The 143,354-nt window shown below is 43.0% G+C and overlaps 6 protein-coding genes and 3 long non-coding RNA genes across 13 annotated transcripts in view; 4 read left to right on the top strand and 5 right to left on the bottom strand.

Annotated features, from left to right (window-relative positions):
- Window positions 1-2,950, bottom strand: part of LOC116360563 (uncharacterized) — a 4,558-nt gene extending 1,608 nt beyond the window's left edge. Inside the window, exons 1-3 of the mRNA XM_031815368.1 lie at window positions 2,781-2,950; window positions 2,363-2,673; window positions 1-1,951 (exon numbers count right to left, since the gene is read on the bottom strand). The exon at window positions 1-1,951 is cut by the window's left edge and continues 1,071 nt beyond it. Of these exons, the coding sequence (XP_031671228.1) occupies window positions 1-1,951; window positions 2,363-2,673; window positions 2,781-2,792 (2,274 nt within the window). The 5' untranslated portion in view covers window positions 2,793-2,950. The remainder of the gene's footprint in view (window positions 1,952-2,362; window positions 2,674-2,780) is intronic.
- Window positions 2,951-18,756: 15,806 nt separating this feature from the next.
- On the bottom strand, window positions 18,757-19,394 carry LOC116361465 (uncharacterized). The gene is made up of 3 exons (XR_004207604.1): window positions 19,251-19,394; window positions 19,052-19,118; window positions 18,757-18,841 (listed from the first exon to the last, which is right to left on the bottom strand). It is a non-coding gene; the product is annotated as an uncharacterized LOC116361465 (long non-coding RNA).
- Window positions 19,395-24,174: 4,780 nt separating this feature from the next.
- LOC116371035 (uncharacterized) lies at window positions 24,175-30,070 on the bottom strand. Of its 2 annotated transcripts, XM_031819975.1 has the most exons (5): window positions 29,124-30,070; window positions 28,809-28,845; window positions 28,391-28,701; window positions 24,690-24,771; window positions 24,179-24,511 (listed from the first exon to the last, which is right to left on the bottom strand). In XM_031819975.1, the coding sequence occupies exons 1-4, from the start codon at window positions 29,192-29,194 to the stop codon at window positions 24,690-24,692; spliced, it is 501 nt and encodes a 166-aa protein (XP_031675835.1). In that variant the 5' UTR covers window positions 29,195-30,070; the 3' UTR covers window positions 24,179-24,511. The 2 variants fall into 2 exon arrangements, with proteins under 2 accessions (XP_031675827.1, XP_031675835.1); XM_031819967.1 differs by lacking the exons at window positions 28,391-28,701; window positions 28,809-28,845; window positions 29,124-30,070 and adding an exon at window positions 24,961-25,534 and having other exon boundaries at window positions 24,175-24,511.
- Window positions 30,071-32,763: 2,693 nt separating this feature from the next.
- LOC116371033 (uncharacterized) lies at window positions 32,764-35,221 on the top strand. Its single transcript, XM_031819955.1, has 3 exons — window positions 32,764-34,538; window positions 34,728-34,809; window positions 34,976-35,221. Exons 1-3 carry the CDS (start codon window positions 32,988-32,990, stop codon window positions 35,092-35,094), a joined length of 1,752 nt encoding a protein of 583 aa, XP_031675815.1. The 5' UTR covers window positions 32,764-32,987; the 3' UTR covers window positions 35,095-35,221.
- A 4,024-nt stretch (window positions 35,222-39,245) lies between these two features.
- Window positions 39,246-44,107, top strand: LOC116371030 (uncharacterized). The gene is made up of 5 exons (XM_031819942.1): window positions 39,246-39,617; window positions 39,896-39,932; window positions 40,040-40,350; window positions 40,754-43,775; window positions 43,965-44,107. The coding sequence occupies exons 1-5, from the start codon at window positions 39,547-39,549 to the stop codon at window positions 44,070-44,072; spliced, it is 3,549 nt and encodes a 1,182-aa protein (XP_031675802.1). The 5' UTR covers window positions 39,246-39,546; the 3' UTR covers window positions 44,073-44,107.
- An 8,541-nt stretch (window positions 44,108-52,648) lies between these two features.
- On the top strand, window positions 52,649-69,717 carry LOC109879480 (glutamine--fructose-6-phosphate aminotransferase [isomerizing] 1-like). Of its 2 annotated transcripts, none has more exons than XM_020471648.2 (19): window positions 52,649-52,738; window positions 55,831-55,938; window positions 56,267-56,374; window positions 56,545-56,670; window positions 56,834-56,892; window positions 56,997-57,131; window positions 57,223-57,284; window positions 57,396-57,475; window positions 57,573-57,687; window positions 57,864-58,027; window positions 59,168-59,263; window positions 59,444-59,541; window positions 59,732-59,852; window positions 60,146-60,303; window positions 64,807-64,921; window positions 65,625-65,752; window positions 66,311-66,478; window positions 66,993-67,154; window positions 67,275-68,173. In XM_020471648.2, the coding sequence occupies exons 1-19, from the start codon at window positions 52,732-52,734 to the stop codon at window positions 67,317-67,319; spliced, it is 2,055 nt and encodes a 684-aa protein (XP_020327237.1). In that variant the 5' UTR covers window positions 52,649-52,731; the 3' UTR covers window positions 67,320-68,173. The 2 variants fall into 2 exon arrangements, with proteins under 2 accessions (XP_020327237.1, XP_031675794.1); XM_031819934.1 differs by having other exon boundaries at window positions 52,673-52,738; window positions 57,804-58,027; window positions 67,275-69,717.
- On the bottom strand, window positions 67,660-70,629 carry LOC116371021 (uncharacterized). The gene is made up of 2 exons (XR_004208838.1): window positions 70,540-70,629; window positions 67,660-70,277 (listed from the first exon to the last, which is right to left on the bottom strand). It is a non-coding gene; the product is annotated as an uncharacterized LOC116371021 (long non-coding RNA).
- Window positions 70,630-72,746: 2,117 nt separating this feature from the next.
- Window positions 72,747-128,174, bottom strand: LOC109873652 (anthrax toxin receptor 1). Of its 3 annotated transcripts, XM_031819918.1 has the most exons (21): window positions 127,807-128,174; window positions 127,278-127,365; window positions 125,155-125,263; window positions 122,923-124,944; window positions 113,274-113,345; window positions 113,000-113,071; window positions 111,995-112,076; window positions 111,786-111,819; window positions 111,547-111,626; window positions 102,425-102,493; window positions 102,218-102,298; window positions 101,103-101,163; window positions 100,351-100,449; window positions 89,846-89,915; window positions 89,658-89,736; window positions 89,341-89,436; window positions 87,764-87,805; window positions 85,972-86,067; window positions 85,544-85,711; window positions 84,786-84,866; window positions 72,747-75,120 (listed from the first exon to the last, which is right to left on the bottom strand). In XM_031819918.1, exons 4-21 carry the CDS (start codon window positions 123,081-123,083, stop codon window positions 74,662-74,664), a joined length of 1,902 nt encoding a protein of 633 aa, XP_031675778.1. In that variant the 5' UTR covers window positions 123,084-124,944; window positions 125,155-125,263; window positions 127,278-127,365; window positions 127,807-128,174; the 3' UTR covers window positions 72,747-74,661. The 3 variants fall into 3 exon arrangements, with proteins under 3 accessions (XP_031675778.1, XP_031675781.1, XP_031675779.1); XM_031819921.1 differs by lacking the exons at window positions 122,923-124,944; window positions 125,155-125,263; window positions 127,278-127,365; window positions 127,807-128,174 and adding an exon at window positions 122,793-122,909 and having other exon boundaries at window positions 73,730-75,120; XM_031819919.1 differs by lacking the exons at window positions 122,923-124,944; window positions 125,155-125,263; window positions 127,278-127,365; window positions 127,807-128,174 and adding an exon at window positions 120,690-120,939 and having other exon boundaries at window positions 73,730-75,120.
- Window positions 128,175-128,350: 176 nt separating this feature from the next.
- On the top strand, window positions 128,351-133,180 carry LOC109879473 (uncharacterized). Its single transcript, XR_002253537.2, has 4 exons — window positions 128,351-128,457; window positions 132,344-132,431; window positions 132,555-132,655; window positions 132,885-133,180. It is a non-coding gene; the product is annotated as an uncharacterized LOC109879473 (long non-coding RNA).
- Window positions 133,181-143,354: the final 10,174 nt, after the last annotated feature.

Below are 143,354 nucleotides of genomic sequence, written 5' to 3'. Positions count from 1 at the left end.
CATTCGCCCTAAGTTTGAGATTTCACTCTGGATAGCAACCAGGATTTCCCCAAGGGTCTCTTTGGAAGAAGCATTTTCTGTCCTTTCGGATCCGGGTGGCTTCAGCCCTGTGAAGAAATCCTTAAGTGTGTTCTTCATACTGACGCAGATGGTCTTAGCTGTTGACCAAAGCTTCTCCTCTGATTTTTTAACACTCAATTCAGTATCATCCAGTTGGGAGCCCCCGTGGGAGCACTGCGAAACTCTCCCACTTCTTTCCAGTAGCACAGTGTCAGTGGACTCATTTTTCTGGAAAATAGTCGCCATTCCTTTGACAAAGGTTTCCACTAATCCAGAGGCTGTATTCTCAGAGGACATGGAGGACATGGATTCTGAAAGGACATGGATCTCTGATGGTGAGCTAGATGACAAGCCAGCCTGCAGACTTTTCTGAAGACCAGTATGGCTGATCTGTGTGATAAAGGAATGACTGGATCTCATCAGCACTTTACTCACTGCCTCTTCTGCCTGAGTCTGGAAGTCATTGCTAGAGAGCTTCTTAATGCTCTGAATCAGACTAGGAGAGGACTCTGTGATTCTGACACTCTCTTCCGAGCTCAGTTGAGAATATTGAGTACTCACGCTCAAGTCTTCATTGGGTGAGGGTGACTGGGAAATAGTATAGTCATCGAGCTTTGATAGGACACTATCAACAAACCAACAAGCCTCTAGGGACTCAACAGATGAACTGACAACGGCCAAGGATTTACTCTCCACTTTTGATAACTCTGACTTGTAGATGGAAAAAACACTACTAAGAACTTCTTGAGTACTGGTATCCAGATTGGAGAGACAGAGAGCTGGTATTGGTTGGCTCTCACTGGGAACTCTACTAAGTTCGGTGCTGGGTAACTGGACCTCAACAGTTGAAACAGTTGACTTTTCCAGGGTGTCTGAAGACTCCTGAAGAGAAGCATCCTTAGCCACACCTTCTTCTCGAGCGGATAGAGTTAAAAGGTCCCTCAGCTTTGCTCGTATACGGCCGTAGAGTGTGCGGGCTAGAGAGAAGGTTATCATCTGTGAAGATCCTGTTTTGTGGTCATTTACAGGAACTGGCCAATCAACTGCTTCACATGTGCCTTCAAATGATGCTATCGTCTCCATGCCTCCCACAAATGCCTTAACAATCACTGTGGCAGTGGAGGTTACAGGTGTCAGGGCTATGCAGCTGGTATTCAGGGGAGCTTCAGTAGGGCTAGGAGCAGCACTAGAAGGCCTAGAGGAAGGAGCCATGCCAGAAGAGCTGCTGACTTTCCTTGTAAGGATGGTGTTCACCGCCTTCAGGGCTTTAGACTGAAAGTCGGGGCTAGAGAGGGTCTGAATCTTTCTGGCCACCACACTGGTAGAGGATCCAGTCTCTTTGAGAAAGTGAGTGGTCCCTTCTTTCCCAGATGGACACTCAACATCAAGGTCACATTGAAGATTGGTCAGAAATGTAGACCCCAAGATTGTCATCTTCTTGGCCAGATCCAATAGGATGTTGAAGTCCTGTGCCATTTTGTCCATTGTGCCGACAATGGCATCCAGCACATCATCGGTCACAGAGTCCATGAGGGGCTCGATAAACCCTACCCACTCTGGCTCAGACGTTTGGCTCTGTAGCTCGGCCAGGATCTGCACCGAGACTACCCGAATGACCTCCTTGCCTGCTGCTATGTCCTGACTGTCCATAGGGGGGCAACTCCCCGAGCTGGCCTGAATGGCCACTGAGAGGCCAGAGTTAAGCTGGTGTACTACCTCTCCCACGATAGCACAGCTCAAATCGGAGGAGCTGGAGGAGGTGGGGTTGGAGTGACCCTCAACCAGGGATATCAGGAGGCTCTCTTCCGTTACCCCAAAAAGAGCCTTTAGAGGCTCCTCCATGAGGGGAGCCTCTCTAGTTGCAGGCAAGCTCTGCAATGAGGTCTGGGACCTTTAAGATAAACACACAATCACCACTTATGCCATGCAAATGTGACCAACTGGTATCTAATCTGGTTCATTAGTGAGCCTGATAACCAAATTAGAGCACTGATGGTTTACTTCTCATACCACCGTAGTTCTAGAAGCCTAAAGCCAACTGACATGATTTTTTGCCTGATTTTTATGTTTGTACGACATCAGAATATGATTAATTCTGAAAGGCATGTACCTGATCTATTTATTCATAGATGACTTAATGGCTTACCCAGTTAAAAATGACTTTCACCTGGACCCACCCACTCAGTGGCAACATTTCTGACCAGAACTTAAAACTACAAGGTGTGAATTCCAAGTTAATAATTTATGATAAGTATGGGTCAGGTCTTGCAATTATTAAGTTGAAATATTGCTGTGAACATACCTCTTAGGCGAACAGCATGGTGATGAGGTTCTGCGAGTGGATTTATGGCGGCACCCTGCACTGCCATTCCTCCTCCTCTCCTTAGTCCAGTAGTTCATCTCACTGGTCAGCAGCCTTTTCTCTCTCTCATCCAGACTGCCTAAGGAATCCTCAGACCCTGTCAGAGAGCACTGGGATTCTGGGGAGGTTGCCCCACTCCTCAGGTTCACCCCCATGATACGAGCTAGCGCTGGTAGGAGAATGCGGAGGGCTGTCTGGGTCACGACTTTAACAATCTTCAGACACAGCATGGAGAGCTGCTCGAATGTGAGCTATGGTCAACAAACAGAGTAATGTTTTTGTCAATCAAGCAATTCCATGACACCATTCCCTATATAGCGCACCATTTTTGACCAGAACCTTATGTGGAGAGACTTACGTTATTTTTCATGCCATGCTGAATCACTCTCCATTGGCTAGAGAAAAGAAAAGAAAGGAAACATATTTTACCTGCACACTGGTATTGAGTTAGTGGAGTCACTAGATAGCCATGTTAGGGAAAATAAAAGTGTATTTAATTAAGCTATTAGCAAGTACATGTGACATTTTGTTCTTGATTTACAGGAAGAGTTAGGGGTGTGGTTACAGTGATGTTAGATGTAGTGTCTAAAATCCCATTTGTGGTTAGAAGGTGCACTATGACTATAAATTCAGAGTTGTTTTATGTGAGGTTGGAAAAAGACATGGGACTTGCTCATTAGTTAGACTCCTCAGGAAGGAGAGGAGGATTGGGGCACAGCATGTCTCAATCTTGAGAGAAGGCATAAGAGTCCTCTGAGCCTCCTTCTCCAGCTGCTCAATGATAGATCCCCTTTCCCGGAAACCACACCCGGGTGTCTGAGAAGACTCTGGGAAACCGCAAAGAGAAATCTAAAGTTGAATCTGAACTTGATCCCTAATTTCCTTCACCTTTAGTGATTTGATTGCACTGGACAGGTAAAAGCACATTTCTCTGCGGGCCTCCACTATATTGCTTTCACCTATATAGATACTATCTTCTCAGATCAGTGCTGATGAATTTGAACACAACCTGCACCCAACATGAAGTAATCTCGGACCTGCACCAATGCTGCTGTCCTCCTCCACGGAAGTCTTCTTGGCACGGCCACTGGACTTACGTTTAGCCTACATGACAACAGATTATAGGTCTCATAGCAGATCTAAGGTCAGTGTAGCGTCTCCTCCTAATGCTTTAAGGCTAGGATTTAGTGATGTCTAAGTAGGCAGAACATGTGTAAAGGACAGCATATGTCTTACCTTGCCTCCTGTCCTGTTCTTGTTGGTCTCATGTGTCTCTGTTTCATCCTTCATATTCTCCACAACCTTATTTTGGTCATCCGGGGGATCCTCCCATTTCACGCTCTGGTGGATAAATGAGAGGTCAATATCAGTCCTAGGTTGTGACTTTGTGAAACAACTTATTCGCTCCTATTTTAAACAAAACGGCAATAGTGGTCAGATTTCAGTCCATGGATCAAACCAGTGAGACCTATTGCTTTGGTAGTGACCTACTATATTGTTAGTAATTTCTCCTCTAAACTCAAAATAGGCTAAATGAACCATACCTTGCTGTCATCTGACATGATGTGTAGCTTATTGTTGTAGGCTGTTTAGAGGAAATACTAATACCTCCTTTGAAAAAACATCAGTGAACCATCGGCAGACAACTGAAGTGAATTATGCCAAAGCATTGTTGAATACTCGATACCGATTGGCTCAAGCCAGGGCATTCTTCAAAGATGTCATACACACATGATGTCACAATTAGGCCTAAGTCTAATGTTTATATGAACTGTCAATGTCATTAGAAAACAGATCATAGCTTGTCAAAGTTCTGCCAAACGAAAATATTTGTAAGTGCACGTTTTTGCGTTTAATTTATGGTTTATCAAGCATCCTTATTCATCGCCATGCACAAAAACGTAACTCGCTGCCATCCATTAGCTATAATTCTGAGGTTGCAAAACTGCAAAACTAGGACATGCAATAAATTATAACCACTTGCACCTAGAATAATTTAAAATCAATTATGTTCTAGGGGGCTTGAACTATTTCAGCACTATGGAGCTGTCCGCTGCATAGTGCTGACACGTTTCTTGGCGTCAGGGGACCGTGCCATGGTGCTGAAATGTTTCGAGTCTGGACAGCACCTGAGACCACGGCATGGTGTTGAAATGGAACAGGGCTCAGTTCTATGGGTATCTCATGCGGATTTGTCTGCTAACCTATGTATAACGATACTATAATTACATTATTTTCATCCATCCGTCAACACAAATGGCATGTCAACGTTCCCCAAATAATAATGCAATGAAACCAAGCCGAGATGTATGGTTCTTCATCCAGAGGACGAAGCACCATTGTATCATCTAAAACCTTCAGAGAGATCCCTTAAAACTGTAGTATAAATTCTCCACATCTGTTCTGGTAGCTAGGTTAATTTAGCGAGACGTGGAACATGATAACACATGCATCAACTTGTTTTGACATATCACATGGGATATGACAGTTCCTGATTCTGAGATACTGTAAACCAACAGACCTTGAGAGGAGATAAAACATCATCTGTTGATCTATTTCACAGGTTTCTGGTGGTTTCTAAGCATTCTACATGTGTTGGGGAAGGAGGGTGGGATCTCTCCAGAGCATCTAATTACATCAATCATGTCTTGCCATGCATGTGATATGAGATAATGTTATGCACCACGTAAATATACATTGCCTAAGGCTGCAGTGCTATACTCCATGGAGACAGTGCTCAATGTTCATTTTACATGATGGATATATGCTACTCCATTTCATACAATCAATCATCAATCAATCAGTACAATTTATTTATAAAGCCCTTTTTACACCAGCAGATGTCACAAAATGCTTATTCCGACACCCAGCTTAAAACCTTAAATAGCATGCAATGCAGATTTAGAAGCACGGTGGCTAGGAAAAACTCTCTAGAAAAACAGGAACCTAGGAAGAAACCTAGATAGGAACCAGGCTCTGAGGGGTGGCTAGTCCTCTTCTGGCTGTGCAGGTGGAGATTATAAAGTGTACATGGCCATTAAGGCCAGATCGTTCTTCAAGTACTGTAGTTCAAACATTCTTCATAGATGACCAGCAGTCAACAAAATAATGTGGTTATAGAGGGTGCAACAGGTCAGCACCTCCGGAGTAATTATCAGTTGGCTTTTCATAGCCGAACAGTCAGAGGTCGAGACAGCAGGTGTGGTAGAGAGAGAGAGAGAGAGAGTTTTGAGTTTTTATAAAACCTTTATTTTTTACTCAAGTGTTAACATAAAATAAAAATAAAAAGACACACTGCCTTTTCAGAAATGAAACAACAAATGTAATTCCTAAACAAAAATACATACATAACATATACATTCAACTTATTTCATCAGAAAAAAATAATTGCCCCTCCTCTACAAAACAAAGCGCTCTTTCGTAGGCCCACTTCTCCTCAAATAATAGGAGATCTTTTACAGCTGAAAAGAACTCAAAATCTACTTTTATTCTTGCTTTCACTAATCCTTTAAAAACACATCTTACATCCTTCCCATATCCCGTTTCTATCTTGTGTTTTCTACTCAGAAAAATTGACATCTTAGCTTGTCCCAAAATAAAATTTAACATTTGACATTTTCTTTTCTGTTGTTTACTATATTGAAACCCCAAAATAAAAACAGTGTTATTGAAAAATTCCCCTACAGCTTTAAACAAAGATTCCATCATTTCCAATAGAGGTTTTATCCTCTCACACTCCATAAAACAGTGAAAAATGGTTTCTCTTATATTACAAAAAGGACATCCATCTCTAACATCTGAATTAATAACAGATACAAAAGCATTAACTGCAATGATGCCATGTAAAACCCTCCATTGCATATCACCAGTACCCTTTTGTAACGGTGGTTTGTACAGTGCCCTCCATGCTGGCTTTACCCTATCATCAATGCCCAATTTTACCCTCCATGGAGTGTCTTTTCTATTTTTCAATTTATCTTTATTCAACACCTTGACACACCCCCTATACAAGTCCTTCCCATTCACCTCATCCAAACCCACCTCCTCCAACCCTCTCAAATCCAGCAATAACGCCTTTCTTTCTGACTCTGGGATACCTGGTGTAATCCCTAGTCTTGGAAATGAGACGTCTTCATCTTGTACCTTCTTCTTGTGGCTACTAAGCATACCCCATTCTTCCGCTGACAGAGCCTTCCTACAGCTCCCCAGCATTTGTCCGACAATCCTTTCCGACCTCATCCCCAAATGTTCTGCCACCCGTCTTCTATCCATTAAGGCGGGCCCAGCCATGGCCATTAACTGTCTTAAGGTGATGATTTTCCCCTTCACCAGAATCTTGGAGAAATGTGGAACAGCTGCAGTTGTACAATCCAGTCTTGCCCCATACACCAGAGGTTCCTCCAACAGCCAATGCATCTGGACACCTTCATTATGCTCCACACTCTGAGAAGTCCTCTGTAAAACGGAGGTACTCCCTCCCTAGAAATCTGGCTACTATCAACCAGAAATAAAGCCTTCTTTAAACCTAATCCTCCAACCCGTTGTAATATAAGACCTGCCACCCCTCTCCACACCACATTTTCCGGTCCATAAAGTAACCTTTGAATAAACTGAAACCGGAAAGCAGCAGCCCTACTAGCAAGATGTACAAGACCTTGTCCCCCCTCTTCTTTTGACAAATACAAAACACTTTGTGGAACCCAGTGATATTTATCCCAAAAGAAATCCACAATAATTGCCTGTATCTTAGCCAGAAGGCCAGATGGTGGTTCTAAAACTGACAACCGATGCCACAGTGCAGATGCAATCACATTGTTAACTATAATAGTGCGCCCCCTATATGACATACGAGATAATAACCAACGCCATCTCCTCATCCTCCCTTCCACCATTTCAACCACCCCACTCCAATTTTTTTCCATAGTCCCCTCATCTCCTAGGTATACTCCAAGATACTTAAAACCTCCCTTATACCATTCTAGCCCCCCTGGCAAAGCCATGATCCCTCCAGACCATTCTCCAATCTGTAACGCACAACTCTTTTCCCAATTGACCTTTGCAGAGGATATTCCCCTAAAACGATCAACCATTAGACCCAAGCTATCCACCTCCGCTTGATTTTTCACTAGCACAACTACATCATCAGCATAGGCTGAGAGACGAATAGGAGGAACATCCTCTGAAAGGCACACCCCTGCAATGCGACTTCTAATGCTATTTAGTAGTGGCTCTATAGCAATGGCATATAACATCCCTGACATAGAACATCCCTGCCTAATACCTCTACACACTTTAAAAGGAGCACTCAAACCACCGTTAACTTTCAATACACTTTCAATGTCACCATATATCACCTTTATCATGGCAATAAAACCAGAGCTGAACCCAAACGCCTCAAACGTGTGCCATAAATATTGATGTTCAACTCGGTCAAATGCCTTTTCCTGATCAATTGAAATTAGACCAGCATCCAACCCAATAGCCCTAGAGACGTCCAAAAAATCACGAATCAGAGAAATGTTATCCCCTATCTGCCTGCCAGGAACACAGTAGGACTGATCCGTATGTATGATTTGCCCCATCACCTCCCTCAGCCTGTTGGACAAAGCTTTTGACAATATCTTATAATCAGTGCACAATAAAGCCACCGGCCTCCAGTTCTTCACCTCCCTCGGGTCACCCTTTTTGGGCAGTAGGGTGAGGACAGCCCTTCTGCAGCTTATTGGTAGTAACCCTCCGGTTAAACTATCATTAGCTACTTCTAACCAATCCTCTCCCAACATAGCCCAAAAAGACTTAAAAAAGTCAACGGGAAGCCCATCAATGCCTGGTGCCCTTCCATTTTCCATGCCTTTTAATGCAGTGTATAAATCCTGCAAAGACAATGGTTGCTCAAGCTCAACCTGAGCTTCTGCAGCCACCTTTGGGAGCCCATCAAAGAACTGCTGTGTCACTGTTTTGTCCTCTTTGTACTCACACTTGTAGAGCTCAGCATAGAACTCTACTGCCCTCTTTCTAATTTCACTAGGGCTAGTGAGCTCTTGTCCAACAGCTGATTTGAGACAATGAATAATTTTTCTTTGTCCATTCTTTTTCTCTAAACCAAAGAAAAATTTGGATGAGGCATCCATTTCAGATATTCCCTGAAATTTACTTCTCACCAGTGCCCCCTGTGCTCTGATACCCAGCAGGTCTGCCAATGCAGTTTTTCTCCTCTTGAGGGCCTGAGTATGGCCTCGATCTCCTGTGGTCTCAACCAACGTCATGAGTTCCACTATTTCAATCTCTAGGGCTTTCATTGATCTGGTGATATCTTTGGTGACATTCCTCGTGTATTGATTACAAAATTGTTGAATCTGTATTTTCCCTATATCCCACCACTGTTGAATGGATACAAAACTGGCCTTTTGAGACCTCCACCTCTCCCAAAAAAAACTGAAACATTTCCTGAAGTGAGCATCACTCAATAAAGTTATATTAAAATGCCAGTATGCGCTTTTGGGTTTTACATCGTTAATGAACACCACCTCTGTTATTAAACAATGATCAGAAAATCCCACTGGAGTTATCACACTTGATTTACAGACCTGAGATTGATGCTCAAAAACATAAAACCTATCTAACCTGGCCATAGAAATGATGTTCTCTCTCACATGCGCCCAGGTGTACTGCCTTGTTCCTCCATGTTGACTCCGCCAAATATCACACAATTCATTTGTTACAATGAGGCGTTTTAAAAACATCCTTGAGGCTATTGAGGTTGAGGTTCTTGGTTCTTGAGGTTCTTGGTGATTTCTATCTAAATCACTAACTGTGCAGTTAAAATCCCCAGCAATAAACAAATAATCTTCTTTGTTACATTTCTCAATGGTATTTTATAGTGTCTCTAAAAAACATACCCTCTCAACTGTCACCACTGGGGCATATACATTTATCAGACACATAGTGATGTTTTCATACCTTGCTCTAACTTTTAATAACCTCCCCTCAACTACCTCTTCAACCTCATATGACAATGGCAAAAACCCTTTTGAGAACAAGATAACCACACCCCCACTTTTTAAGTTTTTATGACTACACACCACTGTCCCCCCCCACTACTGTTGCCACATAACTTCATTTTCCAAATTACTATGCGTTTCTTGTAGAAAAATGATGTCACTTCCCTTTCCCCTAATTAACTCATACACCATGGCTCTTTTAATAACATCTCTTGCCCCATTTACGTTTAAAGAAGAAATCTTAAAACTGCTCATGGATAAAAAAAATATACAGAGGAAGATCCAGCCACCACATCTCTTTACAGAGTTAAAACTGCAACTGAACTCTTTCATTTTCTTTAGAATTTACATCACTTATCACTCTTGTGACCACTTTCTTGAGTCTAGCAATTTCAGGGCTTTTCAAACTTCCCCCTGTAATTTTTGACATCAGAAACTTTGCTGATTCAATAAACAATTCACGTTCAGGGAAAAAATCAGTTACATTGTAATCCTGCATATATTTCTTCCCTTTTGTCAACTTCAAAAATTGACGTATCCTCTCGATCCCATACCTCCCTTCCACCCCATCTATCTCACTATATTGTTGTGAAGCGTCAGACGACTCACTCTCACTATCCTCCCCAGAAGAATACTCCACCATCTCTACACCTTGTTCATCTTCAATTGATTTATCAAACTCTACCTTTCTCTTAGAATTAGACCCTTCACCACCCCTTAAATTCTTCCTTTTACTCCTCGGTATTTTGAAAACATCCGCTTCCTTTTCCATTATTTCAATCTCCTCTTGACTTCCAATTTCATTTTCCAACACCACCTCAGCGACAGCAGTCGCAATCTCACCAACTGTTTCCCCTCCCTCTTTGTTCTGATCTACCACAATTGCCCCCGTATCCACACTGCCTTCCTCTCCTGCTTTTCCAACCACATCTGCCCACCTTCTCTCTTCTCCTGTACCCTTATTATGTTCATTCCCTCGCGGTGGTGCGTTAGTTGCACTCGCACTAAAACTACTACCAGGCTCAGCGCGCTCATTTTCGGGACAACTACGCACCAAATGCCCCTCTCTTCCACATCCAAAGCATTTCATTGATTCAGTAGATGCATAGAAGACATAATCAAATCCATCAATCTTAAAGCTAAACGCTAAATTCAGTTCATCTCCTTCCTTTTTTTAAATCATATGCACTTGTCTCCTATGAGACACGACATGTTTCAACAACGGAGATTTGCATCCAAAAAGAACCTTCTTTATTGTAGATACTATTTGACCATGGCGCGATAACTCTCGCTCTAACACTTCATCTCTAACAAATGGTGGCACGTTAGAAAGCATGACTTTCTTCGCAGGATTCATAAGCGGAAATACCGGCGTCTGTGTCTCCCGCAACACAACACCCCTCTCAACTATTTTATTCACCTTTTCAATTGAATCTAAGAATATCACTACAGCGCTATTCATCCTTGAGGCTGATTTGATGCTATCATACCCAATGATAGCACCCACAGCCAAGCTACATTCTTCCACTGAACACCCTGTCGCAGCAGGAATCTTTACTCCATGCCTCCGACTAAGTTTTTCAAACTCTCCATTTCCGCGAGTGGCCATAGCAACCAGCCCCACCCGCTGGTTGTGCCCTCGTGAAAAACCAACCTCAAAGATCCCACCACCCCTATACGTGCTTAGTGATAGTTTAAACAAGATACCCTTAAAACAACTAAACTAATCAATATATATATATATATACATACAAAAACCCGATAGAGTGAAAAAAGAAATTCCATTCGCTCTCACAATCACCCCTGCTTGACGACTCACTCCCAGCATGCACTCCCAGCATGCACTCCGACGAGAGAGAGAGAGAGAAAGAGAGAGGTGGGGGAGAGAGAGAGCGAAGATCGAAACAGCAGGTCCATGACAAGGTATCACGTCTGGAGAACACACATGCCTCTTCATGTGATACATGATGTTTGGCTGTGCTGTGCTAAGTGTTATCTGATGGGTTTGGTGATTGTTCTGTGTGAAGCCGTATTCTGCATTGCATCATTTATTTTTTATTTTTTTATTTCACCTTTATTTAACCAGGTAGGCTAGTTGAGAACAAGTTCTCATTTGCAACTGCGACCTGGCCAAGATAAAGCATAGCAGTGTGAGCAGACAACAAAGAGTTACACATGGAGTAAACAATTAACAAGTCAATAACACAGTAGAAACCAAAGGGGGAGTCTATATACAATGTGTGCAAAAGGCATGAGGAGGTAGGCAAATAATTACAATTTTGCAGATTAACACTGGAGTGATGAATGATCAGATGGTCATGTACAGGTAGAGATATTGGTGTGCAAAAGAGCAGAAAAGTAAATAAATAAAAACAGTATGGGGATGAGGTAGGTGAGAAAGGGTGGGCTATTTACCAATAGACTATTTACAGCTGCAGCGATCGGTTAGCTGCTCAGATAGCTGATGTTTGAAGTTGGTGAGGGAGATAAAAGTCTCCAACTTCAGCGATTTTTGCAATTCGTTCCAGTCACAGGCAGCAGAGTACTGGAACGAAAGGCGGCCAAATGAGGTGTTGGCTTTAGGGATGATCAGTGAGATACACCTGCTGGAGCGCGTGCTACGGATGGGTGTTGCCATCGTGACCAGTGAGCTGAGATAAGGCGGAGCTTTACCTAGCATGGACTTGTAGATGACCTGGAGCCAGTGGGTCTGGCGACGAATATGTAGCGAGGGCCAGCCGACTAGAGCATACAAGTCGCAGTGGTGGGTGGTATAAGGTGCTTTAGTGACGAAACGGATGGCACTGTGATAGACTGCATCCAGTTTGCTGAGTAGAGTGTTGGAAGCCATTTTGTAGATGACATCGCCGAAGTCGAGGATCGGTAGGATAGTCAGTTTTACTAGGGTAAGCTTGGCGGCGTGAGTGAAGGAGGCTTTGTTGCGGAATAGAAAGCCGACTCTTGATTTGATTTCCGATTGGAGATGTTTGATATGAGTCTGGAAGGAGAGTTTGCAGTCTAGCCAGACACCTAGGTACTTATAGACGTCCACATATTCTAGGTCGGAACCATCCAGGGTGGTGATGCTAGTCGGGCATGCGGGTGCAGGCAGCGACCGGTTGAAAAGCATGCATTTGGTTTTACTAGCGTTTAAGAGCAGTTGGAGGCCACGGAAGGAGTGTTGTATGGCATTGAAGCTTGTTTGGAGGTTAGATAGCACAGTGTCCAAAGACGGGCCGAAGGTATATAGAATGGTGTCGTCTGCGTAGAGGTGGATCAGGGAATCGCCCGCAGCAAGAGCAACATCATTGATATACACAGAGAAAAGAGTCGGCCCGAGAATTGAACCCTGTGGCACCCCCATAGAGACTGCCAGAGGACCAGACAGCATGCCCTCCGATTTGACGCACTGAACTCTGTCTGCAAAGTAATTGGTGAACCAGGCAAGGCAGTCATCCGAAAAACCGAGGCTCCTGAGTCTGCCGATAAGAATATGGTGATTGACAGAGTCGAAAGCCTTGGCAAGGTCGATGAAGACGGCTGCACAGTACTGTCTTTTATCGATGGCGGTTATGATATCGTTGAGTACCTTGAGTGTGGCTGAGGTGCACCCATGACCGGCTCGGAAACCAGATTGCACAGCGGAGAAGGTGCGGTGGGATTCGAGATGGTCAGTGACCTGTTTGTTGACTTGGCTTTCGAAGACCTTAGATAGGCAGGGCAGGATGGATATAGGTCTGTAACAGTTTGGGTCCAGGGTGTCTCCCCCTTTGAAGAGGGGGATGACTGCGGCAGCTTTCCAATCCTTGGGGATCTCAGACGATATGAAAGAGAGGTGAACAGGCTGGTAATAGGGGTTGCGACAATGGTGGCAGATAGTTTCAGAAATAGAGGGTCCAGATTGTCAAGCCCAGCTGATTTGTACGGGTCCAGGTTTTGCAGCTCTTTCAGAACATCTGCTATCTGGATTTGGTTAAAGGAGAACCTGGAGAGGCTTGGGCGAGGAGCTGCGGGGGGGGCGGAACTGTTGGCCGAGGTTGAAGTAGCCAGGCGGAAGGCATGGCCAGCCGTTGAGAAATGCTTATTGAAGTTTTCGATAATCATGGATTTATCAGTGGTGACCGTGTTACCTAGCCTCAGTGCAGTGGGCAGCTGGGAGGAGGTGCTCTTGTTCTCCATGGACTTCACGGTGTCCCAGAACTTTTTGGAGTTGGAGCTACAGGATGCAAACTTCTGCCTGAAGAAGCTGGCCTTAGCTTTGCTGACTGACTGCGTGATGTGATGTGCAATCCCTGGGCCTATGGCTGTTGAAGCTACTCCACTGCACTGCTGCTCCACTGCACTGCCCTTGTCCCCCGATTGCTCAGTTTGGCCTGGCGGCCAGCTCTAGGAAGAGTCTTGGTGGTTCCAAACTTCTTCCGTTTAAGAATGATGGAGGCCACTGTGTCCTTGGGGACCTTCAATATTGCAGAAATGTTTTGGTACCCTTCCCCAGATCTGTGTCTTGACACAATCATGTCTCTGAGCTCTATGGACAATTCCTTCGACCTCATGGCTTGGTTTTTGCTCTGACATACACTGTCAACTTTTGGACCTTATATTTTCAACATATAGAAAACATCTAGCTGCAGATAGCTAATTCTCCTCTATGTGTTTTCCCCTTGCTGCTAATAAGCTCTTACCAATCAAACTAAATTAATAGACAACATCTGGTTATCTGACAGTCTATGCAGCAACTATTGTATTAGAGTCAAGCTGTGGTTATTTTATTTATTTTCCTAGACAAGTCAGTTCAGAACAAATTCTTATTTACAATGACAGCTTAGGAACAGTGGGTTAACTACCTTGTTCAGGAGCAGAACGTCATATTTTTACATTGTTAGCTCAGGGATCTGACCTAGCAACCTTTCAGTTACTGGCCCAACGCTCTAACCACAAGGCTACCTGCTGCCCCAAGTCCTGCCAACTCAAAAACTGCACAATAAATGTATAACCAAGGGGGAACTAGTGCATTTCTCTGAGAAAAGCTGCTTCAGTTTTACTAATCTTCCAAAACACTTGAAATTCTTGTAAAATCATTGCCATTTATTTGATCAAATATACTTTGAAAGGGTAGACATGCAGAAATTCCTCTTGTCAAAAGTCTTGCTGTTACAAAAGTAGTTCCTCATGCAGCGTAACAGGTTACAGGTTCTTCTTGGTGAAGCGCCTGAATGGCTTCATCATTGCTGAAAAGACCCTGACAATCAAGGATCGTTTTTTGACAGGCTGAGATATGGAGGGAGAAACCTCTCCAACTGGTGCTAGAAACACAAGAGAAATGGCTGGGATAAGAGAGAGAGAGAGAGAGAGAGATGCAGTATAGTAATGTTGAAAAATAAAAGTGCTATGAGTTTGGTAGGCATACCTATGTTTCTAACACACACCTAAACAAAACTACAAGCTATAGCAGAGCTCTAAAGTCCTTACCTATGCAATGTCCATCAGTAGAGGGAATCTCAGTCTGTTCCTGGACTGAATGGCAGTCCTTTTTGTTTCCTCTCTTGGAACGCTAACAGAAGAAAGGTAAAGAAAATGGTACAGAGAATAAATAAATAAATGGAACACTTCTGAATCCAAGGCAACAATTTAGTGATTAATAAAACATATTTATCTCATGTATTTGTCTTATCATATCAATAACATCAATAACATCAGCACCTAATTGGAACCAAAAACAAATGCTAACTCCCTGCTATACCTTGAAGTTGATCCTGAGTTTGGTCATTGAAAAGCAAAGGAAGCTCCTTCTTGCTTTCTGCTCAGCCCCCCTCTCTGTCTCAGCCTGGTCTGATGGGTTTGTTGCAGCAGAAGCTGGTCTTGACGCCTCCTTGCATCCCTGTACCAGCTGCTGGGTCAAGGACTTTACCAGGACTCTGTCAAATGCAGGGTCCTGGGAGGAAATAGCTGCTTGCAGGGTGTTATAAGAGCCAAACTCCTCCATGAGGTTTTTATGTACACCTCTGAAAACCCTTTGGATGTTCAGGTTCTGGGAATATGCCTGTGTCCTGGAGAATCTAGATGCAGCACAGAACTCAGACAGGACTTGTCTGATGAGTTGCTGAGATGTTTCTGTCAGATCTGCTACCTGTTGGGAGGGTCCATCTAGGGCTGAGGGTCTGATCTCCGATAGCAACCTTATCACCAGTATGGTGACAAAACAGATGCCATCATCTTGGCTGGTCCATCAAGTACTGCAGTGGGAATGCAGTGGCACTGCTGATGTCCGGGGTGATTAAGAGCTCCCTCAGATGGCCAGAGCTGCTGGGGATACACTCCTCCTTCTCTTCAATGTCAATCCCATCTTCCTTTGGTACCAAAGAGGTTCCCTTGCTGGTGAAAGACGGAGTGGAGGATCGAAAAGAGGCTTTAGCACTCGGTGGTCGACTGCTGTCAGTCATTGGACTGTTACGATGCAGGGGTTCATCTGTGTGTGCCATCATCTTTGTCTTTAGGTCACTTGAAGAAATCTCTGGCATTTTAGAGACCCTGGTGTCGATGCAGGAGCTCCTGACAATGGGGCAGGTCAGATCAAAAGGCACTTCGTCAGGGATGGGAGTGCCAGGGAGGTTGATCTCTAACTCACACTCTGACCTAGGACTCTTTGAAGAGCTGGACAAGGAGCTACGACCATATAAAGAAGTGGACAAAGATGAACAGGTTCTAGGGATGTCTTGGCAGACTTGTTCACTGTCATCCTCACTTTTCTCAACCTCCTTCAGCATAGTTCCTACCATATCATTGATCTGAAGGAGCTCCCTGGAATCCTTCATTCGCCCTAAGTTTGAGATTTCACTCTGGATAGCAACCAGGATTTCCCCAAGGGTCTCTTTGGAAGAAGCATTTTCTGTCATTTCGGATCCTGGTGGCTTCAGCCCTGTGAAGAAATCCTTAAGTGTGTTCTTCATACTGACGCAGATGGTCTTAGCTGTTGACCAAAGCTTCTCCTCTGATATTTTAACACTCAATTCAGTATCATCCAGTTGGGAGTCCCCGTGGGAGCACTGCGAAACTCTCCCACTTCTTTCCAGTAGCACAGTGTCAGTGGACTCATTTTTCTGGAAAATAGTCGCCATTCCTTTGACAAAGGTTTCCACTAATCCAGAAGCTGTATTCTCAGAGGACATGGAGGACATGGATTCTGAAAGGACATGGATCTCTGATGGTGAGCTAGATGATAAGCCAGCCTGCAGACTTTTCTGAAGACCAGTATGGCTGATCTGTGTGATAAAGGAATGACTGGATCTCATCAGCACTTTACTCACTGCCTCTTCTGCCTGAGTCTGGAAGTCATTGCTAGAGAGCTTCTTAATGCTCTGAATCAGACTAGGAGAGGACTCTGTGATTCTGACACTCTCTTCCGAGCTCAGTTGAGAATATTGAGTACTCACGCTCAAGTCTTCATTGGGTGAGGGTGACTGGGAAATAGTATAGTCATCGAGCTTTGATAGGACACTATCAACAAACCAACAAGCCTCTAGGGACTCATCAGATGAACTGACAACGGCCAAGGATTTACTCTCCACTTTTGATAACTCTGACTTGTAGATGGAAAAAACACTGCTAAGAACTTCTTGAGTACTGGTATCCAGATTGGAGAGACAGAGAGCTGGTATTGGTTGGCTCTCACTGGGAACTCTACTAAGTTCGGTGCTGGGTAACTGGACCTCAACAGTTGAAACAGTTGCCTTTTCCAGGGTGTCTGAAGACTCCTGAAGAGAAGCATCCTTAGCCACACCTTCTTCTCGAGCGGATCGAGTTAAAAGGTCCCTCAGCTTTGCTCGTATACGGCCGTAGAGTGTGCGGGCTAGAGAGAAGGTTATCATCTGTGAAGATCCTGTTTTGTGGTCATTTACAGCAACTGGCCAATCAACTGCTTCACATGTGCCTTCAAATGATGCTATCGTCTCCATGCCTCCCACAAATGCCTTAACAATCACTGTGGCAGTGGAGGTTACAGGTGTCAGGGCTATGCAGCTGGTATTCAGGGGAGCTTCAGTAAGGCTAGGAGCAGCACTAGAAGGCCTAGAGGAAGGAGCCATGCCAGAAGAACTGCTGACTTTCCTTGTAAGGATGGTGCTCACCGCTTTCAGGGCTTTAGACTGAAAGTCGGGGCTAGAGAGGGTCTGAATCTTTCTGGCCACCACACTGGTAGAGGATCCAGTCTCTTTGATGGAGCTGGCCTGAATGGCCACTGAGAGGCCAGAGTTAAGCTGGTGTACTACCTCTCCCACGATAGCACAGCTCAAATCGGAGGAGCTGGAGGAGGTGGGGTTGGAGTGACCCTCAACCAGGGATATCAGGAGGCTCTCTTCCGTTACCCCAAAAAGAGCCTTTAGAGGCTCCTCCATGAGGGGAGCCTCTCTAGCTGCAGGCAAGCTCTGCAATGAGGTCTGGGACCTTGAAGATAAACACACAATCACCACTTATGCCATGCAAATGTGACCAACTGGTATCTAATCTGGTTCATTAGTGAGCCTGATAACCAAATTAGAGCACTGATGGTTTACTTCTCATACCACCGTAGTTCTAGAAGCCTAAAGCCAACTGACATGATTTTTTGCCTGATTTTTATGTTTGTACGACATCAGAATATGATTAATTCTGAAAGGCATGTACCTGATCTATTTATTCATAGATGACTTAATGGCTTACCCAGTTAAAAATGACTTTCACCTGGACCCACCCACTCAGTGGCAACATTTCTGACCAGAACTTAAAACTACAAGGTGTGAATTCCAAGTTAATAATTTATGATAAGTATGGGTCAGGTCTTGCAATTATTAAGTTGAAATATTGCTGTGAACATACCTCTTAGGCGAACAGCATGGTGATGAGGTTCTGCGAGTGGATTTATGGCGGCACCCTGCACTGCCATTCCTCCTCCTCTCCTTAGTCCAGTAGTTCATCTCACTGGTCAGCAGCCTTTTCTCTCTCTCATCCAGACTGCCTAAGGAATCCTCAGACCCTGTCAGAGAGCACTGGGATTCTGGGGAAGTTGCCCCACTCCTCAGGTTCACCCCCATGATACGAGCTAGCGCTGGTAGGAGAATGCGGAGGGCTGTCTGGGTCACGACTTTAACAATCTTCAGACACAGCATGGAGAGCTGCTCGAATGTGAGCTATGGCCAACAAACAGAGTAATGTTTTTGTCAATCAAACAATTCCATGACACCATTCCCTATATAGCGCACAACTTTTGACCAGAACCTTATGTGGAGAGACTTACGTTATTTTTCATGCAGGAAGGAGAGGAGGATTGGGGCACAGCTTGTCTCAATCTTGAGAGAAGGCATAAGAGTCCTCTGAGCCTCCTTCTCCAGCTGCTCAATGATAGATCCCCTTTCCCGGAAACCACACCCGGGTGTCTGAGAAGACTCTGGGAAACCGCAAAGAGAAATCTAAAGTTGAATCTGAACTTGATCCCTAATTTCCTTCACCTTTAGTGATTTGATTGCACTGGACAGGTAAAAGCACATCTCTCTGCGGGCCTCCACTATATTGCTTTCACCTATATAGATACTATCTTCTCAGATCAGTGCTGATGAATTTGAACACAACCTGCACCCAACATGAAGTAATCTCGGACCTGCACCAATGCTGCTGTCCTCCTCCACGGAAGTCTTCTTGGCACGGCCACTGGACTTACGTTTAGCCTACATGACAACAGATTATAGGTCTCATAGCAGATCTAAGGTCAGTGTAGCGCCTCCTCCTAATGCTTTAAGGCTAGGATTTAGTGATGTCTAAGTAGGCAGAACATGTGTAAAGGACAGCATATGTCTTACCTTGCCTCCTGTCCTGTTCTTGTTGGTCTCATGTGTCTCTGTTTCATCCTTCATATTCCCCACAACCTTATTTTGGTCATCCGGGGGATCCTCCCATTTCACGCTCTTGTGGATAAATGAGAGGTCAATATCAGTCCTAGGTTGTGACTTTGTGAAACAACTTATTCGCTCCTATTTTAAACAAAACGGCAATAGTGGTCAGATTTCAGTCCATGGATCAAACCAGTGAGACCTGCTTTGCTTTGGTAGTGACCTACTATATTGTTAGTAATTTCTCCTCTAAACTCAAAATAGGCTAAATGAACCATACCTTGCTGTCATCTGACATGATGTGTAGCTTATTGTTGTAGGCTGTTTAGAGGAAATACTAATACCTCCTTTGAAAAAACATCAGTGAACCATCGGCAGACAACTGAAGTGAATTATGCCAAAGCATTGTTGAATACTCGATACCGATTGGCTCAAGCCAGGGCATTCTTCAAAGATGTCATACACACCTGATGTAACAATTAGGCCTAAGTCTAATGTCTATATGAACTGTCAATGTCATTAGAAAACAGATCATAGCTTGTCAAAGTTCTGCCAAACGAAAATATTTGTAAGTGCACGTTTTTGCGTTTAATTTATGGTTTATCAAGCATCCTTATTCATCGCCATACACAAAAACGTAACTCGCTGCCATCCATTAGCTATAATTCTGAGGTTGCAAAACTGCAAAACTAGGACATGCAATAAATTATAACCACTTGCACCTAGAATGATTTAAAATCAATTATGTTCTAGGGGGCTTGAACTATTTCATCACTATGGAACTGTCCGCTGCATAGTGCTGACACGTTTCTTGGCGGAACATGGATTTTGTGAAATCTGTTGTGAATGTATAGGAATGTTTTTATAATTGTATAACTGCCTACATTTTACTGGACCCCATGAAGAGTAGCTGCTGCAGCTAAAGGGGATCCACAATAAATACAAATACAAACCCAATGCAACATGATAACACATGCATCAACTTGTTTTGACATATCACATGGGATATGACAGTTCCTGATTCTGAGATACTGTAAACCAACAGACCTTGGGAGGAGATAAAACATCATCTGTTGATCTATTTCACAGGTTTCTGGTGGTTTCTAAGCATTCTACATGTGTTGGGGAAGGAGGGTGGGATCTCTCCAGAGCATCTAATTACATCAATCATGTCTTGCCATGCATGTGATATGAGATAATGTTATGCACCACGTAAATATACATTGCCTAAGGCTGCAGTGCTATACTCCATGGAGACAGTGCTCAATGTTCATTTTACATGATGGATATATGCTACTCCATTTCATACAATCAATCATCAATCAATCAGTACAATTTATTTATAAAGCCCTTTTTACACCAGCAGATGTCACAAAATGCTTATTCCGACACCCAGCTTAAAACCTTAAATAGCATGCAATGCAGATTTAGAAGCACGGTGGCTAGGAAAAACTCTCTAGAAAAACAGGAACCTAGGAAGAAACCTAGATAGGAACCAGGCTCTGAGGGGTGGCTAGTCCTCTTCTGGCTGTGCAGGTGGAGATTATAAAGTGTACATGGCCATTAAGGCCAGATCGTTCTTCAAGTACTGTAGTTCAAACATTCTTCATAGATGACCAGCAGTCAACAAAATAATGTGGTTATAGAGGGTGCAACAGGTCAGCACCTCCGGAGTAATTATCAGTTGGCTTTTCATAGCCGAACAGTCAGTTGTCGAGACAGCAGGTGTGGTAGAGAGAGAGAGAGAGAGAGAGAGAGAGAGAGAGAGGGAGAGAGAGAGAGAGAGAAAGAGAGAGGTGGGGGAGAGAGAGAGCGAAGATCGAAACAGCAGGTCCATGACAAGGTATCACGTCTGGAGAACACACATGCCTCTTCATGTGATACATGATGTTTGGCTGTGCTGTGCTAAGTGTTATCTGATGGGTTTGGTGATTGTTCTGTGTGAAGCCGTATTCTGCATTGCATCATTTATTTTTTATTTTTTTATTTCACCTTTATTTAACCAGGTAGGCTAGTTGAGAACAAGTTCTCATTTGCAACTGCGACCTGGCCAAGATAAAGCATAGCAGTGTGAGCAGACAACAAAGAGTTACACATGGAGTAAACAATTAACAAGTCAATAACACAGTAGAAACCAAAGGGGGAGTCTATATACAATGTGTGCAAAAGGCATGAGGAGGTAGGCAAATAATTACAATTTTTGCAGATTAACACTGGAGTGATGAATGATCAGATGGTCATGTACAGGTAGAGATATTGGTGTGCAAAAGAGCAGAAAAGTAAATAAATAAAAACAGTATGGGGATGAGGTAGGTGAGAAAGGGTGGGCTATTTACCAATAGACTATGTACAGCTGCAGCGATCGGTTAGCTGCTCAGATAGCTGATGTTTGAAGTTGGTGAGGGAGATAAAAGTCTCCAACTTCAGCGATTTTTGCAATTTGTTCCAGTCACAGGCAGCAGAGTACTGGAACGAAAGGCGGCCAAATGAGGTGTTGGCTTTAGGGATGATCAGTGAGATACACCTGCTGGAGCGCGTGCTACGGATGGGTGTTGCCATCGTGACCAGTGAGCTGAGATAAGGCGGAGCTTTACCTAGCATGGACTTGTAGATGACCTGGAGCCAGTGGGTCTGGCGACGAATATGTAGCGAGGGCCAGCCGACTAGAGCATACAAGTCGCAGTGGTGGGTGGTATAAGGTGCTTTAGTGACGAAACGGATGGCACTGTGATAGACTGCATCCAGTTTGCTGAGTAGAGTGTTGGAAGCCATTTTGTAGATGACATCGCCGAAGTCGAGGATCGGTAGGATAGTCAGTTTTACTAGGGTAAGCTTGGCGGCGTGAGTGAAGGAGGCTTTGTTGCGGAATAGAAAGCCGACTCTTGATTTGATTTCCGATTTGATATGAGTCTGGAAGGAGAGTTTGCAGTCTAGCCAGACACCTAGGTACTTATAGACGTCCACATATTCTAGGTCGGAACCATCCAGGGTGGTGATGCTAGTCGGGCATGCGGGTGCAGGCAGCGACCGGTTGAAAAGCATGCATTTGGTTTTACTAGCGTTTAAGAGCAGTTGGAGGCCACGGAAGGAGTGTTGTATGGCATTGAAGCTTGTTTGGAGGTTAGATAGCACAGTGTCCAAAGACGGGCCGAAGGTATATAGAATGGTGTCGTCTGCGTAGAGGTGGATCAGGGAATCGCCCGCAGCAAGAGCAACATCATTGATATACACAGAGAAAAGAGTCGGCCCGAGAATTGAACCCTGTGGCACCCCCATAGAGACTGCCAGAGGACCAGACAGCATGCCCTCCGATTTGACACACTGAAATCTGTCTGCAAAGTAATTGGTGAACCAGGCAAGGCAGTCATCCGAAAAACCGAGGCTCCTGAGTCTGCCGATAAGAATATGGTGATTGACAGAGTCGAAAGCCTTGGCAAGGTCGATGAAGACGGCTGCACAGTACTGTCTTTTATCGATGGCGGTTATGATATCGTTGAGTACCTTGAGTGTGGCTGAGGTGCATCCATGACCGGCTCGGAAACCAGATTGCACAGCGGAGAAGGTGCGGTGGGATTCGAGATGGTCAGTGACCTGTTTGTTGACTTGGCTTTCGAAGACCTTAGATAGGCAGGGCAGGATGGATATAGGTCTGTAACAGTTTGGGTCCAGGGTGTCTCCCCCTTTGAAGAGGGGGATGACTGCGGCAGCTTTCCAATCCTTGGGGATCTCAGACGATATGAAAGAGAGGTGAACAGGCTGGTAATAGGGGTTGCGACAATGGTGGCAGATAGTTTCAGAAATAGAGGGTCCAGATTGTCAAGCCCAGCTGATTTGTACGGGTCCAGGTTTTGCAGCTCTTTCAGAACATCTGCTATCTGGATTTGGTTAAAGGAGAACCTGGAGAGGCTTGGGCGAGGAGCTGCGGGGGGGGCGGAGCTGTTGGCCGAGGTTGAAGTAGCCAGGCGGAAGGCATGGCCAGCCGTTGAGAAATGCTTATTGAAGTTTTCGATAATCATGGATTTATCAGTGGTGACCGTGTTACCTAGCCTCAGTGCAGTGGGCAGCTGGGAGGAGGTGCTCTTGTTCTCCATGGACTTCACGGTGTCCCAGAACTTTTTGGAGTTGGAGCTACAGGATGCAAACTTCTGCCTGAAGAAGCTGGCCTTAGCTTTCCTGACTGACTGCGTGATGTGATGTGATGTGCAATCCCTGGGCCTATGGCTGTTGAAGCTACTCCACTGCACTGCTGCTCCACTGCACTGCCCTTCTCCCCCGATTGCTCAGTTTGGCCTGGCGGCCAGCTCTAGGAAGAGTCTTGGTGGTTCCAAACTTCTTCCGTTTAAGAATGATGGAGGCCACTGTGTCCTTGGGGACCTTCAATATTGCAGAAATGTTTTGGTACCCTTCCCCAGATCTGTGTCTTGACACAATCATGTCTCTGAGCTCTATGGACAATTCCTTCGACCTCATGGCTTGGTTTTTGCTCTGACATACACTGTCAACTTTTGGACCTTATATTTTCAACATATAGAAAACATATAGAAAACATCTAGCTGCAGATAGCTAATTCTCCTCTATGTGTTTTCCCCTTGCTGCTAATAAGCTCTTACCAATCAAACTAAATTAATAGACAACATCTGGTTATCTGACAGTCTATGCAGCAACTATTGTATTAGAGTCAAGCTGTGGTTATTTTATTTATTTTCCTAGACAAGTCAGTTCAGAACAAATTCTTATTTACAACGATAGCTTAGGAACAGTGGGTTAACTACCTTGTTCAGGAGCAGAACGTCATATTTTTACATTGTTAGCTCAGGGATCTGACCTAGCAACCTTTCAGTTACTGGCCCAACGCTCTAACCACAAGGCTACCTGCTGCCCCAAGTTCTGCCAACTCAAAAACTGCACAATAAATGTATAACCAAGGGGGAACTAGTGCATTTCTCTGAGAAAAGCTGCTTCAGTTTTACTAATCTTCCAAAACACTTGAAATTCTTGTAAAATCATTGCCATTTATTTGATCAAATATACTTTGAAAGGGTAGACATGCAGAAATTCCTCTTGTCAAAAGTCTTGCTGTTACAAAAGTAGTTCCTCATGCAGCGTAACAGGTTACAGGTTCTTCTTGGTGAAGCGCCTGAATGGCTTCATCATTGCTGAAAAGACCCTGACAATCAAGGATCGTTTTTTGACAGGCTGAGATATGGAGGGAGAAACCTCTCCAACTGGAGCTAGAAACACAAGAGAAATGGATGGGATAAGAGAGAGAGAGAGAGAGAGAGAGAGAGAGAGAGATGCAGTATAGTAATGTTGAAAAATAAAAGTGCTATGAGTTTGGTAGGCATACCTATGTTTCTAACACACACCTAAACAAAACTACAAGCTATAGCAGAGCTCTAAAGTCCTTACCTATGCAATGTCCATCAGTAGAGGGAATCTCAGTCTGTTCCTGGACTGAATGGCAGTCCTTTTTGTTTCCTCTCTTGGAACGCTAACAGAAGAAAGGTAAAGAAAATGGTACAGAGAATAAATAAATAAATGGAACACTTCTGAATCCAAGGCAACAATTTAGTGATTAATAAAACATATTTATCTCATGTATTTGTCTTATCATATCAATAACATCAATAACATCAGCACCTAACTGGAACCAAAAACAAATGCTAACTCCCTGCTATACCTTGAAGTTGATCCTGAGTTTGGTCATTGAAAAGCAAAGGAAGCTCCTTCTTGCTTTCTGCTCAGCCCCCCTCTCTGTCTCAGCCTGGTCTGATGGGTTTGTTGCAGCAGAAGCTGGTCTTGACGCCTCCTTGCATCCCTGTACCAGCTGCTGGGTCAAGGACTTTACCAGGACTCTGTCAAATGCAGGGTCCTGGGAGGAAATAGCTGCTTGCAGGGTGTTATAAGAGCCAAACTCCTCCATGAGGTTTTTATGTACACCTCTGAACACCCTTTGGATGTTCAGGTTCTGGGAATATGCCTGTGTCCTGGAGAATCTAGATGCAGCACAGAACTCAGACAGGACTTGTCTGATGAGTTGCTGAGATGTTGCTGTCACGTCTGCTGCCTGTTGGGAGGGTCCATCTAGGGTTGAGGGTCTGATCTCCGATAGCAACCTTATCACCAGTATGGCGACCAAACAGATGACATCATCTTTGCTGGAGTCCATCAAGTACTGCAGTGGGAATGCAGAGGCACTGCTGATGTCCGGGGTGATTAAGAGCTCCCTCAGATGGCCAGAGCTACTGGGGATACACTCCTTCTCTTCAATGTCAATCCCATCTCCCTTTGGTACCAAAGAGGTTCCCTTGCTGGTGAAAGACGGAGTGGAGGATCGAAAAGAGGCTTTAGCACTCGGTGGTCGACTGCTGTCAGTCATTGGACTGTTACGATGCAGGGGTTCATCTGTGTGTGCCATCATCTTTGTCTTTAGGTCACTTGAAGAAATCTCTGGCATTTTAGAGACCCTGGTGTCGATGCAGGAGCTCCTGACGATGGGGCAGGTCAGATCAAAAGGCACTTCGTCAGGGATGGGAGTGCCAGGGAGGTTGATCTCTAACTCACACTCTGACCTAGGACTCTTTGAAGAGCTGGACAAGGAACTACGACCATTTAAAGAAGTGGACAAAGATGAACAGGTTCTAGGGATGTCTTGGCAGACTTGTTCACTGTCATCCTCACTTTTCTCAACCTCCTTCAGCATAGTTCCTACCATATCATTGATCTGAAGGAGCTCCCTGGAATCCTTCATTCGCCCTAAGTTTGAGATTTCACTCTGGATAGCAACCAGGATTTCCCCAAGGGTCTCTTTGGAAGAAGCATTTTCTGTCCTTTCGGATCCGGGTGGCTTCAGCCCTGTGAAGAAATCCTTAAGTGTGTTCTTCATACTGACGCAGATGGTCTTAGCTGTTGACCAAAGCTTCTCCTCTGATATTTTAACACTCAATTCAGTATCATCCAGTTGGGAGCCCCCGTGGGAGCACTGCGAAACTCTCCCACTTCTTTCCAGTAGCACAGTGTCAGTGGACTCATTTTTCTGGAAAATAGTCGCCATTCCTTTGACAAAGGTTTCCACTAATCCAGAGGCTGTATTCTCAGAGGACATGGAGGACATGGATTCTGAAAGGACATGGATCTCTGATGGTGAGCTAGATGATAAGCCAGCCTGCAGACTTTTCTGAAGACCAGTATGGCTGATCTGTGTGATAAAGGAATGACTGGATCTCATCAGCACTTTACTCACTGCCTCTTCTGCCTGAGTCTGGAAGTCATTGCTAGAGAGCTTCTTAATGCTCTGAATCAGACTAGGAGAGGACTCTGTGATTCTGACACTCTCTTCCGAGCTCAGTTGAGAATATTGAGTACTCACGCTCAAGTCTTCATTGGGTGAGGGTGACTGGGAAATAGTATAGTCATCGAGCTTTGATAGGACACTATCAACAAACCAACAAGCCTCTAGGGACTCATCAGATGAACTGACAACGGCCAAGGATTTACTCTCCACTTTTGATAACTCTAACTTGTAGATGGAAAAAACACTGCTAAGAACTTCTTGAGTACTGGTATCCAGATTGGAGAGACAGAGAGCTGGTATTGGTTGGCTCTCACTGGGAACTCTACTAAGTTCGGTGCTGGGTAACTGGACCTCAATAGTTGAAACAGTTGCCTTTTCCAGGGTGTCTGAAGACTCCTGAAGAGAAGCATCCTTAGCCACACCTTCTTCTCGAGCGGATAGAGTTAAAAGGTCCCTCAGCTTTGCTCGTATACGGCCGTAGAGTGTGCGGGCTAGAGAGAAGGTTATCATCTGTGAAGATCCTGTTTTGTGGTCATTTACAGGAACTGGCCAATCAACTGCTTCACATGTGCCTTCAAATGATGCTATCGTCTCCATGCCTCCCACAAATGCCTTAACAATCACTGTGGCAGTGGAGGTTACAGGTGTCAGGGCTATGCAGCTGGTATTCAGGGGAGCTTCAGTAAGGCTAGGAGCAGCACTAGAAGGCCTAGAGGAAGGAGCCATGCCAGAAGAGCTGCTGACTTTCCTTGTAAGGATGGTGCTCACCGCCTTCAGGGCTTTAGACTGAAAGTCGGGGCTAGAGAGGGTCTGAATCTTTCTGGCCACCACACTGGTAGAGGATCCAGTCTCTTTGAGAAAGTGAGTGGTCCCTTCTTTCCCAGATGGACACTCAACATCAAGGTCACATTGAAGATTGGTCAGAAATTTAGACCCCAAGATTGTCATCTTCTCGGCCAGATCCAATAGGATGTTGAAGTCCTGTGCCATTTTGTCCATTGTGCCGACAATGGCATCCAGCACATCATCGGTCACAGGGTCCATGAGGGGCTCGATAAACCCTACCCACTCTGGCTCAGACGTTTGGCTCTGTAGCTCGGCCAGGATCTGCACCGAGACTACCCGAATGACCTCCTTGCCTGCTGCTATGTCCTGACTGTCCATAGGGGGGCAACTCCCCGAGCTGGCCTGAATGGCCACTGAGAGGCCAGAGTTAAGCTGGTGTACTACCTCTCCCACGATAGCACAGCTCAAATCGGAGGAGCTGGAGGAGGTGGGGTTGGAGTGACCCTCAACCAGGGATATCAGGAGGCTCTCTTCCGTTACCCCAAAAATAGCCTTTAGAGGCATCTCCATGAGGGGAGCCTCTCTAGTTGCAGGCAAGCTCTGCAATGAGGTCTGGGACCTTGAAGATAAACACACAATCACCACTTATGCCATGCAAATGTGACCAACTGGTATCTAATCTGGTTCATTAGTGAGCCTGATAACCAAATTAGAGCACTGATGGTTTACTTCTCATACCACTGTAGTTCTAGAAGCCTAAAGCCAACTGACATGATTTTTTGCCTGATTTTTATGTTTGTACGACATCAGAATATGATTAATTCTGAAAGGCATGTACCTGATCTATTTATTCATAGATGACTTAATGGCTTACCCAGTTAAAAATGACTTTCACCTGGACCCACCCACTCAGTGGCAACATTTCTGACCAGAACTTAAAACTACAAGGTGTGAATTCCAAGTTAATAATTTATGATAAGTATGGGTCAGGTCTTGCAATTATTAAGTTGAAATATTGCTGTGAACATACCTCTTAGGCGAACAGCATGGTGATGAGGTTCTGCGAGTGGATTTATGGCGGCACCCTGCACTGCCATTCCTCCTCCTCTCCTTAGTCCAGTAGTTCATCTCACTGGTCAGCAGCCTTTTCTCTCTCTCATCCAGACTGCCTAAGGAATCCTCAGACCCTGTCAGAGAGCACTGGGATTCTGGGGAGGTTGCCCCACTCCTCAGGTTCACCCCCATGATACGAGCTAGCGCTGGTAGGAGAATGCGGAGGGCTGTCTGGGTCACGACTTTAACAATCTTCAGACACAGCATGGAGAGCTGCTCGAATGTGAGCTATGGCCAACAAACAGAGTAATGTTTTTGTCAATCAAGCAATTCCATGACACCATTCCCTATATAGCGCACAATTTTTGACCAGAACCTTATGTGGAGAGACTTACGTTATTTTTCATGCCATGCTGAATCACTCTCCATTGGCTAGAGAAAAGAAAAGAAAGGAAACATATTTTACCTGCACACTGGTATTGAGTTAGTGGAGTCACTAGATAGCCATGTTAGGGAAAATAAAAGTGTATTTAATTAAGCTATTAGCAAGTACATGTGACATTTTGTTCTTGATTTACAGGAAGAGTTAGGGGTGTGGTTACAGTGATGTTAGGTGTAGTGTCTAAAATCCCATTTGTGGTTAGAAGGTGCACTATGACTATAAATTCAGAGTTGTTTTATGTGAGGTTGGAAAAAGACATGGGACTTGCTCATCAGTTAGACTCCTCAGGAAGGAGAGGAGGATTGGGGCACAGCATGTCTCAATCTTGAGAGAAGGCATAAGAGTCCTCTGAGCCTCCTTCTCCAGCTGCTCAATGATAGATCCCCTTTCCCGGAAACCACACCCGGGTGTCTGAGAAGACTCTGGGAAACCGCAAAGAGAAATCTAAAGTTGAATCTGAACTTGATCCCTAATTTCCTTCACCTTTAGTGATTTGATTCCACTGGACAGGTAAAAGCACATTTCTCTGCGGGCCTCCACTATATTGCTTTCACCTATATAGATACTATCTTCTCAGATCAGTGCTGATGAATTTGAACACAACCTGCACCCAACATGAAGTAATCTCGGACCTGCACCAATGCTGCTGTCCTCCTCCGCGGAAGTCTTCTTGGCACGGCCACTGGACTTACGTTTAGCCTACATGACAACAGATTATAGGTCTCATAGCAGATCTAAGGTCAGTGTAGCGTCTCCTCCTAATGCTTTAAGGCTAGGATTTAGTGATGTCTAAGTAGGCAGAACATGTGTAAAGGACAGCATATGTCTTACCTTGCCTCCTGTCCTGTTCTTGTTGGTCTCATGTGTCTCTGTTTCATCCTTCATATTCTCCACAACCTTATTTTGGTCATCCGGGGGATCCTCCCATTTCACGCTCTGGTGGATAAATGAGAGGTCAATATCAGTCCTAGGTTGTGACTTTGTGAAACAACTTATTCGCTCCTATTTTAAACAAAACGGCAATAGTGGTCAGATTTCAGTCCATGGATCAAACCAGTGAGACCTATTGCTTTGGTAGTGACCTACTATATTGTTAGTAATTTCTCCTCTAAACTCAAAATAGGCTAAATGAACCATACCTTGCTGTCATCTGACATGATGTGTAGCTTATTGTTGTAGGCTGTTTAGAGGAAATACTAATACCTCCTTTGAAAAAACATCAGTGAACCATCGGCAGACAACTGAAGTGAATTATGCCAAAGCATTGTTGAATACTCGATACCGATTGGCTCAAGCCAGGGCATTCTTCAAAGATGTCATACACACATGATGTCACAATTAGGCCTAAGTCTAATGTTTATATGAACTGTCAATGTCATTAGAAAACAGATCATAGCTTGTCAAAGTTCTGCCAAACGAAAATATTTGTAAGTGCACGTTTTTGCGTTTAATTTATGGTTTATCAAGCATCCTTATTCATCGCCATGCACAAAAACGTAACTCGCTGCCATCCATTAGCTATAATTCTGAGGTTGCAAAACTGCAAAACTAGGACATGCAATAAATTATAACCACTTGCACCTAGAATAATTTAAAATCAATTATGTTCTAGGGGGCTTGAACTATTTCAGCACTATGGAGCTGTCCGCTGCATAGTGCTGACACGTTTCTTGGCGTCAGGGGACCGTGCCATGGTGCTGAAATGTTTCGAGTCTGGACAGCACCTGAGACCACGGCATGGTGCTGAAATGGAGCAGGGCTCAGTTCTATCATGCGGATTTGTCTGCTAACCTATGTATAACGATACTATAATTACATTATTTTCATCCATCCGTCAACACAAATGGCATGTCAACGTTCCCCAAATAATAATGCAATGAAACCAAGCCGAGATGTATGGTTCTTCATCCAGAGGACGAAGCACCATTGTATCATCTAAAACCTTCAGAGAGATCCCTTAAAACTGTAGTATAAATTCTCCACATCTGTTCTGGTAGCTAGGTTAATTTAGCGAGACATGGACAAATCCAACACATAGCGTTTCTACTGAGTCCTGCTTAGAGGTGACTGCCTGTCATGTTGCTAGTTGCAATGACGCTTTTAAAATAACGAAAGGTATTTGTAATTGCTCTGGGAGCTAATTATTGCAGAGCCCAGATACACACCCTGCTCGCTGGGCTCATTATGGACAGCCAATGAGCAGTTCAGGTGAAAAAGTCAGCCAGATCTGATCTCTATAACATACATGATACTAGGATCCTGTAGCACCTGCCGGCCTGCCCAATCCTCCATGGCACGAATGCCACACGCACAATATGTTATGCTAACATCCCACAACAATTCCCCAATTGGAATTACTTGCCTAAACTTCCAATCATACTTATTTTCTAATATCAACCATCGTTTCTGCACTTAAGGCAGACTTGCCATTAGAACAAGATGGAATTAGGACAACTGTAAAGCTCGTTAAACGTAGGCTAAAATTAACCTTACCTGGCTGTCGTCAGCCATTATGTGTAGCCCGTTAATTAAGGCTCTGCGCCTCTGATACTGCAGCTGTTCTGATAGGCTACTGAGCTCTTCTGTAACTGTTAAACTCGTCTAATCTAATCGTATCCCTCGAAACCCCGTCAGTGAACCGTCCTCAAACACAATGAACTGATGTCAATATGGACATTACCTTCACATAAAGATATCAAATACATGACGTCAGATATGCCTAGAAGTATTGTTGACTTGATCAGAATACATATCATAGTGTCACAGTACATGCTGTTGACAGCCTACCCCCAAATCAAACAGGAACATGGATTTTGTGAAATCTGTTGTGAATGTATAGGAATGTTTTTATAATTGTATAACTGCCTACATTTTACTGGACCCCATGAAGAGTAGCTGCTGCAGCTAAAGGGGATCCACAATAAATACAAATACAAACCCAATGCAACATGATAACACATGCATCAACTTGTTTTGACATATCACATGGGATATGACAGTTCCTGATTCTGAGATAATGTAAACCAACAGACCTTGAGAGGGAGATAAAACATCATCTGTTGATCTATTTCACAGGTTTCTGGTGGTTTCTAAGCATTCTACATGTGTTGGGGAAGGAGGGTGGGATCTCTCCAGAGCATCTAATTACATCAATCATGTCTTGCCATGTATGTGATATGAAGGATAATGTTATGCACCACATAAATATACATTGCCTAAGGCTGCAGTGCTATTACTCCATGGAGACAGTGCTCATGGTCATTTTTACATGATGGATATTAGCTCCTCCATTTCATACAATCAATCATCAATCAATCAGTACATTTATTTATAAAGCCCTTTTTAACACCAGCGAGATCACAAAATGCTTATTCCGACACCCAGCTAAATCTTAATAGCATGCAATACAAGATTTAGACGCACGTGGCTAGGAAAACTCCTAGAAACAGGCACTAGGAAGAAACCCTAGATGGAACCAGGCTCTGAGGGGTGGCTAGTCTCTCTGGCTGGCGGTGGAGATTATATAAGTGTACATGGTTCCTTTAAGGCCAGATCGTTTCAAGTACTGTAGTTCAAACATTCTTCATAGATGACACAGTCAACAACAATAACGGGTTATCTTCTGGGGAGGATAGTGAGAGTGAGTCGTCTGACGCTTACAACAATATAGTGAGATAGATGGGGTGGAAGGGAGGTATGGGATCGAGAGGATACGTCAATTTTGAAGTTGACAAAAGGGAAAATATATGCAGGATTACAATGTAACTGATTTTTTCCCTGAACGTGAATTGTTTATTGAATCAGCAAAGTTTCTGATGTCAGAAAGTTTTTTCCATCTACAAGTCAGAGTTATCAAAAGTGGAGAGTAAATCCTGGCCGTTGTCAGTTCATCTGATGAGTCCTAGAGGCTTGTTGGTTTGTTGATAGTGTCCTATCAAAGCTCGATGACTATACTATTTCCCAGTCACCCTCACCCAATGAAGACTTGAGCGTGAGTACTCAATATTCTCAACTGAGCTCAGAAGAGAGTGTCAGAATCACAGAGTCCTCTACTAGTCTGATTCAGAGCATTAAGAAGCTCTCTAGCAATGACTTCCAGACTCAGGCAGAAGAGGCAGTGAGTAAAGTGCTGATGAGATCCAGTCATTCCTTTATCACACAGATCAGCCATACTGGTCTTCAGAAAAGTCTGCAGGCTGGCTTATCATCTAGCTCACCATCAGAGATCCATGTCCTTTCAGAATCCATGTCCTCCATGTCCTCTGAGAATACAGCCTCTGGATTAGTGGAAACCTTTGTCAAAGGAATGGCGACTATTTTCCAGAAAAATGAGTCCACTGACACTGTGCTACTGGAAAGAAGTGGGAGAGTTTCGCAGTGCTCCCACGGGGGCTCCCAACTGGATGATACTGAATTGAGTGTTAAAATATCAGAGGAGAAGCTTTGGTCAACAGCTAAGACCATCTGCGTCAGTATGAAGAACACACTTAAGGATTTCTTCACAGGGCTGAAGCCACCCGGATCCGAAAGGACAGAAAATGCTTCTTCCAAAGAGACCCTTGGGGAAATCCTGGTTGCTATCCAGAGTGAAATCTCAAACTTAGGGCGAATGAAGGATTCCAGGGAGCTCCTTCAGATCAATGATGTGGTAGGAACTATGCTGAAGGAGGTTGAGAAAAGTGAGGATGACAGTGAACAAGTCTGCCAAGACATCCCTAGAACCTGTTCATCTTTGTCCACTTCTTTAAATGGTCGTAGTTCCTTGTCCAGCTCTTCAAAGAGTCCTAGGTCAGAGTGTGAGTTAGAGATCAACCTCCCTGGCACTCCCATCCCTGACGAAGTGCCTTTTGATCTGACCTGCCCCATCGTCAGGAGCTCCTGCATCGACACCAGGGTCTCTAAAATGCCAGAGATTTCTTCAAGTGACCTAAAGACAAAGATGATGGCACACACAGATGAACCCCTGCATCGTAACAGTCCAATGACTGACAGCAGTCGACCACCGAGTGCTAAAGCCTCTTTTCGATCCTCCACTCCGTCTTTCACCAGCAAGGGAACCTCTTTGGTACCAAAGGGAGATGGGATTGACATTGAAGAGAAGGAGGAGTGTATCCCCAGTAGCTCTGGCCATCTGAGGGAGCTCTTAATCACCCCGGACATCAGCAGTGCCTCTGCATTCCCACTGCAGTACTTGATGGACTCCAGCAAAGATGATGTCATCTGTTTGGTCGCCATACTGGTGATAAGGTTGCTATCGGAGATCAGACCCTCAACCCTAGATGGACCCTCCCAACAGGCAGCAGACGTGACAGCAACATCTCAGCAACTCATCAGACAAGTCCTGTCTGAGTTCTGTGCTGCATCTAGATTCTCCAGGACACAGGCATATTCCCAGAACCTGAACATCCAAAGGGTGTTCAGAGGTGTACATAAAAACCTCATGGAGGAGTTTGGCTCTTATAACACCCTGCAAGCAGCTATTTCCTCCCAGGACCCTGCATTTGACAGAGTCCTGGTAAAGTCCTTGACCCAGCAGCTGGTACAGGGATGCAAGGAGGCGTCAAGACCAGCTTCTGCTGCAACAAACCCATCAGACCAGGCTGAGACAGAGAGGGGGGCTGAGCAGAAAGCAAGAAGGAGCTTCCTTTGCTTTTCAATGACCAAACTCAGGATCAACTTCAAGGTATAGCAGGGAGTTAGCATTTGTTTTTGGTTCCAGTTAGGTGCTGATGTTATTGATGTTATTGATATGATAAGACAAATACATGAGATAAATATGTTTTATTAATCACTAAATTGTTGCCTTGGATTCAGAAGTGTTCCATTTATTTATTTATTCTCTGTACCATTTTCTTTACCTTTCTTCTGTTAGCGTTCCAAGAGAGGAAACAAAAAGGACTGCCATTCAGTCCAGGAACAGACTGAGATTCCCTCTACTGATGGACATTGCATAGGTAAGGACTTTAGAGCTCTGCTATAGCTTGTAGTTTTGTTTATGTGTGTGTTAGAAACATAGGTATGCCTACCAAACTCATAGCACTTTTATTTTTCAACATTACTATACTGCATCTCTCTCTCTCTCTCTCTCTCTTATCCCATCCATTTATCTTGTGTTTCTAGCTCCAGTTGGAGAGGTTTCTCCCTCCATATCTCAGCCTGTCAAAAAACGATCCTTGATTGTCAGGGTCTTTTCAGCAATGATGAAGCCATTCAGGCGCTTCACCAAGAAGAACCTGTAACCTGTTACGCTGCATGAGGAACTACTTTTGTAACAGCAAGACTTTTGACAAGAGGAATTTCTGCATGTCTACCCTTTCAAAGTATATTTGATCAAATAAATGGCAATGATTTTACAAGAATTTCAAGTGTTTTGGAAGATTAGTAAAACTGAAGCAGCTTTTCTCAGAGAAATGCCCTAGTTCCCCCTTGGTTATACATTTATTGTGCAGTTTTTGAGTTGGCAGGACTTGGGGCAGCAGGTAGCCTTGTGGTTAGAGCATTGGGCCAGTAACTGAAAGGTTGCTAGGTCAGATCCCTGAGCTAACAATGTAAAAATATGACGTTCTGCTCCTGAACAAGGTAGTTAACCCACTGTTCCTAAGCTGTCATTGTAAATAAGAATTTGTTCTGAACTGACTTGTCTAGGAAAATAAATAAAATAACCACAGCTTGACTCTAATACAATAGTTGCTGCATAGACTGTCAGATAACCAGATGTTGTCTATTAATTTAGTTTGATTGGTAAGAGCTTATTAGCAGCAAGGGGAAAACACATAGAGGAGAATTAGCTATCTGCAGCTAGATGTTTTCTATATGTTTTCTATATGTTGAAAATATAAGTTCCAAAAGTTGACAGTGTATGTCAGAGCAAAAACCAAGCCATGAGGTCGAAGGAATTGTCCATAGAGCTCAGAGACATGATTGTGTCAAGACACAGATCTGGGGAAGGGTACCAAAACATTTCTGCAATATTGAAGGTCCCCAAGGACACAGTGGCCTCCATCATTCTTAAACGGAAGAAGTTTGGAACCACCAAGACTCTTCCTAGAGCTGGCCGCCAGGCCAAACTGAGCAATCGGGGGAGAAGGGCAGTGCAGTGGAGCAGCAGTGCAGTGGAGTAGCTTCAACAGCCATAGGCCCAGGGATTGCACATCACATTCCATGATGCAATGCAGAATACGGCTTCACACAGAACAATCACCAAACCCATCAGATAACACTTAGCACAGCACAGCCAAACATCATGTATCACATGAAGAGGCATGTGTGTTCTCCAGACGTGATACCTTGTCATGGACCTGCTGTTTCGATCTTCGCTCACTCTCTCCCCCACCTCTCTCTTTCTCTCTCTCTCTCTCTCTCTCCCTCTCTCTCTCTCTCTCTCTCTCTCTCTCTCTCTCTCTCTCTCTACCACACCTGCTGTCTCGACCTCTGACTGTTCGGCTATGAAAAGCCAACTGATAATTACTCCGGAGGTGCTGACCTGTTGCACCCTCTATAACCACATTATTTTGTTGACTGCTGGTCATCTATGAAGAATGTTTGAACTACAGTACTTGAAGAACGATCTGGCCTTAATGGCCATGTACACTTTATAATCTCCACCTGCACAGCCAGAAGAGGACTAGCCACCCCTCAGAGCCTGGTTCCTATCTAGGTTTCTTCCTAGGTTCCTGTTTTTCTAGAGAGTTTTTCCTAGCCACCGTGCTTCTAAATCTGCATTGCATGCTATTTAAGGTTTTAAGCTGGGTGTCGGAATAAGCATTTTGTGACATCTGCTGGTGTAAAAAGGGCTTTATAAATAAATTGTACTGATTGATGGTTGATTGTATGAAATGGAGTAGCATATATCCATCATGTAAAATGAACATTGAGCACTGTCTCCATGGAGTATAGCACTGCAGCTTTAGGCAATGTATATTTACGTGGTGCATAACATTATCTCATATCACATGCATGGCAAGACATGATTGATGTAATTAGATGCTCTGGAGAGATCCCACCCTCCTTCCCCAACACATGTAGAATGCTTAGAAACCACCAGAAACCTGTGAAATAGATCAACAGATGATGTTTCATCTCCTCTCAAGGTCTGTTGGTTTACAGTATCGCAGAATCAGGAACTGTCATATCCCATGTGATATGTCAAAACAAGTTGATGCATGTGTTATCATGTTGCATTGGGTTTGTATTTGTATTTATTGTGGATCCCCTTTAGCTGCAGCAGCTACTCTTCATGGGGTCCAGTAAAATGTAGGCAGTTATACAATTATAAAAACATTCCTATACATTCACAACAGATTTCACAAAATCCATGTTCCTGTTTGATTTGGGGGTAGGCTGTCAACAGCATGTACTGTGACACTATGATATGTATTCTGATCAAGTCAACAATACTTCTAGGCATATCTGACGTCATGTATTTGATATCTTTATGTGAAGGTTAATGTCCATATTGACATCAGTTCATTGTGTTTGAGGACGGTTCACTGACGGGGTTTCGAGGGATACGATTAGATTAGACGAGTTTAACAGTTACAGAAGAGCTCAGTAGCCTATCAGAACAGCTGCAGTATCAGAGGCGCAGAGCCTTAATTAACGGGCTACACATAATGGCTGACGACAGCCAGGTAAGGTTAATTTTAGCCTACGTTTAACGAGCTTTACAGTTGTCCTAATTCCATCTTGTTCTAATGGCAAGTCTGCCTTAAGTGCAGAAACGATGGTTGATAGTAGAAAATAAGTATGATTGGAAGTTTAGGCAAGTAATTCCAATTGGGGAATTGTTGTGGGATGTTAGCATAACATATTGCGCGTGTAGCATTCGTGCCATGGAGGATTGGGCAGGCCGGCAGGTTGCTACAGGATCCTAGTATCATGTATGTTATAGAGATCAGATCTGGCTGACTTTTTCACCTGAACTGCTCATTGGCTGTCCATAATGAGCCCAGCGAGCAGGATGTGTAGCTGGGCTCTGCAATAATTAGCTCCCAGAGCAATTACAAATACCTTTCGTTATTTTAAAAGCGTCATTACAACTAGCAACATGACAGGCAGTCACCTCTAAGCAGGACTCAGTAGAAACGCTATGTGTTGGATTTGTCCACGTCTCGCTAAATTAACCTAGCTACCAGAACAGATGTGGAGAATTTATACTACAGTTTTAAGGGATCTCTCTGAAGGTTTTAGATGATACAATGGTGCTTCGTCCTCTGGATGAAGAACCATACATCTCGGCTTGGTTTCATTGCATTATTATTTGGGGAACGTTGACATGCCATTTGTGTTGACGGATGGATGAAAATAATGTAATTATAGTATCGTTATACATAGGTTAGCAGACAAATCCGCATGAGATACCCATAGAACTGAGCCCTGCTCCATTTCAGCACCATGCCGTGGTCTCAGGTGCTGTCCAGACTCGAAACATTTCAGCACCATGGCACGGTCCCCTGACGCCAAGAAACGTGTCAGCACTATGCAGCGGACAGCTCCATAGTGATGAAATAGTTCAAGCCCCCTAGAACATAATTGATTTTAAATTATTCTAGGTGCAAGTGGTTATAATTTATTGCATGTCCTAGTTTTGCAGTTTTGCAACCTCAGAATTATAGCTAATGGATGGCAGCGAGTTACGTTTTTGTGTATGGCGATGAATAAGGATGCTTGATAAACCATAAATTAAACGCAAAAACGTGCACTTACAAATATTTTCGTTTGGCAGAACTTTGACAAGCTATGATCTGTTTTCTAATGACATTGACAGTTCATATAGACATTAGACTTAGGCCTAATTGTGACATCATGTGTGTATGACATCTTTGAAGAATGCCCTGGCTTGAGCCAATCGGTATCGAGTATTCAACAATGCTTTGGCATAATTCACTTCAGTTGTCTGCCGATGGTTCACTGATGTTTTTTCAAAGGAGGTATTAGTATTTCCTCTAAACAGCCTACAACAATAAGCTACACATCATGTCAGATGACAGCAAGGTATGGTTCATTTAGCCTATTTTGAGTTTAGAGGAGAAATTATTAACAATATAGTAGGTCACTACCAAAGGACTGATATTGACCTCTCATTTATCCACCAGAGCGTGAAATGGGAGGATCCCCCGGATGACCAAAATAAGGTTGTGGAGAATATGAAGGATGAAACAGAGACACATGAGACTAACAAGAACAGGACAGGAGGCAAGGTAAGACATATGCTGTCCTTTACACATGTTCTGCCTACTTAGACATCACTAAATCCTAGCCTTAAAGCATTAGGAGGAGACGCTACACTGACCTTAGATCTGCTATGAGACCTATAATCTGTTGTCATGTAGGCTAAACGTAAGTCCAGTGGCCGTGCCAAGAAGACTTCCGTGGAGGAGAACAGCAGCATTGGTGCAGGTCCGAGATTACTTCATGTTGGGTGCAGGTTGTGTTCAAATTCATCAGCACTGATCTGAGAAGATAGTATCTATATAGGTGAAAGCAATATAGTGGAGGCCCGCAGAGAGATGTGCTTTTACCTGTCCAGTGCAATCAAATCACTAAAGGTGAAGGAAATTAGGGATCAAGTTCAGATTCAACTTTAGATTTCTCTTTGCGGTTTCCCAGAGTCTTCTCAGACACCCGGGTGTGGTTTCCGGGAAAGGGGATCTATCATTGAGCAGCTGGAGAAGGAGGCTCAGAGGACTCTTATGCCTTCTCTCAAGATTGAGACATGCTGTGCCCCAATCCTCCTCTCCTTCCTGAGGAGTCTAACTGATGAGCAAGTCCCATGTCTTTTTCCAACCTCACATAAAACAACTCTGAATTTATAGTCATAGTGCACCTTCTAACCACAAATGGGATTTTAGACACTACACCTAACATCACTGTAACCACACCCCTAACTCTTCCTGTAAATCAATAACAAAATGTCACATGTACTTGCTAATAGCTTAATTAAATACACTTTTATTTTCCCTAACATTGCTATCTAGTGACTCCACTAACTCAATACCAGTGTGCAGGTAAAATATGTTTCCTTTCTTTTCTTTTCTCTAGCCAATGGAGAGTGATTCAGCATGGCATGAAAAATAACGTAAGTCTCTCCACATAAGGTTCTGGTCAAAAATTGTGCGCTATATAGGGAATGGTGTCATGGAATTGCTTGATTGACAAAAACATTACTTTGTTTGTTGGCCATAGCTCACATTCGAGCAGCTCTCCATGCTGTGTCTGAAGATTGTTAAAGTCGTGACCCAGACAGCCCTCCGCATTCTCCTACCAGCGCTAGCTCGTATCATGGGGGTGAACCTGAGGAGTGGGGCAACCTCCCCAGAATCCCAGTGCTCTCTGACAGGGTCTGAGGATTCCTTAGGCAGTCTGGATGAGAGAGAGAAAAGGCTGCTGACCAGTGAGATGAACTACTGGACTAAGGAGAGGAGGAGGAATGGCAGTGCAGGGTGCCGCCATAAATCCACTCGCAGAACCTCATCACCATGCTGTTCGCCTAAGAGGTATGTTCACAGCAATATTTCAACTTAATAATTGCAAGACCTGACCCATACTTATCATAAATTGGAATTCACACCTTGTAGTTTTAAGTTCTGGTCAGAAATGTTGCCACTGAGTGGGTGGGTCCAGGTGAAAGTCATTTTTAACTGGGTAAGCCATTAAGTCATCTATGAATAAATAGATCAGGTACATGCCTTTCAGAATTAATCATATTCTGATGTCGTACAAACATAAAAATCAGGCAAAAAATCATGTCAGTTGGCTTTAGGCTTCTAGAACTACGGTGGTATGAGAAGTAAACCATCAGTGCTCTAATTTGGTTATCAGGCTCACTAATGAACCAGATTAGATACCAGTTGGTCATATTTGCATGGCATAAGTGGTGATTGTGTGTTTATCTTCAAGGTCCCAGACCTCATTGCAGAGCTTGCCTGCAACTAGAGAGGCTCCCCTCATGGAGGAGCCTCTAAAGGCTCTTTTTGGGGTAACGGAAGAGATCCTCCTGATATCCCTGGTTGAGGGTCACTCCAACCCCACCTCCTCCAGCTCTTCCGATTTGAGCTGTGCTATCGTGGGAGAGGTAGTACACCAGCTTAACTCTGGCCTCTCAGTGGCCATTCAGGCCAGCTCGGGGAATTGCCCCCCTATGGACAGTCAGGACATAGCAGCAGGCAAGGAAGTCATTCGGGTAGTCTCGGTGCAGATCCTGGCCGAGCTACAGAGCCAAACGTCTGAGCCAGAGTGGGTAGGGTTTATCGAGCCCCTCATGGACCCTGTGACCGATGATGTGCTGGATGCCATTGTCGGCACAATGGACAAAATGGCACAGGACTTCAACATCCTATTGGATCTGGCCAAGAAGATGACAATCTTGGGGTCTAAATTTCTGACCAATCTTCAATGTGACCTTGATGTTGAGTGTCCATCTGGGAAAGAAGGGACCACTCACTTTCTCAAAGAGACTGGATCCTCTACCAGTGTGGTGGCCAGAAAGATTCAGACCCTCTCTAGCCCCGACTTTCAGTCTAAAGCCCTGAAGGCGGTGAGCACCATACTTACAAGGAAAGTCAGCAGCTCTTCTGGCATGGCTCCTTCCTCTAGGCCTTCTAGTGCTGCTCCTAGCCTTACTGAAGCTCCCCTGAATACCAGCTGCATAGCCCTGACACCTGTAACCTCCACTGCCACAGTGATTGTTAAGGCATTTGTGGGAGGCATGGAGACGATAGCATCATTTGAAGGCACATGTGAAGCAGTTGATTGGCCAGTTCCTGTAAATGACCACAAAACAGGATCTTCACAGATGATAACCTTCTCTCTAGCCCGCACACTCTACGGCCGTATACGAGCAAAGCTGAGGGACCTTTTAACTCTATCCGCTCGAGAAGAAGTTGTGGCTAAGGATGCTTCTCTTCAGGAGTCTTCAGACACCCTGGAAAAGGCAACTGTTTCAACTGTTGAGGTCCAGTTACCCAGCACCGAACTTAGTAGAGTTCCCAGTGAGAGCCAACCAATACCAGCTCTCTGTCTCTCCAATCTGGATACCAGTACTCAAGAAGTTCTTAGCAGTGTTTTTTCCATCTACAAGTCAGAGTTATCAAAAGTGGAGAGTAAATCCTTGGCCGTTGTCAGTTCATCTGATGAGTCCCTAGAGGCTTGTTGGTTTGTTGATAGTGTCCTATCAAAGCTCGATGACTATACTATTTCCCAGTCACCCTCACCCAATGAAGACTTGAGCGTGAGTACTCAATATTCTCAACTGAGCTCAGAAGAGAGTGTCAGAATCACAGAGTCCTCTACTAGTCTGATTCAGAGCATTAAGAAGCTCTCTAGCAATGACTTCCAGACTCAGGCAGAAGAGGCAGTGAGTAAAGTGCTGATGAGATCCAGTCATTCCTTTATCACACAGATCAGCCATACTGGTCTTCAGAAAAGTCTGCAGGCTGGCTTATCATCTAGCTCACCATCAGAGATCCATGTCCTTTCAGAATCCATGTCCTCCATGTCCTCTGAGAATACAGCCTCTGGATTAGTGGAAACCTTTGTCAAAGGAATGGCGACTATTTTCCAGAAAAATGAGTCCACTGACACTGTGCTACTGGAAAGAAGTGGGAGAGTTTCGCAGTGCTCCCACGGGGGCTCCCAACTGGATGATACTGAATTGAGTGTTAAAATATCAGAGGAGAAGCTTTGGTCAACAGCTAAGACCATCTGCGTCAGTATGAAGAACACACTTAAGGATTTCTTCACAGGGCTGAAGCCACCCGGATCCGAAAGGACAGAAAATGCTTCTTCCAAAGAGACCCTTGGGGAAATCCTGGTTGCTATCCAGAGTGAAATCTCAAACTTAGGGCGAATGAAGGATTCCAGGGAGCTCCTTCAGATCAATGATATGGTAGGAACTATGCTGAAGGAGGTTGAGAAAAGTGAGGATGACAGTGAACAAGTCTGCCAAGACATCCCTAGAACCTGTTCATCTTTGTCCACTTCTTTAAATGGTCGTAGTTCCTTGTCCAGCTCTTCAAAGAGTCCTAGGTCAGAGTGTGAGTTAGAGATCAACCTCCCTGGCACTCCCATCCCTGACGAAGTGCCTTTTGATCTGACCTGCCCCATCGTCAGGAGCTCCTGCATCGACACCAGGGTCTCTAAAATGCCAGAGATTTCTTCAAGTGACCTAAAGACAAAGATGATGGCACACACAGATGAACCCCTGCATCGTAACAGTCCAATGACTGACAGCAGTCGACCACCGAGTGCTAAAGCCTCTTTTCGATCCTCCACTCCGTCTTTCACCAGCAAGGGAACCTCTTTGGTACCAAAGGGAGATGGGATTGACATTGAAGAGAAGGAGGAGTGTATCCCCAGCAGCTCTGGCCATCTGAGGGAGCTCTTAATCACCCCGGACATCAGCAGTGCCTCTGCATTCCCACTACAGTACTTGATGGACTCCAGCAAAGATGATGTCATCTGTTTGGTCGCCATACTGGTGATAAGGTTGCTATCGGAGATCAGACCCTCAACCCTAGATGGACCCTCCCAACAGGCAGCAGACGTGACAGAAACATCTCAGCAACTCATCAGACAAGTCCTGTCTGAGTTCTGTGCTGCATCTAGATTCTCCAGGACACAGGCATATTCCCAGAACCTGAACATCCAAAGGGTGTTCAGAGGTGTACATAAAAACCTCATGGAGGAGTTTGGCTCTTATAACACCCTGCAAGCAGCTATTTCCTCCCAGGACCCTGCATTTGACAGAGTCCTGGTAAAGTCCTTGACCCAGCAGCTGGTACAGGGATGCAAGGAGGCGTCAAGACCAGCTTCTGCTGCAACAAACCCATCAGACCAGGCTGAGACAGAGAGGGGGGCTGAGCAGAAAGCAAGAAGGAGCTTCCTTTGCTTTTCAATGACCAAACTCAGGATCAACTTCAAGGTATAGCAGGGAGTTAGCATTTGTTTTTGGTTCCAGTTAGGTGCTGATGTTATTGATGTTATTGATATGATAAGACAAATACATGAGATAAATATGTTTTATTAATCACTAAATTGTTGCCTTGGATTCAGAAGTGTTCCATTTATTTATTTATTCTCTGTACCATTTTCTTTACCTTTCTTCTGTTAGCGTTCCAAGAGAGGAAACAAAAAGGACTGCCATTCAGTCCAGGAACAGACTGAGATTCCCTCTACTGATGGACATTGCATAGGTAAGGACTTTAGAGCTCTGCTATAGCTTGTAGTTTTGTTTAGGTGTGTGTTAGAAACATAGGTATGCCTACCAAACTCATAGCACTGTTATTTTTCAACGTTACTATATTGCATCTCTCTCTCTCTCTCTCTCTCACCCCATCCATTTCTCTTGTGTTTCTAGCTCCAGTTGGAGTGGTTTCTCCCTCCATCTCTCAGCCTGTCAAAAAACGATCCTTGATTGTCAGGGTCTTTTCAGCAATGATGAAGCCATTCAGGTGCTTCACCAAGAAGAACCTGTAACCTGTTATGCTGCATGAAGAACTACTTTTGTAACAGCAAGACTTTTGACAAGAGGAATTTCTGCATGTCTACCCTTTCAAAGTATATTTGATCAAATAAATAGCAATGATTTTACAAGAATTTCAAGTGTTTTGGAAGATTAGTAAAACTGAAGCAGCTTTTCTCAGATAAATGCACTAGTTCTCCCTTGGTTATACATTTATTGTGCAGTTTTTGAGTTGGCAGAACTTGGGGCAGCAGGTAGCCTTGTGGTTAGAGCGTTGGGCCAGTACCTGAAAGGTTGCTAGGTCAGATCCCTGAGCTAACAATGTAAAAATATGACGTTCTGCTCCTGAACAAGGTAGTTAACCCACTGTTCCTAAGCTGTCATTGTAAATAAGAATTTGTTCTGAACTGACTTGTCTAGGAAAATAAATAAACTAACCACAGCTTGACTCTAATGCAATAGTTGCTGCATAGACTGTCAGATAACCAGATGTTGTCTATTAATTTAGTTTGATTGGTAAGAGCTTATTAGCAGCAAGGGGAAAACACATAGAGGAGAATTAGCTATCTGCAGCTAGATGTTTTCTATATGTTTTCTATATGTTGAAAATATAAGGTCCAAAAGTTGACAGTGTATGTCAGAGCAAAAACCAAGCCATGAGGTCGAAGGAATTGTCCATAGAGCTCAGAGACATGATTGTGTCAAGACACAGATCTGGGGAAGGGTACCAAAACATTTCTGCAATATTGAAGGTCCCCAAGGACACAGTGGCCTCCATCATTCTTAAACGGAAGAAGTTTGGAACCACCAAGACTCTTCCTAGAGCTGGCCGCCAGGCCAAACTGAGCAATCGGGGGACAAGGGCAGTGCAGTGGAGCAGCAGTGCAGTGGAGTAGCTTCAACAGCCATAGGCCCAGGGATTTCACATCACATTCCATGATGTAATGCAGAATACGGCTTCACACAGAACAATCACCAAACCCATAAGATAACACTTAGCACAGCACAGCCAAACATCTATGAAGAATGTTTGAACTACAGTACTTGAAGAACGATCTGGCCTTAATGGCCATGTACACTTTATAATCTCCACCTGCACAGCCAGAAGAGGACTAGCCACCCCTCAGAGCCTGGTTCCTATCTAGGTTTCTTCCTAGGTTCCTGTTTTTCTAGAGAGTTTTTCCTAGCCACCGTGCTTCTAAATCTGCATTGCATGCTATTTAAGGTTTTAAGCTGGGTGTCGGAATAAGCATTTTGTGACATCTGCTGGTGTAAAAAGGGCTTTATAAATAAATTGTACTGATTGATTGATGATTGATTGTATGAAATGGAGTAGCATATATCCATCATGTAAAATGAACATTGAGCACTGTCTCCATGGAGTATAGCACTGCAGCCTTAGGCAATGTATATTTACATGGTGCATAACATTATCTCATATCACATGCATGGCAAGACATGATTGATGTAATTAGATGCTCTGGAGAGATCCCACCCTCCTTCCCCGACACATGTAGAATGCTTAGAAACCACCAGAAACCTGTGAAATAGATCAACAGATGATGTTTTATCTCCTCTCAAGGTCTGTTGGTTTACAGTATCTCAGAATTAGGAACTGTCATATCCCATGTGATATGTCAAAACAAGTTGATGCATGTGTTATCATGTTGCATTGGGTTTGTATTTGTATTTATTGTGGATCCCCTTTAGCTGCAGCAGCTACTCTTCATGGGGTCCAGTAAAATGTAGGCAGTTATACAATTATAAAAACATTCCTAAACATTCACAACAGATTTCACAAAATCCATGTTCCTGTTTGATTTCGGGGTAGGCTGTCAACAGCATGTACTGTGACACTATGATATGTATTCTGATCAAGTCAACAATACTTCTAGGCATATCTGACGTCATGTATTTGATATCTTTATGTGAAGGTTAATGTCCATATTGACATCAGTTCATTGTGTTTGAGGACGGTTCACTGACGGGGTTTCGAGGGATACGATTAGATTAGACGAGTTTAACAGTTACAGAAGAGCTCAGTAGCCTATCAGAACAGCTGCAGTATCAGAGGCGCAGAGCCTTAATTAACGGGCTACACATAATGGCTGACGACAGCCAGGTAAGGTTAATTTTAGCCTACGTTTTACGAGCTTTACAGTTGTCCTAATTCCATCTTGTTCTAATGGCAAGTCTGCCTTAAGTGCAGAAACGATGGTTGATATTAGAAAATAAGTATGATTGGAAGTTTAGGCAAGTAATTCCAATTGGGGAATTGTTGTGGGATGTTAGCATAACATATTGTGCGTGTGGCATTCGTGCCATGGAGGATTGGGCAGGCCGGCAGGTTGCTACAGGATCCTAGTATCATGTATGTTATAGAGATCAGATCTGGCTGACTTTTTCACCTGAACTGCTCATTGGCTGTCCATAATGAGCTCAGCGAGCAGGATGTGTAGCTGGGCTCTGCAATAATTAGCTCCCAGAGCAATTACAAATACCTTTCGTTATTTTAAAAGCGTCATTACAACTAGCAACATGACAGGCAGTCACCTCTAAGCAGGACTCAGTAGAAACGCTATGTGTTGGATTTGTCCATGTCTCGCTAAATTAACCTAGCTACCAGAACAGATGTGGAGAATTTATACTACAGTTTTAAGGGATCTCTCTGAAGGTTTTAGATGATACAATGGTGCTTCGTCCTCTGGATGAAGAACCATACATCTCGGCTTGGTTTCATTGCATTATTATTTGGGGAACGTTGACATGCCATTTGTGTTGACGGATGGATGAAAATAATATAATTATAGTATCGTTATACATAGGTTAGCAGACAAATCCGCATGAGATACCCATAGAACTGAGCCCTGCTCCATTTCAGCACCATGCCGTGGTCTCAGGTGCTGTCCAGACTCGAAACATTTCAGCACCATGGCACGGTCCCTTGACGCCAAGAAACGTGTCAGCACTATGCAGCGGACAGCTCCATAGTGATGAAATAGTTCAAGCCCCCTAGAACATAATTGATTTTAAATTATTCTAGGTGCAAGTGGTTATAATTTATTGCATGTCCTAGTTTTGCAGTTTTGCAACCTCAGAATTATAGCTAATGGATGGCAGCGAGTTACGTTTTTGTGCATGGCGATGAATAAGGATGCTTGGTAAACCATAAATTAAACGCAAAAACGTGCACTTACAAATATTTTCGTTTGGCAGAACTTTGACAAGCTATGATCTGTTTTCTAATGACATTGACAGTTCATATAGACATTAGACTTAGGCCTAATTGTGACATCATGTGTGTATGACATCTTTAAAGAATGCCCTGGCTTGAGCCAATCGGTATCGAGTATTCAACAATGCTTTGGCATAATTCACTTCAGTTGTCTGCCGATGGTTCACTGATGTTTTTTCAAATGAGGTATTAGTATTTCCTCTAAACAGCCTACAACAATAAGCTACACATCATGTCAGATGACAGCAAGGTATGGTTCATTTAGCCTATTTTGAGTTTAGAGGAGAAATTACTAACAATATAGTAGGTCACTACCAAAGCAATAGGTCTACCTGTCCAGTGCAATCAAATCACTAAAGGCGAAGGAAATTAGGGATCAAGTTCAGATTCAACTTTAGATTTCTCTTTGCGGTTTCCCAGAGTCTTCTCAGACACCCGGGTGTGGTTTCCGGGAAAGGGGATCTATCATTGAGCAGCTGGAGAACGAGGCTCAGAGGACTCTTATGCCTTCTCTCAAGATTGAGACATGCTGTGCCCCAATCCTCCTCTCCTTCCTGAGGAGTCTAACTGATGAGCAAGTCCCATGTCTTTTTCCAACCTCACATAAAACAACTCTGAATTTATAGTCATAGTGCACCTTCTAACCACAAATGGGATTTTAGACACTACACCTAACATCACTGTAACCACACCCCTAACTCTTCCTGTAAATCAAGAACAAAATGTCACATGTACTTGCTAATAGCTTAATTAAATACACTTTTATTTTCCCTAACATGGCTATCTAGTGACTCCACTAACTCAATACCAGTGTGCAGGTAAAAAATGTTTCCTTTCTTTTCTTTTCTCTAGCCAATGGAGAGTGATTCAGCATGGCATGAAAAATAACGTAAGTCTCTCCACATAAGGTTCTGGTCAAAAGTTGTGCGCTATATAGGGAATGGTGTCATGGAATTGCTTGATTGACAAAAACATTACTCTGTTTGTTGGCCATAGCTCACATTCGAGCAGCTCTCCATGCTGTGTCTGAAGATTGTTAAAGTCGTGACCCAGACAGCCCTCCGCATTCTCCTACCAGCGCTAGCTCGTATCATGGGGGTGAACCTGAGGAGTGGGGCAACCTCCCCAGAATCCCAGTGCTCTCTGACAGGGTCTGAGGATTCCTTAGGCAGTCTGGATGAGAGAGAGAAAAGGCTGCTGACCAGTGAGATGAACTACTGGACTAAGGAGTGGAGGAGGAATGGCAGTGCAAGGTGCCGCCATAAATCCACTCGGAGAACCTCATCACCATGCTGTTCGCCTAAGAGGTATGTTCACAGCAATATTTCAACTTAATAATTGCAAGACCTGACCCATACTTATCATAAATTATTAACTTGGAATTCACACCTTGTAGTTTTAAGTTCTGGTCAGAAATGTTGCGACTGAGTGGGTGGGTCCAGGTGGAAGTCATTTTTAACTGGGTAAGCCATTAAGTCATCTATGAATAAATAGATCAGGTACATGCCTTTCAGAATTAATCATATTCTGATGTCATACAAACATAAAAATCAGGCAAAAAATCGTGTCAGTTGGCTTTAGGCTTCTAGAACTACGGTGGTATGAGAAGTAAACCATCAGTGCTCTAATTTGGTTATCAGGCTCACTAGTGACCCAGATTAGATACCAGTTGGTCACATTTGCATGGCATAAGTGGTGATTGTGTGTTTATCTTCAAGGTCCCAGACCTCATTGCAGAGCTTGCCTGCAACTAGAGAGGCTCCCCTCATGGAGGAGCCTCTAAAGGCTCTTTTGGGGGTAACGGAAGAGAGCCTCCTGATATCCCTGGTTGAGGGTCACTCCAACCCCACCTCCTCCAGCTCCTCCGATTTAGCTGTGCTATCGTGGGAGAGGTAGTACACCAGCTTAACTCTGGCCTCTAATTGTTCATTACAACAGTTTACCTAATGTAATAGGTACGGTTTCTCCACAGAAAGTTGAAAAGCATCTGGTCTATCTCTTTGCTTATTTAACTGTCAAGATATAAAGATGGAGTGCCATATGTTAGTCTAGAGATACCTTCAGCCTTGGTTATTAGGACTCTACCTTTTAAAATTAAGTCCCTCTGTAGCCATTGATATAGCTTCTTCTGGGGTTTTTAATAAGAGGGTTACAATTTAGTAAGCCTCTAGACTCCTGATCCTTTTAATGGTTATGCCTAAATATGTAAGTTCTTCTTTTACTGGAATACCATAATATGTATGGATATAAGACAATATACACAATATTTGACAGCCATGAGTTCACATGTATTAATGTTAAGATATAGACCAGATGCTTTGGAAAAGGATTGTATCACATTGATTGATATGGGAATTTGTATTTCAGAAAAAGTGTAGTATTGTCAGCCACCTGGCTTATAATAATTTCTTTACCAGCTATGGAAATATCTACAGGACTATTATTTAAAGAATTTGCAAGAAGTTGGGTGATTAATAAAAACAGGTACGGTGAGATAGGACAACCTTGCCTAATTCCTCTCTTTAACTATGAAGTTATCCTCGGTTATTAGGTCTGAGTACTCAAGTATGTCTAATACTAGTCTGACATTGTTAGAAATATGTCTGTTCGTCATGAAGACTGTGCTTCATCAATGATTGCATCCAGGACTTCTTTAATTATTTTTGCAAGTACTAAGGCTAATATCTTATAGTCATTATTAAGAAGACAAATTGGACGACAGTTATCAATGAGCAGCACTTATTTTTTAAGCTTACGTATCAGTGTTATTAGCCCCTGACTAATTGTAGGAGGGACAACATTGTTTTTAATACTCTCTAAAAAGACTTCAAATAGGAAGGGAGCTACTTGTTCAGAAAATAATTTGTAACATTCTGATGTAATTCCATCAACACCTGGCGTCTTATTGTTCTTTAGATGTTTGATAGACTCTATAATCTCTTCAACTTTTATGGGTTCATCACACTGTTTAGATTCTATATCACTGATAGAGTGAACATTATTCAGTTAGTTAAAAAACCTAACTGTGGATTCCTGACTGTACGTAGAGCTATACAATTTTCTGTAAAAATTGCTACAGTATTTAGCGATTAATTTTTGGTCATCTGTAATAACGCCATCAATGTTTAACTTATGGATAGTGTTATTTTTAGAGTGAAATTTCTCAAGTCTAAAGAAATAGGATGAATTCTGTTCTCTCTCCTCAAACCATTTTTTCCTAGATCTAATAAAGGCTCCTTCTGCTTTTAATCTATATATATTATCCAGTTTATTTTGTAACTCAATTAGTTCCATCTTCTCCTCCCCCGAGAGGCCGGCTGGGGACCTCTGAGAAAGCGAAGTTATCTTAATGATCACCTTTTCCTCCTCAGCTCTTCTGGTCTAAGCAAGATTACTACCATATTTTCTAAGGTATTTAGACACCTCCAATTTAAAGAGCTCTCAGTTCTTGCAATAAGATTTTTCTTCACAAGCCCTTTCCCAAAAGTGTGAGAGCAGATCTTTAACCTCAAATTTAACTATATCATTTTTTAATAATGAGCTATTTAGCTTCCAGTAGGATGCTCTACCATGGTTAGTATCAGGGGTAAATATTTTGATATCAATGTAAATGGCCCTATGGTCTGTGAGGGGAGTAGTACAAATATTTGTAGTAACACACTCACTACCAATACATTTGAATATAAGACAAAAATCTATTCTGGATTGTCTGGAACCTGTTTTGTTACTCCAAGTGAATGATCTGTCGGCCGGAAACCTCTCTCTCTCCATATATTGGTAAGATCAAACTTTTCCATAAAAAGTATTAAACCCTAATTCTGATTGGTTGGCCTACCTGGGGGCCATCTATCAGTTGAATTATCTATAGTAATGTTAAAGTCCCCTCCTATCAATAATAATGAATAGGGAAATTTAGATAACCAATGAATGTTGTTTCAATATGTTTCTCTATAGATTCAAGCAACTCATCATTCTCATGTTTGGTGTTGTACCCGTAGAAGTTTACAGTAATGAGCGTAATGTCATTGTAACTGATCACAAGACAAATAAAGTGACCAAAGGGGTCACATTCCGAGTGTAGAATATTACCACCAAAGGTATTTTTCATTGAAGTGACACCAACGGAGCGTTCAGATCCATGGGAAAGCCAAATATCGTTGCCCCACTGCGACCTCCAGAAGTTGGCATCAGCCGAAATTGAGTGAGACTTGAAAAAAGAAAAAATCTGTTCTAAATTATTTAGCAAATAAAAACAAGGCCTTGCGCTTCACTTTGTTTCGTAACCCCCAAGCATTAAGAGAAACTATAGACAAAGACAAAACAACAATGATTATATAAAAGTATAAACTGTAACAGGATGAGTCAAAGACATAGGAGCAGTGAACATAAACGATAAGGAACCGAGATCTGCACCATTTAAGTCAATTTAAAGTAAAAATAGCTTATTTCATAAACTTTGAGCTAGACATTATCAGGCTATCCGAGACTAAAAACCCTCTTTAGTGTAATCAGGAACTATTCTGAGAAATAAAATACAAAATAATAATTTAAATAAAAGGGTACCTACTATTTTAAGTGCATATGAAAACTCATCATTAAAAAAATTGAATAAAAAATGTTTTACATATACATGTTCATAAGACCTTTTTCACTTGGAAATAAGTATTAACAACTAAATAGAACAATACCCATGTAAAATCAGAGCAGACCTGTATGCCCTTTAAAACAGTATCTTAGTTACTGTATACATAAAACATAAATACAGCTTTCAATCTTCTTCGTAAGTTTGTAAACAAAATAGGTCTTCATACAAGAACAAATTAATAAATTGAAGTATCTGAGTATTCCGAAAAATAGTCACCTGATGCTTGTTAGGTAAACAATATAAGGAAAATGAGAATAGCATGGCTGAAACCAACAATCGGTTCCTTCTGGTGAGATTTTGGGGAGAAATACTTTCCATCTCCTCACTCGCGCCCATGGATATCCTATCTCCATCCTGCTGCTTTGCGTCGGAGGTAAAAATCGGGATTGACAGCCGTTGCACCAATAAGGGAAGCCTGCTGAGGCTACTTGGATCCCATTCAGTGGATTTAAAGGGGGCGGGACCATCTGACTCATCAGATGAGGAACTGAGCTGAGCCTGGTGTAAACTAGCTGGTTTGCAAGAGAAGCGCTGACATGTGTGGTAAGTAACGTTAGCTAGATATAATAAATTAAATAGGTGTACATTTGCAACGGTTTACACATGCAATTTGTGAGATTAACACAGAACTGGTTTTGGGGAGATGTCAATGTTTTCAGTCAGACAGCTGAGCTTCCATCTAAAGAAAGAGAGCTTAGTTTGTTTGCCAGACAAAACAAATGACTAACATCAAATTATTGAGTTCATATATTTTAAGTGAACTTGTAAATTGGCTAGATCAGATATTTTATAGCTAACAATGTTATCAGACAAATTGTCATGAGGGCGACTAAGCGTTTTGATGTGTATAAACCGTGTGCTACACACCCATTTCCAATAAGTACCTAGCTAACTTAGCGTAGCTAGCTAACGTTAACTAGCCAGCTAGCCATTGCTAGCTACTTGATTGACAGTTTATCGCTCCATAATTCCTCTCATTGATGTTACCGTATGTCACGTTATACTCTATACTTGGATTCATTAGCGACCATTGGCTAACTACCCTTCTTTTCATCAGGTTACATACTAGCTTGCTACAGGACTGACAGAACGCACGCACTGCGCAAAGTTTCATTCCTTGCTAGAATATAGACCACTACTGGTAATGATGATAGACAGTGATTATTCCACATCGATTCGAATGATGTAGGGGGATTTAAAATGATGGGAAGCTGTGTTTACTTTTCTAACCTGTCAGTGTCGGAATATTAGAATAGTGATGGATTAGTTCTCCCCTCATCACTCATCTGCTGACTCTACAACAAGTTCCTGAAGCGCCCAGCTCTGTTTTGAAAAGCCAGCCAGAACCAGTATAAATAGTGTGGATGATTCACTTTTTAAGGGTGGTGGGAACTATGAACTCCATTAGTAGAAGAGACAATCAGACACTGTCGTCTCCATCAGAAAAATTCCCCAAATAGATGCTCCTGATACTGAACTGCTGCAGGCTAATTCCTAAGGAAATAATTCTGGTATTTTTCCTAGTCTGTTTAACCCTCGTTCTGAACAAAGCTGAGCCTTGTTTGCCCCCACCTTGCCTTGCCCCCCCCCCCCCCCCCCCCCCCACACACCTTCCTCGATCCCCCCCACCTTCCTCGACCCCCCCCCCCACCTTCCTCGACCCCCCCCCCCCCACCTTCCTCGATCCACCCCCACCTTCCTCGATCCCCCACACCTTCCTCGATCCCCCCACCTTCCCCGATCCCCCCCCACCTTCCTCGATCCCCCCCCCACCTTCCTCGATCCCCCCCACCTTCCTCGATCCCCCCCCACCTTCCTCGATCCCCCCCACCTTCCTCGATCCCCCCCACCTTCCTCGATCCCCCCCCCCACCTTCCTCGATCCCCCCCCCACCTTCCTCGATCCCCCCCCCACCTTCCTCGATCCCCCCCCCACCTTCCTCGATCCCCCCCCCACCTTCCTCGATTCCCCCCCCCACCTTCCTCGATCCCTCCCCCCCACCTTCCTCGATCCCTCCCCCCCACCTTCCTCGATCCCTCCCCCCCCACCTTCCTCGATCCCTCCCCCCCCACCTTCCTCGATCCCTCCCCCCCCACCTTCCTCGATCCCCCCCCCCCCACCTTCCTCGATCCCTCCCCCCCCACCTTCCTCGATCCCTCCCCCCCCACCTTCCTCGATCCCTCCCCCCCCACCTTCCTCGATCCCTCCCCCCCACCTTTCTTATGTGGGTGATTGATGGTTGTCATGAAGAAAATGGGGCAGGGCAAAGGAAATTGGGCACGAATAGGCTTATCAAATTGTATTGGTCACATGCGCGGAATACAACAGGTGTTGGTAGACCTTACAGTGAAATTCTTACTTACAAGCCCTTAACCAACAATGCAGTTAAGAAAAAATAAGTGTGAAGAAAGTATTTACTAAATAAGCTGACATTTTTAAAATGGCTAAATAAAATTTGAAAGAACAACAAAATAACAGTAGCGATGCTATATACAGGGGGTACCGGTACAGAGTCAATGTGCAGGGGCACAGGTTAGTTGAGGTAATATGTACATTTAGGTAGAGTTAAAGTGACTATGCATAGATAATAAACCGAGAGTAGTAGCAGCAGCGTAAAACTGGGGGGGGGGGGTAAATGCAAGAGTCCGGGTATCCATTTGTTTAGCTGTTCAGGAGTCTTATGGCTTTGGGTAGAAGCCTTTTGGACCTAGACTTGGCACTCCGGTACAGCTTGCTGTGTGGTAGCAGAGAGAACAGTCTATGACTAGAGTGGCTGGAGTCTTTAGCAGTTTTTAGGGCCTTCCTCTGACACCGCCTGGTATATAGATCCTGGATGGCAGGAAGCTTGGCCCCAGTGAGGTACTGGGCTGTCCGCACTACCCTCTAGAGCCTTGCGGTTGGAGGCCGAGCAGTTGCCTTACCAGGTGGTGATGGTATGTAGGCCAACCTCTGTTCAGCCAGGCATGTCTGTAATAAATGGCACTGTTTTCATTTGGTATCAGTCTTCTCAGATGAGTTCTGAATTGCACAAAAGCATAGCCTAGAGCACCTGATCCTTCTGTCAGCATATTGCCCCAACACTAGAACACCCTGTTCCACTGTGTCTCCCACTGTCCATTTCTCAAGGTGACTTCCCTGTTTCATGTAAAAACTGCAGATAACACCCAGGGCAGGCTGTGCCCTCAGGAACAGATGGGTGTGTGAACTACTCTGTAGTTACACACAGAACCATTGTTTCCAATTCCTATATGATGATAAATGGCACCAGAGCATTTTTAAATGTTTTACTTGTGTTAACGTTTGAACATTTTCACGTGTAGAAATCCTTGGGGAAGCTGTTGCTGTGAATTGTAGTGAGCCAATAATTGAACTGCTTGCAGATTACATCAGCTAGGCTAGCTAGCCAATGGAACCTTCAGCGTTTCTGACACAACCGGCATATATGAACAGAAAGCATGCATGCTTTATTTGGTCTCTATTGACCTAATCACAGACCACCAAAAGAAAACGGAAATACCCACTATTAGGATTTGTTCACTTAATCCCTTAAAAGAGTTGTAGTGAAATTCCTTTGTTGCAAATCATTGTTTGACTTCCTAGTTGAAATCTGTCTTCCTGTTCCTTCCTTCTGTCAGGAATCTTTGCCTATCTGAACTACCATGTGCCACGGACTCGCCGGGAGATCCTGGAGATCCTCCTCAAAGGCCTGCTTCGTCTGGAGTACCGTGGCTATGACTCTGCCGGTGAGATGAGACGGCTTGTCTCAACACACTGTCTGCGTCGGTCTGTCTGCATGTTAATTAGCTGCCTTTCCCTCTCACTGTAGGCAGGCGTCAGTTATTCTGCTTATCTACAAAAGTCATGTTTTTGTTCTCTCTCCTAACATTAAGAACAATGACTGTCCATTGGCCTCACTGTATGCCCTTGTCTTGAGCAGGCCTGTCAATCTAATCACGCTTACATTGATGCTCTGTCTGTTATCAAACTGTAGCATGTGTAAGATAACCGCTACAAAATCACACAACAGAGGCATATTTGTGTACTCTGTAGCAATAAGACTATTTTTACCAGGTGTTGGAATTGATGGAGGGAACGGCAAGGAATGGGAAGTCAATGCCCGGTCTATTCAGCTGATCAAGCAGTCCGGAAAAGTGAAGGCTCTTGACGATGAGCTCACAAGTAAGACTTATACCCGTTGTCAGCAGTAAGGATGTTTACTGAGTAGATAAGTGGATTGTACAGAAATAAATATAATGTCTACAATACCAATGACTCAAACCTACTTTGTTGGGCACATATCAGTTGATTTTGAGGCTTGCCTTTCAACAGTGTTTGTGTTGGTCCCACAGAGCAGCAGGACATGGACATGGACGTGGAGTTTGATGTCCACCTTGGCATCGCCCACACTCGCTGGGCTACCCATGGTGCCCCCAGCCCTGTCAACAGCCACCCACAAAGGTCTGACAAGAGCAACGGTTAGTACCATAGACATTTCTTAAACTTGTAGGACTATTAGGGCCTCTTTCCTGTATAGGCATCTCATTCTGCTAGATGTAGTGGTCTCACGTTGACTGACTATATAGAGAGTAATGAGGAACGTTTATTAGTAAAGTGTATATGTGTATTATTTTTTTTTAGAGTTCATTGTCATTCATAATGGAATTATCACAAACTACAAAGACCTGCAGAAATTCCTGGTGAGCAAAGCAACATTTCAACATTTTTCCCAAGGCAGTCGGTTTCTTTCATTAGCCAAGGCTATCAGCGAGATTTCCATGACTGACTCTCTCCCATTCCATAGGAGAGCAAGGGTTATGAGTTTGAGTCTGAGACGGACACAGAGACCATTGCCAAGCTGGTAAAGTACATGTATGACAACCGTGAGAGTGAAGACCTCAGCTTTGCTACTCTGGTGGAGAGAGTGACCCAGCAGCTGGTAGGAGCCTGTTCATCTACAGAGCAGACTGTCATGAAACAAGGCCCTCTGACCTGTCTTGTGATTAACATGGTTTTATCTGGTCTCCTAGGAAGGAGCGTTTGTCCTGGTCTTCAAGAGTGTCCATTACCCAGGAGAGGCTGTAGGCACCCGGTACACTACTACTGCATTTCTACATACTCCTTGAGTTGTAAAGGAATAATATCCATTAAACATGCATATTTTAATTTGATGTAATCATTGTACTTGTTTATATGTAAATAGGAGGGGAGGTCCTCTGCTTATTGGGGTGAAAAGTGACCACAAGCTGTCCACAGATCACATTCCTATCCTGTACCGATCATGTAAGTTATTAGTTAACTGCTCTCTATCAGTGAGTCAGAATGGAATATGAGCAGCCGGGAGCTGTTTTATGTCTAGTACACTACTGTATCTCCACAGCTGGTAAGGACAAGAAGGGCTGCCCCACCCTGCCCAGGATGGAGCAGGACACCTGCCACACGCTCTTCGCTGAGGAAAAGAAGTCTGTGGAGTACTACTTTGCCTCTGATGCCAGGTCAGACTCCTCACCTTGTTGTTCTCTATATTACTCATATCCCACTCATGCAACGTTAGATAAACTGTACTTTTAGAATCAGTCTAGACAATTGTTTGGTGAATGTTTTCTCCTAGGAAAGTGGGAATTAACAACATCATTAACTTGGATTCACTGTTGCCCCGTTGTCCTGGCAGCGCGGTGATTGAGCACACCAACCGTGTGATCTTCCTGGAGGATGATGACGTGGCAGCAGTGACGGCCGGACGGCTCACCATCCACCGCATCAAGCGTACAGCCGGAGACCACCCTGCCCGCGCCATCCAGACCCTGCAGATGGAGCTGCAGCAGATCATGAAGGGTAAGGGCTGGGGGTACAGCACTGTCATGGGTCAACCCTCTGTAAAGATGTTGATGGTGCTACTAGGACTTTGAGAACCCAAGAATGGCTGGAATTGCTGATTATCTTTTGTCAATACAGTCAGAATAATTTCACTATACAAGGGTCATGTTTACTGGGGGCGGCATAATGCAACAGGAATTATTCATTTAAAAAAACAAATGAGTAAATAATACTTTTTCTTGTTAAACGTGACTCTGTAAACGGATAATGTTAGCTAGCTGGAGTGGGCATGTTAGCTGGTCCTGCTGTTGGACGCACTTGTTGCCGTATCACCATGTAGGCTACATTTTCTACTGTAATTGGTCAATAACGATGGCAGTGCTTGAAAAATGGAGCATAATCCTATTTTCTTCACCTTGGCTGAGTGGCAGCCACAGGCACACCTTTAATATCAATTGCGCGCACACACCACGTGTACACAGTCAGGTGTTTATGGGGTTGCCTGGCTGACATCAAAGGTACTTTAGGGGCTCAGACACCCTGGCCCCAGCATGGAGATCACATCAATCACCAATGTAGAGTACAGTACCTGGGTCATTAGCAGGACTTTATATTGAGCTTGCTGCTCCACATGTCTCCAGCAGAGGGTGTTAATACACTACCAGTCAGTTTTAGGAGACTAGCCTTTGTGGTCCTATCATTAAAGCCTCTGCCTCCATCGCTCTCTCCTCAGCCTCGATTCCAGGAGCTCTGCTGAAATAAACTTAATTCATATGACCTAAATTTCTGTCTCCGCAGAGGTGGGCTGCATAACCCTCTCGTATTTCATTGTCACAAAGGGCCGTGTGAGGAAACAACAATCTCCCTGTAGGCTCTTGCTTATTTTATTTAGTCAAGACATGCCTGATAAATGTCTGTATTAAAGAGCAAGATCATTCCTGTCATTTACCTCCTGTGTTATTTACCTCCCAACAGCAATAAAAGACTGAATTAGAGCACTAAACAACATGTTTTCCAGACTGGCTTCCTTTTAGTAGTAATTATGCGTCAACAGTAACCTTTACAAAATGCCTAACACTTTATAAAAATGCAAAGTCAACAGGCTTTAAGTGATGTTGTTGAGGACTCGGATCTAATGTTTTTTGGAAAATTTTTCAGGGAACTACAGCTCCTTTATGCAGAAGGAGATCTTTGAACAGCCAGAGTCTGTGGTCAACACCATGAGAGGAAGGGTCAACTTCAATGACAACACAGGTGAGATGACCTTTCCTGTGTAATAGTCAAGTCACAAAACACTCCAATTTGTTGCACACTATGCCCCTCTCACGTCTGTCATTATACCCATCAAGGTGGTATCCTCATGATCAATATCTATCTGAATACATACCAAGAAAAGGGACATGATTACTGTATTTTGATTGTTTGTATCCTTAGTAACCCTGGGTGGACTGAAGGATCACATTAAAGAGATCCAAAGGTGTCGACGGCTCATCCTCATCGCCTGTGGCACCAGCTACCATGCTGGGGTGGCGGTGAGTAACTGATGACCTTTTCTATAAGGCAGGAATGATATCACCAGCATAAAATGGAGTCAACTGGAGCCTAAGGCTCCAAGATAGGGAAAAACAAGGACACCAGTAAGTTCTTACTCTGGTTTGTACATGGAAACATGTTTTTCAGTGTGGATGTCATGTGTGATCCAGTGCGGATCTTTCCCCACAGACTCGCCAGGTCCTGGAGGAGTTGACAGAGCTGCCTGTTATGGTGGAGCTGGCCAGCGACTTCCTGGATAGAAACACACCAGTGTTCCGTGACGACGTCTGCTTCTTCATCAGCCAATCAGGTGGGAGGATCGCTATCTCCTCAAGGACCTGAACATTGCTTCTTTGTCTGTACTCATTTCCCCACACAATACAGCTTCAGCAATGTCTCGTACAAGTACATGCTCAGCCCAATGACAATGCACACAAAGCAATTGCTTTCGCTCTTCATGTATTGATGCTGAACGTAAAGACCTGATGATATCAGTTATTGCGGCCTATAAAATCAGATATTGTATTCAGTATATACACATAGTCCAACCTGTTCCAGTATCTATCCTGAGTGCTGATTTGCATTGCTACCTTTTGTGTGCAGGCGAGACAGCAGACAGCCTGATGGCCCTGCGCTACTGTAAGGAGAGAGGAGCCCTGACGGTGGGCGTCACCAACACAGTGGGCAGCTCCATCTCTAGAGAGACAGACTGTGGGGTGCACATCAACGCTGGGCCAGAGATAGGAGTGGCCAGCACCAAGGTGAGGGGACCGGCTCGCTGCTGCTCTGTATAGCACTTCTCCTGACTGATTCTTTTCCCATACTGACTCGCGTAGTGTATTGTCCTGTAGACACTCAGCTGTTGGAACAGGAGACCTTCCAGTCACCATACTCTGCTTTCTCAACTTCTTTTACTTCTGTGGTGGGTGGAAAAAATTCCCTTCAGGATAGCCTATTAGGGCGGGAGAATTCCTCCTATCCCTCTCAAGAGTGTTTCAGTAGGATTGTTGGAGATGAATGGAATGGTCTCCTTCCTAATTAGGCGGAGCGGCGTTACGAAGTCCAGAGGCAGTTTCGCTTTGGCTTGGTCTATATAATCACCCGTGTATACTTATTATTGCAAGGACATGAGGTTCACGCCAATATGCTTTGCTGGTGGTATCTGTATAGTTAAGGCAAACCCTGAAGCACTTGGGTGCTAATTTCAATACATAGAACATGTGGTTAACCCCTCTCTCCCTTGAAATTAGAGAACTTCATCTGAAATTAGTGTCTGGATCCCTTTGTAAGAGGTTATTTAAACTGCTATATTCCACTGCTCTACACAGAACCCATAGTGCCTGATATTCTCATCTTTATTCTTGTAAAAAGTAAGGATGCATGGTTTCCCTCTACTATGAGCACTGATCCTACAGATTTCCAGAGTGGGGTTGCAGATGACTGGAGTGAGTTCCACTCAGCAGCTGAGGAGGGGGGGGGGGGGGGGGTAGTAGAAAAAGAGTCCGGTCCCTCCCTGCTCTGGCTCTCGGGCTTGGCTCAGGGACCCTCCGGCAGCTCCAAGGCCCCGGCACAGCGCAGAAAGCCTGGCGAGCACGCCTCAAAGACGCTGTCCTTTACTGCTTGTCTGGCCCACGCACAGCACATCAGAGGACATTATGTATTTCACCCTCTGCTCAATACACGGTCCTGCTGACTCCGTTTTGTATCGTTTCATAATAGTATTCAGATTAACCTTCCGGGGGACATTAAACTGGATGACTCTGGTGATGTCTATCTTGTTTTCAGAATTGCGGTTCTCCACATCTATGCCTGCTAAACAAGGTCAGGGAGAATGAAGGGGATTGCTGGAGTTGAGACGGCACCACGTCTTGAATACGCTTCTCCCCCTTAGCCAAACAATAGATATTGAGGGAGGGAATGTAAGCAAATGAGAGCCATCTGTGGTCTTTGTCTGAATTGAACCTGGCGCATGCTTGTACCGTTATATAAAAATTATAAATAATTAACTGCTCATCATGCCGTATTGCCTGAGGAGGTTGTGTGGCACATTTGAGGCCTCTCAGGGACATGGTTTCGTTAGTGTGTTTTCACAGGCTAGCGTGCGTCTCTGTCCTCTTGACATTCTGGATGGAGTGATGGGTTTTAACCGGATTAAATGCACTGCCACAAATCTGAGTGGATGGTTAGGACTGTCAGTTGTGAGGGACTGTGGTTCCAGTGCTGTCAAGGAAAATAGCTGTGTGACGGTTTTACAACCATGCCTTTGGCTTTAGATCAATCAAATGTATTTATACAGCCCTTCTTACGTCAGCTGATGTCACAAAATGCTGTACAGAAACTAGAGGTTGACTGATTATGATTTTTCAACGCCGATACCGATTATTGGAGGACCAGAAAAAGCCGATACCGATTATTGGAGGACCAGAAAAAGCCGATACCGATTATTGGAGGACCAGAAAAAGCCGATACAGATTTTTGTAATTTTTTTTATTTGTAATAATAACAATTACAACAATACTGAATGAACACTTATTTTAACTTAATATAATACATCAATAAAATCAATTGAACCTCAAATATTTAAAGAAACATGTTCAATTTGGTTTAAAAAATGGGGGGGGGGGGGGGAAGAGAGAGTGTTGGAGAAGAAAGTAAAAGTGCAATATGTGCCATGTAAGAAAGCTGACGTTTAAGTTCCTTGCACAGAACATGAGAACATATTGTAGTTATTATAGGAATTATAGGACTATTTCTCTCTCTACCATTTTGTATTTCATATACCTTTGACTATTGGATGTTCTTATAGGCACTTTAGTATTGACAGTGTAACAGTATAGCATCCGTCCCTCTCCTCGCCCCTACCTGGGCTCGAACCAGGGACACATCAACAACAGCCACCCTCGAAGTATCGTTACCCATCGCGCCACAAAAGCTGTGGCCCTTGCAGAGCAAAGGGGAACAACTACTTCAAGGTCTCAGAGCGAGTGACGTCCCGATTGAAACGCTGTTAGCGCGCACCCCGCTAACTAGCTAGACATTTCACATCGGTTACACCAACCTAATCTCGGGAGTTGATAGGCTTGAAGTCATAAACAGCTCAATGCTTGAAGCACAGCGAAGAGCTGCTGGCAAACACACGAAAGTGCTGTTTGAATTCATTCTTACGAGCCTGCTGCTGCCTACCACCGCTCTTTCAGACTGCTCTATCAAATATCAAATCATAGACTTAATTATAACGTAACACACAGAAATACGAGCCTTAGGTCATTAATATGGTCAAATCTGGAAACTATCATTTCGAAAACGAAACATTTATTCTTTCAGTGAAATATGGAACCGTTCCGTATTTTATCTAACCGGTGGCATCCATATGTCTTAAATATTCCTGTTACATTGCACAACTTTCAATGTTCTGTCATAATTACGTAAAGGTCTGGCAAATTAGTTCGCAACGAGCCAGGCGGCCCAAACTGTTGCATATACCCTGACTCTGCGTGCAATGAACGCAAGAGAAGTGACACAATTTTCCTAGTTTAATATTGCCTACTAACCTGGATTTCTTTTAACTAAATGTGTAGGTTTAAAAAATATATACTTCTGTGTATTGATTTTAAGGAATTGATGTTTATGGTTAGGTACATTTGTGCAACGATTGTGCTTTTTTCACAAATGCGCTTTTGTTAAATAATCCCCTGTTTGGCGAAGTTGGCTTTCTTTGCTAGGAAGAAAGTCTTCACACAGTTCTCAACGAGCCAGGTGGCCCAAACTGCTGCATATACCCTGACTCTGTTGCACAGAACGCAAGAGAAGTGACACAATTTTCCTAGTTAAAAGAAATTCATGTTAGCAGGCAATATTAACTAAATATGCAGGTTTAAAAATATCTACTTATGTATTGATTTTAAAGAAAGGCATTGATGTTTATGGTTAGGTACACATTGGTGCAACGACAGTGCTTTTTTCGCGAATGCGCTTGTTAAATCACCCCTTTGGCGAAGTAGGCTAAGATTCAATGATAAATTAACAGGCACCGCATCGATTATATGCAACGCAGGACAAGCTAGATAAACTAGTAATATCATCAACCATGTGTAGTTAACTAGTGATTTATGTTAAGATTGATAGTTTTTTTATAAGATACGTTTAATGCTAGCTAGCACCTTACCTTGGCTTCTTGCTGCACTTGCATAACAGGTAGTCAGCCTGCCACGCAGTCTCCTCGTGGAGTGCAATGTAATCGGCCATGATCAGTGTCCAAAAATGCAGATTACCGATTGTCATTCCTGATTAATCGGTCGACCTCTAACAGAAACCCAGCCTTAAACCCCAAAAGGCAAGCAATGCAGGTGTAGAAGCTATTACGACCGCGTCCAATAGGTCCGTCAAATGGCTTGGGCTCTTGAAGAACGTTGATTTTTAGAAATCCTAAACTGGTACGGAGAGTCTTCTAACATATGTGTGAGTGGTGGTGCTACTTTTCAGAAGCATGAAAAACAAGCGCATCATGGTTCTACTTCTACTGTAGTTGGGGCTGACTGTTTCTTTGCTGTTTTGTTAGTAATAATAATTTGGTGAGGGCTTATACTTGTGCAATTCAAATGTATTTTCTTTGCAGATCCCAACTCCCCCTTAGACACCCTCGGGCGTGGGATTACGGCCAAGGTCTGCCGTTTTATAAACGGTGGCCCTGGAGCAATTAGGGTTAAGTGCCTTGCTCAAGGGCGCATAGACAGATGTTTCACATTGTTGGCTCTGGGACTCAAACTAGCGACCTTTCGGTGACTGTCCCAAAACTCTAACTGCTAGGCTACCTCCTGCCCTAGTGTCTTATTGTCAGGGGATGTGTTCCATCTGTAGTGTTGCCAGATTGTGTCCTCATAAGACTGTGCTAGCTCTCCCCTCTCCTGTCCTGCAATAGAGGCCCGATCTGTGTCCAGCCCATCCTGCAGCCCAGCTGCTCCGCTTCTCATCTGTTGCACATTATTACTGTGGAGCTGGCAACCAGAGCAGCCGGACAAGCCTCTTCTCCAATAACTGTACTGCAAAGTAACCTTGGGATCAGGCAACCCAGGCCCTTTGCTAAACGAAGGGTTCTGCTGTCTCTGGCCCAGGATGGAGAGAGGGAAGACTATGATTCCTTTTGTTTAGAACCAGAAGAGAGAAGAGCATCTAGGAGACACCTGGGACCTCTGTGTTCTGTACTGTCTGCTTCTTGCTGGAGCATTAATAAGCATGCATTATGTCTGTCTGTGTCTGTTTTGCAGGCCTATACCAGTCAATTTGTGGCTCTGATCATGTTTGCGCTGTTGATGTGCGATGACAGGATTTCCATGCAGCCACGGCGACGTGAGATCATCCAGGGCCTGAGAGTTCTGCCAGGTAGACCAGACCCTACACACATCTACCAAGACATTGCACTGTGCTGTTAATGACCATAAACCTTTGTATGTGATGCTCAAAGGGATGTGTAGATTATTCGACACACTGACCTACTGTAGTATAGACCACAGTAAGTAATGGTCACAGTCAGCGCAGCCAGAGCGAGGGATGGGAAAGCAGAGGCCTGTAGTGGGTCTCCTCGGTCTGTCCTATTGCTCCAACTGGACTGTTTTTGTTTGAACAATATGCATTGTCAGAGAGCTAATGCAATGACTGTGCTGTGGTGGTATCCTTAGAGAGGGAACGAGCGTGTACAGTGGGGAGGCTTCAGCAGCTGGGTCTGTCCTGACTGTTTGTCCTGACATACTCCTCTGGACCCAAAGCCTTACGTTCTCCCTCCTCTCCTCTCCCTGACCCAACCCCCCCCCCCCCCCTTGACCCCAGTCTCCAGGACCTGTTAACATTGGTCTGCTGATCTGTAATAGGATGGGTGTTACTGTATTGTCTTTCATCCAGGAGTTTGGTTTGATGAAATTGATTTTCTGACATGTTCTTCTCCCAAATGTACCGACCAATTGAAGAGGAATATTTTGTAGGGGTTTCTCATTTCATAACCTTGGACTAAGATTACTCATTGTTTTCCTCTTTGTACCTGTCTCGCTATGTGTTTACCTGCTGCTCCTCCTTCCCCCCTCTGTGTCAGATCTGATAAAGGAGGTGCTTAGTCTGGATGATGAGATCCAGAGGCTGGCAGCAGAGCTGTACCAGCAGAAGAGTGTTCTCATCATGGGCCGAGGCTACCACTATGCCACCTGCCTGGAGGGAGCACTGGTCAGCATGCCCACCTCGATCTCCGCCTCCTGAAACTTAACGTTGTCTCTTCAGAACTGTATTCTACAGGAATCTCCACTCCTAAATGAGATTATGATCCGTGTGTTAAGATACTTCAGGAGAAGATTGGCCCAGAGTCGTTTCACTTTCCAATAGCCCACAATAATTGTTCTGCCTCAGCTTCACGCTAGACCTAATGGAGTCTAGCCTGCTGGAATTGTGTTTTTAATCACAGCAACTAATTAGACTGATTTAGAAATGTCTCTCTGCATAATTGCAACCACACTCCACACTATTTAGGGATTCTTCAAGTTCTGTTGACTGCCAATCCTCCAGTATCTGAGGCACACAGTGTTGGGTCAGGGTGCTGTGCTCCTGGATCTGATCTAGTTTTCCCTGGCCAGTCTACTGTTCCCTTTAGAATTTAAGAAGATAAGATATACATACTCAACTTATGTTGTGTTGGCATGGTGTTTTTCTGAGGTTGTGTGTCCCTCAATGTGTATGGGAATGTGGTTTCCTATCTGAATGAGGTGTTGGGTGTGTCGCTCTCTCCAGAAAATCAAGGAGATCACATACATGCACTCAGAGGGCATCCTGGCCGGGGAGCTGAAGCACGGGCCTCTGGCCCTAGTCGACAAACTCATGCCCGTCATCATGATCATCATGAGAGACCACACCTACACCAAGTGTCAGAATGCACTGCAGCAGGTGGTGGCCCGTGCGGTAAGAACTGACGCACGATATCTCAACACCATTTAGCTTTCCACCCCATCAACTGTTGAAAGGTTGGAACCACAGTAAACCATTGCCAATGACGTTATCTGGTTGTTAAACTCACTTTTAATAAACATTTTGTTTTCTGGTAGTGATATGTCCGCTAGCTGTTGTAGTGACCACCTACCTCCCAGGTTAAAAAGAAATATAACAACTCCAAGACATGGATATTAAGTGCTTCATGCACACATACTTTACACATTAGATTTGTTTTCACAATGCAGTAATATCATCAAATGGTCCTCACATTCACCACAAAGTGCAAGGGAGGAGTTATTTTCTATATGACATCACCACTCTCACTAATCTACCACAGATGTGGACCTAAGCTTTGGGTTTGAGACATGAGTCAACAAAGCTATTATTCAAGGAAGGACCAAAGTTTCACATTTCAACACAACTCCAGGTTAAAGGTTATGACAATGTTGTGCTGGAAGCATAATGCCTTTTGTTTGGTTTACAGGGCCGACCCATCGTGATCTGTGACAAAGATGACTACGAGACTGCCAAGAGCTCGAGCCGCACCATCAAAGTGCCGCACTGTGTGGACTGTCTGCAGGGCATCCTGAGTGTCATCCCCCTGCAGTTGCTCTCCTTCCACCTGGCTGTGCTCAGGGGCTTTGACGTGAGTACTGCACTGTCACTGAGTTGGGTTCTTACTGTAGGCATTCATAATGGGGAGCTAATTTCTTAGGGTTGGTTCTTGGTAAATGTAGAAATGTCTGCCTCTTCTCTTCCAATACAGGTGGATTGCCCAAGGAACCTGGCCAAGTCTGTGACTGTAGAGTGAAACGCGTCCTTTTGAAGATCCAAAAACCCATTTCAGAAACTTTCCTGTTTTGTGTGTCATTGCTCTTTTTAATGCAATTGTTACTCTGGTACACTAAACATGTACTGTATCTGTCTCTTTTCTCAAAACATACATCTGAAGACATTGTTACATCATAGATATTTTTTGGGGGGGGGTCATTGGTGGGAAGGGTTGGCAGTAAATGTTGGCATTTGGGTGCTACCATGGGTTACTGGACTGTAGGCAGTTAATGATCCAACTGAAGAAAAGACTGAGCTGTATCCATTTTGGATGATACACAACAGTGCTCATAACTTAAATGTTGGATACTTGCTGCTGGTTTTACATTTAATTCAGCTGTTGTCAAGAGTCTGCACATGAAAATCTTACTGAAGTTACTGGTTATTTTGGTGTTTCATTGGTGCAATAATTTGGTCTGATCTGTTTTCTTTGGCAGCTCGAAACATCTGTCGTTTGAAATGTTTCTGTTACGCTTGTGTGTGTTGAGTAAATTATTAAAGGGGCAGTGCAGTTAAGTCACATATCCTTCTTTTTTTAAATGTTTTTTAACACAGGTAGAAATGACACATTGTGAAAATGAAAACACCCTTTTTGGGAAATAATGCCTGGAATTTCAGCTTGTAGGTGAGCTGGAACCTTTTACCCACATCATGATCTGATTGATAATAGAGCAATTACTGTTTAAGGGGTGGGCTCTAGACCAGCCAATCAGATATATAAATGCCCACTCGATCAGACTTAGCATTTCAAGGGCCAATGGAGGCTCAGGGACGTAAATGATAAATGTGATTTTCATTAAGTACATTGTCTAATAAATCAGTGATTGATTTAAAGCATGGGTGCTTTAAATGTTTGAGCTATAGGCCTGACTACATCTGAAGTGCTTCCTAGAAGGTGTCATAAGTCATGCTTTAGTCTACTGACCTGTTCCAGAGACTATTGAGAACTCTCCATTGTTATACTCAAAAATACCATGACAAATCAATAGAATTTGTCTCCTATGCAAGTTTTGAAGGTGTTAAGGGCAATATGAAACTTGCTACAGACTTGCTTGTGTTCAATACTGTGCACCTATTTGTTTTGAATCATTGGTTAGGTTACAAAAGCAACTTGACAATAATTCACTCATTGTGTTTTGACAGACAGGAGGGTTAAACTCTTGCTTAAACCAAGTTGGTCGTCTGAATAATTGACTGTCCTGGCATAATCATGCGTCCAGCAACATTTATTACTCTGTAGGCATATGTTACTAGCATTGTGACTTGATGACAGTTTAGCAATATTCAACTCTTCTGTTCTTGTTGGCCCATTTTTTTTTTTGTTGCTTTGTTACCCGGGCTCAGTTTGGGTCTCTGTTTTACAATAACTCAACTCTTTTTACAAGAGAAATGGAGTTGCTGATGAGCGTAATCTGCACCAAGGTTTTGTCGACCCATGCCCTGCCACCATACCAATTTGATTGCAATATTGGGACCATGGTTTTCTTTAAAATTTAATGTTTTTGTATACAGCAACTTATGTTCAAGAGGTCTCTGTACTGTGGGTTATGCTATCAACAAAACACCATGCTATGTTCATTTTGCTTTGAGTAAACAAAGGTGTGGTGTTAGAGATGCTGTTGATAGGGGTTTGTAAGTGCTCTGCCTACAAGACACCTACAGAGCAATGCAGTACGCCTGTTTGACTATGTAGCTGTTTTATAACCTAACATGTCAGCTGTGGGCTCTCCCAAATGTGTCGTTATAAGCCAAGGAGTAAAGTGGTATGCTGGTTTGAATGCAAAAGGGTCACTGACAAAACGAGACAGGTTCTTTGCTTATTTGTATTTCACCTAAAGATCTTGCAATCAGGCCTTAATTACCTGAAAAGGGGGTTTCCCCAAGTAAAGAGTTACCTGTCTTTGCAACTGTGTTATCATTGTATTACATTTACTGAGCCCTTTGTATCTGCCTACGTTGAAAGATCCTAGCAAAGACCAAGTTTTACACTGGAGGTGCTTTAGTAACTCTGAAAAATGCAGGCCTTTGACAGGCTCAGACTCAAAGTATGGACAAGGCCACTGCACTAACACTCAGCCCCTGGAACATCTGTTGGAAACTTGTGGGGCACTATTTATGACGGTTACAATAGTGTCTAGTACTCTACTTTCACTGTCTTTTTAAAATGGGTTTTGACAGTGTACAGTAGGATTAAGTACTCAATAATGCTTATGGATCAATGTCCCTATCTCATCCATAAAATTGCCATTATGACAGATACTGTAACTTGCCAAGATTTCCAAATATGTAGTTGGACAATGATTTAACTAAGAGTTAAGGAAACATTTTAATAGTTATTGCCAGTTGAAAATACAATAAACACTTGAAGGGAAGTTGAAGCAATTGTCCTAGGATGCACAGTTCCTTAAGGATGTTATAAGAAAAGCATTACTCAAGTTACTTTACTGGAGAAAAAGTCATTAAAACGATATTCATTCAAGACAAAGTGGTCAGGTAAAGATGCAAAGAGCCAACTGGGACAGAAACAGGAGTGTTTTCTTTAGGAGGAACTGCTGAGAGAAGAGCACTTCCTTGAAGCAATGAATCAAGTCCCAACTGAAGGCAAGTGCCTCTTCAAAGTATCCAGTGAGAGTCCTGATGGTGAAGAACATTGGTCTCACGTACCCCCGTAGAACCAACATGGCGGAGACACCTGGTGCAATGCATCTGTTGAAAGCCAAGATGGCGGAGCAAACTGACAGGGAGCACTGACAAAGAGTTGAACAAGCCTGCAGAATTGATTGGGTGGTCTTGAGGTCTTTCTCAGGTTGGCCAGTTTTGGAACCAATAGCCTTGGAGGTATAACAGCGATCGTTGACACTTGAACACACATTTATGTCCTGATGAGAAATGACAACTGACAGCATCAACCTAAAGGCTGTGTTGAACTTCAGTATGGCTGAAAGAAAACATGCACAACAGTTGGTAAAAACAAGAGCAGCCTCCAGAATTGTTTCATTGCAATGGCTTAGTGCTAAAATGGCCTCAAGTGCAGGAGTTGTGCAATCACTAAAGGCAACCATAGCCTTATACACGCAGCCAAAAAGTCTAAATCCTCTAAGCACAGTGAACATTGTTGAAAATATGTTTTAGTCCTTTAAGATCTTTCACTGTCAAAAAGACAACAGCAGGCGTTGTAAACGTCCTTTGTTGTTACGCACCATTTCAGTGTCATACCATCATTTTTTGCTTAAGCGTTCAATTCTCTGGGTTTCAGTCCTCATTATAAACTCACAAGGGCAAGGCTTCTAATATAGGGACAAACAGTGCAATTACCTCTGATCTTGAATAACTATCAACAGCTGCTGCAGCTGCCACACCTAGCCAAGGGTGCATCTCAACAGTTTAAAGTGGCTTCCTCTCCTTGCCTCATTTCATCCATCTGCACTAATTTCTTCTGCTCATTATGAAGACTATTCCATAGTCCATTGACAGCTTTTGTTGTGTGTTTACTGTTGATGCCTACTCCTATCAGTTTACTGACTGGGTGTGTTCAACTAAGGAGTTTAACGGAGCATTTTGTCTTACAGCAGTAATCGGTTGACTTTTATCACAATTGAAGAATACTTGACTGTCATTTAGATCCCAGAAAGAATAACCAGATGCTTTCTACTGGATTTACTGGGTCATAATGTTCTTGAGTTATTATTTGCCTTCTGTTGAATCCAGTGTGAGTGGCCACCAGATACAGCATTAACCGTGCTTTATAGGTGGATGAGGGCTGGCCTCCTTAGGACGACACAGTGAATTTGAACACTATGTCATAATGGCTTGGAAGAAATAGAGTGGAAAGTGTGCAACTTCTGCCAAGACATTTCTTGCATTGTGTTTGGCTGCTATGGAAGGGGTCAATGAAAGCAGCTGAGCATCATATTTTCTTTCTCTGTGATCTAGGGACATAAAGGATAATATTCTATATACCATTTAAAGCTACCAAAGCCTTGTGTCTATAGGTTGTTTGTTCTGAGTTATTTGGTTAATACATAGTAATATTTGGTATATATTTATTCCTCAGTTTGAGGATTCAAGTGAACAATTGTTTTATTTGGTCCAAATGTCCCCTATATCCCTCCCACTATATGCCCAAAACACAATTATGTAATGTATAATTAATACTGGCACGCCTTTCCTCCAGCCTTTCCACATTTCCTGCAGATTAGATGATGTCTAATATTTTCCTAGATAGCTCACTCCATTTGTAGATGTGACATAATTCAACATATGAACATCTGGATGCTGTTAGCCGCGAATCACATTTATTAATTTTTTTCTATGATTGAGGCAGGGAGGTACAGTCTGTGCACTGTTAGTAAATGGTGCATCGTTGGTGAACCCAGTGACTCCAACATCCTTAACAACATTAGGGGCAAGGTATTCAAAAGAAAAGGGCTGAAAAACGTATTGCTTCAGTGATGTCTAACCAGCTGGTAAATGTAATGTTTCTCTTTTGTATGCTTTTAGTTTTGAACATTTTTAAAAGAGGCACTGAAATAGGTCCACTAATAATGGCATGTGGATGTCTTCCAGAATGAGTTTGGAGCATGCCTATGACCCAGCTGGGTGGGATTCGGGGATAAGAGGGTGGCTTTATGAAATGTGAGGTAAGTCTACTAATCTCTTTACAAGTCTCTGGTGATGTGTTTAAACTATGGGACATTGCCTGCTTGCACCTTGTCATTAAGAGCACCATGAAGTACATCGAAATAGTACATTTCACAGGTCAAGAATTGTATCAATCTGCTTTAAATCAGTGTTTTTCAATCCAAGACTTTGCTCTCGCTGCTTCAAATGTCACAAAGAAGCATTGTACTACACTGAGCAAATCAAACATTAGGAACACCTTCCTAATATTGAGTTCCCCCCCCCCCTTTTACCCTCAGAGCAGCAAGGTGTCAAAAGCGTTTCACAGGGATGCTGGCCCATGTTAACTCCAATGCTTCCCACAGTTGTCAAGTTGGCTGGATGTCCTTTGGATGGTGGACCATTCTTGATACATGCAGGAAACTGTTGAGCGTGAAAAGTCCAGCAGCATTGCAGTTCTTGACACAAACCAGTGTACCTGGCACCTACTACCATACTCCGTTCCAAGGCACTTAAATCTTTTGTCCTGCCCATTCACCCTCTGATTGGCATACATACACAATCCATGTCTCAATTGTCTCAAGGTTTAGAAATACTTCTTTAAACTGTCTCCTCCCTTTCATCTACAGTGATTGAAGTGGACTTAACAAGTGACATAAGTAAGGGATCATAGCTTTCACTTGGATTCACCTGGTCAGTCTATGTCATGGAAAGAGCATGTTTTGTATACCCAGTGTATGTGTGCATAACAACAAATCATAAAAAAGACACAATTTGAAAAAATTACTTAAAGGATTCAACGTTTACTTCATAAATTCTAAATGACAATTGGTTACATAGCAATGCCAGCTAAATCTGTACTTGCTTATACTGCCTTGCTTTCCAGTCTCCAGGCTACAGTACACTTATTTTGACCTGAGAGCCTGGCAGGTGCATGTAAAGTCAATACGTCTGTAATGAAAATATGATTCCTTCACAAAGGAACACAGAGAGTGACTCCACTTCAAGTTTTCTAGACCCAACATAAAATACCTTCCTTTTCTACACATATTCAGATTGCTAAATATATGGATGCGCCTTTTACTATACAAAATCAGACATCTGTACATCAATATGTACTTTCATAAACTTGACTCACTACAAAGCCAACTTTCTATGATTGTCTCCAATCATCCTCTTATGGACAGACAGAAGGCCTGGTCTATATTACACCTCATCTGGAGGTATAGTAAAGTGTCTGATGCTGCAGGGGAGATTCTGATCCATTGTGTGGACAAGATCCCAGTCACTGGCACAGAACCACACATGCAGATGCCTGCCAACATGTGTGTCTGGGTGTGATAAGACATATAGTTTGTTCAAGTGTGTTTACATAAAACTCATCCTGTTTTATGGGCAACTCAAAGCATTACATAATCCAACTTGTGCTTGGAACACTTTGACCCATAGACTGCCTATAGACTTAGCATCAATAGTTGAAGTCGTCATGGCCCGGTTCAGAGGCTAACCATCGTTAACCTATGATATTCTTTGGTCAGTTACACAATGTGTAATTAGATTTTTTTTTATTTATGTGACTTCAATAAACCACATTGAACCACAGGAGCAGCAATGACAAAAACATGTTTTACATTTTTTGGGGAAGGCCAAGGATATATACGTCATAACATTTTGAGTTGAAATACAACATTGTAAACCCAACTATATAACATTAACCATTGATAGTGCTGATTCTGAGGAATTTGGCATAATTGTGAGGACTCATATGCACACATTTATTGTCATTTATTCGTAATTATTATTTTGTTCACCACAGCAATCATACTCTGCAAAATAGTTATCCAACACTGAATGGACAATACAAAGACAAAAAGTAAGACATATTTATACATGCTATATGTATAAAACATTTTAGGAATGCTATAAACTAACCAAGACCCATCATATGAATCAATCTGTCACATGGATGAACAAATGACTTAAACCACTGGAATGTAATTGCTCTCCAATAACATTCTGTTTTTAATTAAAGGCATTTAAGGCGTAAAATCATCCTTAATGCTGTCATTAAGAAACATTGTCCTCGACTTGACAGTAATTGTGCAATGCAGCAGGGCATTGACACTAGAACATTTTTGTGATTCTAAGAATCCTTCCGCTGCTCATAATAACTTGTTTGTCAGTGAAAAACAAATATTGCATGTGGAAAATTCAGACTGATACATTATTGGAATATCATTTGGAGACATCTCTCAATTCATTTCTGAACTTAATACCTCAGCCATCTCTCAAGAGCCTCAGTTTATTTTTTTAAACAGGCAACCATCCAACACTTGGCTTTACTTTGTTACGATGATATCGATCCATTCTTCTGTTGGTTGTAGAATGGACAGATGGGCTTAGCTCTTATTGCCATGACAAGGTAACTGTGTTTTGTGCAGACCTGACCAGCTATGGACAACATAGATCTGTCTATAAGGAAAGCTGTCCATCAGGAGATATCCGTGGAACCTCAAGTACAACTTCTCTTTGTACTCTTGACCTACATGTGTACATGGGCCACTGTAAACAAATAGCTGACAAGTGTGTGAGCCACACAGATATCCTGGGTGGCAGTAGAATGAGGGGAGAGTTGTGATTCCTGTTGATCTTCCTTGTACTAGTACTAGTCAACCCCTGCCCTCCCAATCACTGCTGAGGATTTACAAAGAGGGGTGTGGTGGTGGGCGGGCAGGGGGTGGGGGCAGGGGGCCTTGCCCTGGAGGAGGGGCCTGAGCGGGTGGGGGCAGGGAGCTGGTTGGGGATGCAGGGTGTGGAGGGGAAGGGGGGCACATAGGAGGAGGGGGTATATGCAGACTGGTTGGAGGGAGGGCTGGAGTTGAAGGAGGAGTGTAAGGTGGGGGTGTGATGGTAGGAGGTGGAGTAATGGGAGGAAGAGGAGTGGTAGAAAAAGGAGGGGGTTTTGAGGGCAGTGGACTCAGTGTGGAGGTGGAGGATGGAGAGGGGGAGGCTAGGGGGCTGCCGGTGGGAAGGGGGAGTTTGCCTTGGGGAGGTGGTGGGTTGCAGCCTCTTGGAGGGGTGTAGATGGGGGCTGAGTGATGGTTGTAGTGGGGGTAGCGAGGAGGATTGGACTTGACCCGGGTGAAGTTCATGCATCGGCCCTGAAATGTAAGAGAGAGACAAGGTTAGAATAACACAATGTATTATTTCTGAATCCACTGGTCAGTTGTAGAGGTGGTGTGGTTCAAAGTAAAAAGCAATACATGTATACATTCTCCAAGTCTCTATTCATATCTAAGAGACACATATCTCATGATAAAAATGAGGAAAGTCAGTCACATTGATGTTTCACATACACCAGTGAGGAGATTTTATTTTATGCTATTGTATTGCTTTGTCAGTTGTGCTGGTCAGTTGGATTAGCTGGAGGCATAAAAATGTCTCTTGCTTCGAACTGTTACAAACTGAATGGATTGATTGCTACAACACATGTTCCTACAGCATGGCAACCTTTTTAAGAGAGTGTGTGCACTGTCCACCATCGACATTTCTATTTCAAAATGACTGGGTTAGGGAGATCAACACACATGCTGTGATTTCGCATCATGATTCATGTCTGCATAGTGTCAGTGCTAAATCCAAAGAAAAATCCTTGCTGCAAAACTTTTACTCAAAAGAAGATGTTTGAGATGCTATCCCAAACAATATCAATGCAAAGAACAGAGAGTACATAGGCCTATGCTTTAAGATTCATGTAGTTTCAAGTTTATTACTCGCATGTACGGGATACACATGGTAGACAGCATCCAACAACATGCTTACTTGCAGGTTCCTTCAGAACAATGCAGCAACAATAAGAAATAATAAAAGATAAGAATACGAACATAAAGTAAATTGCAATAGAATAGAATAATAGATTTTAGCATAAGTATATCATATGAAGGCACAATTCAGAGTTCCAAATGTAGGGGGGAGGGGGGGGCGGCAAGTGTATAAATTGAGCAGTGTAATAAAAGTCTGGTAGCAACAGCTGTGGTGTGTGTGAAGCATGAATTGAAGCAAAAAATTTATACGCAACATGCAACAATTTCAAAGACTTTACTGAGTTACAGTTCATATAAGGAAATCAGTCAATTGAAATAAATTCATTAGGCCCGAATCTGTGGATTTTACATGACTGGAAATACCGATACGCATCTGTTGGTCACAGATACCTTTAAAAAAGGTAGGGACGTGGATTAGAAAACCAGTCAGTATCTGGTGTGACCACCATTTGCCTCATGCAAGCCGACACATCTCCTTCGCATAGAGTTGATCAGGCTATTGATTGTGGCCTGTGGTATGTTGTCCCACTCCTCTTCAATGGCTGTGCAAACATTATGCTGGAACACACTGTCGTACAAGTCGATCCCAAATGCTCAATGGGTGACATGTCTGGTGAGTATGCAAGCCAGCCAGAAGAACTGGGACATTTTCAGCATCCAGGAAATGTGTACAGATCCTTGCAACATTATCAACAACATTATCATGCCGAAACATTATCATGCTGAAACATGAGGGGATGGTGGCGGATGAATGGCACAACAATGGGCCTCAGGATCTCATCAAGGTAAATCATCAAGGTAACTCTGTGCATTCAAATTGCCATCGATAAAATGAGCTTATGAGTTTAAAATAGCTTATGCCTGCCCGTACTATAACCCCTCTGCCACCATGAAGCACTCTGTTCACAATGTTGATATCAGACCACTCTCCCACACGACGCCATCTGCCCGGTACAGATGAAACCGGGATTCAACTGTGAAAAGCACACTTTTCCAGCATGACTGTGGCCATCGAAGGTGAGCATTTGCGACTGAAGTCAGTTACGACGCCGAACTGCAGTCAGGTCAAGACCCTGGTGAGGATGACGAGCACGCAAATGAGCTTCTCTGACATGGTTTCTGACCGTTTGTGCAGAAGTTCTTCGGATGTGCAAACCCACCGTTTCATCCACTATGTGGGTGGCTGATCTCAGACCATGCCGCAGGTGAAGAAGCCGGATGTGAAGAGGGCACGACAAAGCCTATTGCCCCTCGAGAGACTGAAAAGATTTTGCATGGATCCTCACATCCTCAAAATGTTCTACAGCTGCACCATCGAGAGCATGACTGGTTGCATCACTGCCTGGTATGGCAACTGCTCGGCCTCCGACCGCAAGGCACTACTGAGGATAGTGCGAACGGCCCAGTACATCACTGGGGTCAAGCTTACGGCCATCCAGGACCTCTATACCAGGCGGTGTCAGAGGAGGGCCCTAAAAATTGTCAAAGACTCCAGCCACGCTAGTCATAAACTGTTCTCTCTACTACTGCACGGCAAGCGGTACCTCTTAACAGCTTCTACACCCAAACAATAAGACTCATGAACAGCTCATCAAATGGCTACCCAGACCATTTGCATTGTCCCCCCGCCTTTTTTTATATGCTGCTGCTACTCTCTGGTTATTATCTATGCATGGTCATTTTAACTCTACCTACAGTAGAAGTCGGAAGTTTACATAGACTTAGGTTGGAGTCATTAAAACTTCTTGATGCACCCATCCCATTAGCGGGATCATTTACATCAACCACCGCTGAATTGCAGAGCGCCAAATTCAAATTAAATCACTACAAATATTTAATTTTCATGAAATCACAAGTGCAATATAGCAAAACACAGCTTAGCTTGTTGTTAATCCACCTGGTGTGTCAGATTTCAATAAAGCTTTTCGACAAAAGCATACCAAGCGTTTATGTAAGCACATCTCTCTCCAAGTAGATTGGTCACGAAAGTCAGAAAAGTAATACATTAAATCGCTTACCTTTGATGATCTTCGGATGTTTGCACTCACGAGACTCCCAGTTACACAATAAATGTTCCTTTTGTTCCATAAAGATTATTTTTATATCCAAAATACCTCAAGTTTGGTTGGCGCGTTATGTTCAGAAATCAACAGGCTCCAGCGGTCACGACATCGCAGACAAAAATTACAAATAGCATCGTTTTTTATAATCAATCCTCAGGTTGTTTTTACAATATATAATCGATAATATATCAACCGGGAATGGAGCTACTTCAATAGGAGAGAGAAAATGGATGCGCCAAGCTGTTGCGCATACAAAACGCTGCTGGCACCCAGCCATACAATGACGCGATGTGATCTTTCTCGCTCATTTTTCAAAATATAAGCCTGAAACTATGTCTAAAGACTGTTCACACCATGAGGAAGCCATAGGAAAGCCATAGGAATCTGGTTGATATCCCTTTAAATGGAGCTAAGGCAGGCTATGGAACATGGAGCTTTCAAAATAGAGGACACTTCCTGGTTTGATTTTCCTCAGGTTTTCACCTGCAATATCAGTTCTGTTATACTCACAGACAATATTTTGACAGTTTTGGAAACTTTAGAGTGTTTTCTATCCTAATCTGACAATTATATGCATATTCTAGATTCTAAGCCTGAGAAATAGGCAGTTTAATTTGGGTACGTTTTTCATCCAAGCATCAAAATACTGCCCCCTACACTCAATAACTAGTTTTTCAACCACTCCACAAATTTCTTGTTAACAAACTATAGTTTTGGCAATCTACTTTGTGCATGACACAAGTCATTTTTCCAACAATTGCTTACAGACAGATTATTTCACTGATAATTCCCTGTATCACAATTCCAGTGGGTCAGATGTTTACATACACTAAGTTGACTGTGCCTTTAAACAGCTTGGAAAATTCCAGAAAATTATGTCATGGCTTCAGAAGCTTCTGATAGGCTAATTTACATTATTTGAGTCGATTGGAGGTGTACCTGTGGATGTATTTCAAGGCCTACCTTCAAACTCAGTGCCTCTTTGCTTGATGTCATGGGAAAATCAAAAGAAATCAGCCAAGATTGTAGACCTCAAAGTCTGGTTCAATTTCCAAACACCTGAAGGTACCACGTTCATCTGTATAAACAATTGTATGCAAGTATACACCATGGAACCACGCAGCCGTCATACTGCTCAGAAAGGAAACGCGTTCTGTCTCCTAGAGATGAACGTACTTGGTGCGAAAAGTGCAAATCAATCCCAGAACATCAAAGGACCTTGAAGATGCTGGTGGAAACAGGTACAAAAGTTACCACAGTAAAACAAGTCCTATATCGACATAACCTGAAAGGCCGCTTAACAAAGAAGAAGCCACTGCTCCAAAACTACCATAAAAAAGCCAGACTACGGTTTGCAACTGCACATGGAGACAAATATCGTAGTTTTTGGCGAAATGTCCTCTGGTCTGATGAAACAAAAATAGAACTGTTTGGCCATATTGACCATCGTTATGTTTGGAGGAAAAAGGGGGAAGCTTGCAAGCCGTAGAACACCATCCCAACCGTGAAGCACGGGGGGGGCAGCATCATGTTGTGGGGGGTGCTTTGCTGCAGGAGGGACTGGTGCACTTCACAAAATAGATGGCCTCATGAGGATGGAAAGAATATGTGGATATATTGAAGCAAAATCTCAACACATCAGTCAGGAAGTTAAGTATTGGTCGCAAATGGGTCTTCCAAATGGACAATGACCCTAAGCATACTTCCAAAGTTGTGTCAAAATAGCTTAAGGACAACAAAGTCAAGGTATTGGATTGGCCAGCACAACGCATCACCGGGGGCAAACTACCTGCCCTCCAGGACACCTACACCACCCGATGCTACAGGAAGGCCATAAAGATCATCAAGGACATCAACCACCCGAGCCACTGCCTGTTCACCCCGCTGTCATCCAGAAGGCGAGGTCAGTACAGGTGCATCAAAGCTGGGACCGAGAGACTGAAAAACAGCTTCTATCTCAAGGCCATCAGACTGTTAAACAGCCACCACTAACATTGAGTGGCTACTGCCAACACACTGTCAATGCCACTGACTCTACTCCAGCCACTTTAATCATGGGAATTGATGGGAAATGATGTAAATATATCACTAGCCACTTTAAACAATGCTACCTTATATAATGTTACTTACCCTACATTATTCATCTCATATGAATACGTAGATACTGTACTCTATATCATCGACTGCATCCTTATGTAATACATGTATCACTAGCCACTTTAACTATGCCACTTGGTTTACATACTCATCTCATATGTATATACTGTACTCGATATCATCTACTGTATCTTGCCTATGCTGCTCTGTACCATCACTCATTCATATATCCTTATGTACATATTCTTTATCCCCTTACAACAAAGTTCCTAACTGCATCTGGAAGCAACGTCAGCACAAGAACTGTTAGTCGGGAGCTTCATGAAATGGGTTTCCATGGCCAGTAGTAAGACAGTAGTTTTTTTGGGAATTGTTAGTTAGATTACTTGTTCGTTATTACTGCATTGTCGGAACTAGAAGCACAAGCATTTCGCTACACTCGCATTAACATCTGCTAACCATGTGTATGTGACAAATAAATTTGATTTGATTTGATTTGATTTGATCTCATTCCTATAGGGAATTTGTGGGAAGAACTGAAAAAGCGTGTGAGAGCAAGGAGGCCTACAAACCTGACTCAATTCACCCAACTTATTGTGGGAAGCTTGTGGAAGACTGCCCAAAACATTTGACCCAAGTTAAACTATTTAAAGACAATGCTACCAAATACGAATTGAGTGTATGTAAACTACTGACCCACTGGGAATGTGACAAAAGAAATAAAAGCTGAAATAATACATTCTCTCTACTATTATTCTGACATTTCACATTCTTAAAATGAAGTGGTGGTTCTAACTGACCTAAGACAGGGAATTGTAACTAGGATTAAATTACAGGAATTGTCAAACTGAGTTTAAATGTATTTGGCTAAGGTGCATGTAAACTTCCGACTTCAACTGTAGGACTCCAGGTCTGGTTAACAGGAGCTTGCAATGTTTTCAACTCAGGTCCACCAGGAATTGTTGATGAGAAAACATACCCCTCTCTCTCTGACTCTTACCAGAAGCCGCCATTCGATCCATTCGATCCATTCAAAATATGGAGAAGCCATCTGGTTGAATAGCAGAGCCGATTGTATTGTCCGTAAGCCATGTCTCAGTAAAAACAAAGTCCCAGCATTCCCTGATGTCCCTCTGCAATTGAAGCCTTGCTGTGAGTTCACAAAGTTTATTTTCCAGCAATTGGACATTAGCCATCAGGATACTAGGAAGAGGAGGCAGTTTAGTTTGGATGTATTTATGCATTTATATTCCAAACAATAGCCAGTGTTTTGGAACACTGGCTTATGTTTTGGAATATTAAACAATAACCCTACGTACATGCTTTGCATTCTGTGCGAGCTTTCCTCTGGTCGGGATTATTGTCAGTGACAATATTGCGTGTATACCCTCTTTTGTGCTTAAATCGGTTAAGCTGTCTACCTACCTCTCTCCTTGCAATCCAACTACAGTGGATAGGTTACCAGTTGTCTGGGTCTATCTTAGTCCCTGTGGAGCAGCCTGAGAGAGGACTGAAGTGAGAGAGCATGAGGAGCCTCATCCTGTAGGAACATTGAGGCAGGCTGGTGAGACCTTTACTGACTGCTGTGGTTGAACCACTAATTCAAATCAACACTCCTGTTCCCTTGACTCACGTAGCAGAGCAGATTTTTATTTTACTACCCCCTGACCTTTGACAAATAGTACATTTATGAAAGACTACCTGAAATTAATACAAATAGGTTTAACTTCTTGAGTTCAGCTCTCTGACTTCAAAGCACAAACTAAGACGTCAAACAATGAATACCAAATGTGGATGAAATATCTACAGCTGATGCAACCCTTGCTGTGTGCCACCACACCATTATGTTTTCTTTGTGTCTTAAATTGAAAACAGTACAGCTCCTCATTAGAGCCCCAACCAATGTGAATGGACAAAGCCATTGATCATGTGACACCATTCATACCTATGTGAAGAGTCAATAGCACATTGAAGCCAAATTAAGTTGGTTAAGATGGCATCTCAAGGATACATAACATGCTCAGTTTGAGCTAATCCAGGAAGTGATGTTGCAGGCTAGCTCAGTGCTCCCCCCTCTTATTGAATAACTCTAGTTGAAAGCCAACCAGGGTCCTCAGTCTGCCATTGGCAACTAAATTGTCCTTATAACTTATTCTGTGTGTGATTTTAAAATTGGTCCAAGGACATACTTCTGGTATATTAGAAGCAATTATTGGTTACATGATTGTCTTCTAAAAATGTTGTTATTTACACAGAGATTAAAATTTTTCTGTTTTCTGCAGTTCTGCACTTGGCCTTGAACTTCCGTGGCTTCAGTGAGAGGGGGCAGTTGTTCTCTCCTGGCACCAACACAGGGGCAGAGGAGAGGAAGCAGGGGCTCAGCTCTCTCCTGGCACCAACACAGGGGCAGAGGAGAGGAAGCAGGGGCTCAGCTCTCTCCTGGCACCAACACAGGGGCAGAGGAGAGGAAGCAGGGGCTCAGCTCTCTCCCCACTAGCCCTGTCAGTGCACTGGAACATTGGGTAAAGGGAATCGGACTGAGTATGTGATGTTTAGTGGGAGTATTGCTGGAATCCTTGCCAGATTCTTTCCCTCCCACAGCTGCATTGGTTTGGAGGAAACTATAAAAACAATGCCTTAATTTGAGATCTTAATTGCAACCAGAGCAGGCTTGTTTACTGAGAGTCAACAAAAAAACTACAGAGCTCTCTGCGTACTAATGAACTAACAGCTTTATGGAGACGAGGTTTCACTCCTACACTTAATTATGTACGGCTTAGTTGTTATTAATGTCAGCAGTCATTTACAGTGTGATAGGCATTAGAATAGAGTCTGCTAGTTTTTATTTTTGCTTTTTAAGTCTTATTTCCCCTCATGTGCTGGCAAAGGTAAATTCATGACAGCATTCCAAGTTTTCTGATGTCTCTATAATTTCCACTGTCTCTATTCATCATCTTACAGTGGGGTGTGCAGCCCAATGGAGCTGCAGTAAGCTGTTGTACCTAAGAATAAAAAGCCTCATTGGACATTTTGTGTTCCGTCAGTGCAACAGGCCTTTCATGTGCTCCCCGCAAGGGCACAATGCTTTCCCTCACCCTGCTGTGTACTTTACTGTAATATCTTCACATTCGCATCAACAAGTTACACAATTAACCACATAGCTTTATGTACAAGGAATAACTAATAAATCAATGGAAAATGCTAAAATCTTTGGATAATTATTTGTTTGAGCCCATCCCTCAGATGACATGACTGAAGAACTTTGCTGACAATGCACTTTAGCTTCATCCACCCTGAATAGCTACACATTAATTCAGGTTGAACTTCCTGTGAAGGAGGAAGTAGAGTCTACTGAATCAATCTTCCTCTCTGTTCACATTCTCCTCAGCACAGCCCAGTCGAACCTGACCACAGCTCCAGTGGAGGCTTCTGAGGGGAAGACGGCTCATAATAATGTCTGGAACTGAGCAAATGGAATGGAATCAGACACATGGAAAACATGTGTTTGATGTATTTGATACCATTCCAATAATTCCGCTCCAGCCATTATCACGAGGCCGTCCTACCCAATTAAGGTGCCACCAACATCCTACGTATGCACAGCTCTCAACGCAGGCAGTAACTCTCAACGCAGGCAGTAACTCTCAACGCAGGCAGTAACTCTCAACGCAGGCAGTAACTCTCAATGCAGGCAGTAACTCTCAACGCAGCCTGTAACTCTCAACGCAGCCAGTAACTCTCAACGCAGGCAGTAACTCTCAACGCAGGCAGTAACTCTCAATGCAGGCAGTAACTCTCAACGCAGGCAGTAACTCTCAACGCAGGCAGTAACTCTCAACGCAGGCAGTAACTCTCAATGCAGGCAGTAACTCTCAACGCAGGCAGTAACTCTCAACGCAGCCTGTAACTCTCAACGCAGCCTGTAACTCTCAACGCAGCCTGTAACTCTCAACACAGCCTGTAACTCTCAACACAGCCTGTAACTCTCAACGCAGCCTGTAACTCTCAACACAGCCTGTAACTCTCAACACAGCCTGTAACTCTCAACACAGCCTGTAACTCTCAACACAGCCTGTAACTCTCAACGCAGCCTGTAACTCTCAACACAGCCTGTAACTCTCAACGCAGCCTGTAACTCTCAACACAGCCTGTAACTCTCAACACAGCCTGTAACTCTCGGGGGGTTTCTAAAGTCATGGGTGCCAGCTCACTACTACTGTAGTTTTCCCAGCAGTCCTCTCTTTCTACAGTATGTGTGTTTTATTACTGGCAGCTGTGCCCATTTATGTTGCTACATTTTCTGTTGCTTCAAAATGTACTCATCATGCAAAGCCTGATTCATGCGTCACCAAATAAAAACACAGACTGGCTTTATGGAGGAGGAGGAGGAGGAGGAGGAGGGGGGAGTGATGGAGTTTCTAATGGAATAATGGACTGTACCCCTTAGCAAATGACAAGTAAAAATGTTAACACAATATTTTTTTTGCTTGGATTTCATAGTTCCCTATTGAAGTATAACTTATTTAAAAACCTTATTGTTTAATAGTTGAAAGTCACAACATCTGATAGATTGGCCAATGAACATCATGTGGCGATATAATAGTATAGCTACAGTATGTTTTAGAGACTTCTGTAAAGAACACTTGTGTAACAATACGCTGGTTAGTTACAGGTTGCTTGTTCAGGAAAATTGCAAAAAGAATTCCATTTTCCTCCAGTGGAAACCATGACATGTTTCATAGAGCCCTCGGTTCCATATGACGCAGGCAGAGTTGGAGTGGAGAAGGGGGCCTCACATGAACCTTGCCCTGTCTACATGTAATCCAGCTTGTTGGGTTTTACCTTATCTCCTGGGTGTGGTCGCATCACAGACACACGGTCATAGCCTTTCCTCAGCAAAACCCACAGAGCATCCAGCTTGCCCTGCAATCACAAAGCAGTACACAATACCAATAAGATGCGTTTTGTGCATGGTTTTGTGTTGGTGTGACTATAAGTCGCTATTGACACACTATACTAATACTTTACATGAATTTCCAGGGATTATCTTCGAACTCAACCCATAACTTCATCATTTTCTCAATGCATGTCTATCTTTTACCAATTAGAGTGTTCACATTGTAGATTGAAATTCAATTTAATTATAAAACAGCTGACCCAAATTATTATCAAAGCCAGAACCTGAACAAATTATATTTGCTCATTGTGAGTTCTGCATAGACCCAGTCATTGCTAAGAGGTTGGGGAAGGGGGCAGAACAAAAATAATCTGTTTTTCTACACAAAACTACTGGTTCTGCAGCCCTTGTCCCCTGGAGGTCAGTCCAGTGTGTATCTGGTTTCAATTAGCCATCCCCTGCTGACTGTCAGGACATATAGAACCATGCCTTTAACTCGTGCCTGGCCCTGTGTGTAGAGGCTCCATACCAGTGGTCACGTAAGGACTGGGACCCCAACACTAAAATAGGAAATGCCTACATAATAAACTCCAGCTTCAACCCATCCTATCAGTCAAATACATGGCCATATATAAAGGAACCTATGTTGAGTATGTGATTGAACTTGACAACTGTGTGTGCAATGTATTGTCCAGGTCACTACCTTAATTGGTGAGTACCACTTATGAGGGCCAGGAGGCTTGCGCGTGCCATTGTTGAGGATGCGAGTCGGGGTCTGTATAAACTCCTGCTCGGGCATCTTCACCCTGGCGTTCTTGGCCTTCTCCAGCTTGGCTCCCTCCTCAGTAGAGCCTTTCTCACCCCAACGCACCTGACAAATAAAAAGAGGTTTTCAGACCGGTCTAGCTTAATTTCAACCACATTCAAGCAGTCGGATCAACCACTTAGTGTGTGCTTGGTTGTTTTCCATTGCTGTTCTTTCAAACAGAGTCTTCCTATGTCAAATAGCATGGAGAGGACAGCTGTAGATTGTGAGGAAGGGTAGGTACATTATAGTAGTATGAAGTACAGTAGTGGGAATGAAAGCTGGTTGTCAGAACTTAAACACAGCAGGGCTCCAGGGAAGCTCACCTCCATCCTTTTGATTCCACCCACACCTCTGCCACCATAGTAGGAAGCATCAACCGTGGGCCACTTCTTCTTGGGCATCCCATCTTCTTCCTCATCCTGAAGTGGGGGGGAAAAAAGAGAGTGTTAAAGACAGGTGTTAATATCGCACATTTGGAGATGATTGATAATTTCACACACACTGGTACCATTGGTTCTGAGATACAGTTTAAACACCAAGCCCCCTGTCTCTCCATCTTTCATATACACTGCTCTGTCTAATATTTCAGGTCCTGGGTATGATTTCCTTTATTTTCTAAGTCAGTCTCCATCTACTCACTCTCCCCCTCGCCACATTACCTCCAGTCCCGTCCGTGGCGTGCGTCAGATCAGAGGAAATGACAGAGTCCACAGCCCACCTCCTCATGTTTCAGCTCTTTCACAGGCCCAGATTCAGACTAATTGAATCCATCAGGACTATGATCAGGGCCTGCCAGGGAGGAGGTGGCAATAACAATAGACTGACGCCATCACCCTCACTGACCCTCAGAGAGACACAGACAATGGGCAAAGAGCTTCACAGAAAAAAGGAGGAGATACCTCCTATATGATCTAATTGAATTGGAGTAGGGGAAATGCTAACTTCACCAATTTTGTGTGGACATTCCATGTGCCGGGTTAATGAGGTGATTTTACGACAATTGATATCTTACAAAATTAACATCTAAAAGAAGCACTGGTATAATCATAATGATATCAGTTGAGAAGACAAGTACTTGGATTGTGTCACTACGGTATACACCTGCCTCTCTATTCTTTCCTGATGACAACCATAGACACGTATGTAAAAAAAACTTTATGACGTTTAACTGAGTCACATTTGATAGAATTCTGTTGACAGTTGAAAATGTTTGTAAGTAGAGTCATTTGCGGTGCTGTTTGTTGTTCACTGTGAAAGTATTTATTGTTGTGAAGTATTGATAGTTTCGTCTGATTAGTCAGTGAATTTCCAGAGGTCTGGAGGGATTTCAAGGAAAGGATTCCAAACAGATGGCTCTTAAATGAGGCCTTAGTTGAAACCTTAAACTTGAAGAAAATCCCATACAGTGAAGTAAAGGGATAATTATTCTCAGCTTTCTTTTTTATCATACTGTACATGGGGTGTATAGAAATTGATTATCAATTTGTACAGTGACCAGAGAAAGGGGCTGTTCAAAGAAGATCTCCTGCCTTTTTTATCAGAATGTATTTGCTGGGAGTAAGGGGTGGTTTAGGACTACATGAGGTGTGGAAAAAACAGGTCTTCATAGTGGGAGGGTGTTGTCCTGACCATGCTCTGGTTGGTGGATACAGTACTACATATCTATCATGACACTACTTCAAAGACAAAACCACAGCAATTGGGCGGAATAAATATCTTGGTCATATTTCAGTCTATAAAATCATGGGGAATATTCCAAATGGTCAGTGAGGTTTGTGATAATTGAAGAAAATGGACCAAAAGCAATGGTTTCCAACACCTATTAACATTCTAAATGGTTTTGCTACATGTCAGTCAGTCAACTATAACCTGGTAGCCTACAGTAGTGTATCTCTCTATTTCACTAAAACTATCCACCAAAAGTATTATAACTTTACCTAGAAAACAAATGGCTGAAAGTGTATTTCTCTTCTGCTTAATGGCCATTACATTTACATTACACTTCTCTACCCTACCCATCTCTAACTATAAAGTCAGACATACTGTGGAAAATCTAACCCACACTCCAACAGTAATTAAGTAAAGGGTTTCTTTTTTTCATGTGTTTTTTCTTACCGAACTGTCTTCCAGTACTGGTGGTGGTGGCTCATGGATCATCTGTTGTTGGGGGGGGGGGGGGGGGGGCATGAAAGAAAACAAACATGTACTTCAAAATACACATTTAAAAACAGGGTTACATGAAATCACATGGCTCAGTTTTTTTCTCTCCCTTGTTCAACTATTTACAAGCAACTGACCTAGAAATCTGCCATCCAGATTCCTAAACCTGGGATGTTGGTTGGGTGGGGAGCGGAACAGGGATGGGGTGGGGGAGAGTAAAGGGCATGCGAGTGTATGCTCCTTGCGCACTTGTTTTTCTGTTTTCAACTGTGATGAAATTCAAGGAAACCTGTGTAAAGCGTATTGCAGGAAAAGGACATCTTCAAACATTTTACAGACAGCTTTTGACTACCAGCTCCTCCTGTTGGATTTAGGCAGAGCCCTGTGATGATGTAGTAGAATATTAGAATCATTTAAATGATTAGTAAATATAGATAAAACTGTATTTTCCTCAGATTCTCTTCCTAATCTATAGCAAGATACATGTTTGTGGTGTGTCTATGGCCAACAAAACGTTGAGCAACTATAACTGTAAGCACTTAGAAAATAACCTGGCCAAGACAATTAATACACATGACTTGAAATGATACTTATTTTCCTCTGTGCTTCCCAAAGCCTGGAATACTAGCTGATTTCCCATGGTAACCTAGCATCACTTTCCTAAACAGTGCTGGGCAAGGATTTCCACCGAAAATAACTGAAAAGAACTATAAAGGTAAGGAGAGAGAGAGTAACATAGTAAAAACTGGCATATTTTTCTGCGTCTTTCCAACTTTTCTGTTTCCAGGCTGGTAAAACAGATATTGAAAGGGCAATACACATCATAGACCAGAAGTGTTGCATTTTGTTAGGCATGGTTGGGAGGGAGAGGCAGTAGATTGGAGTTGGCATGGAGTTATTCTGAGAATGACTAACCTATGTATTCTGGGAAAAAGATGTGACCTCATGGAATTTGTTTTAGGAGCTTTGGCAAACATGAACACTGTGTGATTGTGTAACCTACTTCCCATATCTTGATGATGGCGTAAGTTTCCTCTCTTCTCTCAATGTTTTTGTCTAAATACTAGAACAATACTGAGAAGCTACATTGCCCTTGACCTCCATGAGCTGAGGGGGCAGCGGTTCTGTGACCTCCAGTTGAACAAATGACTTCAACAGAGGGACTAATTACTTCAGCACACATTTACCACTGGGCTTTGACCTCTGGTGACCTCTGGGCATAATGGACTAACAAAATCAATTGGAGGCCAAAAAGGCCAAGGAGTCTCATCCTTCACTAACTCATAACCATCTCACCATGGGAATGTTGTTCAGGTAAGTAAGGTGCTCGGAGTGTGCCAAGGTCATACAAATTAACTCTGGAAAATAAATCCATGATCCCAGTGTATAAACAGTATAAAGAGTTGTCTCAGAAAAGACTTAGTGGAAATCCTGTAAGCTACACATAAGTTTACCTACCGTATTTAAAAAGGTTACAGCTTGTAAGACACTGTCCATGAGTGTGAATGTGACAGATAGTGTATGTGACTCACCACAGTGCAGCAGAGAGGCCAGAACCACCAGAGCAGCATGAAGACTAAGAGCATCATGAGGATGAGCAGGGCGATGGCCAGGATGGTTCCATCAGACTGGGACAGACAGAGAGTGAGGGACACCGGTCAAACTCAGTCTCTACTGAGCTGCACAACAGTGCAAAGGCTGAGAACCATCAGAAAGTTCAAGTGCCTGTTATTGTGTAACTACAGGGGAATAACATAATGAGGCAGTTATTGGTTCCCGTGAATCGTTGATGGGGTACTGCATAGCACATAGTTGTGTTGCACAGTGGTGTGGTGCGTTTTGTTCTTACACAGCTCACAGTTGTAATGGTGACTGAACTGGAGATGAAACTAAGACCTTCATTCATGCTGACATAGAGGTTGGCTGCCCTGGAACACAAATGGAGTGTAAAGAGAGAGAGTGTGGTGAGGATGGGTGACAGAAATATCGGCAGATAAAGATAGAACCTGATATTCATTCAGTTATGGTAGTACTTACATTCCCTCTTCCTGTAGAATAGGGGCAGGACAGAGGAGATATGTATCTTCCACTATTAATGGTTTCACACCTAGAGGAGTAGAGGAGAACGAAGGGTCACCCATACACAAACCATAATGGTTCTGCTGTAGTCAGAGTGTAATTCAGACTGCACAGATCAAACTTCCATTTCAATCATCCGAATCCATTGACCTTTCGAAAAGTGGCCCAGATGCAGACATGTATCAGGAGATTAGATGTACAGTGGCTTCAAAAAGTATTTACTTTTTCAATAACAAATTGTGTTACAGGCCGAATTTAAAATGGGTTCAATTGAGATTTTGTGTCACTGATCTACACAAAATATCAAATATTGTCAAAGTGGAATTTTGTTTTGTAGGGAATTTTAGAAATGAATGCAAAATGTAACGCTGAAATGTCTTGGGTCAATAACCATTCAACCCCTTTGTTATGGCAAGCCTAAATACATTCTGGAGTAAAAATTTGCTTAACAAATCGCATAATGAATTGCAATGACTCATTCCGTGTTCAACAATAGTGGTTAACATGATTTATGAATGACTACCCCATCTCTGTACCGTACACATACAAATATCCATAGTCCCTCAATCGAGTAGGGAATTTCAAACACAGATTAAACCCCAAAGACAAGGGAGTTTTTTTACTGACTCACACAAAAGAGCACCGATTGGTATATGTGTAAAAAGAAAAAAAGCAGACGCTGAATATCCCTTTGGTGATTTATTAACTAGGCTTTGGGTGGTGTATCAATACACACAGTCGCTATAAAGATACGTCCTTCCTAACTCAGTTGTCGGGGGGGAAGGACAATGCTCAGGGATTTCACCAAGAGCCCAAATTCACCTTTCAGCAGGACAATAACCTAAAACACAAGGCCAAATCTACACTGGAGTTGCTTACCAAGACGACATTGAATGATTCCGTTTTAGCAAAATGGCTGTCTAGCAATGATCAACAATCAACTTGACAGAGCTTGAAGAATTTTAAAAGAATAACGGGCAAATATTGTACAATCCAGGTGTGCAAAGCTCTTAGAGACTTACCTAAAAAGACTCACAGCTATAATCACCGGCGCCAAAGGTGCTTCTACAAACTATTGACTCAGGGGTGTGAATACTTATGTAAATTATATATTTCTGTATTTTATTTTCAATAAATTAGCAAATAAAAAAAACATGTTTTCACTTCGTCGGTATGTGGTATTGTGTGTAGATGGGTAAGGAAAAAATATAGTTAACCAATTTTGAATTCAGGCAGTAATGTGGATGTCAAGGCTGTGGGTAACTGGTGAAAGGAGTCAGGCGCAGGAGAGCTGAGATGCATGGACAAGGTATTTAATACAAGAAAACACCAGTACAAAACAACAAAATCCGGCAACAATAATAACAGCCGTAAGATACAGCCTAACAATAAAACAAACACGCACACAAACATGGGGGAAACCAGAGGGTTAAATAATGAACATGTAATGAGGGGAATTGAGGGGAATTGAAACCAGGAGTGTAGAAAACAAAGACAAAACAAATGGAAAATGAAAAGTGGATCGGTGATGGCTAGAAGGACGATGACGTCGACTGCTGAATGCCGCCCAAACAAGGAGAGGGACCGACTTTGGCGGAAGTCGTGATAGTACCCCCCCCTTGACGTGCGGCTCCAGCAGCGCGCCGAACCCGGCCTCGGGGTCGACCCGGAGAACGATGCGCAGGGCGATCCGGATGGAGACGGTGGAAATCCCGCAGCATCAAAGGGTCCAATATGTCCTCCAATGGCACCCAGCGTCTCTCCTGCGGACCGTACCCCTCCCACTCCACGAGGTACTGAAGGCCCCTCGCCCGACGCTTCGAGTCCAGTATGGATCGGACTGCATACGCCGGGGCCCCCTCGAAGTCCAGAGGGGGCGGAGGAACCTCCTGCACCTCAGACTCCTGGAGTGGTCCAGCTACCACCGGCCTGAGGAGAGACACATGGAATGAGGAGTTAACACGGTAATCTGGGGGAAGCTGTAAACTGTAACAAACCTCATTCACTCTCCTCAGGACATTGAATGGCCCCACAAACCGTGGACCCAGCTTCCGGCAGGGCAGGTGGAGGGGCAGGTTTCGGGTTGAGAGCCAGACCTCACTGCGGTGGCGGTCTGTTCTGGCTTGCTGACACCTCACTCCCCGCTGAAGGTGCACATTAGTGGCGTCCCAGGTTTCCTCAGCGTGCCTAAACCAGTCGTCCACCGCAGGAGCCTCGATCTGGCTCTGATGCCACGGCGCCAAAACCGGCTGGGTCCCCAGTACTCACTGGAAAGGGGTAAGGTTGGTAAAGGAGTGGCGGAGCGAGTTCTGGGCCATCTCTGCCCAGGGTATGAACCCCGCCCACTCCCCCGGCCGGTCCTGGCAATAAGACCGCAGAAACCAACCCACATCCTGGTTTACTCTCTCCACCTGCCCGTTAGTCTCGGGGTGAAAACCTGAGGAAAGGTTGACCGAGACCCCCAGACGTTCCATGAACGCCCTCCAGATCCTTGACATGAACTGGGGACCTCGATCAGATACAATGTCCTCAGGCACCCCGTAGTGCCGGAAGACGTGTGTGAACAGGGCCTCCGCAGTCTGTAGGGCCGTAGGGAGACCGGGCAAAGGGAGGAGACGGCAGGACTTAGAAAACCGATCCACAACGACCAGGATTGTGATGTTACCCTGTGAGGGAGGCAGATCCGTCAGGAAATCCACAAACAGGTGCGACCACGGCTGTTGTGGAATGTGCAAGGGTTGTAACTTCCCTCTTGGCAGGTGCCTAGGGGCCTTGCACTGGGCGCACACCGAGCAGGAGGAAACATAAACCCTCACGTCCTTAGCAAAGGTGGTCCACCAGTACTTCCCACTAAGACAGCGCACTGTCCGACCGATGCCCGGATGACATGTGGGCCCAATAGATCAAACGGTCGCTAACAGCAAAGGGAACGTACAGATGCCCAGCTGGACACTGGGGGGGAGTGGGCTCTGTACGTAATGCCCGCTCGATGTCCGCGTCCAGCTCCCACACCAACGGTGCCACCAGACAAGAGGCCGGAAGTATGGGAGTGGGATCCATGGGCCGCTCCACTGTGTGATACAGCCGGGACAGTGCGTCTCCCTTAGTGGTCTGGGAACCTGGTCTGTAGGACAGGGTGAAGACAAGGAAGACAAGGGTAAAGAACAGGGCACACCTTGCCTGGCGAGGGTTCAGTCTCCTCGCAGCCCGGATGTACTCCAGATTGCGGTGGTCAGTCCAGATGAGAATAGGGTGTTTAGCCCCCTCAAGCTAATGTCTCCATGCCTTCAAGGCCTTGACAACAGCCAACAGGTCCCGGTCCCCCACGTTATAGTTTCGCTCCACCGGGCTGAGCTTCTTCGAAAAGAAGGCACAGGGGTGGAGCTTTGGTGGCGTACCCGAGCGCTGAGTGAGCACGGCTCCTATCCCAGCCTCGGACGCATCCACCTCTACTATGAATGCCAAAGAGGGATCCGGATGAGCCAGCACCGGAGCCGAGGTAAACAGAGCCTTCAGGTGACCAAAAGCCCTGTCCGCCTCAGCCGACCACTGCAAACGCACCGGTCCCCCCTTCAGCAGTGAGATGATGGGAGCCTCTACCTGACCAAAACCCCTGATAGTTGTCAAACTCTTAAAAACCACTGCACTTCCATAACCGTGGTGAGGGTCGGCCAATTACGCACCGCTGAAATGCGGTCACTCTCCATCTCCACCCCTGAAGTGGAAATGCGGTACCCTAGGAAGGAGACGGACTGTTGGAAAACAGGCATGACGTACAGGTCATGCTCCAACAGTCGACCAAGCACCTTGCGCACCAGGGACACATGCTCGGCGCGTGTAGCGGAGTATATCAGAATGTCGTCGATATACATCACTACACCCTGCCCGTGCAGGCCCAGCAAAATCTTGTCTACAAAGGCCTGGAAGACTGATGGAGCATTCCTCAACCCGCACGGTATGACGAGGTACTCATAGTACCCTGAGGTCGTACTAAATGCCGTCTTCCACTCGTCCCCCCGGTTGTAAGTGCTTCTGAGATCCAATTTTGTGAAGAAGTGCTCCCCGTGCATTGACTCGATCACACTGGCGATGAGAGGCAGAGCGTAACTGTACCTCACAGTCATTTGGTTGATGCCTTGATAGTCAATACATGTGTGCAGACCTCCATCCCTTTTCTTCTCAAAAAATAAACTTGAGGAGTTAGGTGAAGTGGAGGGCCAAATGTGCCCCTGCCCGAGAGATTCGGAGACATTTGTTTCCATAGCCTCTGTCGTCTCTTGCGACAGGGGATACACGTGACTCCTGGGAAGTGCTGCGTCTACCAGGAGATCTATCGCACAATCCCCCCGTCGATGGGGTGGTAATTGAGTCGCCTTCTTTTTACAGAAGGCGAGAGCCAAATCGGCATATTCAGAGGGGATGCGCATGGTGGAGACCTGATCTGGACTTTCCACAGTAATAGCACCGACGGAAACCCATAAACATCTTCCCGAGCACTCTCCTGACCACCCTGTGAGAGCCCTCCGTTGCCACGAAATAGTGGGGTTATGACATACCAACCAGGGTAGGCCCAGCACCACGGAAAACGCAGGAGAATCAATAAGAAAGAAACTTTCTCTCTTTGTGACCCTCCTGCGTAACCATGCCCAGTGGAGCGGTGGCCTCTCTAATTAGCCCCTTTAGCGACTATCTAGGGCATGCACAGGGAAAGGCATATCCACAGAAACAATGGGGATCCCTAAAATATGGGCAAATGATCAGTCAATAAAATTCCCAGCTGCACCTGAATCTACGAGCGCCTTTTGCTGGGAATGCGGGGAAAACTCAGGAAAATGTATAAACAAAAACATGTGAGCAACAGGGGGCTCTGGGTGAGCCTGGTGCCGACTCACCCGAGGTGACACAAGTGCCCTGCCTGCTGCTTCGACTCCCAGAGGAACCTCTCCAGCACGACCAGCAGTGTGCCCTCTGCGGCCACAGATGCTGCAGGGAACTGTCCCTCCTCCGGTCGCCCTAGGCGCAGCACCTCCCAGCTCCATGGGCGTCAGAGCGGTGGTGCTGGGGGATGGAACTGACAGGCCCCGATCCCGACATCCGCGGGTAGCCAGCAGGTTATCCAGCTGGTTAAACGTGAGAGTGGTGTCCCTGCTGGCCAACTCCTGACGGACGTCCTTGCGCAGACTGCACCTGTAGTGATCGATCAGGGCCCTGCCGCTCCATCACGCGCTTGCGGCCAGGGTCCGGAAGTCCAAGGCGAACTCCTGTGCGCTCCTCGTCCCCTGCCTCAAGTGGAACAGACGTTCACCCGCTGCTCTACCCTCAGGCAGGTGGTCGAAAACTGCCCGAAAGCGGCGGGTGAGCTCTGCGTAAAGGTCCAACACCGCTTCTCCTTCCCCCCATATGGCGTTGGCTCACTCCAGGGCTTTCCCTGAGAGACCGGAGACGAGGGCAGACACGCTCTCACGTCCTGAAGGAGCCGGGTGGACAGTCGCCAGGTAGAGTTCGAGCTTGAGTAGGAACCCCTGGCATCCAGCAGCCGTCCCATCATATTCCCTCAGGAGTCGAATCCCACTGGGACCGGGTGAAGGAGGGGTGAACCGTGGTGCATGTAGTGGTGCTGGTGGAGGCGCTTGAAGTGCTTCTCCTTTCTCCCATCATTCCATCTTCTGCAGCACGCGATCAATAGCGGTGCCGAGACGTTGCAACATGGTCGCATGCTGTTGGACGCGCTCCTCGACCGCCAAAGGGGGTTGTCTGCTCCTGCCATTTATGAGGTGCATGTTTCTGTCAAGGCTGTGGATAACTGGTGAAAGGAGTCAGGCGCAGGAGAGCTGAGATGCATGGACAAGGTATTTAATACAAGAAAAAAACAGTACAAAACACAATACTATGGTGCAGGAAAAAATACCGGTACCACGAATAAATGCGTAACAACATTTAATTTTACTAGGCAAGTCAGTTAAGAACAAATTCTTATTTTCAATGATGGCCTAGGAACAGTGTGTTAACTGCCTGTTCAGGGGCAGAACAACAGATTTGTACCTTGTCAGCTCGGGGATTAGAACTTGCAACCTTTCGGTTACTAGTCCAACGCTCTAACCACTAGGCTACCCTGCCGCCCCGGCAACAATAATACCAGCCGTAAGATACAGCCTAACGATAAAACAAACACGCACACAAACAAACATGGGGGAAACCAGACTGTTAAATAATGAAAATGTAATGAGGGGAAATGAAACCAGGTGTGTAGAAAACAAAGACAAAACAAATGGAAAATGAAAAGTGGATCGGTGATGGCTAGAAGGCCGGTGATGGCTAGCAGGCCGGTGACGTCAACCGCCGAACGCCGCCCGAACAAGGAGAGGGACCGACTTCGGCGGAAGTCGTGATAATGGAGCAAAATGTGGAATAAGTCAAGGGGTATGAATACTTTCTGAAGGCACTGTATATCAACTGATGTCTGGAGTTCATTTACTAATGATCATGAAATTACATCATCTTATTGGATTTTTTGTATTGTACTGTGACATAATTAGTGTTCACAACAGAGAGCAGTTGTGATTTCTCTTGATGGTAACTCATTTAACATACCAATATAATATAATACAGAGATGCTTAAGGACCATACTTAAATACCTTAGTCCTGACACCCATTTGACAGAGCAGAGACAAAGACAATGATTAAAAGCATAGCATTCATTTTTAAAGAGAACCTCTAGTCTTTCTGTGTCCAACTTATGAAATGTTGGAAAACAGATCCAGTGAGCATGGTCATCGCCCAAGACTGCCTGTTTATCCTGGCTCATGGTTAACATACCCCTGCACTGAGGAAATCAACATGAGCGCTACACAGCAAACGGATGACCGCTCCTCTCCTCTCCAGTAACACCCTGCAGGACGGAGGGGAGGAATTGGGATCAGGGGGAGATCAATACTGCAGCCTGCCAAGCTGAGCTCAGAGCCAACACAAACTCAGCCAGATATCCCATTCAGAGTTCAACTCAGCGGTCACCCACCTTATACTAAGCTATCAAAGGGGACTGAGAGAGTTGAAGGCCTCTTTGAAGACAGGCAGACTGGTTGACTGGCTGACTATAAAGGACTCTCTGGTCCCTCTCTCAGGTGAAGGGTTCTACCATTTAATACCATTGGGATCTAGATGCTGCCACCAACAGCTTTGCTTCATGTCACAACACTTTGTTACACAGTTTACACAGATAAAACATACACATATTTAGTAGATGTTATTGCAGGTGTAGCAAAAATCTTGTGTTCCTAGCTCCAACAGTGCAGACCAGCCTATTTAACCAATACTGAGACAATTTAACATGACATTGCTTCTGAGAATACAATAACATGGCTGCACTGCTGTCTGTCAAGTAGGATTTGTGGAGAACTATACAATCCCAATAAAATTAGGATTACTCCGGTTCCTGGGCATTTCTAAAGAATAAAGTCTTATCATGTCACAAGTGGTGGATTCTCATCTTTAACACAGTGCCTTCGGAAAGTATTCAGGCCCCTCGACTTTTTCCACATTTTGTTATGTTACTGCCCTATTCTAAAATTGATTGAAGGGCCTTTGTCAGGTAGGTGACCAAGAACCCGATGGTCCTTTACAGTAGAGCGGCCAGACTGAACCCACTCCTCAGTAAAAGGCACATGACAGCCCGCTTGAAGTTTGCCAAAAGGCACTTGAAGACTCTCAGACCATGAGAAACAAGATTCTCTGGTCTGACAAAACCAAGATTGAACTCTTTGGCCTGAATGCCAAGCGTTACGTCTGGAAGAAACCTGGTCCCATCCTTACGGTGAAGCATGGTGGTGGCAGCATCATGCTGTGGGGATGTTTTTCAGTGGCATGTACTGGGAGACTATCGAGGGAAAGATGAATGGAGCAAAGTACAGAGAGATCCTTGATGAAAACCTGCTCCAGAGCGCTCAGGACCTCAGACTGAGGCGATGGTTCACCTTCCTAGAGGACAATGACCCTAACCACACAGCCAAGACAATGCAGGAGTGGCTCCGGGACAAGTCTCTGAATGTCCTTGAGTGGCCCAGCCAGAGCCGGGACTTGAACCCGATCAAACATCTCTGGAGAGACCTGAAAATAGCTGTGAATCTCCCCATCCAACCTGACAGAGCTTGAGAGGATCTGCAGAGAAGAATGCAAGAAACTCCCCAAATACAGGTGTGCCAAGCATGTACCATCATACCCAAGAAGACTTGATGCTGTAATCGCTGCAAAAGGTGCTTCAACAAAGTACTGAGTAAAGGGTCTGAATACTTATTATAAATTAGCAACATTTTCTAAAAACCTGTTTTTATTTGTCATTATGGGGTATTGTGTGTAGATTGATAAGGAAAATAAACAATTTCATCAATTTTAGAATAAGGCTCTAACGCAACAAAATGTGGAGGTCAAGGGGTCTGAATACTCTCCGAAGGCACTGTATCTCCATGATGATGCTCACTGGAGCCATCAGGGAGGAAGGAATGCTCCCGACGTCTCTTCACTGCCAAAGTTCAGAAGGCCTGTATTTGCTGCTACTGCTTTTCCTGGAGACATGGACTCAGACATTCAGTTGCTGAACACATGTAGCTACACATTGCTCCTTTCCTACGAGGGCTGGAGCCTTTGGAGAATGTGGAGAGGCGGTAGAGGAGTGGTGGTGTCTGTGGTGATGGTCAAGGGGCGCATTGGGAGTTCTGCAGATTACAGAAGAGCGCACTGTAGGACGATTGGAATCAATCATATGAGGCCATTGACACTCAACCACAAGAAACAATGAGCCAACAGTGGCCAATTAGACATGGAGCCTGCTGTGTCTGAAATGACTGAGCTGTTTAGGGGTAAACGTTCTACTGGACAGTTGGTACACATATCCTTGGGTTTACATCTGAAAGAAGGGATGGAGGAGGGAAGTAAACAAAGTGGTGTATCCTTTTTTTCCTACATTTTTCCCATGTCTTCCGCTTGGGGAGTTTGGATGTTTAATTACATACAAACAATTTACATTCTGGGTCACCGTAAACCATTCTCTTCAACACTAATTCAGAGTAGAAGACATGTGTTAGCAGTCCTCAGGTCATTCCTGCTAAGTAGCACCATACTGTAAAAGGTATAAAACCGTAATATTGAACGCAGCTGAAGACTGTACTTTGATCTGCTATCAAATTCCATAGATTAAATTCTTCATGGCCTAAACATCCCCTCATCCTCTTCCTCTCAGGCCCAGACTATATTTTCTCTTTGTTTGTAATTAGAGCATGCCCTTGAGTTGGGAAAATCTTGTGCAATACACCGACGCATGTCTTGTATTCAAGATCCTTAATGGCCTGGCTCCCCCTCCACTCAATATTTTTGTTAAACAGAAATCCCAGACATATGGCAGCAGATCCACAAGGTCTGCCATGAGAGGTGACTGTATAGTTCCCCTAAGGAAAAGCACCTTTAGTAAATCTGCATTCTCTGTGAGAGCTTCCCATGTCTGGAATACACTGCCATCAGACACACATAACTGCACCACATATCACACTTTCACAAAATGCTTGAAGACATGGCTAAAGGTCAATCAGATTTGTGAACATGGTCCCTAGCTGTGTGTTGTCGCTTTCCATGTTGTCTGTTGTCTGTAGCTTGTGAGGTGTGGAAACACTTTGTTGCTTTTATGAATTTTGTCTTGCTGCTTTTCGTTTTATGTTGCTCTGTCTGTATGCTACGTCTTGCTTGTCCTATGTTGCTCTGTCTGTATGATATGTCTTGCTTGTCCTATGTTGCTATGTCTTGCTTGTTCTATGTTGCTATTGCCTATATTGTAATTGTTTTTAATAACCTGCCCAGGGACTGCGGTTGAAAATTAGCCGGCTGGCTAAAACCGGCACTTTTACTGAAACGTTGATTAATGTGCACTGTCTCTGTAAAAATAAAAAATAAACTCAACTCAAACTCAAACTCCCACAGCTATATGTTGGCATGCATTGGAAGGGGCTGGTCTCACACATCCATTAAGCCACTTCAAGACCACAGGGGGAACTTGGATGTGCCTCCAGGGCTTTCCCCAGACTGCCTTGTGTGTGGTACTGTTTCCCTTTATCTTCTAGCTCTGGTACAGTCCCAGGCCGTTAAAGTACAAATGTACCCTTTAAAATCAAAAAACAGTAATACCAGAAACAAATGGCACTTGTTTGGGCATAGAGAACCCCTACTGATCTCCTGAACGTAACTTTTGGGAAGCATTAAGAGACATCAATAAGAAAACATAGACTTTTACTGTGTCTAACTCATAACACCACGTCTGTCATCCATTTCCTGAGCAGTTTTACTCTTACAGCTGCAGTAAATACAACTTTGTGTGTCCTATTGCATGATTAGCAAATTCTTTACGCATTATTAACATGTCTTTAAAACAAACAGAACACAGGTCCACTGTTTGTTCATTTTGAGTTGGTGCTCCACTTACTCTTGGTGAGTGTGTCGTTGATTCGGAAACTGCACAGGACCTTATGGACATTCCGAGCATGGAGGAAGCCATTTCCTCTCACCACCACCTGGAACGTTTCTAGAGAGGGAATAGAGAAACACAATGACTGAGGAGGCATACAGCCAGTTAGAGTGTAAAACTGAACTGAATTTGTCACACCATGTGTTCAAGCTAACATCTGAGTCTATCATCTCAGCATCTCACACTCTGGTCACATTCAGCCAACAAACTCTAAACCACCATGCCCTGACCATAGTGGTTGTTGAAGATAAACGATTTTTTCTGAATGCCTTAAGAATTGAGATTTTGCTGTCAATGAGACTTCAACTGCAGTTGTCCAGACATTTGGAGATTTAGTGGCTCTCTGGAGCCAATATCACATAACGCAGAAAACCTGAAGTGTAAATACTTATTTTTACAGTGAGGAAAGTGGTGTGTTGTAAGACTGTGGAATGGACAATGACGGCAGCATTACACATCAGATAAAAGAGAGAAATAAATTATTTGTGTCCTTAGTACAGTAGTTTTGTTGGGACTAGGTCCAGGTTGAATCCTTCATGACAAAAGAAGTTGCTGCTACTGTGTGTAGGAGATATTTACTGCACACCAGTCTGCTGGCCCTGCCAAGTCTCGTCCTGTTGTGCGCTCCAATATGAGGGGGCCTTAAAATGTCTGATTTAATGATCTGAGGCCAGAGAAGATAAATACAGGCCAGAGGTCTGTACATTTACCTCCTGCACAGATACTGGAGGGTTCCACTGCCAGGATCTCAATACAGGACTTCTTTAAGATCTGTGGGAGTAAGAGAGACATGTGGGCTTTGGGCCAAGGTCTGGCTTGTTACAGAGCATTGTGTGTTGCTTTATCGAGGGTATTGGTTTAATAATATAATCCCTATACTCCTTTTACTGGCAATTACAGTATCAGTGTGTACCTGTGCACCTCATTTATAGGGTCTGCTTAATGTCTCCTGTTCTCCTCTCTGTGCTCCTCTCTGTTCTGGGTGTACATCTCTCTCTATACCCCCACTGTTCAGAGAAAGTATGTGTTGTAAGCCTGAAGATCGGTTTGATTTACTGCATGCTGTCCTTCTTTATTGAGTCTGAGCCAGCAGCTTTCAGCATGCTGTTAATGGGCTCCAGATGCCAGTCAACATGTCTGACTGACCTCTAGCTCTGTTAGAGGAACTCAGTGCCCGGGCGACAATGGCCTCTCCACGACTCTCCTTTTCTTTCCTTCCTCCGCTATTGAAATAGTTTGAGCGGATACAAAAATATAAGTCAATACCTTTGAGGTGGAAGCTATACTGAATGAATGCATACACTTTGATCCTGTTTGGGTAGACTCCACTAGCGTGGATCAAAAGCTGGGAGGTCAGAGTCACAGCAGGTTTTCCTGAAATTCTGTTTCTGGTGAGTTTTGATGGATGGAATATTTCTGTTTATTGTTTTCTTTAATCCTATTCTCCCTTGTTTCCTATTTGATTAATGTGTTAATGGATTTAGATATGTACTGCAGTGAGAATTATTGAATACAATCTCTGGATGGATGGTGCAGTGTACCTTAAAGATGCTGTTATTCTAGCCTTCCCACTGGGCACAGACGTCAGTTCAACGTCTATTTTTCGTTAAGTTATCTTCCAAAAATGTCACAATAACATTTGATTTATGTTAAAAGTTGGATGAAAAAAACATGAAATTCCCTTACCTCAATGACTTTTTGCAAATCCAATCAGTTTTTACATTGATTCAACGTATAATTTTTTGTTGTTGAAATGACGTGGAAACAACGTTGAGTTTTTGCCCAGTGGGATCCTTGTGTTAGTCGTCAAGTCTGAACCTCTTACCGAATCAATGACCCCCTGAAGTGCTTCAAAGCCATCATTCACTGGGAAGACATGGTCCTTGCTATCAGCAATCATTGCCAGCTGAGGAAGAAAAAAAAGTGACATACAGTTCTACACAGCCACCAGCCTCTTTTCCAAATGACCTTTGGGATACAGTTTGAGACCAAGCCAAATCAGAGCACAATGAAGCAAGATGCGTCAACACACCTGTGTCTCATTGAAGTCCTTCACCCCCACGCAGTATACTGAGGCACCCAGACTCCGCGATCGGTTGGCCTGTCAGGTATTCACAGAGGAGCAAAAACAGGAAAGACTGTCGACACCTGGAATCGCACTACATCAATCAAAACACATACACTGATAACACTCCAGATAGCTACAGTCTTCGAAAAAAAAGTGCTATCTAGAACCTAAAAGGGTTATTCGTCTGTCCCTATAGGATAACCCTTTGAAGAACAATTTTTTGTTCCAGCCGAAGAACCCTTTTGGAACCCTTTTTTCTAAGAGTGTACTCTGGACACCGATGGGTAGATTTGACAAATAGCTAAGAGCATTGACCTCTGGCTGACTGATATTCAATAAAAATAATTAGACGTTGAAGGAAACCATTTATTGGCAAAAGCCTGTAGACTAGAGCCAACAGAGCCCATGAGCCAAATGTTACATTTCATGAACATCTGAAAGAAGGCCCTACAGAGCTACGCTGACAATATTATTCAATATGAGTGACAGGACGTTTTTAACTATTGTTGCAAGGCTCCCTGTTAAGTGACACTCTCCCCACACATTTTGAAAGCTACTGAGAGAGATATCAGCCTCACTTCATCAATGTCTGAGTGGCTGGCCTTGCTGTCTGCATGTGTCCAGGGGTGTTTGGAAGTGATTAAAAAGCCCCAGCTTTGCACCCCTGCTGCACCTGCACTCCCAATCCCAGCCCAGTCTGGGGGGGGGGGGGGGGGGGGGGATCATTGGTTCCTTTTGCAGATGTGTGGCGAATGACTGGGCCTTTTTAATTCACCGGGCAGATGGGAGATATAAATCTGACAGACGCTTTGACCTCCTTTCCCTTCTCTGGAAAGAGGGGATCAAAGTGTTACCGAGGTGATGTACAGTATATGGTGCTGGTGTTTGATCTGTGCCCACAGTAGTGCAAGTTCTGTTTACAATTTGTGGTCTTGTCTCCCTCTCGCTCGCTCTCTCTCTCTCTCTCTCTCTCCCTCTCAATTAAATTAAATTCAATGGGATTTATTGGCATGAGAAACATGTTTACATTGCCAAAGTAAGTGAAATAGATAATAAACAAAGGTGAAATAAACAATAAAAAATAAACAGTTAACATTACACTTCCAAAGTTCCAAAGGAATAGAGACATATATCATATTATGGCTATATACAGTGTTGTAACGATGAACAAATAGTTCAAGTACAAAAGGGAAAATAAATAAACATAAATATGGGTTTTATTTACAATGGTGTTTGTTCTTCACTGTTTGCCCTTTTCTCATGGCAACAGGTCAAAAATCTTGCTGCTGTGATGGCACACTGTGGTATTTCACCCAATAGATATGGGAGTTTATCAATGGATTTGTTTTTCAAGTTCTTTGTGGGTCTGTAATCTGAGGGAAATATGTGTCTCTAATATGGTCATACATTTGGCAGGAGGTTAGGAAGAGCAGCTCAGTTTCCAACTCATTTTGTGGGCAGTGTGGACATAGACTGTCTTCTCTTGAGAGCCAGGTCTGCCTATGGCAGCCTATCTCAATAGCAAGGCTATGCTCACTGAGTCTGTACATAGACAACAATTTCCTTAATTTTGTGTCAGTCACTGTGTACTCTCTGTTTAGGGCCAAATAGCATTCTGGTGTTCTCCGTTTTTTTTGTTAATTCTTTCCAATGTGTCAAGTGATTATCTTTTTGTTTTCTCATGATTTGATCTGGTCTAATTGTGTTGCTGTCCTGCGGCTCTGTTTGTGTTTATGAACAGAGCCCTAGGACCAGCTTGCTTAGGGAACTCTTCTCCAGGTTCATCTCTCTGTAGGTGATGACTTTGTTATGAAGGTTTGGGAATCACTTCCTTTTAGGTGGTTGTAGAATTTAACGGTTATTTTCTGGATTTTGATAATAGGCAGGTATCGGCCTAATTCTGCTCTGCATACATTATTTGGTGTTTTACGTTGTACACTGAGTATGTTTTTCCAGAATTATGAATGCAGAGTCATTTTGTGAATTCTTGGTTGGTGAGCAAACCCCAGACCTCACAACCATAAACGGCAATGGGTTCTATAATTGATTCAAGTATTTTTAGCCAGATCTTAATTGGTATGTAGAATTTTTTGTTCTTTCCGATGGTGTAGAAGGCCCTTCTTGCCTTGTCTATCAGATCGTACACAGCTTTGTGGAACCTGTGGCGCAGATGCTTAGGCTGTGGCATGTACAGTTTTTTGTGTGCTCTAGGGCAACGGAGTCTAGATGGAATTTATTGGAACACCATTATTTTTGTCTTACTGAGATTCACTGTCAGCGCCCAGGTCTGACAGAATCTGTGCAGAATATCCTTCCTTGGTTGGGGACAGAAGCACCAGATGTCACGATCGCCGTCGATTTCGTGGAAATGACCGGAACAAGGTGCAGCGTGGTGAGCGTACATTTTTCTTTATTATAAATGTCGCCAACAAAACAAGAAACAACAAAAAACAAACGTGAATCTTACTAGGGCTGTACAGGCCACTAACAAAGACAACTACCCACAAAATACAAAAGTAAAAAAGGCTACCTAAGTATGATTTCCAATCAGAGACAACGATAGACAGCTGTCCCTGATTGAGAACCATACCCGGCAAAAACATAGAAACACAGAACATAGTGTGTCGCACCCGAGTCACACCCTAACCAACCAAACATAGAGAATAAAACGATCTCTACGGTCAGGGCGTGACACCAGATCATCAGCAAACATTTTACTTCAGATACTAGTAGGGTGAGGCCAGGTGCTGCAGACTGTTCTAGTGCTCTCGCCAATTTGTTGGGGCTCAAGCTGCATCCCTGTCTCACCCCACGGCCCTGTGAAAAGAAATGTGTTTTTTTCCAATTTTAACCACACACTTGTTTGTGTACATAAATTATATAATTTTGTATGTTTTTCCCCCAACACTGCTTTCCATCAATTTACATAGCAAACCCTCATTCCAAATTGAGTCAAAAGCTTTTTTGAAATCAATAAAGCATGAGAAGACTTTGCCTTTGTTTTGGTCTCTTTGTTTGTCAATTAGGGTGTGCAAGGTGAATACGTGGTCTGTTGTACCATAATTAAGTAAAAACCCATTTGACATTTGCTCAGTACATTGTTTTCACTGAGGGAATGTATGATAATGATAATGCAGAGGATTTTCCCAAGCTTGCTGTTGATGCATATCCAACAGTATTTATTGGGGTCAAATTTGTCTCCACTTTTGTGTATTTGGGTGACCAGTCCTTGGTTCCAAATATTGGGGAAGATGCCAGAGATGAGGATGACGTTTAAGTATAACCAATTGATTAAGTATAACCAATTTAAATTTGTGGTCTGTATATTTTATCATTTAATTTAGGATACCATCAACACCACAGCCATTTTGGGGTTGGAGGGTATATTTTGTCCCGTAGTTCATTCAATGTAATTGAAGAATCCAGTGGGTTCTGGAAGTCTTTAATTGTTGATTCTAAGATTTGGATTTGATCATGTATCATTTCTATTTACAGTGCCTTGCGAAAGTATTCTTTGCAACCTTTTGCCACATTGCAACCTTTTGCCACATTTCAGGCTTCAAACATAAAGATATAAAACTGTATTTTTTTGTGAAGAATCAACAACAAGTGGGACACAATCATGAAGTGGAACAACATTTATTGGATATTTCAAACTTTTTTAACAAATCAAAAACTGAAAAATTGGGCGTGCAAAATTATTCAGCCCCTTTACTTTCAGTGCAGCAAACTCTCTCCAGAAGTTCAGTGAGGATCTCTGAATGATCCAATGTTGACCTAAATGACTAATGATGATAAATACAATCCACCTGTGTGTAATCAAGTCTCCGTATAAATGCACCTGCACTGTGATAGTCTCAGAGGTCCATTAGAAGCGCAGAGAGCATCATGAAGAACAAGGAACACACCAGGCAGGCCCGAGATACTGTTGTGAAGAAGTTTAAAGCCGGATTTGGATACAAAAAGATTTCCCAGGCTTTAAACATCCCAAGGAGCACTGTGCAAGCGATAATATTGAAATGGAAGGAGTATCAGACCACTGAAAAACTACCAAGACCTGGCCGTCCCTCTAAACTTTCAGCTCATACAAGGAGAAGACTGATCAGAGATGCAGTCAAGAGGCCCATGATCACTCTGGATGAACTGCAGAGATCTACAGCTGAGGTGGGAGACTCTGTCCATAGGACAACAATCAGTCGTATATTGCACAAATCTGGCCTTTATGGAAGAGTGGCAAGAAGAAAGCCATTTCTTAAAGATATCCATAAAAAGTGTTGTTTAAAGTTTGCCACAAGCCACCTGGGAGACACACCAAACATGTGGAAGAAGGTGCTCTGGTCAGATGAAACCAAAATTGAACTTTTTGGCAACAATGCAAAATGTTATGTTTGGCGTAAAAGCAACATAGCTCATCACCCTGAACACCCTGTCCCCACTGTCAAACATCGTGGTGGCAGCATCATAGTTTGGGCCTGCTTTTCTTCAGCAGGGACAGGGAAGATGGTTAAAATTGATGGGAAGATGGATGGAGCCAAATACAGGACCATTCTGGAAGAAAACCTGATGGAGTCTGCAAAAGACCTGAGACTGGGACGGAGATTTGTCTTCCAACAAGACAATGATCCAAAACATAAAGCAAAATCTACAATGGAATGGTTCAAAAATAAACATATCCAGGTGTTAGAATGGCCAAGTCAAAGTCCAGACCTGAATCCAATCGAGAATTTGTGGAAAGAACTGAAAACTGCTGTTCACAAATGCTCTCCATCCAACCTCACTGAGCTCAAGCTGTTTTGCAAGGAGGAATGGGAAAATTTTTCGGTCTCTCGATGTGCAAAACTGATAGAGACATACCCCAAGCGACTTACAGCTGTAATCGCAGCAAAAGGTGGCGCTACAAAGTATTAACTTAAGGGGGCTGAATAATTTTGCACGCCCAATTTTTCAGTTTTTGATTTGTTAGAAAAGTTTGAAATATCCAATAAATGTCGTTCCACTTCATGATTGTGTCCCACTTGTTGTTGATTCTTCACACAAAAATACAGTTTTATATCTGTATGTTTGAAGGCTGAAATGTGGCAAAAGGTCGCAAAGTTCAAGGGGGCCGAATACTTTCGCAAGGCACTGTATATGTTTATCCATACATCTCTGTTTTGGATGGATAACTCTTTGTGTTGTTTGTTTAGAGTGTTCCAATTTCCCCAGAAGTGGTTAGATTCTTGTCACGTTGTATAAATGATTGGAGACAGGCACAGGAATTCGTGATAAGGAGGTTTAATTCCCCACCCAAAATATACAACATGCCATGAAAAGGCATGGGGACAAAGCCCAAAACAAACACGTACAAAAACACAGGGATGTAACCTGAACAAAAGAGTTAAACCTCTAATAAAAACCTGCAATACAATACACGGGGCGAGACCCGCGATAACAATACACAGGATGAGAACTGTAATAACAAGTGCACAAAACACGAAATAACAAGCATAGGTACTCACAGACCAACAGACATGGGAACACTAACCGACAAAACAATGATGAACAGAGGGCACATATATACAATTACTATTCATGGGGAATGGGAACCAGGTGTGCGTAATGAAACAGTTCAGTGATGCCTTGAGGCCGGTGACGTAGACCTCTGGAGCTGGTGCGCGACTGAGCAGCAGTACCGGGGGAATCCGTGACAATTCTAGTGATTCTTCAATTACATTGAGCTGATTTCTGATGTGCTGTACCTTATTTTTCCGTAGTGTATTTCTGTATTGTTTTAGTGATTAACCATAGTGAAGGTGTAGGCTTAGGTTTTCTGGGTCTCTATGTTTTTGGTTGGATAGGTTTCTCAATTTATTTCTTAGCTTTTTACATTTTTCATCAAATCATTTGTCATTGCTGTTAATGTTCTTAGGTTGTCTGCTTGACATTTTTAGATTTGATAGGGAAGCTGAGAGGTCAAATACTGTATACTCTTTAGGCATTCTAATGCCTAGTTTACACCTTCACTATTACAGTGAAACATTTTTTCCAGGAATGTGTCTAAAAGGGATTGAATTTGCTGTTGCCTAATTGTTTTTTAGTAGGTTTATATAACAATTTCCTTCCATCCATAGCATTTTTTTATATTATGCAGATCCTTTGGCTTTGATGCCTTATGATTGAGTGTTGCTCTGTTCAAGTAAACTGTGATTTTGCTATGATCTGATAGGTGTGTCAGTGGGCCAACTGTGATCGCTCTGAGAGAATCTGGGTTGAGGTCAGTGACGATGTCATGTACAGTACTACTGCCGATGGATGAGCTGTAGGTGTACCTACTGTAAGAGTCCACACGAAGCCTACCATTGACTATGTACAGACCCAATGTGTGAAAGAGCTTCAGGAGTTGTGACCCGTTTGTGTTGGTTGTCTTGTCATAATTGTGTCTAGGGAGAATATTTTGGCGGGAATGTCCACCTCCATGTACAGTTGAAGTCGGAAGTTTACATCCACTTAAGTTGGAGTTATTAAAACTGGTTTTTCAACCACTCCACAATTTTCTTGTTAACAAACTATAGTTTTGGCAAGTCGGTTAGGACATCTACTTTGTGCATGACACAAGGAATTTTTCCAACAATTGTTTACAGACAGATTATTTCACTTATAATTCATTGTATCACAATTCCAGTGGGTCAGAAGATTACATACACTAAGTTGACTGTGCCTTTAAACAGCTTGGAAAATTCCAGAAAATGATGCCATAGCTTTAGAAGCTTCTTAGGCTAATTGACATAATTTGAGTCAATTGGAGGTGTACCTGTAGATGTATTTCAAGGCCTACCTTCAAACTCAGTGCCTCTTTGCTTGACATCATGGGCAAATCAAAAGAAATCAGCCAAGACCTCATTAAAAAAATTGTAGACCTCCACAAGTCTCGTTCGTCCTTGGGAGCAATTTCCATACACCTGAAGATACCACGTTCATTTGTACAAACAATAGTACGCAATATAAACACCATGGGACCACGCAACCGTCATGCCACTCAGGAAGAAGATGCATTATGTCTCCTAGAGATGAATGTACTTCGGTGCGAAAAGTGCTAATCAATCCCAGAACAACAGCAAAGGACCTTGTGAAGATGCTGGAGGAAACAGGTACAAAGTATCTATATCCACAGTAAAACTAGTCCTATATCAACATAACCTGAAAGGCCGCTCAGCAAGGAAGAAGCCACTGCTCCAAAACTGCCATAACATAGCCAGACTACGGTTTGCAACTGCACATGGGGACAAAGAGAGTACTTTTTGGAGAACTGTCCTCTGGTCTGATGAAATAGAAATAGAACTGTTTGGCCATAATGACCATCGTTATGTTTGGAGGAAAAAGGGGGAGGCTTGCAAGTCAAAGAACTCCATCCCAACCGTGAAGCATGGGGTGGCAGCATCATGTTGTGGGTGTGCTTTGCTGTAGGAGGGACTGGTGCACTTCACAAAATAGATGGCATCATGAGGATGGCCAATTGTGTGGCCATCTCAAGACATCAGTCAGGAAGTTAAAGCTTGGTCGCAAATGGGTCTTCCAAATGGACAATGACACCAAGCATACTTCCAAAGTTGTGGCAAAATGGCTTAATGATAACAGTCAAGGTATTGGAGTGGCCATCACAAAGCCCTGACCTCAATCCTATCGAAAATGTGTTGGCAGAACTAAAAAAAGCATGTGCAAGCAAGGAGGCCTACAAACCTGACTCAGTTACACCAGCTCTGTCAGGAGGAATGGGCCAAAATTCACCCAACTTATTGTGGGAAGCTTGTGGAAGGCTACCCAACACGTTTGACCCAAGTTAAACAATTTAAAGGCAATGCTACCAAATAATAATGTTGTGTATGTGAACTTCTGACCCACTGGGAATGTGATGAAAGAAATAAAAGCTGAAATAAATAATTCTCTCTACTATTATTCTGACATTTCACATTCTTAAAATAAAGTGGTGGTTCTAACTGATCTAAAACAGGGAATTTTTACAAGGAGTAAATGTCAGGAATGGTGAAAAACAGAGTTTAAATATATTTGGCTAAGGTGTATGTAAACTTCTGACTTCAACTGTAGGTGTTTGTCCCCCTGTGTGCTGAGAGTGTCAGGTTCTTGTCCAGTTCTGGCATTTAGGTCGTCACAGACCAGTACATGTCCCTGGACCTGGAAATGGTTGATCTCCCCCTCTAGGTTGGAGAATCTGTTAAAGTATGGGATTCTATCGGGGGGATATACACTTCCGTTCAAAAGTTTGGGGTCACTTAGAAATGTCCTTGTTTTTGAAAGAGAAGCCCACTTTTCGTCCATTAAAATCAAATTTATCAGAAATACAGTGTAGACATTGTTAATGTTGTAAATGACTATTGTAGCTGGAAACGGCAGATTTTTAATGGAATAAATACAGTATATACAGCTGAAGTCGGAAGTTTTCATACTAAAAAACTAATTTCATGTATGTTTTCATGGAAAACAAGGACATTTCTAAGTGACCCCAAACTTTTGAACGGCAGTGTAGGTAGCACACATGAGGCCATTTTTCTCTGTAGAGATCATTTCCATATGAATTTTCTAGCCCGGTGTAAAATGTTCCTGTTTTGACTAATTTAATAGAGTGGGTTAGGTTTGCTCTATACCAAATTAGCATACCCCTTGAGTCTCTTCCTTTTCACACCCGGTAGTTTGGTGGATTTGACTACCAACTCTTTTTAACCTAGAGGGCAACCCGTGGGTCAGTCTCCTCTATACCATGTTTCCTGTAGGATTACAATGTCTGTATTTTCAATTTATTTGATGAAGTCTGGGTTCCTGCTCTTTAGGCCAAAGGCAGATGCCTTCAGACCTCTCTCTTTCGCTCTCTCTCTCTCTTTCTGTCTGCTCACACTGCTATGCTTTATCTTGGCCAGGTCGCAGTTGCAAATGAGAACTTGTTCTCAACTAGCCTACCTGGTTAAATAAAGGTTAAAAAAAAATAAAAAAAATAATCTTCACACAACTAAATACAATTCAATTCAAAGAGCTTTATTGGCAGTTTACATATGTTTACATTGCCAACGCAAATGGAATAGACAGGTTGTGCTTACCTCCCTCTCAGCATAGTAGAAGAGGTCCTCATGCAGCTCCCCATCTGTGAGAGCAATAATAACACTTGCGGTACGGTATCCTATAAACAGACACAGAAACCTTTGATTCAGATCTAAATGCTTCCACAGAGCTATTCAAACAATAATAATAATAGACAAACAGATATACTTGAGAAATTAATATATGATGCAAGACGTACAACAGGAATAAATTGAAATATTTTTATTGACCTACACACCTTCAGAGTTTCCATAGTATATCTGCTCACTGGCCTGTAAAAGAGGAGGAATTGGATTGAAAAAGGACACTGGCTAAATCTGTCCTGTGAATAAAGCAACTATTCATACTGATACAGGTGCCATTTTGTCTCTGAACCATGGTCTTTGTTCTTGAGCCAGTGTGGAGATAGATTCCAGCTCAGAGCTCAGCTAAAAGCAGACAGCTCACCCTCTGGATGCCTTCGTGCATAAAGGTGTCTCCACCTGGAAGTACCCTCTGGAGCTCCTCCAGACCTTTTCGAATCTGCTCCCTGAGCAAGCAGACCAAAAGACTGATGAGAGGGCAGTTCATACTCATCATGTATCACCCCTCACCCTGCAGAAGTACCTATCTCATTGATATAACTGCAGCTATAAAGCTATGAAAATCGTAAATTGCAAGACCTTAAAGAAGATGTAGCTATAGGTATTGATGTAAATAGAGTCATCATAGTGATACATGTGGTTGATATGCTACTATTAAATCACACTGCCAAACTAAAACATTGGGTACAGCATTAAACCTCGTGCATGCATGCACATAATCTTGAATGACAAGTAAGTCGCTTTAAGCCCCAAAAAATAGAACTGTGAATTAATATTTAACAGATTTGATTTTTTACAGTTTTCTTGTGAAATTCAGTCTTCTTTGTAAACTAAAAGCAGACAGACAGACAGATATGAAATGACAAAGACAATTGTTTTTAATAAGCACAGAAACAATCTATTTATTGAAGTGGCATTCCATTTCAGAGAGTAGTGATGGGCTTTGTGTGTGCTTCAGGTTTTAAGAGATCAAGCTTAGATTTAGGGATCTATTGCCACAGGACACTGTCCAGCAGAGAGTAAGGAAATGAGTCTTGTGTAAAATGAGATAGCAGGAAGACCATAAACATTTAAAAAGTTTCAGTGCCTGTGTGGAAACTGCCTGAAGAAAGATTAGACACATATGCAACACATTATATATTATAAGCCACATGCTGAAGCATACCGTTTGCCAAAGGATTGACAGCATTGTCAGTTGAGCTCAATGTGAGGGTATTGTGATTTTTCTCTAATTCAATTTAACAAGTCCTGCATGTTTATCTGGTTTCTGTGTTCTTGATAATCAACTCAGTTCAGAATCAGCAAATAGCTGACATCTTGTGCAGACGTAATACCCAAATCCTAAGAAAAAAAAAGATTGTTCCCTTACCTGTCCTCTGTAAGCCGCATCAAAATCTGTCCCTCAGTAGAGAACACAATGAAGGACATGCGCAGCTGTGGACTGGAGAGAAATGAACAATACCCAGACCATTTATATTACTGTTCTCTCTGTTGTCATTTCACTAACAATCACAACAAGCAATGAAATACATCATACCCACACCATGTGTGGTTAATGGTTAATATTTGTGTTTATATTGAATTTATCTAAAGTTTATATTCATTACAGGGTATTTCAACAATGTGGGACAAAGTATTCTCACCTTGTGAACTTGTGAGCCAGATGTTCCACAAAGTGATAGATTTCAACCCAGTGGTGCTGCACACTCCCAGATCTGCGAAGTGAGATGACATGTTGATGAGGAGTTTGCATAACATAGTCTGGAGGAAATTGAGAGGTTAAGGTACCGGATTGTGAAAGGGAGTCAGGGGGGGTCGAATTGTACTTTATCTGTAGAAAGGCAGCATTTTCACTATTGTGTGGATACTTCTCTACAGTCAGAGTGTTTGACGTAAAGGCTTGAATGTGCATCAAATATGCACACCAAGCTTTTGCACTTCCTACAATATTTTCTGTAATCAACTAACAGAAAGCATATTTCTACTTAACTTTGTGCTACTTCTTCTGCACATCATGCTGTATCCCCACCTAGTGTACACACTTCATCCTATCCAACCATTACAGTTTGGGATGATGTTTATCTTGGCTGCATGCAGTCTTTCCCTCCCTGTGTGTAATTGTTATACAGTTCCTCAAGCTGTCTGGCTTCACTACTGTAGCAACACTGCGGCCTGTATGCTCTTCCTACCAGAAAATAGCTTCGGAAGCACACATTCCATTTGAACACGTAACCTTGGTTGAAGGGCAACAGTGTACAGTAGTGTATAACTCTGATTGATTTATTAGATAGTTGCCATCTTTGGACTGCCCCAACGATATCATACTGATGCAGAGCAGTGACATCATTCTTCTCAGATTACTTTCAATGTTTTTATAATGAAGCCCCAGTAATGATCTTAGTGTTATTTGAGTCAGGAAAATGATCAGTCATAATACCTGCAGTACCGGTCAACAGTTTTTCTTTATTTCTTTTACTATTTTCTACATTGTAGAATAGTAAAGAAGACATCAACACTATGAAATAACACATATAGAATCATGTAGTAACCAAATAAAGTGTTTTGGAAGACTCTGAAGAATCTTATATTTGAGATTCTTCAAAGTTGCCTTGATGACAGCTTTCCACACTCTTGGCATTCTCTCAACCAGCTTCATGAGGTAGTCACCTGGAATGCATGTGAATTAACAGGTGTGCCTTGTTAAAAGTTAATTTGTGGAATTTCTTTCCTTCTTAATGCGTTTGAGCCAATCAGTTGTGTTGTGACAAGGTAGGGTGGTATACAGAAGATAGCCCTATTTGGTAAAATACCAAGTCCATATTATGGTAAGAACAGCTCAAATAAGCAAAGAGAAACGACAGTCCATCATTACTTTAAGACATGAATGTCAGTCAATCTGGAACATTTCAAGAACTTTGAAAGTTTTTCAATTGCAGTCACAAAAACCATCAAGCGCTATGATGAAACTGGCTCTCATGAGGACCGTCACTTGAAAGAAGACCCAGAGTTACCTTTGCTGCAGAGGATAAGTTCATTAGAGCCTTCATTACCAGCCTCAGAAATTGCAGCCCAAATAAATGTTTCACAGAGTTCAAGTAACAGACACATCTCAACATCAACTGTTCAGAGTAGACTGTGTGAATCAGGCCTTCATTCCATCTGGGTTGTGCCGTGGCGGAGATCTTTGTGGGCTATACTCGGCCTTGTCTCAGGGTGGTAAGTTGGTGGTTGAAGATATCCCTCTAGTGGTGTGGAGGCTGTGCTTTGGCAAAGTGGGTGGGGTTATATCCTGCCTGTTAGGCCCTGTTCGGGGGTATCGTCGGATGGGGCCACAGTGTCTCTCGACCCCTCCCGTCTCAGCCTCCAGTATTTATGCTGTAGTAGTTTATGTGTCGGGGGCTAGGGTCAGTCTTAAATCTGGAGTATTTCTCCTGTCTTATCCGGTGTCCTGTGTGAATTTAAGTATGCTCTCTCTAATTCTCTCTTGCTTTCTTTCTTTCTCTCTGAGGACCTGAGCCCTAGGACCATGACCCGGGACTGCCTGTCTTGATGACAGCTGACCCCAGTCCACCTGGCCGTGCTGCTGCTCCGGTTTCAGCTGTTCTGCCTGCGGCTGTGGAGCCCTGACCTGTTCACCGGACGTGCTACCTGTCCCAGACCTGCTGTTTTCAACTCTCTAGAGACAGCAGGAGAGGTAGAGATACTCTGAATGACCGGCTATGAAAAGCCAAATGACATTTACTCCTGAGGTACTGACCTGTTGCACCCTCGACATCCACTGTGATTATTATTATTTGACCCTGATGGTCATCTAGGAACATTTGAACATCTTGGCCATGTTCTGTTTTAATCTCCACCCGGCACAATCAGAAGAGTACTGGCTACCCCTCATAGCCTGGTTCCTCTCTAGGTTTCTTCCTAGGTTCTGGCCTTTCTAGGGTGTTTTTCCTATCCTCCGTGCTTCTACACCTGCATTGCTTGCTGTTTTGGGTTTTAGGCTGGGTTTCTGTACAGCACTTTGAGATATCAGCTGATGTAAGAAGGGCTTTATAAATACATTTATTTGATTTGATTCATGGTCGAATTGCTGCAAAGAAACCACCACTAAAGGACACCAATAAGAAGAAGAGACTTGCTTGGGCCAAGAAACACAAGCAATGGACATTAGACCGGTGGAAATCTGTCCTTTGGTCTGAGTCCAAATTTGAGATTTTTGGTTCCAACCGCCGTGTCTTTGTGAAATGCAGAGTAGGTGAAAGGATTATCACCCCATGTGTAGTTCCTACCATGAAGCATGGAGGAGGAGGTGTGATGGTGTGGGGGTGCTTTGCTGGTGACACTGTCTGTGATTTATTTAATATTCAAGGCACACTTGACCAGCATTGCTACCACAGCATTCTGCGGCGATACGCCATCCCATCTGGTTTGTACTTAGTGGTACTATCATCTGTTTTTCAACAAAACAATGACCCAACAGACCTCCAGGCTGTGTAAGGGCTATTTGACCAAGAAGGAGGGTGATGGAGTGCTGCATCAGATGACCTGACCTCCACAATCACCCGACCTAACCCAATTGAGATGGGTTGGGATGAGTTGGACCACAGAGTGAAGGAAAGGCAGCCAACAAGTGCTCAGCATATGTGGGATCTCCTTCAAGACTGTTGGAAAAGCATTCCATGTGAAGTTGGATGAGAGAATTGCAAGAGTGTGCTTAGCTGTTATCAAGGCAAAGGGTGGCTACTTTGAAGAATCTCAAATATAAAATATATTTTGATTTGCTTAACACTTTTTTCATTACGACATGATTCCATATGTGTTATTTCATAGTTTTGATGTCATCACTATTATTCTACAATGTCGAAAATAGTAGAAATGAAACTTTTGGCTGGTACTGTACATGTCAATGTCTTTGTAATGCAGCCCCAGTAATGAACTCAGTGTTTTTGGAGTCAGGTAAATGATCGGTCATTATGTGTTTTTGAAGTCAGGTAAATTATCAGTCATTATGTGTTATTGAAGTCAGGTAAATTATCAGTCATTATGTGTTATTGAAGTCAGGTAAATTATCAGTCATTATGCCTACATGCCCGAGTGACTGTGTATTTTAAATTAGGCCAGTCTGACGGGGCTGTAGCAATGTACGGTTGCTCTACGTCACTATGTATGAATTGCTGACAAAATGAGACGCATACTGTTTCTTTTCATTTCATTACAGTGCATGGATTTTTCTCGATTCATTACAGTTACACACAGTTATTAACTTAAAGGTCCAATGCAGCCATTTTTATCTCAAGATCAAATCATGTCAGGGTACCTTAGTGTGATTGTTTTAAATTCAAATGGTCAAAAATACATGAAAATAGCTTTCCAGCTAGCACATAATGTTCTGAGAACCATATGTTTCTTAGAGCTTGGTGAGAACGTGGTTGCCCTGTCGTTATTTTGCAAACAACTGTAATGGAATTTTAATGTTTGTGCTTTTCTTGTAACAAATGTATGTGTTCTATTTATGTGCTGTTATATAAACCAATTTCTGTGTTCATGCTAGTGGCTGACTGAACGAATCCCCACTATCAGTCGCTGCAATTTGGCAGTACGCCCAGACCTTGTTTTGAGAACGAGAACGAAAGATCTCAGTTTCAAGGTCTTAGCTTATAGAGAAGAAGCCTCACGCGTTCTGACTCCTAGAGATGAACATACTTTGGTGCGAAAAGTACAAAGGACCTTATGAAGATGGTGGAGGAAACAGGTACCAAAGTATCCACAGGAAAAACTAGTCCTATATCGACAACCTGAAAGGCCGCTCAGCAAGGAAGAAGCCACTGCTCCAAAACTACCATAAGAAAGCCAACGTACGGTTTGCAACTGCACATGGGGACAAAGATCGTACATTTTGGAGAAATATTCTCTGGTCTGATGAAACAAAAATAGAACTGTTCGGCCATAATGATCATCATTATGTTTGGAGGAAAAAGGGGGATGCTTGCAAGCTGATGAACACCATCCCAACCGTGAAGGACAGGGGTGGCAGCATCATGTTGTGGGGGTGCTTTGCTGTAGGAGGGACTGGTGCACTTCACAAAATAGATGGCATCATGAGGCTGGAAAATTATGTGGATATATTGAAGCAATGTCTCAAGACATCAGTCAGGAAGTTAAAGCTTGGTCGCAAATGAGTCTTCCAAATTGACAATGACCCCAAGCATACTTCCAAAGTTGTGGCAAAAAGGACAACAAGGTCAAGGTATTGGAGTGGCCATCACAAAGACTTGACCTCAACCCTATAGCAAATTTGTGGGCAGAACTGAAAAAGCGTGTGCGAGCAAGGAGGCCTACAAACCTGACTCAGTTACACCCGCTTTGTCAGGAGGCTGACAATAAACATGATTCATTTTAGATCAACTTCAAGAGTCCCTGTGTAAGTATTTCCATTACTCAACCTTCCCACAACTTTCTGGGAATGGTGCAGGATAATTGAGCACTTTGGAACATTTTGAGCACTTTTAAGGAACTTAAAACATTTTTGGGGGTGGTATTATTACTTTAAAAGAAAGTTTCCTAAATGCAAATATGTTTGCATTTCATTTCAATTTTGATAATGTTCTTGGAACATTCTCCAACTTGTCTGACATTGGGAATTTCAATACTTCAGCATGTTTCCTCCAGGTTTCCTCATGGTTCTTTTTCAAATACTGTCCTTAAATTGTTCCAAGAATGTTTCTTAACAATGTTCTTCTGTTGGAATTTCAGTACCTCAGCATAAAGTTTCCTACAGGTTTGGGAGGGTCCAGCCTTCCATTAAGATTAGAAACTTGGTCTGGTTTAGTCTTAACCATATGGATGTGGTAACACATCATTCCAAGATCAAAAGACCTATCCAGGGCCCTCAAAATAAAGATAATTGATTATCAGGAGTCTGGGAGGGGGTTAGAAATAAATTTCCAAGCAATTCAAAATGCATCATTCCACTGTCCAACGGTCATCTACAAATGGAGAAAATTTCAGGCCACTGGCAATCTACCTAGGACAGGTCATCCCACCAAATTCAGCCCAAGAGCTGACCAAAAGATGTCATAGAAAAACACAGGGTAACATGAAGGGATCGACATGCCTCTCTTACCACAAACAATGTGCATGAGTCAACTGTCGGAAAGGGACTTGGCCTACATGGGAGGTCAGGAAGGAAGAAGCCTCTGCTCTCAAAAAATAATACCAAGACACGACTGACGTTTGCCAGACAACACCTGGGTAAAGACTGAAACTACTGGAGCAATGTGCTCGGCACAGATGAGTCAAAAGGGTAGTTGTTTAGCCACAATGCCAGATGCCATGTTTGGCGAAAACAAAATACTGCCTTCGAACAGAAGAACCTCATACCAACCATAAAGAATGGAGGCGGTGTCATTATGGTTTGGGGCTGCTTTGCTGCCTCGGGGCCTGGCCAACTTGCCATCATTGAGTCAACCATGATGTCAACATTGTACCAGAGAATTCTTGAGGAAAAGGTGAGGCCATCTGTCAAATAGATTAAGCTGAACCGAACATGGATATTGCAACAGGACAATGATCCAAAACACAAAAGCAAAGCTTCAACAGAATTGTTCAAAAATAATAAATGGAGGGTTATGGAATGGCCGAGTCAAAGCCCAGATCTCAATCCTGTCAAAATTATATGGGGAGACTTGCATGCAAGAAAGCCCTTAAATATGACAGTTGAAGCAGTACTGTAAAGAATAGGAAACATTTTGAGAGTCGATGTAAGAGACTGATACAGTTCCAAGAAATGTCTACATTGAGTTATTTCAGCCAAAGGGGGCAACAAGCTATTGAAGCTAAGGGTGCACTTGTTTTTTCCGCAGTATGGAATTGCATTTCTGTAGATTTGATGAATGAATGATTGCAAAGTATAATCTTTCAGTGTCATTTGTTAAATTCGTTTTCCTTTATCTGTCAATAGTGTTGAAGTGAAGATTACATAGCCACCTGTCCAAATATGTAGAAAAAAATACAACTTTCCAGGGAGTGTACTTGCTTTTTCACATGACTGTATTTAAAGTCATGTTCTCAAATTGTTAAGAGGATATTAAGACCACTTTAGTAACATTCTAAGTATGTTATTTTAAAATATTATTTGAAAGCGTATACATTCCATTCTCGGCATCAACAAAACTCTCTATCCTCTATTTTGTTAAGTGTGTTCAGGTGTGTTGGCCTCCCCCATGAATTGGCCACACCTGATCTTAATTAGTGCTTGTTTCCATCCTGTTGGCACAGTGTACTAAGTCCATGGATAGAGAAAAGAGATTATCAGTTTGAATCTCACTGATGGCGTATCACAATAAAAAAAAATGTGTTTGCATGATTAATTTCCATGTGTTTTATCTGTGCTTGGAATTTAAAAGGGTTAACCCAATTTAAGCTAGCAGTTTTATTAACAGTCTTATTGAAACATTCCGGGAACATTTTTAAGGAAGTTATTAAAAAAAACTTCCAAATAATCTATAATTTCTGTTCTCAGATTGTTCATAAAACCTCACAGGAAAACGGTCAAGGAACCAGAGTATAACGTTCTCAGAACCTCCCTACAACCTAATTTTTTTTTTTTTTATCAGAAAAGGCTATATTTTCACTTCCGTTCCCAAAACCAAAAACGTGTGTTCACACAACATCCAAGGAACTAAATGTGCTAGCTGGGTTCTTAGCAAAGAGCAATTTCTCAAGCAATAATTTTGCTAGGACTGTCTGGTAGTGGTCTGAGTTGGGAGGGGAAAACTGAAAACTAGCTGTTATTGGCAGACAGGTTTGGAACTCTTTCTTTTTGGTCTCTTAGTGTAATTTACCGCCTGATAATGTCACCAGGCAGGCCAAAACTCCATCCCACCAAAACAGGCTGAAATTTCAGGCAGTCTTTTCAAGCAGTTTACACTAAAAAGGAATTATCATAATATCACAGTAGTATTATTCCAAACTCATAGTGTGTAAATGTATATAAAAACATGAAAATCACATTTTTGACTGCAAATGATCATAGAGAAGAAAACTCACAAAACATTTCTCACCATCAAATTGCCAGACGGTAGGTTAGATACTCTTTCATTCTGTCTGTGTGTTTGTCATTGTTTTAATTCCTGTCTTTACTCCTCTCTTCTTATTTCACTGCCCTATTATCTCTTTTTCCATTGTTAACAGGATACAAGTCTCAGCACAGACAGCGCAGCCAAAAGGCTGAAACACTGAAACATCTGGACCTAATGGAAAAAGGGTTCTGCAGACACAGAGGAGTCATGAACAGACAGAGAATGAAGGACAGTTGGTGAAAAGGGGAGGGATATCAATTCAAACAAAGGAAGAGCAGGTAGAAAAGCGCAGCAGAGGAATGACTACAACAGAATTAGGGGGACAGCAAGTACAAATCCAAGCGAATGCACAGAGTAACAGTGCTGGGTGTCTAATATTCTTGTTGTATTCACATGTATTCTTCTGTTAGCTAAAACAATGTGCACACACACACACAGCAGTAGGTAGTGTATGTAAATGTTCATCATACTCTCTACATCTGTCTTTTGGATCCTACAATTCCATATCTGTCTGAAGTTCCACTTAGCTAAATGTTGTGCCACCACAGAAATGTCTGCCTAGAGTTGGCATTCTGATTTAAAGGGAAAATTGAAAATCAATCATCCAAGAGTAAGAGACTTTTTAAACAATTGAAGAGGGAAAGGCAGGCCCAAATGAAAGAGGAAGAAGCTGAAGCCTGCTCTTCCACATTAGACAGATAATCATCCAAACAATAAGTTATAGTTTTAAAGTATTGAAGTCCAGAAGGTAGCACCATCTATTAGAACCAGATGACGCTCCATTTGTTTACCCAATAATTAGGTCTGTCTCGTCTTTGCTCACAATAATCAGGCCTTTTTAGTGGGGGTTAAGGAAACCAATATGTAATTTGGGTGAACTAACACTACTGTAGAAGTGACAGGGAAACTCCACTGAATTTGATAACCTCAGAGTAGCATAAATGATTGATACAATCCAATGATTGTAGTTGGATTAGCTAAATTCAGCCTCTTTGCCCAACTGTAGTAAAGCATGGAGAATTTTTTGTTGTTCATTTGACTGTTGTGATTCAACTAGAGCTCAGCCTGCACAACTTATACATGTTTGCTGTATGTGACAGATGGAGTATCAAATGTGCCACTGTTCACCAGCAATCCAGATCTATCATGGAACATAAAGGGTGGCCTGAGAACTTTACAAGAAAGCATCTGCTCACGTCATTCATCCCGGCCCAAAGGGGAATTCCACTGGCCTTTTACCCATGCTTACCAAAAATTCACAAGAGACAAATACAGATAGTTGGACCAAATGCTCGATCATTGTCCAACCATCATACTCACCTTGTATAAGATACTGGTTGTCAAAGATACAGGTGTCAGGATAGTGTATTGGAGGCGAAGTCAAGTGCAGGAGAGCAAATATTATGAACAGGCACACTTTTATTATAGTTCCAAAAACAAGAGCACTACATGAAACAAACAGACCATAAAAGTAGAACGCGTAAATTAACACTACCTAAAATGAAAACAATTACACACAAAACATGATGGGAAACAGAGGGTTAAATACAAGTAGCTTAATTGGGGAAATGTAAACCAGGTGTGTATGGAAACAAGACAAGACAAATGGATATATGAAAAATGGAGCGGCGATGGCTAGAAAGCCGGTGATATCGATCGCCGAACGTCGCCCGAACAAGGAGAGGGGCTGACTTCAGCAGAAGTCGTGACAACAGGAACCCAAAAAATATGTTTTCCCAATTAGGTTATATTACATTTCTAGTCCGACTGCATTCAACATTGTATAAAGTATACATAAATATAGCAATTATGTAATATCAGATTGCTTATTTGATACGTGTAATAACCATTGAGAAATGGCATTATTACCAGCATATGGCAAAATAAAATGTAAATTGCTGCATATGGCCCCAGGGGGCATGATAATAACAATAACATTCCTGAATGTGTCTAAGTATGACATCATGACAGATTTTGAAAACACTGAGACTGGCAACGACAGATGTGACAACGAGATGTTTCTGCAAATTAAACATTAATTGTGCTTTGGTAAAATATGAAATAAGATGGTCACTATCTACCTACCCTTAAAGTCGAAGTTCACAGATTTTACAAGGTGCACTCAACAACCAACAGTTCCCCAACTGAACTCTGCCACCAATAGACATGACAAGCAGCAAAGGTGAGGTGGAAATAGGTTGAATGACAAACTCACTTGTCCAGAACGAAGTAGAGGTCAAAGCCCCCGAAGCAGGATGGTTCACCCTGACCTCTGTCCTGGTTGTGCCAAGCGTTACCAGCTGTCAGCACCACCAGCGCACTTACAGCACCAAGCAGCACTGGTAACCAGGAGCCTCTGCACCCATATAAATACATTATTCCAGTTTGGAGGAGCTATTTCACGTGAGAGGAAGATTAACACCACCTTGGAAAACAAGTAGAGAAAAAAGGATTCCTTATTTCTGTATCTTCATCCAATATTCTTCAGCATTGGACATAACTAATCCAAAAGGGTGAAGTGGAAGGCAGAGAATGCACTGATGCTATGAATCCAGTCTGTCTCAATTGAGTCAGGAGGCTCTCATCACTGGCTCGGGGACAAGCACAGGCTACACACACATGCACTGAGCCTCACAGCAGCACACTCCTCTTATCTCGCCTTTTTCTTTTGCCCTTTTCATACTGTTGGGAAGTAGGACAGTGGAAGTGTATTCCAGGCAGCTCCAGAGAAACCTATGTAATTGTGTCTAACTTAAAGCCTCCTTCCACGACTCCCTGACTTTCTTTTCCTTTTTTCTCATGGTTGAGGCAATAATGAAGACAGAGGTGAGAGAAAGACAAACTATCCCCTTCTACTGCCATCTAGTGGTGTCAATCACTACCAGGAGCTCATAAGATCAAATCAAATCAAATTGTATTTGACACATGCACTAAATACAACAGGTGTAGACTTTACCATTAAATGTTTAGTGTTAAGTCTACAACTGTTGTATTCGGTGCATGTGACAAATACAGTTTTATTTGATATTCTCCTGGTATGGAACCTTTTCATACTGACTGTCACCACTAGATGGCTTGTTTGTCTTTCTGAGAGTTTCAGTCTGTTTACCTGAGGAGTGAGTTTACTATAAACCAGCATAAATATACTGATTTTAACTTTCTAATGTGTAGAAAGATAACCTTGAAATGGGAATGGTCTAATTGATTTAACAAACGAAAAGACATTTAATAAATCATCAAATCAATTGTTATTTCTGGTTGCTATGTAGTAAACCCCTCTAAACTTCAAACCTGTTACATTCCATTTCTTCTGCATTGGGAATAGATTAACTAAAAATATCATAACCACAAAACAAATATGTCAATGACCTGAAACAAACACTGTCAGTAAATGTTGTGTAAACTTTTGGGGAAATTTGAATGAAAGCCTGCAAATAGCCATTTTAAGTCGTTTATTTACTGGCTTAAACTAGACTAAAAACTCTCTCACATCTTTGTGTATTGATATTTTTTTATCAAAGTTAGCTGGCTAACTCATTGATTATGCTTTGTAGTAAACCCCCCTGACTTCAAACCTGTTACGTTCAGTTTCTTCTTAATTGGGAATAGATTAACTAAACATTTCATAACCACAAAACAAATAAGTCAATGACCTGAAACAAACACTGTCAGTAAATGGTGTGTGTGGACTTAAGGGGGACATCTGAATTTAAGGTCCATTATGCAACGGTGCAACACTGCAAATAGCCATTTTAAGTTGTTTATTTACTGGCTTAAACTAGACCTTACAAAAACACTCTCACATCTTTGTGTATTGATATTTTTCTGGCAGTAAATGGCATTTAACATCTATCATGACGTTCTTGAAGTAAATAAAGTATGGACACCCTAAGGTGAGGTGCTGAGTAACAGAGGATGATCTTTACAAATGAAACAGAAAGTTGCACACTAACACGTATCTTTATTTTTAATTCGTATCATGATGTTTTTAACATTTCATTTCAACCAACCCAATTCGTCAGACACCAGAACATTCACATTTGACACAAAGTAAGCTGACAACATATTTTATTCATTGTATACTGAGAACACAGCGAAGTAAACAATTCACTTCCCCACAGAGGCGAAGATAGGGCATGAAATGGAGGGATCCCTCTTCTTAACCACCTTGAATTCACATGCCTTTTGGTCCCACTCCTTCATGCAATCAACAGGAAAATCTACAGGAGTTGTATACCTGCAATCAAACAATCAACAAATATGTTTGTTGTGTAAATCAATAGAATTTCACTCATCCAGTCTATTAATAAACCCCTGAGAAACCGTGTGTGGATATTTTGAGAAGATAACAATGGGCAGTATATTCTTTCAGTGTGATAGATACAGACTGGGAAGGCTGAGGGCTACATAGACCATGCATTTTGTAGGTGATAGTATAAAGTTGTACCCCGAGCAGCATGAATTACAAGTGCAGTCCATGCAATCACTGTTCCTCCAGCTGGAACCAATAGGATGCCATGTCTCATCTTTGTCATCACGACAATGGGTGATCTTGCCTAAACAAGAAAATAGTATAGCATACTGTATATGTTTATTGCCTTTTTCAATGTACATGTGTATTTGATGTAGCCTGCGCATCATTCTTTTTAGCCAACATTCCACTCCTTAGCAATCCTGTTATTTGCAAAGAGACTGGCCTTTCTTTAATCTTCAAATATCACCATTCTGTCATTAATGAGCTCGAGGAGATCAGGGGATTTGATTCTGATTTGGTAACCCCCATAGCTATCATCAATCATAAAGTTATGCAAATTGGAACTCTATCTCTATTTTTCTCCACAGATGGATGTTCCAGTGTTGGTGTATGGTTGCTAAGCAACCATTTTTGTTGTCCAGACAAAAACCAGTCTATCAAAAATTGCTAGCTCAAGTCTAAATTCTCAAACGGAATATACTGAACACAAATATAAACGCAACATATGAAGTGTTGGTCCCATGTTTCCTGAGCTGAATTAAAAGATCCCAGGAATTTTCTATAAGCACAAAAGCTAATTTCTCTCCAATTTTGTGCACAAATCTGTTTACATCCCTGGTAATGAGAATTTCTCATTTGCCAAAATAATCCATCACCTGACAGGTGTAGCATGTCAAGAAGTTGATTAAACAGCATGATCATTACACAGGTGCACCTTGTGCTGGGGACAATAAAAGGCCCCTCTACAAGGTGCAGTTCTGTCACAACAAAATGCCACAGATGTCTCAAGTTTTGAGGGAGCATGCTATTGGCATGCTGACTGCAGTAATGTCCTACAGAGCTGTTGCCAGATAATTGAAGGTTAATTTCTCTACCAGGCCGTATGCTGCATCAGATGACCTGGCCTCCACAATCACACAACCTCAACCCAATTGAGATGGTTTGGGATGAGTTGGACCACAAAGGGAAGGAAAAGCAGCCAACAAGTGCTCAGCATATGTGGGAACTCCTTCAAGACTGTTGGAAAAGCATTCCAGGTGAAGCTGGTTGAGAGAATGCCAAGAGTGTGCAAATCTGTCATCAAGGCAAAGGGTGGCTACTTTTAAGAATACACATTTTTGGTTACAACATGATTCCATATGTGTTATTTCATAGTTTTGATGGCTTCAGTATTATTCTACAATGTAGAAAAAAAATAAAAAAAATAATGAAAAACCCTTGAATGAGTAGGTATGTCCAAACTTAGACTTGTACTGTATATTTTAACTTACTAAACTTACTATTGAAAGTAAGAATAATAGAATACACCAGGTGTCATTTCGAAATTTAGTTGTGTATTAGCACTTTTTGTCTTGTTATTTCAGTCACAGACAGTCACTCAATTAGCCATGTCAGCTAACAATTTTTAGATTGGTAGTTAGTCTAATCAGCCATCTTAACTTGTAGTAATCATGGCCAAATCCCGACTGGGGACGCATTGATTTTGTTAGTCATTTTCACTCAGATATCATATTAACATGGATACAAAATGTGTAGAATTGCAGGAAATTATCTTTGAAACTGCTAAAAATGCTCTCAACCCCCAGAAAATGTGTTGTAAAACTGAAAAAAAATTATCTCTGCCCAATTGCAAAATTTGTATAATTGCATTGTTATAAAATTGCTATTTTTTTTTCTCCCACACATGGTAAAATGTGTAGAATTTTAGAAAACGTACTTTATTCCCCATGGCAAAATGTGTAGAGTTGCAGGAAATTTGCTTTAAAAACCCCAAAAGGCTAAGCCTCAAAATACAACAACTTGCTTAGCTAACCGCTAAATGTTTATTTTATTTTATTTGTTATAATTCTAATTCTATTTTTGAGGCTCCACATGTTGTCATGGAATATATGAATGTTATTTCCAACAACCAAATAGCAACTCTGTCGGAAATCCAGCTGCATATTGAACGTTGAGATTGTCGAAAGGCCAGTCTCTTTGGCAAATAACAGGAGTGGAATGTTAGCTAAAAAGACTGGTAACCAGACTATATATATTGTGTGTGTGCATGTGTATGTGAGTGAGAGGGGGTGGGGGGTAATAGTATTTTTCTTTACCTGGCTTCGAGGTCATAGGCTTCACGTAGCAAAAAGCATGGAACAGTGGAAGCAGCACACACAGGATTAAGGCTAGAGCCAAGGACTTCTTCACAGGGAGAAGAGAGGGAAACACATGTTACTGAGGGGAATAAACAGCCATTGGCCTAGCGTTGAACCTTCAAAACAATTCTAGATAAACAACTATCAAAACCAAACTGATACATTTCTACATTTTGAGCTTATCATTGACCCTACCCTAGGTTATAAAATAACGTAATATTTGTACAATGCCCTCCTCTACTATGTAATTTAAATCCACCATCCATTCTGACTTAAAACACATATGTGGGGGTGTTCAGAATATTCATTTTGCCAGCATGATTTATTATGTCCACATTGTGATAAAATTATAAAATGTGCAACTGAAACCCCATCACCTATTTGTCATTAGGAGTTAGAACAAGAACACAGCTTCATCAAGGACGGTTCCAGCTCCTCCAAATTCCTACTAACTTGTACATATCATGCCAAATTTTAAGAAACTTACCATGATTCACAAGAATGTAGACTGGATACTAAGGTAATTCTAGGGATCTTTCAGGGTAGAGAACTTCACAGGCTTGTGGGTCTTTTGGAAGTAGCTTACCTTTGGAAATCAACAAGGGCTGGGTCAAATACTGTCAGTAAATGGTGCACGTGACTTTCGGTAAATCAGAATTTAAGGTCCTCTACGCAACAAAGCAACGTGTAAGTAGCTCTTAGTGTGTATGATATTCAGTTGTAAAATTAATTCAGAGAAAAAAATATTTAAAAATATATAATTTATTGGACATTTTGAAGCTATGAAGTTCCTTGTTTACTGGCTCAACCCAGACTTTACAAACACACACAAACGTTTTGTTCTTCTATCCTCACGGGGACCTAAAATGTATTTCCGTTCAAACTTCTACTCATATTAATCCTAAACCTAACCCTTACCCTAATCTTAACCCCTAACCCTAAACCTAACTCCTAACCCTAGCCCTGAACCTAACAAAGCATGTTTACTCTTTTGTTTACTCTTTCCTCGTCCCCACCCCTTTATTTAATTCTAAAGGTGGGCTACTTCCAAAATACCCATTATTTAAAAGCATGTACTTCCCTACAAGAACTCCAGTAGAATTACATTACAATCCAGTCTACATTGGTGTGAATCATGGTAGGTAATTTTGCATGTTACGTTTTCAGGATATTGAAGGTGAAGGCCTTATATATTTGGTTGATTTTCCATGATATGTAACAACACCAGAAGCTGTGTTCCTGCTAATTTACTGTAATTTACTGTAACTCCAGTAACATACAGTGCATTAGGGAAGTATTCAGACCCCTTGAGTTTTTTTTAACATAAGTATTCAGACCCTTTATTCAGTATTTTGTTGAAGCACATTTGGCAACGATTACAGCAACGGGTCTTCTTGGGTATGACGGTACAATCTTGGCACAACTGTATTTGGGGTTTTTCCCATTCTCTGCAGATCCTCTCAAGCTCTCTTAGGTTGATGGGGAGCGTTGCTGCACAGCTATTTTCAGGTCTCTCCAGAGATGTTCGATCGGGTTCAAGTCCGGGCTCTATCTGGGCCACTCAAGGACATTCAGACTTGTCCTGAAGCCACTCCTGCGTTGTCTTGGCTGTGTGCTTGGGGTCGTTGTCCTCTTAGAAGATGAACCATCGCCCCAGTCTGAGCGCTCTGGAGCAGGTTTTCATCAAGGATCTCTCTGTACTTTGCTCTGTTCATATTTCCCTCGACCCTGACTAGTCTCCCAGTCCATGCCACTGAAAAACATCCCCACAGCATGATGCTGCCACCACCATGGTTCACCGTAGGGATGGGGCCTGGTTTCCTCCAGACGTGACACTTGAAATTCAGGCCAAAGAGTTTAATCTTGGGTTCATCAAACCAGAGAATCTTGTTTCTTTAGGTGTCTTTTGGCAAACTCCAAGCAGGCTGTCATATGTATTTTACTGAAGAGTGGCTTCCATCTGCCCACTCAACCACAAAGGCCTGATTGGTGGAGTGCTGCAGAGATGGTTGTCCTTCTGGATGGTTCTCCCATCTCCACAGAGGAACTCTGGAGCTCTGTCAAAGTGAACATCGGGTTCTTGGTCACCTCCATTCCAGTGTTAATTGCTAAATTGTAATTATTTCGCCACTATGGTCTATTTATTGCCTTACCTCCTTACTTCATTTGCACACACTGTATACAGATTGTCTATTGTGTTGTTGACTGTATGTTTGTTTTATCCCATGTGTAACTCTGTGTTGTTTTTTTGTCACACTGCTTTGCTTTATCTTGGCCAGGTCACAGTTGTAAATGAGAACTTGTTCTCAACTTGCCTACATGGTAAAATAAAGGTAAAATAAATAAATAAATAAATAAGAATTAGAAATAAAAGTGACAAGTAATTATAGAGCAGCAGTAAAGTAACAATAGCGAGACTATATACAGGTGGGTACCGGTACAGAGTCAATGTGCGAGGGCACTGGTTAGTTGAGGTAATATGTACATGTAGGTAGAGTTATTAAAGGGACTATGCATAGACGATAACAACATCGAGTAGCAGCAGTGTAAAAGAGGGGGAGAGGGGAGGGCAATGCAAATAGACTGGGTAGCTGTTTGATTAGATGTTCAGGAGTCTTATTGCTTTGGGGTAGAAGCTGTTTAGAAGCCTCTTGTACCTAGACTTGGCCTTCCGATACTGCTTGCCATGGTGTAGCAGAGATAACAGTCTATGACTAGGGTGTCTGGAGTCTTTGACAATTTTTAGGGCCTTCCTCTGACACCGCCTGGTATAGAGGTCCTGGATGGCAGGAAGCTTGGCCCCAGTGATGTACGGGGCCGTTCTCTCTACCCTCTGTAGTGCCTTGCGGTCGGAGGCCAAGCAGTTGCCATACCAGGCAGTGATGCAACCAGGATGCTCTTGATGGTGCAGCTGTAGAACCTTTTGAGGATCTCAGGACCCATGCCAAATCTTTTTAGTTTCCTGAGGGGGAATAGGTTTTGTTAATAGGACCATGTTAGTTTGTTGGTGATGTGGACACCAAGGAACTTGAAGCTCTCAACCTGCTCCACTGCAGCCCCGTCGATGAGAATGGGGGCGTGCTTTTTTTTCCTGAAGTCCACAATCATCTCCTTTGTCTTGATACCATTTGAAAGGAAACACTTTGAAGTTTGTGGAAATGTGAAATGAATGTAGGAGAATATAACACATTATATCAGGTAAATGTCATGCCTGCTCCCGCTCCCCCTCTCTGGCGCATGAGGGTGCCAGGCTTCCCATCATTACGCACACCATGTCACCATCGTTACGCACATTGGACTCACCTGGACTCCATCACCTTGCTTCTCGTCTCCTAGCGTCTGTCCTCACAGTAAAATATTATACTGTGCAAACAAGAAAACATGCGTGTTCAAAATATGTTTTGTTCCCTCATCTTTGAAATGCAAGAGCAAGGCCATATTTTCAGATAGGATGCAGCAGTGTGTGTGCAATGTTTCAGACTGATCCAGTGAAGAATTACATTACTGCACAATATTTTGTATCGTGTCTGCTAGAAGTTTGCCCAAATGTGCCTAATTGGTCAATTGATACATTTTCAAGTACATAACTATAGAGAACATAAAAAATAGCTATGGTAATAAATAATTCAAGTTTACACGCTCCCAGGAATGTCATACATGATGGATCATTCGCTTATACACTAACTTCCACACATCTAGATGGCCGGGCGAGGTGCGTGTGGATCCAGAGACAGCAGTAGGGTCAAACTGTAGGCACCAGTTCCTACATTTGAACATAAACATTTATTTTATCAAACAAAACAATGCTAGATTTTATCTCTGGGGCCCTCAGGATGACAAATCAGAGCAAGATTACTGAATGTAAGTACCTTATTTACCTTCAGAGGTGAATGTATCAACACAGTTGCTGTGATACAAGTTTTTTGTTGTTGTACACTCTCCTTAAACGCCATGGTATTTTTAAACTAAACTAGCTACGGTTAATTGGACACTGCAGTTAAATTAACAATAATTTAAGCTTTCTGCCCATTTAAGACATGTCTATGTCCTGGAAAGTTGGCTGTTGTATACTACTTCATGCTAGTCACATTAGCGTACGTTAGCAACAACCGTCCTGGTTTAGGGACACCAATGCCATAGAGGTTAAAGCACCTTTGGCAGCAATTATAGCCTCAAGTCTTCTTGGGCTATAAGCTTGGTACCCCTGTATTTGGGGAGTTTGTCCCATTCATCTCTGCAGATCCTCTCCAACGTTGCTGCACAGCTATTTTCAGGTCTCTTCAGATATGTTCGATCTCCCAATTCCTGCCGCTGAAAAACATCCCCGCAGCATGATGCTGCCTCCACCCTGCTTCACCTTAGGGATGTTGCCAGGACAAATAGGTCAATCTTGGTTTCATCAGACCAGAGAATCTTGTTTCTCATGGTCTGAGAGTCCTTTAGCAGCCTTTTGACAAACTCCATGTGGGCTGTCATGTGCCTTTTACTGAGGAGTGGCTTCCATCTGGCCACTCTACCATGAAGGCCTGATTGGTGGAGTGCTGCAGAGATGGTTGTTTTTCTGGAAGGTTCTCCCATCTCCAAAGAGGAATTATGGGGCATTGTGTGTAGATTGATGATGGAAAAAAAAGATTTGATCAATTTTAGAAAAAGCTGGTAACGTAACCAAATGTGTAAATGTCAAAGGGTCTGAATATTTTCCGAATGCACTGCAAGTAGCCTAATGGGGTTTCATTTTGATATGATAATGTGGCCATAAAAATAAATACTGCAAAATCACCTTTGTTTGAGTCTGAATGGATGTTGGATTTAAACGACACAATAGAGAAAAGACATTGGAAAAATAAAGTTACCTGTATTTATTTTCTAGAGTAGGGTCAATTAACTATTATTTTAACATGTTTAAATGTGTCAGTTCCCTTTTCTAGTTCTTTATCTTCAATGTTTTGAAGGTTCAACGGTAGACCAATGGCTTGTTTATTCCCCTCAATAACATACATTTTCCCTCCCTTCTCCCTGTGAAGAGGACCTTGGCCCTAGCTTTAATTCTGTGTGCACTACTTCCACTGTTCCATGCTTATTGCTACAGGAAAGCTATGACTTCTGACCCGGGTAAAGTAAAAGACTAAGCTAACCAGCTAACCACCTTCATAAACACAAACCTTTTTTAATTACGCTAGTACATTGAAAAAGACAACAAACCGACACAACATGTTAAATTGTTTTCTTGTTCAGGCAAAACCCATTGTCGTGACGACAAGGACAAGACATCCTGCTGGTTCCCGCTGGAGGAACAGTGATTGCATGGACTGTGATTGTTTAGAATGCTGCCAGGGGTAAGTACAGTAAACACAGCCTTATTCTAGCACCCACCAAATGCATGGTCTATGTAGCCCTCAGCCTTCCCAGTCTGTATCTATCACACTAAAGGAATATACAACCCATTGTTATCTTCTCAAAATATCCACACAAGCTATCTCAGGGGATTATTAATAGACTGGGCAAGTGAAATTCTATTGATTTACACAACAAAATGATTTGCTGATGTTGATTGTTTGATTGCAGGTATATGACTCCCGTAGATTTTCCTGATGATTGCATGAAGGAGTGGGACCAAAAGGCATGTGAATTCAAGGTGGTTAAGAAGAGGGATCCCTCCATTTCATGCCCTATCTTCGCCTCTGTGGGGAAGTGAATTGTTTACTTCGCTGTGTTCTCAGTATACAATGAATAAAATATGTTGTCAGCTTACTTTGTGTCAAATGTGAATGTTCTGGTGTCTGACGAATTGGGTTGGTTGAAATGAAATGTTAAAAACATCATGATACGAATTAAAAATAAAGATACGTGTTAGTGTGCAACTTTCTGTTTCATTTGTAAAGATCATCCTCTGTTACTCAGCACCTCACCTTAGGGTGTCCATACTTTATTTACTTCAAGAACGTCATGATAGATGTTAACTGTCATTTACTGCCGGAAAAATATCAATATACAAAGATGTGAGAGTGTTTTTTTAAGGTCTAGTTTAAGCCAGTAAATAAACAACTTAAAATGGCTATTTGCAGTGTTGCACCGTTGCATAATGGACCTTAAATTCAGATGTCCCCCTTAAGTCCACACACACCATTTACTGACAGTGTTTGTTTCAGGTCATTGACTTATTTGTTTTGTGGTTATGAAATGTTTAGTTAATCTATTCCCAATTAAGAAGAAACTGAACATAACAGGTTTGAAGTCCAGAGGGGTTTACTACAAAGCATAATCAATGAGTTAGCCAGCTAACTTTGATAAGCAACCAGAAATGACAATTTATTTAATTGATTAAAAAAGCTAAAGGTACATGTCGTTTCGTTTGTTAAATCAGTTAGACCATTACAAGCCTGTCTTTCTACACAATAAAAATGTATTCAGTATATTTACGCAAGTTAGCTGGCTAACACCTTTATGCTGCTTTATAGTATACTCCTCAGGTAAACAGACTGAAACTTTCAGGAAGACAAACTATCCATCTAGTGGTGACAATCAGTGTGACAAGGTTCCATACCAAGAGCTCATCATATCAAATAAAATACCATTTTATTTTTCACATGCACCGAATATAACAAGTGTAGACTTTACAGTAAGCATATCAGGTAAAGTCTAAACCTGTTTTATTCGGCGCACGTGACAAATAAAATGTGATTTGACTTGATCTTATGATCTCCTGTTATAGAACCTTGTCACACTGATTGTCACCAATAGATGGCAGTAGAAGGGAATGGTTTGCCTTTCTTTCACCTCTGTCTTCATTACCTCTTCAACCATGTGAAAAAAGGAAAATAAAGTCAGAGTTGTGGATGGAGACTTTAAGTTCGACACAATTACATATGTTTCTCTGGAGCTGCCTGGAATACACTTCCCCTTGTCCTACTTCCCAACAGTAAGAAAAGAGCAAAATAAAAGAACAAGATAAGAGAAGTGCGCTGCTGTGAGGCTCAGTGCATGTGTGTGTAGCCTGTGCTTGTCCCCGACCCAGTAATGAGAGCCTCCTGACTCAATTGAGACTGACTGGATTCATAGCAACAGAGCATTCTCTGCCTTCCACTGCAGCCACTGCACCCTTTCGGATAACTTCTATTCAATGCTGAAGAATACTGGATGAAGTCACATAAATAAGGAAGTGCAGAGACTCCTGGTTAACAGTCCTGCTTGGTGCTGTGGTGGTGGTGCTGACAGCTGGTAACGCTGGGCACAACCAGGAGCCTCTGCACCCATACAAAGACATTATTCTAGTTTGGAGGAGCCATTTCATGTGTGAGGAAGAATAACACCACCTTGGAAAACAAGTGGAGAAAAAAACTATTTGAATGTTCAAAATGGCGCCGGAGAAGATAGGAGCCCGTAAAACAGCAGCTAACTATTTGTGCTATTTTGTGGGGGGTTTTCAGCATTGTTTGTAACTTATTTTGTACATAATGTTGATGCTACCGTCTGTTATGACCAAAAATAGCTTTTGGATATCAGAACAACGATTACTCACCTCTAACTGGACAAAGATTTTTCTTTAATGTTGCTCCCAGACAAGGCCCAAATCCCCGTCATTCGCAACAAGAAAAGAAGGAGATAAAGTGGGAGCAGATCAGGGTGCCTTGTGAGAATTCGTCAGCGAGTGGGTAACCCACCTCTACCATCCGTTCTATTGGCCAACGTGCAATCACTGGAGAATGAACTGGATGAGCTCCGTTCGAGACTATCCTACCAACGGGACATTAAAAACTGTAATATCATATGTTTCATCGAGTTGTGGCTGAAGGACGACACGGATAATATACAGTTGGCTGGCTTTCCGTGCATCGGCAGGACAGAAAAGCTACATCCGATAAGACGAGGGGTGGGTGTGTGTGTGTCTATTTCTCAATAACAGCTGGTGCGCGATGTCTAATATTAAGGGAGTCTCGAGGTATGGCTTGCCTGAGTACCTCTTGATAAGCTGTAGACCGAACTATCTACCAAGAGAGTTTTTATCTATATATTTCGTAGCTTCCTATTTACCACCACAAACCGACGCTGGCAATAAGAACGCACTCAATGATCTGTATAAGGCCATAAGCGAACAAGAAAATGCTTATCCAGGAGCGGTGCTCCTAGTGGCATGGGCTCTTTAATGAAGATGAAAATAAAAACTCTAGACCACCTTTACTCCACACACAGAGATGCGTACAAAGCTCTCCCTCGCCCTCCATTTGGCAAATCTGATTCTATCCTCCTGATTCCTGCTTAAAAGCTAAAAACTAAAGCAGGAAGTACCAGTGACTCGCTTAATACGGAAGTGAAGTGGTCAATTACGCGAATGCTACGCTATAGAACTGTTTTGCTAACACAGACTGGAATATGTTCCAGGATTCATTCAATGGCATTGAGGAGTATACCACCTCAGTCACCAGCTTCATCAATAAGTGCATCGACAATGTCGTCCCAACAGTGACCGTACGTACATATCCCAACCAGAAGCCATGATTTACAGGCAACATCCGCACCGAACTAAAGGCTAGAGCTGCCACTTCTAGGACACTTATAAGAAATCCTGCTATGCCATCAGGTTAACCATCAAACATGCAAAGCATCAATACAGGACTAAGATTGACTCCTACTACATCGGCTCCGATGCTCATCGGATGTGGCAGGGCATGCAAACTATTAAAGATTACAAAGGGAAACCCAGCCGTGAGCTGCCCAGTGACGCGAGCCTACCAGACGGGCTAAATGCCTTTTATGCTCGCTTCGAGGGAAGCAACACTGAAGCATGCATGCGAGCACCAGCTGTTCTGGACGACTGTGTGATCACGCTCTCCATATCCAATGTGAACAAGACCTTTAAACAGGTCAACATTCACAGATGGATTACCAGGAGGTGTACTCAGAGCATGCACGGACCAACTGGCAAGTGTCTTCACTGACATTTTGAACCGCTCCCTGACCGAGTCTGTAATACCTACATGTTTCAAGCAGACCACCATAGTCCCAGTGCCCAAGAAAAGCGGAGGTAACCTGCCTAAATGACTACCACAGTAGCCATGAAGTGCTTTGAAAGGCTGATCATGGCTCACATCAAATCCATCAAACCCTAGATCCATTCCAATTCGCATACCACCCCAACAGATCGACAGATGACGCAATCTCAATCGCACTCCACACGGCCCTTTCACACCTGGACATATGGAACACCTATGTGAGAATGCTGTTCATTGACTACAGTTCAGTGTTCAGCTAAGAACCCTGGGACTAAACACCTCCCTCTGCAACTGGATCCTGGACTTCCTGATGGGCCGCCCCCAAGTGGTAAGGGTAGGCAACAACAAACACGCTGATCCTCAACACGGGGACCCCTCAGGAGTGTGTGCTTAGTCCCCTCCTGTACTCCCTGTTCACCAACGATTGCGTGGCCAACACCATCATTGAGTTTGCTGACGACACAACGGTGGTAGGCCAGATCACTATTAACGTACTCGTCATGAAGCCGAGATCTTTTGTACAGTGTGTGTGTATGTGTTTGTGATCTTATGTTTAGCAGACCTAGTTAGAACATGTGAAATCAGCTCTTTTCTGGATAGGAGAAATTGGGATTGGGAAATATTCAGTGCCTGTGTTGTCAAATCATAATGATTAGCAGGGGCTAGTTCAAACATAATTAGATTGAGATGTTTATAAAGTCAGTTCTTTTGGTTAAACATTTTAACTCAAAGGAGCCCATTGAGATGTTTTAAGATGATTTGCATTGTATTCTAATGTGTTGGTGTCTTGGACAGCCCAGAGACAGAGAAGAGCCCTGAGGGCCCATCTACAGGTGGTTCATCGCCCCTTCATGAATCATCTCCCCAGCCTGGTTCATCTCCTCCCCAACGCCCAGGCCCTTCTCACCAACACCCAAAGTACCGTCCAGGCGCACCCTTGATCTCTGCCCTTCCAACTCCATTAACCTCCGCCCCATCTCCCCGACCCAGCTCCAATGGCCGGAAGAGGAAGACAGCTGTGGTCCTTTGGACACTGACATTATGCAGATGCAGATGGATGACTCCTGCTGATCAATGTCTCTCGTTTCTCAGGGACATGACAATGTACTTCCACAGGAACATCGATCAGTACTGTGTGTCCGCTCCGTCCGCTCTCGAGTGAGACAGAGCCCTCTGAGTGAGACAAAGCCCTCTGTCTCACCCCAAAAACGTTTTTTTTCTTATTCACATGTTAGGGTGGTGGGTAATCTACTGTGTTTTTTCTCCCTTTTTATGTACAGTTTTCTCCTTTTTTATATACAGTTTATATACAGTTGAAGTCTACAGTTGAAGTCATTCTCATACAGTTGAAGTCAAATAAAGTGCTGATCCATACTAACCTAAAACAGGGAATATTTACTAGGATTAAACGGAATTGTGAAAAACTAAGTTTAAATGTATTTGGCCAAGGTGGATGTCACGAATATTACCGAAGGTGGCTCCCCTTCTTGTTCGGGTGGCGCTCGGCGGTCGTCGTCGCCGGTCTACTAGCTGCCACCAATCCTTTGTTCCGTGTTCGTTTGGTTTTGTCTAATTGGTTTCACCTGTTCATTGTTTGGTTGTTAAGGTGGGGTTATTTAAGTTTGTTTAGCCCGCTTCTGTTTGTGCGGGCTTGTTCTTCTGTATTTGTGAGAGGTGTTAGTGTTTGTTGGGTTTTCTCGCTGTCCTGGTATTTTACCTAAGGGTACTATATTGTTTTTATAGTTACGCCTGGTTTGGGTATACTATTTTGTTCCTTTGATTTTGGACATTAAAGCATGTTTTTTCCCGCATCCTTTGCTCTCTGCGCCTGACTCCACACCCATTCACTCATTGAGCGTTACAGTGGAGTCATTAAAACTCGTTTTTCAACCACTCCACAACAAACTATAGTTTTGGCAAGATGGTTAGAGCATCTACTTTGTGCACGACACAAGTCATTTTTCCAACAATTGCTTAAAGACAGATTACTGTGCTTTTAAACATCTTGGAAAATTCCAGAAAATAATGTCAAGGCTTTAGAAGCTTCTGACATAATTTCAGTCAATTGGAGGTGTACTTGTGGATGTATTTCAAGGCCTACCTTCAAACTCAGTGCCTCTTTGCTTGACATCATGGGAAAATCTAAAGAAATCAGCCAAGACCCCAATTGTAGACCTCCACAAGTCTGGTTCATCCTTGGGAGCAATTTCCAAACGCCTGAAGGTACCACGCTCATTTGTACAAACAATAGTACGCAAGTATAAACACCATGGGACCACTCAGCCGTCATACCGCTCAGGAAGGAAAAGCGTTCTGTCTCCTAGAGATGAACGTACTTTGGTTCGAAAAGTGCAAATCAATCCCACAACAGTACAGTAAACCGACCTTGTGAAGATGCTGGATGAAACAGGTACAAATGTATCTATATCCACAGTAAAACGAGTCCTATATCGACATAACTTGAAAGGTCACTCAGCAAGGAAGAAGCCACTGCTCCAAGTCCGACATAAAAAACCCAGACTACGGTTTGCAACTGCACATGGGAACAAAGATCGTACTTTTTGGAGAAATGTCCTCTGGTCTGATGAAATAAAATATAACTGTTTGTCCATAATAACCATCATTATGTTTGGAGGAAAAAGGGGGATGCTTGCAAGCCGAAGAACACCATCCCAACCGTGAAGCACGGGGGTGGCAGCATCATTTTGTGGGGGTGCTTTGCTGCAGGAAGGACTGGTGCACTTCATAAAATAGATGGCATGATGAGGTGGGATAATTATGTGGATATATTGAAGCAACATCTCAAGACATCAGTCAGGAAGTTAAAGCTTGGTCGCAAATGGACAATGACCCAAAGCATACTTCCAAAGTTGTGGCAAAATGGCTTAAGGACAACAAAGTCAAGGCATTGGAGTGGCCATCACAAAGCCCTGACCTCAATCCCATAAACAATTTGTGGGCAGAACTGAAAAAGCGTGTGCAAGCAAGGAGCCTACAAACCTGACTCAGTTACATCAGGTCTGTCAGGAGGAATGGGCGAAAATTCACACAATTTATCGTGGGAAGCTTGTGGAAGGCTACCTGAAACGTTTGACCCAAGTTAAACAATTTAAAGGCAATGCTACCAAATACTAATTGAGTGTATGTAAACTACTGACCCACTGGGAATGTGATGAAAGAAATAAAAGCTGAAATAAAGCATTCTCTCTACTATTATTCTGACATTTCACATCCTTAAAATGAAGTGGTGGTTCTAACTGACCTAAGACAGGGAATTTCTACTAGGATTAAATGTCAGGAATTGTGAAAAACTGAGTTTAAATATATTTGGCTAAGGTGTATATAAACTTCCGACTTCAAATGTATATATACAGTATATATATTTACTGTATTTGTACTTGTATATGTACTTACTGTATTTCCTCATTCACATGTTACTTTCATCACACTTTTTACCTGTGTATTACATTTTATATATCACTATTTTCCTCTTGTGAGAGTAAATACATATCTAAAATGTCTGCAAATGTATTTGTCTGGTTATTTGTACAACACAGGCACTGAATACATTACTGTTTTGAATTAGTCACTCAGTAAATTTGTACTGCTTTGTACATGAGATAAGCAGATGAGGTTAATGTCTCAGGGGTCTGCCGTTATACACCTGGATACTCACCCATGTACCATAGCAGGAAGGTCTATATTGAAAGGCCACTCACTACACATGACCATGTACAACCCTGTGTTATGTAGATCAGGTTAATGTCTCAATGGTCTTTGTTGTCTACAGCTGGACAGCCATTCTCACCATATTGAAAGGCCACTCACTACACATGACCATGTACAACCCTGTTATGTAGATCAGGTTAATGTATCGATGGCCTTTATTGTCTACAGCTGGACAGCCATTCTCACCATTTACCACAGCAGGAAAGTTCTCATTGAAAGGCCACCACACATGCCACAAGGTTAGGTATATGTCTTGAGGGTCTAGCCTCCAAAAAAGATGAAAAACTTAAACAACATTGATGAAGTGACTTTCGTTATAGTAGTCTTTATTGTGATCTGTGAAATGTGAATAAGAAATACATAAAAATCCAAACAGCAAAACCGAATGTGTAGCTCACAACATGACATATAAACAGACATCAACCAGAAGAAGAGTGCATACAGTGAGGGGGAAAGTATTTGATCCCCTGCTGATTTTATACGTTTGCCCACTGACAAAGCTATGATCAGTCTATAATTTTAATGGTAGGTTTATTTGAGCGACAGAATAACAACAAAAATCCAGAAAAACGCATGTCAAAAATGTTAGAAATGGATTTACATTTTAATGAGGGGAATTAAGTATTTGACCCCCTCTCAATCAGAAAGATTTCTGGCTCCCAGGTGTCTTTTATACAGGCAACGAGCTGAGATTAGGAGCACACTCTTAAAGGGAGTGCTCCTAATCTAAGCTTGTTACCTGTATAAAAGACACCTGTCCACAGAAGCAATCAATCAATCAGATTCTAAACTCTCCACCATGGCCAAGACCAAAGAGCTCTCCAAAGATGTCAGGGACAAGATTGTAGACTTACAAAAGGCTGGAATGTGCTACAAGACCATCGCCAAGCAGCTTGGTGAGAAGGTGACAACAGTTGGTGCAAAAATTCGCAAATGGGAGAAACACATAAGAACTGTCAATCTCCCTCGGCCTGGGGATCCATGCAAGATCTCACCTCGTGGAGTTTCAATGATCATGAGAACGGTGAGGAATCAGCCCAGATCTACACGGGAGGATCTTGTCAATGATATCAAGGCAGCTGGGACCATAGTCACCAAGAAAACAATTGGTCACACACAACGCCATGAAGGACTGAAATCGTGGAGCGCCCGCAAGGTCCCCCTGCTCAAGAAAGCACATATACATGCCCGTCTGAAGTTTGCCAATGAACATCTGAATGATTCAGAGGACAACTGGGTAAAAGTGTTGTGGTCAGATGAGACCAAAATGGAGCTCTTTGGCATCAACTCAACTCGCCGTGTTTGGAGGAGGAGGAATGCTGCCTGTGACACCAGGAACACCATCCCCACCATCAAACATGGAGGTTGAAACATTATGCTTTGGGGGTGTTTATCTGCTAAGGGGACAGGACAACTTCACTGCATCAAAGGGATGATGTACGGGGCCATGTACCGTCAAATCTTGGGTGAGAACCTCCTTCCCTCAGCCAGGACATTGAAAATGGGAACAACAACTGCCCGAGTTACACCAGGAACGCACAATCCCTCCATCAATGCTCAGACTGTCCGTAATAGGCTGAGAGAGGCTGGACTGAGGGCTTGTAGGCCTGTTGTAAGGCAGGTCCTCACCAGATATCACCGGCAACAACGTTGCCTATGGGCACAAACCCACCGTTGCTGGACCAGACAGGACTGGCAAAAAGTGCTCTTCACTGATGAGTCACGGTTTTGTCTCACCAGGGGTGTTGGTCGGATTTGCGTTTATCGTCGAAGGAATGAGCATTACACTGAGGCCTGTACTCTGGAGCGGGATCGATTTGGAGGTGAAGGGTCCAACATGGTCTGGGACGGTGTGTCACAGCATCATCGGACTGAGCTTGTTGTCATTGCAGGCAATCTCAACGCTGTGCGTTACAGGGAAGACATCCTCCTCTCTCATATGGTACCCTTCCTGCAGGCTCATCCTGACATGACCATCCAGCATGACAATGCTACCAACCATACTGCTCATTCTGTGCGTGATTTCCTGCAAGACAGGAATGTCAGTGTTCTGCCATGGCCAGCGAAGTGCCCGGATCTCAATCCCATTGGATCGGAGGGTGAGGGCTAGGGCCATTCCCCCCAGAAACGTCCGGGAACATGCAGGTGCCTTGGTGGAAGAGTGGGGTAACATCTCACAGCAAGTGGCAAATTTGGTGCAGTCCATGAGGAGGTGATGCACTGCAGTACTTAATGCAGCTGGTGGCCACACCAGATACTGACTGTTACTTTTGATTTTGATCCCCCCTTTGTTCAGGGACACATTATTCAATTTCTGTTAGTCACATGTCTGTGGAACTTGTTCAGTTTATCTCTCGGTTGTTGAATCTTGTTATGTTCAGACAAATATTTACACATGTTAAGGTTGCTGAAAATAAACGCAGTTGACAGTGAGAGGACGTTTCTTTTTTTGCTGAGTTTAGTTAGCATATCTTATCTGGATATGGTCACATCAGGTTTACCCTCAGAGGGAATGCCTGGTATCCCACGAAGACATATGGGCTCTGTGTTTGGGGTCCATGCAAGCACTCCGGCCTTGATAGCGGCATCTGGCCTGCAATGAGTTGGGAGCCAATCTTGCGTCATGAGAAGATTCCCACATTGCCCTCCAGACCATATGCGCCCACGTCGATCATGGTGAAGCGGTACCTTGGATCGCAGCCTGCCTTCAGGACCATTGCTTAAAAGCCCTTGTAGTTGTAGTACTCGCTGTCCGAGTTTTCCGGAGCTCAGATCCGAATATTTTTCCCGGCACATTCCAATGATCCCCAAAATCTCTGGGGATTTCTTCCAATTTTGGAGCAATTGCAATTCAAAAAGAGACATGTTTGTTTCTTCTTCTGTGGTTAATAAATTATTATTAATATGACAATGTCTAATTCAGTTACATTTTAGGTATGTCAGATAATAAGCTGAGAAGTAAAGGGCATTGAGGCAAAGTCATATAGTGAGTGAGAAACTAAACTGCTAACACAATGTGGAACAAAAATGTATCTGAAAATGTATCTGTGGGGTTTATTGATTGTTCTCTCATTTCCTATAGGTACAGCTCTAGCTGTAATCCTGTTTTCTCTGCCTCCACTGTCCCATGCTGCGTGTCATCTTTCAAAATATGAAACCAGGCAAAGGACAAGACAACAACCCCTCAACAAACAAGACAAAACATATAGGCCTACATTAGCCTGTAGAGCACTAATTAATTAAAAGAATGTCAACTATGTTTTACATTTCAGAAACTGATGCTGTGTTAGGAAGCCTACTCTGATGAATCACATAG

This window comes from Oncorhynchus kisutch, linkage group LG3 (genome assembly GCF_002021735.2).
Source record: "Oncorhynchus kisutch isolate 150728-3 linkage group LG3, Okis_V2, whole genome shotgun sequence".
NCBI lineage: Eukaryota > Metazoa > Chordata > Actinopteri > Salmoniformes > Salmonidae > Oncorhynchus > Oncorhynchus kisutch.
The sequence above is the reverse complement of the archived record's forward strand: the minus strand, read 5'-3'. Positions and strand labels throughout refer to the sequence as shown.

Coding starts and splice junctions, on each gene's coding strand:
- LOC116371035 (XM_031819967.1), bottom strand. CDS start 25,449: ATGGACTCCAGCAAAGATGATGTCATCTGTTTGGTCGCCATACTGGTG. Junction 24,772..24,960: donor AACTCAGGATCAACTTCAAG/GTATAGCAGGGA, acceptor TTCTTCTGTTAG/CGTTCCAAGAGAGGAAACAA. Junction 24,512..24,689: donor TACTGATGGACATTGCATAG/GTAAGGACTTTA, acceptor TTGTGTTTCTAG/CTCCAGTTGGAGAGGTTTCT.
- LOC116371030 (XM_031819942.1), top strand. CDS start 39,547: ATGCCTTCTCTCAAGATTGAGACATGCTGTGCCCCAATCCTCCTCTCC. Junction 39,933..40,039: donor AGCATGGCATGAAAAATAAC/GTAAGTCTCTCC, acceptor TGTTGGCCATAG/CTCACATTCGAGCAGCTCTC. Junction 40,351..40,753: donor CCATGCTGTTCGCCTAAGAG/GTATGTTCACAG, acceptor TTTATCTTCAAG/GTCCCAGACCTCATTGCAGA.
- LOC109879480 (XM_031819934.1), top strand. Junction 56,671..56,833: donor AAGGTCTGACAAGAGCAACG/GTTAGTACCATA, acceptor ATTTTTTTTTAG/AGTTCATTGTCATTCATAAT. Junction 65,753..66,310: donor CCTGCCTGGAGGGAGCACTG/GTCAGCATGCCC, acceptor CGCTCTCTCCAG/AAAATCAAGGAGATCACATA.
- LOC109873652 (XM_031819918.1), bottom strand. CDS start 123,083: ATGTATTTATATGGGTGCAGAGGCTCCTGGTTACCAGTGCTGCTTGGT. Junction 100,450..101,102: donor CTCCAGTATCTGTGCAGGAG/GTAAATGTACAG, acceptor TTCCCTCTCTAG/AAACGTTCCAGGTGGTGGTG. Junction 89,737..89,845: donor ATTCTACAGGAAGAGGGAAT/GTAAGTACTACC, acceptor TTTGTGTTCCAG/GGCAGCCAACCTCTATGTCA.
- LOC116371033 (XM_031819955.1), top strand. CDS start 32,988: ATGAGATCCAGTCATTCCTTTATCACACAGATCAGCCATACTGGTCTT. Junction 34,539..34,727: donor AACTCAGGATCAACTTCAAG/GTATAGCAGGGA, acceptor TTCTTCTGTTAG/CGTTCCAAGAGAGGAAACAA. Junction 34,810..34,975: donor TACTGATGGACATTGCATAG/GTAAGGACTTTA, acceptor TTGTGTTTCTAG/CTCCAGTTGGAGAGGTTTCT.